Here is a 144,179-nt window from a genome sequence, read left to right as displayed (position 1 = left end):
CTCAGATGAATAGTTCTCACTTGAGATTGCTCATGCAGTTGCAATAAGATGTCAGCTGGGGCTGAAAAAAACCACATCAGATGACTTGACTGGGCTAGATGTCCAAGATGGCTCACTCACAGGGCTAGGAGTTGATGCTGGCTGTCAGCTGCGAGCCCAGCTGGGCTGTCCATCAGAGTGTTTGTCTACATGTGGGCTCTCCAGCATGGCAGTCTCAGGACACCTGTCTTCTTACATGGTGCTAGTTTCCTCTAGAGCTCACATCCCAAAAGAACCGAGCAAAAGCTGCGTGGCCTTTTCTGACCCAGTTTCGAAAGTTGTACAGCATCTCCTCTACTGCATTCTATTGGCTACAAGGAGGTCGGGAAGTCATTGCAGATGCTAAGGGAGCAACACAGATACCACCTCTCTCTGAGAGGAGTGACAAAGAATGTGTGGGCTTATTTTCAGCTGGCACACAACATATTAATTCCTCTAAGATGAAGTACAAGAAGCAGAATATAGAATTGCGGGCATAATGTCATTGAAGCGATACCCAAAATATGGGTGTGTGCAAAACACTGGGAAGAAATGCAAAGATTATTGTAATTATTTGTCTCCATTTATTTTATAATAGAAAGTAAAAAGATGTTTTTGCTTTCTAACCTTTCCTTTTTCTTATAGTTTCCACTTAGAGTAGCCATGAAAATCTGGGTTTGAGGGTGAGCTGGGGCATTGATAACATGGCTGATTGGGTGTGGAGGCAGCCCTGGCTGTGGTGGGGATCAACCAAGCAGTGGTCACCAGGCTTTTATATGACACTCCTGGGGCAGTTTAATTCAGGGCCAGGAAGGAGCCCAAAGGAGTTTTCTTCTTAGTTGCAGGCTCAGGAACTCCCAAAGTAGGTTCATACATTTTCATTACAATCAGATCCTATCTCCTTCATGAAACGATTAACAGGAAAAAAATAGATCAAATGGTGAAACTGGAAAATGGTACGTACCTGTCCAAATGGAATGTGCTTACGTTCAGTCACACAAGGCAGAGTCAAAGCCACCCATGTGTTACACACCAAACCACATCACAGCTTGTCCTCATACTCTGATAGCCAGAAAGCTTTCTTGACCTGCTTTTGCTCACATAGCAGGGCCTGGATCACAAATTAAAGGAAAAGAACTGTTATAGACTGCACTGAGTACTCCCAAAATTCATATGTGGAAGCCCTAATCCCTAATGTGACCATAGGAGGACATAGAGTAAATGAGTTCATCCAGGTGGGGCCCTAATCCAATAGGGCTGATGTCCTTATAAGAAGAAGACACAGACCCCAGAGAGTTTTCTCTCAGTGCCCACCCAGAGGAAAGGCCATTGGACAACACAGAGAGATGGTGGCCATCGGCAAGCCAGGAAAAGAGGCCTTGGAAGTAACCCAACCTGCTGACACTTTGATTTCGAACTTCCAGCTTCTAGAATTGTGGGAAAATACATTTTTGTTGTTTAAGCCACCGACCTGGGCTACTTTGTTACAGCAGCCCAAGCAGACATTAATACAAGGCCCTTCAAGTTGGTTCCAGGTGTCCTTTTGACATGTCCTTTTCATTTGTTGATCACTTCTTTACTTCCTGGCACAATAAGCTGTTACTCCATCTCATGGGTTCCCTGTCCGTGATAAACAGAACAAAGCCAACTGCTGCCCCCATCCCACGAGGTTCACATCTTAATTCTCCAAACCTGTGAGTATGTAACCTCGAAGGCCAGTTTGCAGGTCACTGTATAAAATTGCCTCCCATGACAACAAAGAAAAGCATTTTGAAAAACACACATTTAAAATGTTTCCTAATGAAATAAATATTGAAAGTGAACTTAATTGAACTTTAAGAAAATGAGGAGCATTTTCAGGGAGGAGAATGGGTAACTTCTTACCATCTCTGCACAGCGGAGATGAGAGGAGATGGCAGAGTCACTACAGGGTGGGCTGGAGCGGGGGATGTGGAGAATGGAGGGCTTACACCACTGGAATGGGCCACATACACCCTGAAAACCATCCTTTGAGGAAAGACTTAGAAAATACAAACTAATTCCCAATAATTCCAATGTGTTCACTGGAAGGCACAGAGCTAGGAGCTGAGGGGCAGACAAGGATTTTTAAGACATGGTCCCTGTCCTCAAGGAATTTACAAACTAGAGATACACTCTCACCTATGCGGATGACCAAAGAGATTACCAAAAATATATAAAGATGTTTGGTGCTGGTAAGTAAACCACAGGACTTCTTTAGTGACCCAAATGATGAACAGATTCAAAAGTTAGAAGGCAGAAAGACACAGCAGCGAGAAATCTGACTTGAAAAGGTCAACAGAGAAATTCACACTCACCCAAAATGAAGCTTCATGATGGCTGAAAGAAGCCCGATACAAAAGAAGCTACAGCACATGGCAGAGTGAGGCCTTTGGGATCCTCGCACCTGTGTTTTCAGAGCTTAAACAGCCTCATGTGAATGATGTTAGCAGGAGGAAGACAACTGAAGAATTGGAGAGCACCAGTGCTGTGGCTGAAGCTGCTGCTCCTGGTACCACCTGTAAGATGGTGAAGAAGTCAACTAGAAATTTTGAAAAGCGTTCTGCTGATGTGTCCTCTTCTATGCTTCCCCTTGTTGGCTTCTGTTCTGTTTGAAACCCACCAGAGGTCTTCAAGGTTAACTCGATGCTTAACTCATGCACACCATATGCCTGTTCACCTTTGTAATACATTGGTAACTGAAGAGTGTTAAGAATTTCCAAGATCCACCCAAGAAAACTGCTTTGTGTAGTAGCTTTGGAACGATCATCCAGGTACAGGTCTTAGGAGCTTTATAGGCTGTGTGAGCTTAGTTGAGTTACTAAACCTTTCTGGGCATCAGTTTCTCTTCTATAAAATGGAAATGACAATATAACAAATATCCTCATGGAAAATGGGATCTGCACTTGGTTAACTTCAGGTCAGACTCCTTTGCAGGAAGCTTGGATTTGGGGGGAAAGACTGACTGAACCTGGTGCAAGTCTTCCCTTGACCAAGCTGTTGGTGTCTCATAGCAGGCCCTAGTGCTGGGTGAGAAAATTCTTTCTTCATTATCATAGAGCTTGGCCAAATCAGTCTGGCCTAAACTGTAATGTGTGGGGCATTTGGGACCTTTCTCTTGGCAGCTAAGGGAAGCAGATTCTAGCCCCAAAGCAGCCAGAAGGGGGCATGTCAGGGAATTGGAGCTGTTAAGGATGCCTGGCCCATCAAAACTATGAGCTTTTCTAATATATTTTACTTCCCTGTCATTGCCCCTACACCTATTCTAGGTCTCATGAAAAGTGACAATCTGCTCTCTGGTCCCCTGTGGGAACCAAGTAGAAAGGCTTGCCTTCATTTGGGATTCAGTGGACATAAGGAGCAGAGCCCTTGCTTCCTTGAGGCCAGAGTGGCAATAGTGGTAAGGCCCCCAGCAAAAGGTCTTTGGGGTCAGCGACACTTTATGGTGACATAATGAAGAGGACTGAGTGGCAAAACTCAAAGATCTGTGCCTGAGCCCATGGTAGAAGGCGCCCAGAGGACTGAAATAGCTGGAAAATGCTATGGTGAAATAAGAGTATCTTCTGCTAACTAAGTAGTCAGGACTAGGGATACAGTCCCTTGGGTTAGCAGCCCAACACCTTTCTTTGATGGGACCCACATACCACTATACCCATTGGCCATAGTCCCTCTAACCATTACTGTATTGACAGGAACAAATAGCAAAGGATGTAGCTGGCCTTGGTGCTGAAGCTTCCAATCATTTGTGGAAGAAAGTAAATCCTCTTGCTGGTGATGTGGAAAAGCTTTAAAACTCTTTTATAAAGAAGGGCGAGGATAATTGAGTTGTCCATCATTTCCCTCAATAAACCATGGATTTCTTCCTGTTGAGACCAGTAGAACTCTCGCTTTTACCAATCTTTTTAAATTCTGGATTTTGATACTGGAGTTCTCTCAAGAAAACAGAGGGCACCTAACTTTATGGATGCCCCACTGTGCCAGGAATGGACCCTTTAGTGGCTGGATACTGGGCCAGTCTGTGAGGTCCCAGAGGAGGGGCTGAGGTAGCTGGTAATGGGGAGGAAATCAGAGAACTTTGGGGTTGGTGTTTATTTACAAAGGAGCATTAAAATATTCCAGTGCTTTAGCAACCAGAGCAGCTCTGTACTGATGCACACCAGTTCTCCCTAAACGCACAATACCTACGCACAGCAGAGGTGACTTCACCCCAATGTCATTTCCTGAGGATTTGGGTAGCATACTGAGGCTCTGGGTCCCCTGAACTATAGCTGGGAGCTGGCCAGGAGGACAACCCTGCTTCAGTTCAGGGCACCTCCCATGCTCAGGCAGGTCTCCCCTACCTGCTGCACAGGTAGGGAAGCCATGTGACAGAGACACTGTACTATTACTCCTTCCCCATGAGTCTTCAAAGCAAGGCTGTTCCACATGCCCCAGTTACTGTTTTAAGGCTGCGCTCTGCTTTGCCTAAAAATAAAAGGTTGACTTATTTTTAACTTTAGCTCTTCTCCTTCTGGGCCCGCATGAATGCTAGTTGATTCATAGCTGGCAAAATGAAACTATTTCCATGACCACAAAAAACCACCCAACGTCCTTACCAACTCAACCCACACCCTCCTACTCCAAATCAATGAGACTGACTCAGTTTCCTGCTGACTCACAGCAGTCCCAGCTTCATCAGTCAGCTGGTTCCAGAGGTTAAAAGAGGCTCGGGCCAAACCCAGGATCCCAGGGAACCAGAGCGCTGCACATTGTGTGGGGGAGGCTCTGTGTGAGCCCTCAGACCCCCTGTGTGGTCCTTGTGGCTTGGATATTCTCGGTGGGCCAAAGATCATCAGTTTGTGCTCTGAAATGGGAGCTCGAACAACAGCGGGAGGTTCAAGGACAGCTGCAGGCATCAGGCTGAGACTGCTCCAAGCCATGGCCTCTAGTGCCTCATCTGTTGACTTGAAATTACACATTTTGGGATATTCAGGCAACCTGATGGTCAGTGTGGTAGGGAAAAACTGGATTTTCAACTAAACTCCAATTAGTTACGAAAGAAAGTAAACCCTAGTGCTGGTGACCTGGAAAGGCTCTAAAGCCCTTTTTTCAAGGAGAGAAAGGATAATTAGGTTGTCCATGATTTCCCCAATAAACCACGTTTCCTTCCTGCTGAGACCTATAGAACTCTCAACACTAATCTTTTTTAATTCTGAGTTGTGATACTGCAGCTCTTTCAAGAGAGCAGAAGGAATCAGCTTTTCTTAAAGGAATATATTCATGGCTTAAGATCAACCTTTTAATATCCACTCTAGTGAATCTCCTTGCACAATTAACAACACTCACTCTGTTAACAAAAAAGTTGATAATCTTCTAATAAAAAACAGCCAATTCCAAGTTGATGGAACAAACTACTTTATCTTCTCATAATTCTTAATTTTAATAAAATCTGTGGGCCCTGGGAGTAGAGCTTACAAAGTGACAAGTAAATGGTTCCTCTTGGGGGAGACAGCAAGGAACTTCAGAGAGAATGTGTTTGTGACCAAACAAGAGACATGACTTCAAATAACCACTGCACTCCTGTCTTTTCTCTTTAATGATAAAGTTTTTGATATCCCCACACAACTGTTAAGTTGTGATGGTAAGTATTACCGGTGTGTTTTGACTTGGCTGAGCCACTGTGCCCAGACTTGTCAATGTTATTCTAGATGTTTCTGTGATAGTGTTTTTGGATGAGATTAACATTTAAACCAGTAGATGCTTGGCCTGTAGCATCAGCTCTTCTCCAGGTCCCAGCCTATAGCCCACCCTGCACATGTTGAACTAACCACTTCCATAACTGCATCAGCCAGTCTCTTAAAAGTAAATTTCTTACGTATATATACATCCCATTGGTTCTGTGTCTCTGGAGAACCTTGACTAATACAAAAATGTTTCTCTATTTCCCTAACTTGATTCCCTCCTTATGTTCTCTTCTCAACCTTGGCCCAACAGTGGAATGACCAAGGGAGCTTTAATAAGCACAGATGCTAGGCTTCCAACTTCAGGGTCTAATTTGATTAGTCTTGGCTGTGGCCTGAACATTGCGATTGCAAAAGCTCCCCAGATGTTTCTAAAGTGTAATCATAGTTGAGAAACATTACGTACTGGGTCAAAAAATTCTAAGTAAGAACTGCGAGAAAACTCTTTAACTATTCCAGTGCTTAATCAGCTGATTAGCTCCCTCTCCTGCAAAGCTTATTTTTATGAGACTCTAGAGAAGGACTACAATGTCCCAAGATGTATTTTTTCTCACCAACCTGCTGTGAGAGCTCTTTGTCACCAAGAATGAGCAATGCCACTTTGTATTTACACACAAATTCCTATTTTGAAGAAGAAAATTGTGCTTGTCAATTTTATTTCAAAGTTTTACATTAATTCTTTGATGCTGGCAAGTGCTAGTTAATTTGCATCCATTTGACTTTCCACAAGGAAAGTGGGACAAAAAGAGACCATTTCTTTGCATAGAATTCATCCTGGCAGCCATAACTGTCCAGTGAAGGAATAAATTGCCTTTTAAGAATTTCCTCCCATAGCAATTCTTATGCAGCCATGGAACCATGTGTACTGCTATATTTGCACATGAGCAAAATGACACACGCACAAGGTTATCCATTATAAGCCTGGTTTGTGGAAGTAAAAGACTGGAAATGACCTAAGTGTCTACCATGAGGGACTAGTTAAAAATTATAATACATCCTAAAATGACATGCTCCGAGCTCATAAAAAAGAATGAGGCAGCTCTTCATGCTCTGATGTGGAATGATATAGTCGTCTGCTGGAGCCAGCTTGTACCAGTTCATGAGGGCAGGTTGTTCACATATCTTCCGAACTCCACAGTCAGTGACCTCAAATAGCTGGCAAGGGCCATGGTGGGAGTCACACCGCAGAAATCTGTAAATGCTACCAGTCAGGGCACTTCCTAACCCACAGGAGCTGGTAATCTACTAGCACACCACTGAAAATATCTCAGGAACCTATTGTCAAGTGAATGAAGCAAGGTGCAGAACACATTCATATCGTATGGCAGCAACTGAGCAAAAATAAGGCGAATTAAGGACACTCAAAAAAACCCTGGTTCCTCAATATTTAAACATAGAATTACTGCAGACTCAGCAATCCCACTTCTGGGTATATACCCAAAAGGAGTGGAAACATATGTCTACACAGACACTTGTACACAGATGTGTACAGCAGCAATATTCATAACAGCCAATACGGTGAAAACAACCCAATGTCATTCAGCCATAGAAAGGATTAAAGTACTGATACGTGCTATAACTTGGGTGGACCTCAAAAACACTATGATAAGCAAAAGAAGTCAGACCAAAAGGTCACATACTATATGATTCCTTTAACATGATAAGTTCAGCACAGGCCACTCCATAGAGATGGAAAGCAGACTAGTAGTTACCAAGGAGCAGGGGAGGGGGATGATTATTACTTAATGGGTGATTTGGTTTTTCGGCTTTTTTCCCCCTGGGTTGATTAAAAAAATTTGCACTGGAGAGAGGTGGTAGTTATACAACATTGTGAATACACTAAATGTCATGGAATCATATACTTTTTAATGGCTTATGTGACTTTCACTTTAAATTTTGCAAAAACAAGATCAAAAGTCCCTGGCAGGCTATACAAAGAAACAGATAAACTAATTGGCTCTGGGAAGGGAAACTGGGTCCATGGGGGACAGGGTGCAAGGGTGACTCTTTGCTATATGCCTTATTATAATTGAAAATTTTAAACCATGTGGACGAGAGAAGGCATGAAAAGTCTAGCAGACATGTGCATCCCCTCCATAAGGCCCAAGATAAATAGGTAAAGAATGAGTTAGTGGCAGATCACAATTAATTTAGAATCTACAAACTAAGGCTCTAGCTCAGTTCTCCGAACACTAGCTTTGCAGAAACTCCCATTGGTTGGGCTCCATTCCCCAAATGCCATCAGCAGGAGTATCTTTTCCAGAGGGCAATTGGGCATCTGGGTGTACTTGGCCCTGTGGGTGGAGGATGCAGAATGCTCAGCTGTAGAGTGGGTGAGGCCAATCTGGGGAAGGGCCAAAGATTCTTGGGTTAGGCATGTGGCCTCTTGAACCTCAGTTTCCTCCTCCGTAACGTGGGGATGATCAGACCTACCTGGCAGGATTGGTAGGACAATGGTGTGGAGAATGAAGATAGCATAAGGGTATGCCCAGGACACTGCAGGCACTCAGCAATGCTAATATCCTCTCTTAGGAAGGGAACAGTGCTATAGGCTTCTGTCTGCCCAGGAGACTCTACCTGGAGACTGAAGATTTGCTCAGTCTTCTTTGTTCAACAAGCCCAGCTGTTAGCACAACCTTTCTTCAGTGTCTCCAGGAGCCCTGCCTTTTTTCTGTTTTTACCAGTCAAGACTGACATTGAAGTGGAGAGTGAATAACAAAACAAAGACAACTAGACTCCTAAGGGTAGCTAAAGGTGGGATTTAAGGGGTGCTGACCTTGGGCTTAGTGTCTTCAATGACTTACTTCTAACTCTTACAACAGCCCTGGAGACAATATATGTTAATCCTCATTTCACAGGGTGCAGAGATTTTGAGTAACCTGCTCATAGTCACACAGAGCTAGGAAGAGTTAAAGCTAGGAGTGGAACCTAAGGCTTCATGATGGTCTGACCCTCACACTCCATCATGGAACCCAACTTTCAAATCCCCAAAGTCAAGAATATTGCTCTGTGTGGACATAGAATAATCACAGACTGCGGGTGAATGTCGGAAGAGGCCCCAAGGAGTATGGCATCTAAGCCCGGCCTGAGAAGGAACCCTCATGTCAACATTGCTGATTCTTTGAGCTGGGGGTTGGGGGCTCGCCACGTCGTGTGACAGCCCATTCCATTTTTAGACAGCTCTAATTACTAGGCAGACTCATAATATGCTATTTGCAGTCAGATTCACCTGCTATTTTCATTCCAACTTCATACACCCTGATGAGGCCATCATTAAGATGTGCTCAGCTGAAATCCTGAACTCCATTGCCTCCTGGACTTGCAATAAGGCCCCTAATGCCACATCACCAAATAAAGTTTCTCCAGAACATCAGCAATGCAGACAAAGTCGTGAAAGGGATGTTGATTGCTGCTTCAAATGAGTCTGGGATAGGTGATTATCTCTTCCTGAGAACAGGTTACTCTGGATGGGAGGTATTGTTACTTGGGACAGAGGTATAGCATATATTGCAGTTTCAAATAATCAGAGTCGTGTGTATGCAGCACAATTCCTTGGATAATTAAAAAGCTGAGAACAGCAACGAAAGCTGATTTTTGTGCATCTCCTTCTTCCTGGTTTTCAGCTTCTCTGGCAGTTTTCTGTTTCGTTGAAGGACAGTCAGTTCTAAAATGATCCAAAATGAGCTAATGGTGCTAGCTTCCTGCACAATGAGCCTACTGTAAAGCCAACAACTAATGATGGAGATTAAAAATGGCTAAAAATTTAAGAGGGGGTAGTCACAGTCTTCTAAGTGTGTGAGCTGAGCTCACCTGCTTCATGGCAGGAGAAACAAAGTATGTTCACACGATTGTGTGAACTGCCGGGAACTAGAGATGCCGGGAAGACACATGTGAGGCCGCTGGGAGTTCAGGCTGGCAAATAGGATGGAGAATCTTAGCTTTAATGAAGACAGCAAAAATCACATAATTAACACACACTGTTAACACCTCATTAGTCTCCTGGGGCTTAAGTTATGCTAAAAATAATCAACACATTTTACTTAAATAAGCAAATAAGTTGCTCTTACAGGTGGTTGAGAAGGCTGTCTTAGTCACAGCAAAATGAGGCCATTTCTCTGCCTTTCCTTCATATGTTTTAAAGCAGGGATCATCTTCATTCCAAGAGAAGGATTATTAAAAACATGTGTAACAGCAGACTGGAAATGAGTGTATTACTGAGAGTGTCTTTGACTCCAAAATCTTACACAACCCTATTTCACAACCCAGGTCCCCTGAGTCAGGATGGCCTCCTCAGTTAATCTGCTAGGGGACATTGGTGATGGCCACAAGGCAAGCTGTGAAATGAGCATTTTTTTTGTCCCTACCTTTCCCTTCCCCCCTCCCCTTCCCTTTCTTTCCTTTCTCCCCTCTTCTCTCCTTCTTCATGGCATTCTAAGCATTAAAACGTTTCTGTCAAGCAAAGCTATCATTTAGAATGGGAGGGCAGATAAGGTGCTTCCCCGATAAGGTCAGGTTAAAGGAGTTCTTCATCTCCAAGCCCTGATTATATTAAATGTTAAAGGGACTTATCTAAGAAGACTGAAACTATGAACAGTAAATGACAACAAGCTCACAATTATCAACAACTGAACCTAAAAAAACAAAAATGAACTAAGCAAACAGCTAGAACAGAAACAGACTCACAGAATTAAAGATCCTATGGAGAGTTATCAGTGGGAAGGGGGAGGGGGAGGGGAGACAATGGGGGAAAAGGTACAGAGAATAAGAAGCATAATTGGTAGGTACAAAATAGACAGAGGGAGGTTAAGAATAGTATAGAAAATGGAGAAGCCAAAGAGCTTACGTGTATGACCCATGGACATGAACTAAGGTGGGGGGGCAGTAATGCTAGAAGGAGGGGTGTGCAAGGTGGAGGGAAATGAAGGGAGGGGAATGGGACAACTGTAATAGCATAATCAATAAAATATACTTAAAAAACTTCTCTGTTTATACATTCCTTTCCACTTAATCTGGGTTTGGCCTATGACCACTTTGACCGATGGCATTTGAAGGAAGTAACATTTGGGAACCACCTGCTGTGCCTTGAGCCACCAGGTCAGATGTCTGAGTGCCCCTGCTGTGGAGCCACTGGGAGAAGTCTGGAGGGCATCGGCACATGGAGAGCTGCCATGGGAGAAGTACTGGGGGCTCACAGGTCAGCCCAGTGGCAGCTATCCCCCTGGGGTTAAACAGAAAGAGCCAGCCCTTAGGGCCTGGGTGCAGGGTGGTTGGGAAGAGGGATTAGAGTTCTTGCTTAATTAGGCTGCACTGGGCAGCTCCCTAAATTCTGCAGAGTCAGGAAGAGCTCTCCAAGGGGACTGTTTTTCCCCTCAAGATATACTCTTGTCAAAAGTCAGGGCAGACAACAAAACCGTTTTCACCCCTGCAGTGATGATTAGAGCTGGCTTAGAACAGAAAGAGCACACCGAAGGCCAGTTTCTTACAGGGCATGGCACAGTGTATTAGTCTGGGCTACAAATAAAAGAATCCCCTGGCTCTGGCTGGTGTGGCTCAGTGGATTGAGTGTGGGCCTGTGAACCAAGGGGCCACTGGTTCAATTCCCAGTCAGGGCACATGCCTGGGTTGCAGGCAAGGTCCCCAATCGGGGGGTGGGGGTCACGCAAGAGGCAACCACACACTGATGTTTCTCTCCCTCCCTTTCTCTCTCACTTCCCCGCTCTCTAAAAATAAGTAGATAAAATCTTTAGAAAATAAAATAAAATAAAAGACTCCCCTGGCTTGCACTAATTTGTGTAGCAGATCACACAGTGGTAAAGACCTTGTCCAGAGGTAAAGATGTTGTCCCAGAACCACATCTCTTGGAGAACCCTATGTGCTCCTTGAATAGATTCATCGGGAACTTTTTGGGGGACCTCTGCATCCTGTTGGGTAGACTTAGATACCTGAACAAACTGCATACCTGTTAGAGAGAAAAGCAGGGGTCAGGAATCACAGGATGCCAAAAATGTCCCTGACACACATGTTGTACCAGGTTCGGAAGCCCCAAAGTAGAAAATGACGATGATGATTCTAACAGCCAAGCACCGATTGGTGTGAACACTTTCTGGCTGCCGGTTGAAAAAGGAGACTTGTTTTCTTGTCTGTTCAGCTAACATTTATGGCTTCCAACTGAATGGTGTAATTCATTCATCCTATTTGATTGGTCTCATAACAGGAAGCAATTAAAATGTCCGAGGGACCAAGTAGCCCACTCGTAAAAATGGAATATCTGAAAAAACAAACAATCCCTCCTTTCTCTTCTTCCCAAGTGAGTCCCCCTCGCTGCACAACAGGGTGATGTGAAGTCAAGTGCAGCTCTGTTTACATGGAAAGAGGCTCCAAAGTCTGGGCCATAACAAGACAAAGTGATGGACACTTCTTAGACATAGTTTCCAGTGGGGAGCTAATGTTCCCAGGACTCTGAAGAAGCGGTGACTCTCTGGGAACAGATGGGAAAACTGAGCGAGGGGATCACGTGATCTGCGGGCAGCTTCACAGGAGTTCATTTCCCCCAGAACACTAATCGGCTTGTGCATAATCCACTGTGGAATTTGGTCCGGTTTGTAGTGCTAGGAAGCGCCTGACAGGCGGGCAGCACTCAGACAAAACAGAGCGGCACCTGTGTTTTCCTTTGGGGAAGCCATGTCTTTCCTTCTCTCTTCTGTGATTCGGGTGGTGCTGTCCCCACTCTGGTGACAGGGACAGGCCTGTGCCAGAACTGTATTCCATCCTTATCGTGTGGTAGTTGGTTCAGATGTGGGCATGTGACCCAAACAGGCCTTCTGAGACTTCTGTTGGAGTTGTTAGGGGTTGGAGAGCTACTGGAATATAAGATCTTGGATTTTTCAGTTGTGTGAACTGATGAAATTCCTTTTTGCTGAAATGTGCATGAGTTGCATTTGTGTCCCTTGTGATGTAAAGAGAGCTAGTTAATACAGAAATAAAACATGCCAGCATCTTGAGTCCTGAAGAGGAGAAATAGTCAACTGTGATAATGTAAATTCAATTTATATTCAAAATAATCTTCCCATCTCACCCTGAGCTCTCAATGTGTTTCCTAGCTCAGTTTAGAAAATGAAAAATTGCCCTCACAAATGAGCAACAAAAGCAGAGAATGTAGTTGTTGCTATATGCCAAGCACTTTGCTGGTTACTTTTACACACATTTCTTATTTCATCCTGACATAATTAGTGTCTGGTTTTTATATGTGAGGGCAGGGGACCCCAAGACTCGGGCACATAACACGTGTGAGGGGTGTGTGAGTGAGTTACTCAGACCACACTGACCACTCTTGAGGTCTCCATCAGTTGTCAACTGCCCGACAGTTGTCTGAAGGATTGTTTAGAACCTCAACAAGACAACCTCAACAAGCAATGAATAAGAAAGCCTCCATGGATCTTTCCTGCCCGACCCTGCTCTGCTGCTGGCTCTGCCCCTCATACCGGTTTGGCCGAAGGGTTCGTTGTTGTCAGACTTCCATGAAGTTCAATTTTCTGTGGTTTTGGCTGCGTTTTTGTTGCTAAAACTTTGTTGTTTTTAAACTTGGTTGTGGGAGGAGGTACAGTGCTTCCACCGCACGCCAGCAGCCATAGGAACCAGAAAGAGGAAAAAAAAAGACCAAACAGAAAAGAATGTAGAAACAAGAATTCAAAAAAATGAGGAGAGGCTTAGGAACCTCCAGGACATCTTTAAACACTCCAACATCCGAATTATAGGGGTGCCAGAAAGGGGAAGAGGAACAGCCACAAGTGGAAAACTTATTTGAACAAATAATAAAGGAGAATTTCCCCAATCTGGCAAAGGAAATAGACTTCCAGGAAATCCAGGAAGCTCAGAGAATCCCAAAGAAGTTGGACCCAAGAAGGAACACACCAAGGCACATCATCATTACATTAGCCAAGATTAAAATGAAGGAGAGAATCCTAGAAGTAGCAAGAGATAAGGGGACAGTCACCTACAAAGGAGTGTCCACCAGATTGTCAGTGGATTTCTCAAAAGAGACCTTACAGGCAAGAAAGGGCTGGAAAGAAGTATTCCAAGTCATGAAATCCAAAGACCTACAGCCAAGATTGCTCTATCCAGCAAAAGCTTTCCTTTAGAATAGAAGGGTAGATAAAGTGCTTCTCAGATAAGGTCAAGTTCAAGGAGTTCATCATCACCAAGCCCTTATTATATGAAATGTTAAAGGGACTTATCTGAGAAAAAGAAGATAAAAAAGATGAACAGTGAAAGGACAGCAAACTCACAGTTATTAACAACCACACCTAAACCAAAAGCAAACTAAGAGGACAGCGAGATCAGGAGCAGAACCATAGAAATGAAGATCACATGGAGGGTTAGCAACAGGGGAGTGGGAGAAGGAGAAGGGGGAAGAAGGTACAGAAAATAAGTAGCATAGATGGTAGATAGAAAATAGATAGGGGGAGGGCAAGAATAGTAGGGGAGATATAGAATCTAAAGAACTTGAGACACGTGGTCATAAACTAAAGGGGGGAATGGTGGGGGGGTGTTCAGGGTGGAGGGGAATGAAGGGGGGGAATAGAACAACTGTAATGGCATAATCAATAAAGTATATTAAAAAAAAACAAAAGAAAGCCTCCATTTATTCTAGAATGCTTGCTCCTTAGAGGTCTGACCTCAATCTCTGCAAACCTGAATTCTAAGGACCAACAACATGTAATATAAAATTCCAGGTAAATGACCTTGCCTGGAAAGAATTGGAAGTGAAGGTTATCCTCACACAAGTGTGGTCAGCCCAACAGCTGCCATCCTTGTTATTCTGCTAGTGTTTGCAAATGTGTCTGCTTTTCAAATTCACTGAAGTACAATTTATAAGCAATAAAATGCACGATATTTGACAAAAGTAAATCCTCCAGGCAGCATCCCATATTCAATGCACGGAAGGTTTCCATCACCCCAGCAACATACCTCATGTCCCTCTGGAGCTAATTCTAGCACACACCCACCACCACTGCCCCTTCGCCCCTTCCTAGGAAGCCATTGCTCTGATCTCTATGATGGTAGGTTAGCCCACCTCTTCTAGAATTTCATGTGCAGAGGGTCATGTAATGCAGGCTTTCCTAGGGCCCCTTTTCTCCATGTGTGTGAGAGCCACTGGTCTGTTAGCATGTTGGTCAGAGCTCTACTAGCCTCGAAATTAATTGAGAAAAATTTTTGTCTCTGTCTTCTAAAATAGTTAATAGAAAGTTGGTATTACTTCTTTTTAAAATATTTGATAACTGTTTGGTAAAAATCACCAAATGAATGCATCTGGGCCTACACTTTTTTTTGTATCTATTAGAGATTATTTAAATTGCAAAGTTGATTTTGAAAATATATATAGAGCCATTTAAACTATTTCTCCTGCATCAATGTAATAAATTATGCTTTTTATTTATCTGTTATTGAATTTATAAACATAAATTTGTTCAAAATATTTCCTTATCCTCTTGAAAGCTATAGGATAAAAAGTGAAATGCACTCTTCCATATCTTATATTGGTAATTTGGATTTTTTAAATAGTCTTGCTAGAGCTTTGTCAATTTTATTCATCTTTGCAAAGAATCCACTATTAGCTTTCTAAATTTTCTGTGAAGTTTATCTATTCTCAATGTCAGTGATTTATGTTTTTTTATTATTTATTTTTTCTACTTAGCTTGGATTTAATTTGCTGCCATTTTTCCAGCTTCTTACCATTTAAACCTTTCTATTTTTTAAATATAGGCATTTAGTTATACATTTCCCCCCCAGAACAGCTTTGGCTGCATACCACAAATTTTAATATGTTGTTTTCATTATGATTTACTTAGAAATATTTTCTAATTCCCTGTGGTCTTTTTTGACTCATAGATTATTAAGTATGTATTATTTAATTTTTACATATTTGGGGATTTTCTAGATATCTCATTGATTTCTATTTTTTAACTTTCTTTTTTATTGTATTTGTTTCCACTATCATTTTTCCCCTATATCTTCTTCCTCTACCTACTCCTTCTTCCCCAGCAACTGATGTCTATTTTTATTTTAATGAAATCAGATAACTTACTCTGTAAGGCTTTAGCCTTTTTAAATTTAATGAAATCAAGATAGACTAGAATATGCTCCATCTTGATGAACATTTCATGAAAACTTGAAAAGAATATTTATCTTTGCAATTATTGGGAAAATATTTCCGTCATCTTGGTTGATAGTATTATTCGGCTAATCTATATACTAACTGATATTTTATCTATTTCTTCTATCGATTAACAGGAGAGTGTGTTAAAAATATGGAACTATGATTATGGATTTATTTCTCTCTTTAGCTTTGTGAGTTTTTATGTAATGTATCCTAAAGCTTTGTTATTGGGTGTGCAAATGTTTAGGATAACGGTCTTTTTAATAAATGTGCCCTTCGTCCCCCCATGGAATGTCCGGTCGCTGAGACTGCCCACAGCGACAGTCTTGGTCTCATGCCTATTTTGTCTGATACTCAGACAATCGTGCTCGCCTTATGCTAAACTGTTTGCACGGGAACTCCTTTCGCATCCTTTTACTGCCAATCTATCTGTCTTCACATTTAATGCATATCTCCCATAAGGCAGGACATAACGCTATTGAGCCATCATTTTAAAACTTACAGCTATCGCACAGAAACTGCGCCTCGGGCCTCTCCTGAGAAACAGAGGATCTGGCCGGAGCAGGCGGTGTTCCCACGTGGAGCAGACACGGCTGAGCGGCTGCGGGCCCCACGGATTCGGCTGTTCTCTGCAGTTCCCGGGCATCGCTCTGGTCTCCCAGGCACTGGGGCTGGATTGCCACTTTTCAGCGGGCTGTAGTTCTTCTTCTCAGAGAAGACAACTGTTTCTTCCAGTAACTGTCTCCGCTAAAACGGGAAGACGAAATGGAGATAGGGTTCCGCCACCTCTGCTACGGCCTGTGGTTCCTGGAGTGACAGTGTCGCCATCCACACCTCTGCTCTGTGTCCGGTGGCCTCCTGCAGGCGCTGCGCAGCGACTCCTCCCTGGAGCTGAGTCAGTACCGGGACCAGTAATTGCTGGGTGACAGTGAAGAACAGGAAAAATTACTGATGAAAAGCTGTACACTGTATGTTGAAAATCTTTCCTTTTACACAGCTGAAGAACAAATCTATGACCTCTTTGGCAAAAGTGGTGACATAAAGAGAATCATCACGGGCCTGGCTGAAAGGAAGAAAACAGCATGTGGTTTCTGCTTTGTGGCATGCTATTCAAGAGCAGGTGCGCAAAATGTCATGTGGTACAGAAACAGAACTCGTCTGGGTGACTGGATCGTTCGCGCGGACTGGGACGCAGGCGTTAAGGAGGGCAGGCGGTGCGGCCGTGCACGGCCTGGGGGCCAGGTACAAGGTGAGCAGCGGCAGGTCTGTGACGCTGGGAGAGGAGGCTATGGAAAACGAGCCCCAAGCCAGTGAGCAGTGAGAACCCCATCAAGAAAAATTCACCCCTTTGACCTGCTGCATTTCACATACATTACCCAAGGTCTGCAAACTTGCTATTTTTTATTGAGCTTTGAGAGCCAGAAGCCCACTTCATGGTTTTCCTCTGAAAATTATTAAAGGGCAAAATTCAAAAGAATGCCTTTAATTCTAGTCTTAGAACATTGGCCATGTGTCAGGTTACCATGATTTCCTTATCAGGTCAAAAATTGTGTTTCTTGGCGACAGATTGTATCTATAACGATCTAACCAAACACACACACACACACAGCAAAACCCTTCTTTTAGGAAAAATTTTAAAAATTAAAATTTTGTTCATCACGTTTATGTCTAAGTAGGTCCAGGGTCTACCTGGAATTACTACTTAAAAATTTTTAAGTTTCCTTGAGATAAAGTTTAATAAATGAAGTTCTGTGGGGAAAAAATTGTTAAAAGGCTGTTTGTTTATAGACAAAAAGGGAATGACCTATGACTGACCCACTTTATTCACTATGTGACCTGTTTGGCCTCCACAGGTGTTTGAGCTTCAATGTCTGTCGCAGTAAATATTCAAGTTCTGTGTGAGACTATTGAACTTGGAGGGCTGGGACTTAAAGAGAGAGAAACAATGGTTTCAGCCTGTGCATAGGCATTTTTTTTACACGTGTCTATTCTCGTCTTGTAAATGCATTTTAAAAATAATTTCAAGTCTATATTAGTTTTATATAATGAATGTGTGCTCACAAATGAAATTTTAACTTTATTCTTGTCAATATTATGCAATCAGAGCAATGCTCTGATTATTAAAATGTCTCTGTAGGTAAAATCAAACATTTGAGCCAACGGTTAGATTCCATCTCTTCTGCTCTGGCTTCTGAGGGAAATAGGCCCATAAGAGAGAAACTCCTGTTTCTCACGTACGAGTTGTGTGGAGAAAGACCAGTGTGAAAATTTCTTGTGCCGAGATGGAGAGAAGGTGGGAGAGAGACTTCAAAAGCTCCGTGCGTCCATCCCCAGCGGGGTGGGCCAGGGTGTCAGCAGCTCCTATCGCACCCCACTATGAGGCGGATGTCCTGAGACCCCGGCCCTACTCCCGGGTTCCCTACGGAAGGCCGAGAGGGCGTCCTGCACAGCTGGGCCCAGAGCACGTGAGGAGCCCGATTGCTTTATACGATCACTACATACGATCACTACAATGTTCTGTGAAATGAAATTCACGGCACGCTACTAGGGCCATGCCACAGAACCTCCCACTCTTCCAGATGCCACTGTCCTGTGCCTTTGCTCTTTGGGTGGCCTTGGCGGGTTACTGGTGTTTTGGAGGCTGTGTCGGGAGTTGTGACCCATTCCACTGTGGACGTCACTTCAGAGTGGCCAGAACTATATGGATTCATCTTCTGAGAGATACACATGGCTGCTTTCCTGACCATGGCCTTCCCCGGGCCTTGAGTCGGAAACCTTTGAGTCCTGGCAGCCTTTAGACTTCCTAACTCATTTTCTAAGAGGGTGGCCGACCCAGAAAGACCTCTCTTTCCTCTGCAGTTCCTCCCAGCAACAGTTTCCCCTAAACCCAGGAGTAGAGAAGGTTCCATCACCTCCATCTCTTGATTCTGTTCTCTCCATGCTGTGATGTTCGTGCATTTCTCGCACACTCCCTGGGGTTGTGGTGGCCATGTGTGTTGTTAGTTTGGTCACTCTGGGCCTGGGCAGGAAAGGGACTGGGCCGGGCGGGCCGAGTGGGGAGAGTACACCTGCATTAAGGCGAGGTTACAGGGTGTGTGTTTGATAGGTCAGCGGGGAACGGGAAGGTGTTACAGAACAGACCCGGAGCAGGGGAGGAGTAGCAGCAGCGGATGATATACTATTACCGAATGGACCCACCCTGGTGCTCCAGGGGTCCCCCACCCCTACACTAGGTTCTCCTTGCCCACTGCCAGGGAAAAACGTCTCTCAGTGCCAAAGATTGGTAAAAGGGAAAGGGATTATTTATTTAAAGAGTTATACAAACTTAAGAGTAATAACTTAATGTCTTCATTGCGATCCCAAAGTCCTTTAGAATACCCACAAATGCACAGTCCTTCCTCCCCACTCTGCCCAGTCTGGGTACCGTATCTCAGAAAAAGAAATAGGAGTCCATGGTTCTTCTCGGCCTAAGCTGCATGGTCCCCAAAAGATGCCAGATGGCTGCCACGCCTGGGTTTAAATCCCAGTGTCAGTCTTCCTCTGCTGCACCATTTCCAATTCCTCCCACAACTGGCCACAGTTGTCAGCATTCCCGTATTTTTCCAAGCTTACTGGGCTGCCATAGTAAGTCTGGGCAGGTGTGGCCATGCAGTGTGGAACCAATCATCTCCAGTCTCTTATGCAGGCTCTGTAACCAAGGGCAGCTGCTTCCCAGTTATATCCTGGATTGAAGCCACTCCCATCCTCCTGGCTCAATGTATGGCCACAGCTGTTTAACATAGCTATGAAACCAGTTCAAGGTTATGAGTTGTGCTGCTGCTGGTTAAGGTGATCAACAAGGCACTCTTTTCCCCTTTAGTTTTCAGTTTGTTTGGTATTTTTTCATTGATGTCTTTGAGGACCTGGGATCTTTGCATCTTTCCCCTCCTCCATCACATGCATGCGGGCCTTTTGTTCTCAGTGTTGTCAACTGATGCTCTCAAGGTTTCACTTTTGAAGTGAAACCTTTCACTTCAACTGATTGAAAGGTTTCACTTTGCTAACCTTTCAATCCATGTTCAAGGCAAAAGAAAGGGGCAAGGGGGTGGCACCAACCACTTTGTTTCCTTTTATAATGAAAGTAAAAGAAAGTTACTTCAGGTTATGTCTCATTGGCCATGACTAGGTCACATGACCACCATCCGCTGAATGGGATGCTGGGAAAGTAGGCATCTGGCTTTCCAGCCTCTATACTGGGAGGCAGCAAGAACATGGGGAGGCATGGCTGTGGGCTCAACAAATATTTTTTAATAAATATGACTAGAAAGTAAGCTTAAAAAGGCTTCTCTTTCCAAGTGGAATGCACTTGCATTTATTTTAAGGAAATCAGTACTACCTTGGATATTCTTTGAAGTTACTTGTACAGTAACTTGTTTTTATTATTATTTTTTATTCTCACCTGAGGACATGCTTACTTATTTTAGAGGGAGGGGAAAGAAGGGAGAGAGAGAGAGAGAGAGAGAAACATCAACATGAGAGAAAAACATCAATCGGTTGCCTCTTGTACTCAGCCTGACTGGGGACTGAACCTGCAACCTAGGCAGGTGCCCTGACCAGGAATTGAGCCTGCAACTTTTCGGTTCACTGGATGACACTCCAACCTCTGAGCCACACTGGCCAGAGCAGTCTCTGGTTTTCATGTGTTGGAGCAGGGATGACGGGAGCCCTCTCACAGGTACGGGACCTGCAGGCAGGCTCAGAGTCCATGCAAACACAGAGTAGAGGGATTTCACTTGTGTTTTCCTGAGAGAATACTTCACACACACTACCTTCTGGGCAGGAAAGCTATTGCTTTCATGTCTGATTGTCGGTCATTGTCCCTACATGGGCAGCCAAGTGTACCCAGTTGAGGAGGTCCTGGTTCTGACTGCTTTTCTTAACCTACTGAGTCAAATACCTTGTCCCAGCACTGGACTGGAAGGGGTGACATGTTTGCAGTGACAAGGACACTTGGCAGAACATGACATGGACACAGAATGCAACCTATCTTTTCATTGAGGAGCAGAGCCATTAAATTGAATAAAAAGGTGCACATATATTGCTTGCAGTGCTTGGCACCCAGAGTCACTTAACAGATGTTAGATGTTATTTACTTTATTCTTATTAATACAAACGATGCTTCTTTTCTTCCTACCCACCTTGCCAATAGGGGTTTCTTTGTCCCCATATTACCCAAGTGTGTTTTGCACAAAATGACAGGATCCAAGATTGAATGATGCACTTACCTGGTTCTGCTTCCCCTCCCCCATCAGTTTCTGGAAGAAACTTGGGCGGGCAAGGCACACTTTCTCAGGCACGTCCGAAACCGCTGGATGGGTAAACTGTCATCACGCACAACCCAGCTTTTAAGAGAGGCAGACGGAAATCCTGATCGTTGCTTTTAAAGTTTTCTCCTCCGGGTAACCACTTATTTCCCAGTGGAATTGAAGTCTATTGGTTTTCAGAACACCGTGAAAAGGAAGCTATTTACAACTGGTACTTCTGTGTAAAAGTAGTACAAAGTCTTCTTGCAGAGATCTCTCCTGCGTACAGGGTGAGGCAAAGGGAGGTTTTACAGTTGTTTGTATAAAAATAATACAATTAGTAAATAATAATACAAGAATAAACTCTGTGTTTTGCATACTCGTGACTGTAAATTTATTTTTGTTCCCCCGTATAAGTTCATGACCTGTATCAAGTGGTGCTTTCTTCATTTAATCTAACTTCTTTTAAGGTCCATGAAAGATCTCCATGTGGAATCTAGAACTGGTCTCCTAGGAAAGTTCACCCCCGCCCTGCAACATTCAATTCCCTTTCCTTTGGCTATAGCGCCCCAATTTCCCTTCTGGAGACTACGGTACGTTCAGTCAATGCAGGGGACATTGGCTCCGCCCCTTGCTCCAGAGGCCGGCTCATGGCTAACCACAGCACTGCCTTGGCTCCAGGATAATCTGTTTAGGGCCAGTGAGATGCACTGACATTTTGGCTGGAACTGTTGGAAGAGAGGAATCCTCGCTCTCCCCCTGGACTTGAAACTGGATGAGAAAGACCGGAGTTATTGCAGTCACCTTGCCCCATCAAGGAAGAAACTCTCAGAGGATAGGGACAATGTGGAGGAAAGGAGAATAAAAGTAAGGTGAAATCTGGACCCAATAGCAGTATTGGAGCCCCTGGATCTCACCATGCCTGAAGCTCTAACTCTTCATTATGAGGGTCAATACAATCTAATTTTAATTGTTTGGGTTGGGTTTCTGGACTTGCAACAGAACACTTTACAAGACACTTTTCCTTAGAGTATGTTATTTAATGCTTGCTAACGATTAGCAAAGGTAAGCAGAGGCACTTCCCTGGTTCTGCTTCCCCTCCCCTGGCGGTTTCCGGAAGAAACCACTGGAAATAAGGTTCAGAGAGTGTAAGTCATGGGTCTGAAATTGCAGAGGTAGAAAATAGCAAAGTCAAGGTTTAAACTCAAGACCCTCTGATTGCTAGTCATTACTCTTCCCTACCTCCCAGCCTAAAGGGGAGACAAAAGAAAAGCTAGAGACAGCAGTGCAGTTGTCTCTCTAATATCAGTGACTGCCTTGCACTGGACACACTGAAATACTGACCTGTAGACCTACTTTTGCCCCACCCTGTATAATTACTGTTTCAAGAACTGAACAAACATACAGATTTACCCCCCACCCCAAACTGATGAAAGACAATTCACCATGAAAAACCAGAATGCCGTGGGGGTGGGGGAGTAGGAGGAGGAACCTGGAACTCTGAAAAGCTGGCAGTCAAGACAACGACGCCCAGCAGCAGAATGCAGGGCAGCGAGCACTGAGCAGGTGAGGCCTGAGTGTCCAGCGAGCCTGAGGGTGGATGGAGGGCGGAGGGGCCGGAGTCGCTGAGTTCCCAGAAGTTTGCATTTCAACTTCTGGAATGGCTACTCCCGGCCAAAGACCTTTTGTTTGAGTTCTTCTTGTCACGCAATGGTTCCCAAACTTGGCTGCTCACTAGAATGACTAGCTTTTTATAAAGATGATTGCAGAATGCTCTTCCTGGCCATTGACATACTCAGCCTGGAGTGGGGCCCAGAAGTCTGGAATTCTGTGGTTAGGACCAATGTTTGGGCCTCCAAGGGCCTGTCCTTCCGCAGCTGCATCCTCTCTCTGTAGTGGATGGGCCTGTTGACCCTGCCACTCCCTCCCCGGAGGTGAGCCCCCGGAGGTGAGCCCCCGGAGGGGAGGGACTCCTGCAGCCTGGGGCACCGGGGCACAGCGCAGTAGCTGGCATGGAGTGAGCGCCCACTACATGTTTGTGAAGGAAAGGCTGGGGACACAGAGGCAGCCAGAAAAACTGCCTTTCCCCACATGGGAACAAAGCTTCTGTTTCTGGAAGGAGCTCTGTGATTGAGAAAGGATCCCAGAAGCAAAGGAAAAGAGGCCCTGGGAATGGCATGGGCCCAGGACTTTCCCAGACTGCACACTTTGTGTAGGAGGGTACAGTGCTCCTTCACAACTTCCCTAACAGAGTGACAGCAACTCTGATGACGACAGTACCAGGTGGCGTTATATCCCCATTTTACAGATGGGAAAAGCGAGGCACAGGGCCTAGCTAATTCAGGGGCACATCAGGAAGAGGAGACACAGCTGGCACGCTGCAACCTGGCCCACCACAGCAGCCTCTCCCGTCTCCCAGGTGACGAGGCGCACTTCTGAGAAAACATCATGCACATCTGTCAGGTGCCCATTTCCAACGCAGACTCGTCCAGCAAAAATAAGTCAATGGCCGAGGAAGTCGGGTGACAGCGAAGGGCCTCTCAAGAAAGAAGCTATTGTACACCTCTCCAAAGAGGCTATTTTCTGCCTCATTTTTATTCCCCTGCTGCTGCGTGCTGAAGGTCACTGGCTACGTCTGCACAAACCGGTGAAGTCACGATGAGGAATACTTGGCTGGGGAGCCTGGGGCTGGGGAGAGGCTGAGGGAGGAGGGAATGGGGGAGAAGGAGGTGAGGCAATTCATCAAGGGCCAGCCTGGCCTGCTTTCCCTCCCTGACTGGCCCAATGACCTTCTTCCTTCGGGGTGACCACTCCCCTGGGCTGGCTTTCCGGCACACCCACAAACAGCCCAGCCGCAGGAGTCGGTCTGCATTCCTGCCACCGACTACTGCTGGGTGCTGCCCCCAGCCCCACACTTGGAAGAGCTGGAAAGGTGGGTACCAAGTTGAGGTTCATTTTGTTCTTCTCAGAGTTTGCTTAGTAAGAGTTTGAAACTGGGGTGGGATGTTGGGCCTGGTCTTGGAAGAGTATATTTGATCATCTTCTTGAGAAAGAAACAGAGAAGCTGGCTGCTCTGAGGGATGGGTGAGGACTCAGGGAGAGGGGTGAGGAAGGCAACTGGGGGAGGAAGCTGTTCTGCTTTGGATTTGCCCAGGCCAGACCGAGAGGACTTCAGTGTTAGAAAAAGAAAAATCTGGAGGGAGCAAGGCTGCCCTTTCTGCATGTTGCATGGCTCTGGGGATCAGGAGCTACTGAGAAAAAGCCACCTGCTGATGGGGGAAGAGAGGGGTGGGCTTGGTGGCTCAGGCTTCTAGCTCGCTCCTTCTACAAGTGAGCTGAGGGATTAGAATGGACCAGGCTGCCATCTTCCCAGACCAGACCCAGCAGGGAGGCCCAGGCTTGGTGGCCTTTTGGTCCCGTTTCTCTGATAATCTTGTCTTCCCCTACAGACCAGGCACAGAGCAGGGCCTGAAAAAACCACTTGGTGGCCCACAGTTCAAACTAAGGGGGAAACTGCGCCAAAAGGCCGAGCCTGATGCAAACCAGCCTCACTGGGCAAGACTCGATGGCTCAGGAAACAAGGAGTCAGGGCTTCCTGAGGTTCAGGGAGACTTTCCTTTTTGTTAGGAGAAAAATATCTCCATGACATGTTAATTATTACCCAAATGTTCCTGAAAGAGAGCAGTCTGGTTCTGCTCTACATTTTTAAGGAAGAACTTTCCAATGAGCACAGCCCTCCCCCGGGGCAGGACAGCTGCAGAAGGCAGAGCTGGTCCCCTACGCTGGAAAGCTTGGGGCTAAGCTCTGGAGGGGATGGTCCCTGCTTCCTGGGCTTCCATGTAGTAAGCCACACAGGCCAGGCCAGAGGTGGTTCCCTTGTCATTCTGACCTTTTGCCCCTACCTGCCACTCCTTTTCCCATGGCTTCAATATCATCTTCCAGGGGATGGGCTTGAAATCTCTATCAGCACTTTGTCTTTGATGTCTAAGAAAAGAGCTGCCATTTACCGAGAAGGTGCCAGGCTCTGAGGAAAGACTCTTTGATGACAGCTGCTGAGTGTGGCCGCTATGCCAGGGGCTTGGAGAAAACCACACACTTTCCAGTCTTGTCCTCAACTGTCACTCACTGTGGAACCTTGAGCAAAACACGCACCTCTGTGCCTCAGTTTCCCCACACTTCAGAGTGGGGGTAACAACAACACCGCACAGAGTTCTCGTGAGGTTCACACAAAGGAACAGGTGCCAACTGCTTTTAACTGCCTGGCACGTGTGTTCGATAAATGTCAGCGATTGTAATCGTTTCTTCTAAGCTCCACGGCAAACCTCTAAGGGAGGAGTCATTACCCCCGTTTGCAGATTAAGAAAACCGAGGCTCGGAGAGGAGGTGCAGCCTGGCGTGGCTTTGCAGCCCAGCATCTTTCTCTGCTCCTCTGCAATAAAAATAACAGTAACAGCAACCCTCAGAGGGTCGGTGGCAGAGAGGTCTCAGACCAAGGCAGTGAGTTTCAGAATCCACTCTTTCAATCACCTACTAGCTCACCTTTCTGTAATGGTGGTGATGGAAAGTATAAATACTTCAACGTGGGTACTGGCTTTCAGAATGGCACTTGCTTTGGGTTTGGAGAAGGTCTTTGAAAGTGCAGCTGACCCTCACATCAGTTTTTTGGAGGCAGCATTGATCCCTGTGGGCAGATTTAAAGATGTGACAATCACTCAGCATATGCCCTCTCGTTTAATCTGCACCATGACTCTCGTTGGTATGACTGCCCTTATTTCACAAGCAGCTAAGAGAGGGTCAGTCAAACCTTCCCTGGTGATGTCACCGTTACTTTATGTTGGGATTAGGATTTGAATCTGTGTCTGACTCTAAAATCCTGGCTGGGTCCCAGAATCTTTGATGGAGTTTAAAAATGAATAAATAAATAAAAGACACAATTCTGGCCCATGGAATCTCTTAAGGTAGAGCCTGGACCTCTGATTTTTACGAGTCAGAAACTTAAAAATGCACAGCCAATATTGAGAAACCTTCCCAGCTACACCTTCACTTCCAAGTGCCACAAGTCAGTGCCAGCTGTTTGTGGAACGTCCCAACTGGGCCCTCACCAGCATCTGCCCTGTCTCCTTCCTCTCGGGGCCTTGGACCACCATCCAGACACCCGTTCTCCCCTGGGAACTCAGCCATCCTCCACTGCTTCCTCTCTCTCCCCCACCCCCTGCCACCCAAGGCTGCCCACAGTGTCTCCCCAGCCCCTGCCCCGCTCTGCCTCTGCCGCTTCCACCCTGGAAAAAGCCTTCCTCGTTGCTGGCTTGGGTTCCAGCCACAGTCTCCCAAGTCATTGCCCCCTGACTGTCTGTCTCTGCTTCTCCCCCTCTGTGTCCCCATCTCTGCCCGGGCTGTCCCCAGCCCTCCCCCCAATCCTCTGGATCCCTGAAGTCTAGCCCATGTCCTTCTTCCTGCCACACTTCATGAACTAAAAAAGCTATCTCATCATCCCCTTTTCTGCTTAAAACTTCCACTGGCACAAGCCTCCCAGCTAATATCCACATTCAGCACAGCAAACCCAGCCCCTCAATCCCAGGCTCAAAGTTCGCTCTTGAGCTTCGACTCCTCCCTGGGGGCACAGGCCAGGTTCCAGCCACACTGAATTTCTACCCATCCCCCAAAACAAACAGTGTCCTTCCACAGCCTGTGACTATGTCCTGTTGTGCCCTCTGCCGGAAATGGGCTTCCAACTGAGCTTGGTTCAAAAGCTCCTACTTGTAGGATCTAGCCCAAGAGTCACCCCCTCTGGGAAGCCTTCCTGGAGTTCCCCAGGGAGATGGACACTACTTCCTCCATCCATCCCTAGCACAAGGCTCCATCTTTAATCACAGAGTGAAGTTGGAATGATACGACGTCTGTCCCTCAGTGAACTCCTCACTCAACAATCACATATTAAATGTTTCCCACGGCCAGGTGTGGGCCCAGGTGCTGGGGATACTGATGAATAAACAGAGTTTCTGCATTCACATCTACTGAGCACGGTAGAGAAGGGGCATAGGGCACTTCAGAGAGAGGGCACAGCACTGCGACAATCAGGAAGGCAGGGCAGCAAGTCTTACCCATGCCTGTAAGGAGGGGTGCTTAGGGAGTGGCAGGGGAGGGGGGGTGGGGGGGTCCAGAAGGGCCACTCATTCCCCCTCATGTGCCCCGAGACACCCCGCCTTTGACCTGAGACTCCCCACTCCTGAAGAGAGGACTTGAGAGGACCATGATCAGATTTGTGGCTCATAAAAAGCCCTGTGAGTTTCTTGAGATTTTTCTGTCAATTGTCTTGAAGAGCACAGCAGTTGACACGGTTCCTGGGGCTCAGGAAGCCCTGGAGAAATACGAGCTGAAAGAAGGTGTGGGCAAGGTCCCCTTTGGTGAGGATGGATTAGATCCAAGGACTTGGGGTCCCTGAGATTTCTGTCTCTGCTGACTAAGCCTCGCCCCGCCCCCACCCCAGCGGGGCCCGCAGGTGCCGGACTCCAGCCATGCTGGCGCTGCTGTGTGCCTCCTGGTTCCTGGTGGCCTGTGCCTCGGACGCCAGTTTGAGCACGGAGGAGCAGATCCGCGACATGCACGCCAAAGTGACGGAGATCTGGCAGGAGGTGACAGGGGGGCGGGCGCCGGACGGTGGCCAGGACCCCGCACTCCACGCCATCTGCCGGGTGCGGCCATCGGCCTCACTGGGCGCGGAGCAGCCGCAGGTCACAGGCTTGGTGCTCTTCCGGCAGCCTGCGCCCCGCGCCCAGCTCGAGGCCTTCTTCAGTCTGGAGGGCTTCCCGCCCGAGCCCAATGGCACCAAACGCGCCATCCACGTGCACCAGTTCGGGGACCTGAGCCAGGGCTGTGGGTCCACCGGGCCGCACTACAACCCGCTGGGTGTGCAGCACCCTCAGCATCCGGGCGACTTTGGCAACTTCGCCGTGCGGGACGGCAGCCTCTGGAAGTACCGCTCCGGCCTCGTCGCCTCGCTCAGCGGCCCGCACTCGATCGTGGGCCGAGCGGTGGTGGTGCACGAGGGCGAGGACGATCTGGGCCGCGGCGGCAACCCGGCCAGCCTGGAGAACGGCAACGCGGGCCGCCGGCTGGCCTGCTGCGTGGTGGGTCTGTGCGGGCCTGGGCCCTGGTCGCTCCTGGCGCAGGAGCGCAGGAAGCGGCGGCGGGACAGTGAGTGCAAGACAGCCTGATCGCGGTGGAGAGCTCCCGCGCGCCCCAGAGCCCCTCTACGCCCTGACACCCCTTCTGGAGCCCCGAGATCCCCTCCGTGTGCCCCAAGACCCTGCCCCCACCTTGATTTTCTCCCTCTGCTCCCAGAGACACCCTCTACCCTGCGGTCCCACTACCACCATGGCTGAGGTGTCCCCAGAAGTCCCCCTGAGTTCTCCAACCAGGTATGCTGAACCACCTGCCTGCATCCAGAGGGCAGCCCAACCCCCTCCCCCAGCTCTGAGAACCCCCAGAGGTACACCCCTCCATCGAACACATACCCCACCTTCCTTGAAGATCTCCTAGACTCTTGAGGCTCCTTTCTACCTTGACACCCCGACCCTCACCCCATGAGCCCTGAGACACCTCTCTGCCCTAAGGACTCACCCAACCCCCACCCCTTACATTCCTCCTATGCTCTCTGAGACCCTGCCTGAGGTTGCCCAGGATCCGGGCCTCCCCACCCACCACCACCATGTGGCCCTGCCAGCACATGCCGTCTTCAGCTGCTCTTGGCACCCTGCCACCCTGCGGAGAGCAGATAGATACCCTTTGGGGCTGTTTGCCAATCTTCACGTTGCACATTAAAAACAGCAGCTCTGTATTGCACCAGGGCCTTGGTTACTTTTTTTGTTTGTTTGAGGCCTCTCTCCCAGGCTCAGTTACTATTTGGAAATAGCAAAAATATTTCCAAAAGTCCCTGTAGGACTTATTGTCATCCTCTTTCCAATTCTGCTGGCAACAATATTTAGTCACCCATTCTTCTGGGAACAGAGGGAAAAACAGTTCAGCTTCCTGGGCTACGTCCTGAGCTGTGGACCCAACCAGACAGAAGGCAATCTATCTGCAATAAGCTTCTGGCCATTCTGACACTAGAGCCACTGGCCCGGGCCCTGAGCATCTCACATCGACCCCCAAGTGCAGTATGAAGTCCATTTCCCAGACGGTCAAGACGGGGCCCATGAAGCAATGTCGCTGGGCAAGTTTCAGGGAGGCGGGTGTTGGCAAAGGAAGCTGTCAGCCCTTCCACAGCCAGGACAATGTTGTTCTGGACACCCAGGCTCCTGGAAACGGTGGGGTCCAAAGGCAGGCTCATTCTAATTCAGGGCCTGCTGGAGTTGCGGCCTCTTTTTGAAAATTATAATCTACATATAGACTAGATCAGTCTTGCGTATCCACCTTCATTTACTGAATCAAAGTCCTCATAATAACTCTTCGACCTCCTGGGGTACACCCACTCTCTAGCTGGGTCTTTTCCACCCTGGTTACTTGGAGGCAGCTTCCATGTCTCCCAGACTCTTAAGAGAGTGAGTCATACTGAACCATAGCCAGAAACCCATCCCCAGTGGTTATTTTTACCTCTTACTAAGACTAACTTGTTATTGAAAATTCTTTCCTTGAAACCAAGTGACAAGGGGAGAGAAAGGCTATTATTGTCCGGTGACTTTGCTCCACCAACTGGTTCTCACCGGTTTGAAATATTAACTTGAACTGTCCAGGTCAGCACAGAAAAGGAATGAGCAAACTGAGTCTTTAAATATCCTGATCTCAGAGGCGTGTTTAGCTATCCCCACAAAGAAAACTTCTGAAAATGAGGCAGCGATTGCATAGGGACACATGACGGAGAGGAGTAAAGTGCGGAACATGCCGTCTTCGACTCTGAGCCCCAGAGTACAGGTTAATTCATTATCATCCTGGGGGGTTTGTATTCATTTTTCAGGAGGAAGCTGGTGCTTTCCATCACTTACTTGCCCTCTGTATTTGTCTGTTTGGGCTGCTATCACAAAATACCTCTCAGACTGGGTAGCTTAAAAACAACAGAAAGTCCTCACAATTCTGGAGGCTGGAAGTCCAAGATCATGGCCCCAGCATGGTCAGGTTAGAGGCATCTCTGGGGTTCATAGCCAGTGCTTTCTCGCTGCATCCTCACTGGGTGACAGAGGCAAGGGATCTCTCTGGAGCTTCTTAGGCACTAATGAGATTAGCGTTCCTCCCCACCCCCGGCCCCCCACCCCAACTCATGATTTTGGGATCTCCCAAAGGCCTTACCTCCTACCTACTACTATCATCTTTGTGGGGGGGGGGGGAGTGTTTCAACACATTTATTTTGGGGAGCACATCCAGACCATAGCACCTTCTGTTCTTTGTTTCTCTCTTCACTACCCTTAGCTCCCCACACTAAAGAGAGACCCTAGCAGACCTACTCCTTTCTATTCTGTCCATTCACAGGAAGGGAATAGGTTGACTATTCCGCGGGGCTCCAGAGCCAAGAAGTAGAGAGGAAATCACAGGAGGCCAGGTCAGAGCGCACCGTCAGGGCAAAGGAATGCTCGCAGTGTGGCGCTGGGCAGCTCGGGCTCAGCGAGAAGGGCCACTGGGAGCCCCGGCTCTTCTGCACTTACAAGCTGAGCAGTCACCTCCCTGCCCTGGGCCTGGGGTTTCTCCTCGGTCAGATGAGACCATTCCACTGGATTGCTGTGAGGATTAAATCAAGGGGTATTCACGAAAGATGTGTGGAATAACACGAAGACCTAAAGATCTAATGCGTGCCTCATTAAGAACACTGGCTAAGGTCAGAAAAATAGCTATTACTAATGGATTGGATCACCTTGTAAGGCGCTGAGTACTTTGAACTAGAAAAATTCAAGCACAGGAAAGGTTGCCACCTCTGAGGTGTGTAAGGATCTCTGCCTCCATTAAGAGGCTGGCGGAAAGAAACTCCGTGATCGCAGCTAATGGAGGGGGGGCTGGAACCTAAGACAAGGGAAAGATCGTGGACCCCACTTGGCCTTGGGGGCTACTCTTACCCTCCTCCCCTTACAGATCTACCCTGTCCATCACTTCACTGTTCCTGGTGTGACTTCCCAGCCAGCTTGCTAGTCAGTTGGCCTGTTTGACTCATGGGGTTTGCATTTGTCACCAAGACTCAAACACACACTTGTTTTGATTTCTTTTTGTAAAATTAGAAGCGTTTGATGCAATGACTCTACCTAGACACAGCTGGTAAAGGAGAATAATGCTCAAGTGCGCACGGTTTAAACACAATGCAGACAGTAATTAGAAAGGCTATCTTTAGATGTTTAGGACAAGCTTTTTCTCAGAATTGCACTGCAGTTTTCTCTGAGTTGGGCTTTTCAGTGCATATGTATACACAGAAATACTAAAAACGTAAGAAAATAGAGCAAATCAGTGAGTGCTTTGGTCAACTTGAAAGATGGCAGGAAATCAACTGATTTTGGGTCTGACATTTTTGACTGAATGCATAAAATCTTTACATTCTCCATAATTTTCGTGATGAGCATATGAGCTAATAATCGTAGGTGACAGATTGTGACTGATAAGATGATACAATATCCTCGAAGAAATGCTCAGCCTGTGCTCGGCCTGCAGGGAGGGTAGAGAGAATGACCCAGATAATAAAGTTAATTAATCACGTATATCAGGAAAATTACACTTTTACTTTATTTATTTATAAAAGATTTTATTTATTTCTTCTTAGAGAGGGGGGGAAGGGAGGGAGAGAAACATTGATAAGTTGCCTCTTGCACACGGCCTGACTGCAGACGACCCAGCAAGCCAGGCATGTGCCCTGACTGGGAATCGAACCAGTGACTTTTTGCCTTGTGAGAGGATGCCCGGCCAACTGAGCTATACCAGTCAGGGCACACATTTTTATTTCAGGTAACAAAAATGATATAGTCATGATACATGATCATAGAATCCAATCAAACAAGGTCTGCCAATGAACAGAAGTTACTTCTTTCTTTAAATTAGCAAAATAGCAGCTGTTTAGCCTTTTGCAAAAAGGCCAGTTGTTTCACACTTAATAGGCTATCTCTGGTCTTGGCTAAGAGCCCAAAATATGTGTATTCCTGGGCTCGCGTAGGTTCCAGAAAGTCAAACTTGTCAGTATTATGCAAACATTCACTGTGCATTCAAAAAACTCTCATTTAGTCAAGAGCGATGTGAAATGGAAGGCGGCACGTCAATACCTATCACCTCGGATCGCTTCCGCACTGCAGCAGCGTGCTTTGTTTCTGTGAAGCAATCATAATATCGGGACGGGCCCTTCCGATCTTTCCTGCTTCTCATTTCTACTTAGATCCACTCCCGAGCTCTCTATTGCATCCCTCTGATCTTCACATTTTTCTCTGTTCAGAAAGACATCTGGAAAAAAAGGAATATATTAAAGGAGTGAGTGAAGGGGACTCATTTGCCTTTTTGACATCCTAAGGTGCCCCCAATATTATTAAGGAGGAAGATTATTTCAAATGGAGGCTTCCCGAATGAAAGCAGGCTAGGCAGGGGGGGAGAAGGTGCTCAAATAGTGAACTCTTTCAAAGACAAGTAGGGTTCCAAGCCATCCACAGGGCTGCAAGAAAGTGATGGAGCCTGGAGAAAGTGCCATTTTTTCACAGGAGCAGAAAACCAAGAGGAGCCATGCATGCTGTGCTTTTAAAGAGACAGTCAAGATAACCACAGGGGGCAAGTAGCTGGCCTTTGGAATTCCTTAAAGAGGAGCTTGATCCCTTTATGACCCATGGTGAACAGGGGTGCCACGACTCCAGCCGGAAAAGCGTGTCCGAAGATGCTCTCCAACACATGAATGACTGACTGACTGGTCCCAGAGCCCTTTTATAGAACTTCACACTGTGATGGTGGTGTATGTTTGGGAGGAATGATGATGGGAAAACGAATTTAGCTTATTTAAGATTGCCAACTGGGAGGAAGCTCCAGCAGGGATGGAGCTGAATGCCATTAGGAGCTTCCCAGCCAGAGAGGCTTCAGGAATAGATATGCAAGGCGAGGAAGAAAGGGGGGCGGGGGGCAGAGGAGGCCTGGCAAGGGAAGGAGTTAGGGGTGAGAAATGCCTGGTTTACGAAAGCCAATCCATTTCCACAGGCCTTAATTAAAAGAACGACAAACACTCGTATGTAGAAAACCTCACCTGAAGGCTTTCAGGTACAGGGAGATCACAAGAAACGCAGTGTGTGCAAACAAGCTTTCATTAAGAGAACTGTCAGCTCTGTTTCATTTATCCAGACTATTCTGCATTCTGCTGGCAACCGAGCTGGAAAAATAATGGAAGGACAGATACACTTGAAGAGGTAAACAAAGGTGGGAACCTTCCAGCTGCAAAATAGGACAGATGACAAAGCGGCCAGGGAAGAGAGGAGATGAGACGGCATTTTTCTTGACAAACCACCACCCATCCCCCCCACTCCACCCTCATCAGTAACATCATATGCTGGCTTTTTAAGGAGAAACAAATAAAACAAACACAGACGTGTTGGGGTTCGGGGACAATGCTGTTGGTGGTTTAACTCAAATTTATTCCCAACTCTTCCATTATTTCTCAAGGCCTGATTTTTGTTTTGGTGTTTATACCCTCTTAGAGTCTGCATGCTCAGGCACAGGCCCTGCCCCCAGTTCAGACTGATCTCAATGAACCTAAACCCAAGACATAATTTCATCTCCCTTGCCAGGAATTAGTTTAGACATAGATAGGTATGCAACAATTGTTACCTATGACACATGACGAGAACTGAGTTTTTTGCTCTTAAACATACACACACAGGAGGAGAAACTTTCTTCTGCCTTTGAACATAGAGGTGAGAACAGGTGATGACTGGAGCTGTTGCAGCTATCTTGTGAGCTTGAGGAAGCAGCTGACACTGGCAGGCCGAGCAGAAAGACGAGAACCCAGATCCTTGATGACTTTCTTCAATGAACCAGACCTGGAATGCCCTACTTCTAAAGTTCTTTTTATGCAATATAATTCATTTTCCTATTAAGTTTCTTAAAGTGAATTACAGCTGAGAGTACTGCAGGGCCATCTGGTAAACTAGGAGAGAGAATGCTGCACACTTTCACCATGACTCTTAAAAAGACAAAAGGCAACCACAAGTAATTTCTGAAATTCTCTTTAATGTCTAATGGAACACAGAACCATGTTGGGTTGGGATAGCAGAGGTGGGACAGTGTCACTTGTGTGTATAGTGCAAGGTCAAGGTTACACATACAACAGGATCAATTCATTGGCTCCAATGCCATGTCATAACATGAAACCTTCCTAGGCTGATGGCACACCCAGAGTTTAGGTTATCACTCTATGACCTCCCTGGCCTGAACCCCAAGCTCTCTGGTGCTCGTGGGAGTTTTCCTGCCCATGGTGGAATGTGTTTTAGTTTATTATAGGCCTTGCTTTTCAGAAGGTAATGTTGGGCCCTAAAGATGTGCACCTGACTGTGTGTCAAAACCAGAGCTTCTGCGGGAAGAAACTTCTTTTATTATTATTGTATCAAACCTGGCTGCGTTTCCCTCTGGTGACTCTGGTGTCCTATGCAGTAGTGCTGAACATTTGCAGACGGCCAAGGCCTAGTGCAGCAGCAAAATGACTTCTGTGGCTGCTCGGCTGTGCATGCTCCACAGCTGCAGAAGCAACCACCCTGGAGGGGAAGTGGAGGGGGCAGGCCTCGGGAGGGGGAGCACGGGGGGGGGCGGTGAGTGGGGCACTGGGGCCTAGCAGGCAGGGGCAGGTGGGGTGTCCAGCTTCTCAGGGGCAGCAGTACCCTGGCTCGGTCATGGCCCCATGCTACCAGCAGGGATGACCTCTGGTGAGTGGAAAAAAAGCAGCTGGCAGTCCTCCCTGCTGTGCATGTGGCAATGGACTGGACCTTCTTGTCTGTTCTTTTCCCCCTCAGGGAGAGGCAGCACAGATTCCTACCAGGCTCCTACTCTGCTAGCAGAGTGGCTCCTGCCCAGAGATGGAAATGGGGCGGGCAGGCGTCAGGGAGGGATGGCCACCCATGTGATCACAAATCCTGGGGTAAACATCCAACTTTTGGGAAGAATTTCCAACCCTTCCCACCTCAGGAGCCTCTTTTTTTCCCCTGCAGGGGAGTCTCTCAAAGGAGCGATTCTGGTTCTCAGAGGTCTTTTGAGCTTTGGGATCTGGTATCCAGTCTTTCTGAGAAAACAAACTGAGTTCAGCTCAAAGAAAATTCTACCATTTGATGAGCCTTCAATTTTCTGCAATGCCAGATGCGGCCAAGAAAAGCCAATTTTATCCCCAAGAAAAGAACCAGGTAGCGGTGACCACTCCCTCCTTCCCCACACTTGTAGCTGGTACTGGGTTCCACAGCCTCCACTCCAGGCTGTAATAAAGTTATTTTGTTTTCCTCTCTCCCCACTCTAGGGCCACAAGCTCTGTGTCTTATCTTTAAAATCCCTGTACCTGGGGTTACAGGTGGGGCACAAAGGAGGCAAACTTCACATTCTGTTGGAGGGGCGAGGGGTTTGAGGTTTCAGGTGGGGGCAGGACACTGGCCCCAAGCAGCTCTGTCTTGGCCCATCCCCTGTGGCCACAAAATCCTATATGCAGCCAGGTTGAATGAGAGACACACAGCATCCCCAGGCCCTCATCTCATCTCAGAAACAAAAAATCAACAGCAAACCCCCCCCCCCCCCCCCCCCCCACCAGTCCCCTTCCTCCCTTCTTATCCCTGCATCAATCCAGGTCGATTAATCCTCCAGAATTACAGGCTGCAAACCTCAGCTCTAGCAGTCAGCAAACGGGTCTCCACAGGGGCTGTGGATTTCAAACTGCAAGCCCAACCTTCTGAGCCAGCTTAAGCCCCGTTCCTGCCAGTTAGAGCCACGGCAGACAGGGCTGCAGGCGGGGTGCCGAGAACACCCACGACGGCAGGTCCTGCCGGGCCCTGGCGTGACAAAGGGCGGCGGCGAGCCCTCTGGACCCATTACGCTCAATCACACCTTTCTCTCCAGCTGCCTAACCATTACAAAGACTGAGATCTGATTAAAAATCCCATTGGTTTCCAGCTCTTCCCATAATTTGGATCAACAACATTAAATGCTAACTAAAAAAAAACCCCTTATATCTAATAAAACAAGCACTGACAGAAAGACGGACGCAGAAAACCAGCCATCTGGCGGAGGTGGTCCCGCGCCTGGCCATGTTCGCAGCAGCGCGAGTTCTCTGCAGACGGAGATGACACCTGAGGACCCGAGTTTAATAAATCGGGCCGTGCTGGCATCCTCAGAATCCATCACAGTTTGCGGCAGGACCTGTGTCTTTTCTCACTTGCAGGCTTGGAGGTGTTTTAGGAGAAAGCAGCTTCAGAGAGCTGTCTGACACTGAATTCTCTACAGTCCCAGTGCCTTCGGCATGTCATCGTGCCAGGTCCTTGTCCCCTTCATGTGTTCACAGTGCTCCTTGGGCCGCCACCCTCTGCAGTCTCCTTGCCATCTTCCAGGGTGGAGGCCTGGGCCTCAGGCTGGCTGGACTCAGAGGAGTCCTGGCAAGGTTTGGGGAGCAGCGCCTTGGAGGTCAGGCCCGGGGGCGACGGTCCCACCCGGTCCGTGAGACCTTCCCCGGGACTCTCTCGCCCCACCCCTTCCAGTTCTGCAGCTGCCTGCTCCTCTGTCAATTGCATTATTTCCCTTCCAAGCCTGTTTATTCCTCCTTCCTCAGAAGGTAACTGGGGTAATGAGGGATGAAAGTGCTTGTGTTGGCTCCCGCGGCTCTGATTTGCTGGGGAGCTGACAGCAGGCCTCCCAGCATCCTCCAGCGCTGTCAACACCTCCGTGGCGGCACAGCTTTCATCTCGCTCTTGCGTCTGAACCTCCCCTGGAACAGACAGAGGACAGCATCAAACCCTTGGCTGGAAGTCAGCCCTCTCTTCCTCCTTCCCTCTCCTCTGCACCTCTGCCCATGGCCCTGGGGCCTCCGAGATAGAAAATGCTTCTGCCCCGCCCCCACCCCTGCCCGAGGGGAACACTGGACTCAAGTTCAAAAAGGAAGCAGCAGGTGCTCTGGTGGTTAATGTGTCACTGAGGGAGGGACAGGAAGCATTTGGGTCGTTTCATAAGCCATCCCGTCCAGGTCCCTCGTATCTCCCGCTTTCCTCTCTGATGGTAGCTCCTTGTGCCCATTAAATATTCAAATTGAGGACAAAGGTTTTGTGTGTTCTGTAGTTCAGTGAAGGCCTGGGGCTCTTTGGAAACGAAAAGGGATTCTGCAGGCTTCAGGCGGGAGGGACTCCGTGTCCCCCAGCCTCCCCATTCTCCATCAGCACCTCGATCTTTGATGCACACACTGCTGAAGTTCCCTCAGTTTCAAACAAAACTGTATGCAAAAGCAGCTTCAAGCTCCCTCTGTCCCCAGCTAAACTGTTCCCTAAGCCCCTGCTCTAACAATAGAAATTGTAAAGCTGTAACTGATTGGAGACAGGAGAGAACTCAAGGCTTCCCCCCCCACCAGAGTGGGTGTCTAACCCTCATTTCCTACACTCACTTTGAGATGGGGCGGACTTGTCTGGCCTCCTTTTCCCAGGGAGAGGATAAGGGGCAGGACTCTCTGAGGTCCCTTCCAGACCCAACAAGCAACAGTGGCCCTGCATGATTGGGAAGCACCTGGGGAGTGAGCTGTGAGCACCTGGACATGTGAATTCAACACGAGACTCCGAGGTTCCCAGGAGTCAGGATTTTCTTGGCCCTGGGGACACACAGTGATGAAGTGTATGAAAGAGGCTCACTGGGCTGATTCCGGCCTGGGTGGATGCCTCCCAGGCTGAGCAGCCTGGGGAACACTCCCTGGTCCCTGAAGTGGAACCAGAGTAAAACCCCACTGCATCAGGCTTACACGAGATACACATACAGACGTGCTTTTGGGCTGAAAGCTGGAACTTTGGAGAACTGAGGGCAAGCTGTAGGAGGGCTAGAAAGGAAGGTGAACGGTTCTGACCACGAACTTTTCTGCTTACAACCTTCCACTGGAGGCTTGTGGTTTTTAGGAGATACCTCAATTCCTTTCCCTCAGATGCCCCCCTGGCCTGCTCCCGCTTCACCCTGTAGCCCCATTTCCCACAGTTCTCTTGCCCATAAGCGTCCTTGTGTTTATTCTATGCTGCCTTTCAGTCTGCCTGCCCCATTCGGTTTCTCTCCTTCCTAAACTGAATCGTACCAGCTCACTAGGTGCTGTTCTGTGCTGGGCTTGGTGCTGGCATTTCACACATTGGCCTCATTCTAGAATGTATGGAGGGATATCGCCTGACTTGTTCGCAGTGCCTGGGACGTTTAAGCATTCAAGAATATTAAAAATAATAATTCCTCACTTCTCTCTCTTTTTTCTGATGGAAGTATAGCATGCATAGATTGCTACGCACACATAGAAGTATACAAATCCTGAATCTACCCCTCCGTTAATCTTCACAGAGTGAACGTGCCATGTAACCAGCAGTTGCGACAAGAAACAAAGTGTCACTGACGCCCTACAAACAGGCCCCAGTCTAGGCCCCATCCACACGCCCTTCCTAGTCACTTCCTTACTGTGAAGGGGGCCCACTACCTACTTCAGTTGCCAAGGATGAGTTTTGTCTGGTCTTTGCACTTCAAACACTGAAATCAGACTGTATGTTCTGGTTTGTGTTTGTATTGGCAGGCGATAGGTAAATGTCGACTGCCGATAAGAATTAAATGAGTTTTTGAGGATTAGTCATAAAATTTAGAAAGATTATTTATTTAAAAGTACATAAATCTAAGTAGGTATGACCTAAAAATGACATAATGTAAAACGTTTCATTTAAAATGCAACTGAGAATTTCTGCAACATATACTAATACTACTATATGTGTGATCCACTTTAATTTTAATATAACACATAAAAGTGTTTCTTATGAATAGAACCTGTTGAAATAGAGTCTGAAACAACAATATAAAAAATCAGTGACAACAAGAGCTGGTTCTTTGAAAAAATAAACAAGATTGATAAAGCTTTAACCAGACTCATCAAGAAAAAAAGAGAGAGGACCCAAAAAACTAAAATTAGAAATGAAAGAAAATGACAACTGACACCACAGAAGCACAAAAGATTATAAAAAAATACTATACTGACAATTAAATGCCAACAAATTAGACAATCTGGAAGAAATGGATAAATTGCTAAAAGTATACAATCTTCTAAGACTGAATCAAGAGGAAACAGAAAATAGAAAAAGACCAATCACAACAAATGAAATTGAAGCAGAAATCCAAAAAAAAAAAAAGAGCAAAAAAAAGTCCTGGGCAGATGACTTCACAGATGAATTTTACTGAACATCAAAAAAAAAAAAATTAACATTTATCCTCAAACTATTCAGAAAAATTCAAGAGGGGGGAAGACTCCGAGCTCATTTACAAGCCCAGCATTATCCTTATTCCAAAACCAGATGAAGGCTCTATGAAGAAAAAATATTATATGCCAATATCTCTGCTGAACATAGGTGCAAAAATCCTCAATAAATTATTAGCAAACAGAATTCAGCAGTATATTAGAAGGACAATACACCACAATCATGTGGGATTTATTCCTGAAATGCAAGGTTGGTTCATTACCTGTAAATCAATTAATGTGATAATACCATATAGACAAAATGAAAGACAAAAATCATATAATCATGTCAACAGATACAGAAATAAAGAGCATTTGACAAAACCCAGCATCCATTTATGACAAAAACTCTCAGCAAAGTGGGAATAGAGGGAACATACCTCTCAACATAATAAAAGCCATATATGACAAATCCGCAGCTAACATCATACGGAACAAGGAAAAACTAAAAACATTTTTCTTCAGATCAGGAAAGTAGACAGGGATGTCCACTTTCATCACCCTTATCCAATAAAGTATTGAAAGTCCTAGCCATAGCAAACAGGTAAGAAGAATCAGAGGCAGCCAAATCGTAAAGCAGGGGTGTCCAACCTGTGGCCCACAGGCCACCTGCAGACCAATGGCTGTGAATGAGGCCCCACACAAAATCGCAAATTTACCTAAAACAGTATGAGATTTTTTTGTGATCACATGTCACAATGTATTCAGTGTATGGCCCAAGAAAACTCTTCATCGTTCAGCGTGGCCCAGAGGTGCCAAAAGGTTGGATACCTGTATGTAAAGGAAGAAGTAAAACTGTCTCTATTTGCAAATGACATGAAACTGTACATAGAGAACCCAAAGGTTCCACCAAAAAACTACTAGAGCCCTACTAAATGAGTTTGTAAAGTAGCAGGTTACAAAATAAATATTCAGAAATTGTTTGCATTTTTATACTCCAATGATAAACTGTCAGAAAGGAAAACTAAGAAACAATTCCACTTACAGCTGCATAAAAATAAACTACCTAGGAATAAATTTAACCAAAAAAAGTCAAAGACCTGTACTTAGGAAATTATAAGACTTTGAAGAAAGAAAATGAAGAAGCACAGTATATGCTTCCATTTACTGTGCTCAAGAATAGAAAGAATTAACATCTTTAAAACATCCATACTACCCAAAGCAATCTATAGATTCAATGCAATGCCTATCAAAATACCAATGGCATTTTTATAGAACTTTCAGTAATCCCAAAATACATATAGAACCACAAAAGATTCTGAACAAACACAGTGCTCTTGAGAAAGAAGAACAAAGCCGAAGACGTCACACTACCTGAGATCAAAACACACTGCAAGGCTGCATAATCACAGCACAGGGTAGTGTGGCAAAACGAACACAGGGGTAAATGGAGCAGATTTGAGAGCCCAGAAATCAACACATGCCTCTGTGGTCAGTGAATATATGACAAAGGAGACAAAACATACAATGGGGTGAAGACAGTTTATTCAATAAATGTTAGAAAAACTGGACAGATAGATGCAAAAAAAAAAAAGAAACCAGACCACCTTCTTACACCACACACAAGAATAAACTCAAAATGAATGAAAGACTTGAAACCATAAAACTCCTAAAAGAAAACATAGGCAGTTAACTCAATGACATTTCTCTTACCAATATTTTTATATCTCCTCAGGCAAGGAAAATAAAAGAGAAACAAATGGGACTACATCAAACTAAAAACGTTTGGCATTGCAAAGGAAACAATAAACAAAATAAAAAGACAGCCTACTGAATGGAAGAAGATATTTGCCCATAATACTTCTGATAAGGAGGTAATATCCAAAATTTATAAAGACCTCATACAACTCAACACCAAAAAAACAAACACTACAATTTAAAAATGGGCAAAAGTTCTAAAAAAACACTTTTCCAAAGAGGACATACAGATGGCCAAGTAGACATGTGAAAAGACGCTCAACATCCCTAGTCATCAGAGAAATGCAAACTAAAACCACCATGAGATCACCTCACACCTGTATCATCAATACATCAACAAGTATTGGTGAAATGTTGCAGAAAAGGAACCCTCATGCACTGCTGGTGGGAACGCAGACTGGTGCAGCCGCTATGGAAAGCAGTGTGAAAGTTCCTCAGAAAATTTAAAATGGGACTGTCTTATGACCCAGCAATTCCACTTCTGGGTATATGTCCAATTCCGCTTCTGGTTATAAAGAAACCCAAAACACTAATTCAAAATGATATATGCACCTCTGTGTTCACTGCAGCATTATTTATAACAGCCACGACATGGAAACAACCCAAATACCCACTGATGGACAACTGGATAAAAAAAATGGTACATATACAATGGAATATTACTTAGCCACTAAAAGGGATGAAATCTTACCATTTATAACAGCATGAAGGGTGGGCCTAGGGGGTATTATGCTAAGTGAAATAAGTCAGACTGAGAAAGACAATGTTTTTTTATATGCAGAATCTAAAGAACAAAATAAACAAAACAGAGACATTCATAGGTAGAGAACTGACTGATGGTTGCCAGAGGGGAGGGGCATTTGGGGGGCTGGGTCAGAAAGGTGAAGGGATTAGAAGTACAGGTTGGTAGTTATAAAATAATCATGGTAATTAGTAAAGTATTATTAAAGTACAGCATGGGGGAATATAGTCAATAATATTGTAATCACCAGGTATGGGGCCGGAGGGATAACTTCATGAATTATACAAATGCATAACCACTATGCAGTATACCTGAAACTAACATAAAGTAATATTAGGTGTCCACTGTAATTGGAAAATAAAATTTAAAAAAAGAATAGGACATGTTTTGAGCATCTATTTAGTTTAAAAGCTGGATGCGTTGTTGAGCATTTAGTTACTTAAAATAGTATTTAGTGTTTCAAGAAACTTACAGTGGCTGAACACTGCTAAAGAAAAGTCCATGAAACTTCAGAAGTGAAACATTAGAGAGAAAGGACTGACCATAAGACTGGACTGAAGCCACTGGAATGAAGAAGGGGGAGGCTACAGCGAACGGAGGGAAGATGGACGTGGACGGAGCTGCGGGCCGCACAGTCCGCAGGCTGGGGTCACTGGGGAAGCCGCTGAGGGTCTCTGCCCAGCCAGGCAGGCCGTGACCACAGTCCCCACACCTCTCCAGTCCTTCCCATACACATTTGCTTTCACCTTCAGAAGAAGCCATTTTCTTTCTCTTTAGCCTTTTTGATATCCATAGAAAAAGTCCCAGGGACAGAAGTTCAAACAAATGTGCACCGCACTTTCTAAAGTGTGTGCTTAGTCACAGGTAACTATGTATTGCTCTCCAGAGAACTCATTGACCTCAGCAAGTATTGTACCTGAAACGAGACCATTACTCGTGCCTACAATGAAAGTCATAGTGTATAAATGAGTGAATAAAGCAAGCCTTGATTGAAAAACGTAACTATTCAGGTCTACTCAGCCAGGATAATTATGTTAGCTCCTAATCAGTTCCTTTGCTTCTAGTCTCCTGCTCTAATCCAATCTGTTTGGAGAAGGACCTTCCCTAAAGCTTTTATAAGCTTTACTCAAAGTGGGGTCCATGGACCAGCTGAGGCTGCATCACCTGGGAGCTTGTTCAACATGCAGGCTCTTGGGCCCTACCCCAGACCGACTGGTTTAGAACCTGCATTTTTAACAAGGTCAGAGGCAATCTGCATGCACATTACAGTTTGAGAAGCACTGTGAGCTTAAAACACAAATTGGACCATGGCCTTTGCCGCTGTAAGACCTCCAGACTCTGCCACTGCCACAGGAATGGAGCCCAAGCCCTTAGCATGACATTCAAGAACTTCATGACCCAGCAACACCCATGACCTTTCTACTTGAAACCCCAGCTTTTCTCCTTATACCCCTAGACTCCAGCCACACTGACCGGCATCCCAGCTCTGCCCTCTGTGACCATCATTCCTTTATGCATTTAGATGGCCAACTTGAAGAGTCAGCTCCACCTCCTCCATGAAGCCTCCCTGATTAAATCTGACCAGAAGAAACCTCTCCAGTGTCCCAATCTCCACAAGGCTGTGTCGGGACCTCCAAGGGAACACAGCATTTCTTTTTAGCCTTAAATGATTACATATATATAGTTTAGCTTATAAAAACCAGCTGAAGTATAAAATCTTAGCAGATTAATTTTTTAACTCTGCCAGTGTTCTATGGGAGGGGCTCAATCAATAGCTTATTAAATGTCTGAATCTATGGCTATATGCATTAATTCATGAATAAGTGAATATATTAGTACATTTAAATACTGCATATTAATAAATAAAACAATCTTTGAATTTATGGTACTTTTTCCAGGTTGTATTCAGGTTTCTACCCTAAAAGTTCTCACTACGACACTTTCAAAAAAAAAGGTGAGGGAGATATTTCTAACTCAAACATGTAGCTACATCTGAGGCACTAAGGGAAGCAGTCACGTGATTTTCACAGTAACAAGTGGAATTTTATAGTAGTTGCACAGGGGGCATGAGCATCACGGAGTCAAAATGATCAAGCTTCCAGAATGGAGCAAGAAGCTGTACTCGGGAGGAGTCAGTGATGGTCTTTTCTGCAATGAAATGTTTTACCAGAGTGAGATGAATAAACTCCTTCTGGAAATTACTCTTATGACGTTATTTCTTCCAGGACACCTAACAGAATAGTCGGGTGGCACTGAACAATTAATTAACCCTACCAGGAACAACCTCGTCCCTAAAGCATTTGTGGTGTTTTTCCTGTGGGTCAGGTCGATCTTCTCTGCCTTCATTCACATCTGAGTGAGGGTGGTCTAATTAGACTGGGGACTTCTGGCCACTGGCCCTTTGCCTCATGCCACTTCTTTTTTATTTATTTATTTATTTTTAAGATTTTATTTTTAGAGAGGGGGAGGGAGGGAGAAAGAGAGGGAGAGAAACATCAATGTGTGGTTGTCTCTTGTGTGCCACCTACCGGGGACCTGGCCCACAACCCAGACATGTGCCCTGACTGGGAATCGAACTGGCGACCCTTTGGTCCATAGTCCAGTGCTCAATCCACTGAGCCACACCAGCCAGGGCAGGCCTTGTGCCATTTCTGTAGGTGGCAGTCTGCACATAATCAAATGTATGAATCTTTCTGGAAATGGCAAGCCCCTGAGAGTAGCAGGGAGAACTTTGGAACTTTGATTTGGGGGTGTGGGATGGGGAGCAAAACCGCAGTCATCATCAGAGACCCAACCATAGCTGCAAAGGGAATGAGCGAAGCTGAAGTTCCGCTGTTTGCTTCTCTCGGGGATTGCTCTCTGATAAAGGCCCGCTTTTCAGAGCCTCAGGGCCTTCAAGACATAGAGGCCGGGCTCCAGGACCAGCTCATGGACCCACAGCAGATTTACCAAAACGCTCCTCCCTTTTGTTTATCCAACAGGTGCCTGAGAAATATCCTGAAGTCATTACCAGGAGACCAAAAAAAGCTACTGAAAATGCCAGGACTGTTGAAGCCAGGGCCCTCTGGTTCCCTGCGGTGGGAGCGAGATCTCCCTTTAATTCTGCGATTCTGGAACATTAACTCTTAAGCTGCAGCAACTTCATCTTCCCTCTGAGAACAGACACACAGCATTGCCATCTTCACAAAAGAGAGATTTCTGAACTTGCCCAGAGTAGGAAAATATTGTTATAAATAACAGTAATTATCCCATGCTGTTTTAGCCAACAGAATTAGTATCATTAATAGTTATTAATAATAGTACACATTAATAACGATGAGGCAATCAACTGATACAAATGCATTATGACATAATAGTGTGCAGAGCAAAAAAATTTCCTCCCAAACAATGAAGAAACAGTTGTTCTTTGAAGGATAGATTGCTAGTTACCTAAAAATGTACCCCCTCCCCTCCCACTGGCCCAAAGGGGACATCGGTCTTCTTTTGTTAACTGATCCCTGATGGGCTCTGTGCCCCTGAGTGTGAGCTGCTTCCAGTGGGAATGAGTCAGAGAGTGGTGACGAGGCAGACCATCCCCAACACCGAACGCTGCTACACAAATGCTTCCTTGTTCCTGCCCGTGCTGCTGAGGGCCGGGGTCGGAACAATGAGAGCTAATGATGGAGTCCTGGAAGCTAGCATTTGAATCAGGCCATTACTTATGCCTCGCTTGTGAAACTCAGGCCCCTGCTCTATTTCAGTGTAGCAGGCCCTGACCCCCCTGGGGGCTCAACAAGCCCGGAGCAGACGGGGGGCTTTGCCCTGCCTGTGGACACTGGATGCTGGCGTGGGATGACCACCAGTCAAGACATGTTCCAGACTGCGCAGCGGGCCATGCTGTGTTGCAGACCTGCCCTGCAAACAGCCACACGCTGCTGGCTGGGAAGACCCAGCCTTGCCTTCTGGCCGGTGTGTGACCCATCCAAGTCCCGGGGTCACTCCAGGAAGTTTCCCTGCATGTGCTGGGGGGAACCTCTTTGTTGAAATTCCAGACCTGCCCGAGCGTCTATTCTTACCATTCCAGCTCTATGATGAGTGATCAGCATAGGCTTCAAAACACAGCTGTGCAGATGTGTGAGTGAGCTTGTCAAGTCCAGCTCAGATTCGCAGACCCACCCATCTGACCAAAAGGCCTGTGATAAATCATACATCATTGTGGTTCTAAGTTCTGACTTTTGGGGTGGTTTGTTATACAAAAATAGCTAACTAATTGAGCTGGTTAGCCCAGTTCTCATGTCAGAGAACTAGAAGGTTAGAAAGGCAGGCTAGGCTAGGCCGCAGAGCCGCGAGTTCAAGTAGCCACTGCAGAGTTTGGAGCTGGGTACAAAGAGATGGAAACCGGTACTCAAGGGGCTTCATGTTAAAGCTGCAGGATGAAGACGGGAATGCAACCAGGAGAGGACGGAAGCCCTTCGAGGAGCTAGGGCCTGTGCCGGGTCAGAGGTGGTAGGAGTGGAGGTACGAGGAGCTCTGACGAAAGGGCTGGGCTGGAGGCCAGAAGTGGGTGGGGAAGGAAAGTTGACAGGGCCCTGTGGTGACCCTAAGGCGTCAAGCCTGGGTGGCTGGGAGCATGGCGACTAGGGGATGAGGCAGGAAGAGTTGCTGGCGTCAGTCTTGAGACGTCCGGAGGGTACATGGGTGGGAAAGTCTGAGCCTGGGGAAATGTGGGACTGTAACTCTGCAGATAGACCCAGTGGGGGGAAAATATTTTGAGAATATTTTCATGGAGGTGATGGTCGAAGGCATGACTCTGCAGCAAGAGAAGATGGAGAGAAAATGTATTTGTTCAAGGAAAGTACCTTGACCCTCACATGTAGGGTGCATTAGTCATGTACTGCTCTGTAACTTAGCAGTATTAAGACTCAGGAGCCTGGGTGCAGTTTATCTGGGTGGTTCTGGTTAATGGTCTCTCCTGAGCTGACGGCTTGCCTGGGGCTGGAGAATCTGCCTCCCAGATGGCTCCCTCACTCGGCCAATGGCTGGAGGCCTCAGCTCCTCAGCACACAAATGCATGTAGGGCTGCTTGAGCATCCTCATGAAATGGCAGCTAGTTTCCTCCAGAGTGAATGATCCGAAACAGAAAGAGCAAAGTGCATGTCACATGTCTTCTCTGACCAAGCCTCGGGAGTCACATACTGTCACTTCTGCTGTGTTGTGTAGTTATGCAGATCACCCTTGACACAATGCAGGAGAAGATGACACAAGGGCATGAATGCCAGGAGGAGGGGGTTGTGCGGAGCCTTTTGGAAGCTGGCAACCACACCGGGGATAGAGGAAGAAGATGAGCCAAACTTAGAAGATGTGAAGGACAGTCTAGTTGGAGAGTCAAGACTGCCCCCTGGGAAGAGATCTGGCTCTCACACCTGCTGGCCCAGCTGCTCCCTAAACGGTCCCCTTCGGAACACCCGGCATCCAGAAAGTGTGCCTGGTAGAGCAGAAAATTTTTTACCCATGCAGCTGACTCCCAGGCCACTTACCATCTGCCAGACAACGTGCCAGGGTTTTTCTGAGGTTGGCACCACCACTTATAGGCAAGGAAATGGGGCTGATGTTACCAGCCCAAGTCCTCACAGCCAGTGCGACGTGGGGCTGGAATTCGAACCCAAGTTGTCCAACAAAAGGCCTCACTCTTAACCTCTGCGCCACCGTGCAGAGAGTGCAGGGGCCTGCGTTCTTCTGCTGGAAGCTCCAAATGAGATGAGCCCACGTAAACACCAAGAAAGAAGTAACTGAGGAACACGAGGAATGACCAAACAGTGCCCCTGAAGCTGTGGGAAGGGCAAGGACTGCTGTGCACTGAGCCCTCCTCTGTGCCAGGCACAAGACAAGCAAAGGTGAAGAAACTGAGATGTGCTTACCGTCCTTGGGGTTTGCTTTGTGCTCAGTGGGCTGCTCAACCAACTTCAGCAATGGAGATCTGGACCTCTGCACGGTGGGGAGAGTCGGGTCACTGAACAGTATGGTGTCCTTGCCCCCTGCCATGGAAATGGGGAAAATGGACACGTTAGGGCCTCAGTGGGGTCGCTGCTATAGTACCCTCACCCCCGCACCATGGACTGGCTGGTGAACATGCACCTTCTTCAGCCACGGGTAACACTGTGCAAGGGCAATGGCCAGCAGGCCCTTTCTGTAACGTGAGGACAGGTAATGGCTGTCTAAGAGGCAGCTTAGGATATGGCTGCCCACAGATGCCACCAGTAAGGGGCAGCCTGTATGTCGGCCAAACACTGGGTGGCACTGATCGGGTGACACAATAACACTACAAACACCAGCTGGGTGCTTGGGGGTGCAGGCTTTGGAGCCACACTACAGTGTTGTGTTCTGGACTCCATCCCTTCCCAGCTGGGTGACTCTAGGCAAGTCACTTAACCTCTCTGAGCCACAGGGCCCTTGCCTGTTAAATGAGGACAAATAACAGCACCCACCTCACTGGGTGGGTTTGATGTCAGGCACTTAGCACTCAATAAATGGCACCTACTAAAATCACTACTTTACAAGGCACCTTCCACAGCACTGTCATATACACTATATCTGATTTAATTTGACTTGGTCATTAAGACTGAATAATAACTCTGTGGTAAGTCAGGTAGTATCAGGTCCCTCAAATGATCATAGCTAAACTTTCACTTAGAACAGAGAGTCCCAGAGCAGCCAAAACCTTTGATCTATTTGCATGAACTCCCTAAGTGGATAGAGAGCGCATGAGGCAAAGAGAAGGAGAAAAGGAGAAGCATTATGACTCTACTTTGAAGGCCATGGCGAGTGATGGAGGTGAGGAGCGGGGAAGCATGGCTTTGAAACAGGAACAGTGCGAACACAGACTCAAAACACACAGACACAAAGGGCGGCTGCCGCAGCAGCTGAAAGAACCCAGCAGGCAGGACTGGATCCCAGACTTCGCTCCACGAGGCCCCGGCACTGTCTTGGTAGGAACCGCTGTGCCGAACCCCGGACCCCAGGGGCCACGTCCCAGCCTGCCCTTCAACCTTAGCTGCCCAGCTTTGTGCAAGACCCTTTCCGAAGCCACGCCATTAAATGGGGCTCAAGTCAGAGGCTCTAAAGTTCTGTGATCTTGTTTCAGGCTCAACAGAGCACAGCAGAATTCGTGTGAAGACTTTCACTCCTTTGGTCTGAGTCCTCGATTTGTTTATAGCACCATCTTCCCATTTGGCCGTATCTTATTAACTCGGTTCCCGAGACTGCAGTAGAGAGTTTGCACGTGGTAGGCGCCCGATAAGCATCTGATAAACGTGTGAATAAATGGCAGACACATCCTCGGGAATCCTGATGTCTTGCGGACCGCCACTCAGGCAGATGGTGTGAGTTATTAGCAGCCGTGGCACTCTGGTTTCTCTGCTCTCTGAAGGTCTTCCCAGAAGAACGGAAATCTGATAGGAGCTGACTCTGAAATTCCCCACCAACACAGCTACTCCTCACATATGGCAAAAATCCAGAAACCTTCCTGTTCCCAAGAAGGCTTCCCTAAGAGAACCATTGGGATGTCGTTGAGAGACTCTCAGAATGAAGTCACCACGATCGGGCCTCCCTCTGAGCTGCAAAGGGACCTTCTGGAAGCACCTGGAGGGCTCAGCGGCTGCTCTGAACCCACAGCAGACACCTCAGGATGGACTTCTTTCTGTTTCTCGCCACTGGCAACAGTTACTGTGCGCCAGGTGGGGAAAAAGAAGCATCACTTGACCCCTCTTTCTTTCTAGCAGGTAGGCTGGCAGCTCCCTGGCCTGAAGGGGACTCAGTAAGAGACACACCCTGCCCCTCTGTGAACAACCAGCCTTCCAAGACCGCCGGGCTGTGGTGGCCAAAGAGTCAGAATTCAGGGCAGAACTGGAAGCTGCCTGAGATCCCGAGCCCTTCCTGCCATGAGGAATTCTCCAGGGTGGACTGTCGGTGGCCCTCTCAAAGCACAGGGCATCGTCCAGCCCGTAAAGGCCCCCCAAACAGTACTGGGGCCAGTGACGTCAGGCTCCTCCAAGACCCTGAAAAACAGGCACACGGGGGAGGGGACAGAAGCCGCCACGGCTTCATGTCCAATCAAGGCAAGGCCTGGGGAAAAGACACGTACCTTCCCCAGTACCTGCCTGGGGAGATCGTGTCCTCATCTTAAGGCAAAAGGCCAAGAACTGGTCATCCCTGCAAAATATTTGAAGGGTTCAAAGGTCTTTCTTGGAAGGATCCCAGCTGTATTGTTTCTAACTCAGCCTGGATTCTACTTACACTGACTGAGCAGAGCTCTAGTCTGATGAGCTGCTGGTCCATAGTTTCGCTTTGGATGTCGGGCTGCAGGATGAGGAGTGGGGCGCTAGGGTGACCCACAAACTAGGGTCAAACCTCAGCTAACGTCGAAGGTCCCCCCGATCCTCTATCCACTCAACTGGTGTCGGCTTCTGGAAGCCCCGCTGACTCCGTCTAACACAACACCCCTCATCTCCTTCTCCGAAACAAACCAAGAACTTTCAGAACGCCCATTTTCCTCCTCAGGCTGATGCTTTAAGTGGAGAAGAGAGAATAAAAACGAAAACCTCAAAGAGCCGGGCTCCGCTGTCTCCTGACTTGTTCTGGCGTTTAGGGTTTCTGTTCAGAGCGTGAGCACGTCCAGGACACCTCCTCCCGGAGCTCCCCAGGCACCACCCTCCAGGCAGAGGCCAGCCAAGGGCGGGGAGAAGGAGGCTGACCGGTGGGGGCGGAGCAGCGGAGGGTGGCTCCTTCCCGAGGGGTGTGGCCCCTCACAATAGCCCTATACCTTCTCTACCTCTCAGGGGCTGGTTAAACTGTGGAATGTGCTTTGCTGTCCAGATGATTTCTCCAAGGCTGGGACATTTGTCAAGCTCGTCTACTCCCCAGCAAGATCACAAGTTTGCCCCAACTCTGTCAAACAGCATCGAGAGCTAGATGCTGCTGTTGGCTGAGAGAGTGAGCCAGGAGGGAGAAGAAAGTCAAAGAAAAGTCACAGCAGTGCTTCTGCCGCGTGGCGATGAGGGGTTGGCTCCTTCGCCACTGTGTCTCCGAAGAGACTGTTCTGGCTTCTGACTTCCTCTTCTCCAGTCCGACTTGCTTTGTGAACCATTCCCCAGCAGATCTGATCTACTTATCGACTCTTCTCCAAGCTGCAGCTCACGGGGACAGGTGACGACTGGAAGGAAGATCCAAACACCTGGGTGCTCATACCAGCCACTGTGGCTTCACCTGACTTCCTGGGCCTCCTGAGACAACGTCCTTCCTGAAATGAGGGAGTCAGACTAGATCAGAAGGGAGGACAATGGGAACAGGAGGTGGCTTCCTGGAAAGCCACCACTGGAAGACCGCTCTGGGGGCCACATGTGAGGCCATCAAAGGACAGCCGTGTGACTAACATGCAGTGTCGGCCACTGCCGTGGGCGTGCGCGTTATACACCACATACTCGTCATCCTTGAACGTTTTGCTCTCAAGTGTTCTTCCAGGTCCAGCCCTTGCGGACACCTGCCACACGGATGTCGTGGTCACTCAGCCCTTAAGCGCGTAGCCTCTCCTGCTTTCCTCTCACTGCTTGGTGTATATTCATCTTGGTCCCTAATGGGAAAGTGGGTTCTTGGAGCAGGTGAGGAGCATGTCTCAGAATCCCTGGTACAGAGCTAAATCCACCACGCCGATGCTCGAAAAAGTACTGAACACAGCGATGGACTGGTTGATTGGAGGAGACACTGATGCTTTCAAGATGCTAGTGAATAAGAGAGAGCCAGCAATTCTCTGAAGCCATGGAGACCTAGTTGCCTCCAGTTGGCTGAAAATGCTGTAACTTGGCTCCTATCTGAGGAAAGAAAGAGGAAGAGAAGGAAGGGGAAGGAGGAGAAAGTGGGAAAAGGAGAAGAGGAGGAGGAAAAGATCATACTGCCTCTTGCTGCATCATTCAGTCCCTTCAATGGAGCCGTAAAACAATGAGCAGACAGAAGGGACCGGTGTGCGTTACACCGGAAGGGGTCTACCCCCTCACTCCCACCAGGCTTGGACAATGGTCATGAGGCCATGCTTCATTGTAACATCTTTCGCCCCAGTACCAGGGCAGTGCTATCCCACCGGGCAATTGCCCCTCTTTTTCCTGTGCTCCCACTTTGTGTCTGTGTGAAGGCTGGAGATTAGAACAGACAGCCCCATGGCATAAAACCCATTCGGCCGGGTCCCTCAAAGCTAATTTCACCATTTAATATTTACCTTGTACTAACTGAATTCTCAATTTCAATGGACTATTCTAACCAAGGAAGTGCAAGGATACACAGAGAATGCATTTCTGTTTATTTACATGCAGGGACGATATTAATGCTGATATTAGCCACACACACAGATATTTCAAATGGAACATACTCCCAAATCCTACGGAAACATTGTAGCTCAGGCCTTCAGGCAGCAAAAGGAAGGAAGGAAACAATTATTATTGCATAATAGCCACTCCAAACTGGATGCCACGTCACCAAAGGCAGAAAATTCTCAGCACTCATTGTTATTCAACTCCCAGCTTTTTACATAAGTTGTAGAAATAAAACATTGTGAAATTCCACTAAGTCATTTGGAGAGGAGAAAAAGATCAAAACTTCAGTACATGCACAGAAATAGCAATCTGACTGCACAAATAAACGACAAATTGGCCTGTGTTGAAATTCAATGCAATAAAAGAAAGGCCTTCAAAGCAGATAAGGTTTTAACTGCATCAAAAGGTTCTTGTGCAAAATGGATCATTCAAATCCCCAGGATGGCACTCGCCACTAATTAGTTCTGTTAGGTCCTTTGACCTCAACTTCAGAATCACGGCTAAAAATTCCAGTTTATGAAACGCACTTCTGGGCAACCTAAGGCAGCTATTTGGATTTACATCAAGAGACGTGCTGTTGTTCATATCCCTGCTCCAATTTTCATTCCCTGTACGTTGTAGGGAAGTAACAGATACGAATCAAGGGTAGAGGAGACCACATCGTGCAGAAGGGGTAAGTAACCAAAACATTATGTACGGTGTTGCTTCTGGGGGAGAGGAGACGGTGGAAAGTGATCAGCACACTTTTCTGGAGCTGTAAAGAAAAAAGGGGGCATGACTGACCTGCATCTCATGAAGGGGCATTTTTTTGAAGACAAGCAGAATGAATATAGCTAATGAAAGTGAAACATCAGAGCTTTCTCTTGTGCACAACTGTGAGAAAAAAATCCGCACGGAAGATTTTGCTTTTCGAGCCACATCGCAACCAGGATGGGGGAAGAGAGTGGGAGGAGGTCGTGCAGTGCCTTCGGTCGGAGCACTTGTCTTTCTAATTTTGAGTTTTCGGACCGATGATCAAATTGGACAAATCTTTGCATATTCTTACTACATTCATTTGTAGGGGTGATGATTAAATTGAAAAAAAAAACTTTATAAGACACCTACAGATAACAAAAAAATGAAACAATTTTCTATATTCCCAAAGTTTTTAAAAAAACACATCTTAGAAAAAACATGCACACACACAATGACAATTTCAGAATTTAAATTAGTAAAACTGCATAGTTACACAGATGAGAACCTGTATATTTATTTTAATTTTCTGATTTCCCTCCAGAATGAGAGTTTCTAAGTTTAAAACACTTCTCAGCAGTGATCTTCAAATAAAAGGATGTGGGAAAGGGAGAATCTTCTTTGCAAATTATGACAGTGCTTCCTTTTTTTAAAAAAAAAAAAAAAGGAAAACAAATTTTATGAAGTTCTGCTTACCTGGAAGACTCCACAAACCAGAAACTTCCAGAGTTCTTAATTTTTTCTCCAGTTCAGCCACCCGATTCCCTAGGATTCTGGAAAAGGGGAGCGAATTGCAGCGGACAGATTAATGAGCATCCCATCAGCTCCCACGGCCATGAGCAGGGGGCTACTTGGGAAACCTGCTAGTTCATCCAGGGGAAATGTTTTAAGATTTAAGATAGTTGCTAAAAATGGAACACACGCACACACACATGCACACATTGTATTGAAATACAAATAAGGTGAATAATTTTTTAATTAAATACTAAAATGTTGCCACTGAAGTGACTTCTCTACCAAAGGGCGGCGGTTCTTCGGAGAAGCTAAACAATTATTCCACCATTGCCCAGATATCTGACAGCATTTCTATTTAAGAATTGCTCGTTGCTGGAAATGACTGATTTTGAGTACTGTTAGTGGCAGCACACCTTGATTCTTTGAACATAGATCTGAGTTTTGGAAACAATCAAAGTGTAACAACATGGGTAAAGATACTCGGTAATGCTGCTTTGAGTCAATAAAATAATAGTAGCTGCCTAGAAGCTGCTGTTTTAGACCTCACCTATTTCAGATTGATATCCGACTCTTCCTTCATATCTAGCATAATGACTGGTAGATGTTTAAAAATGCACTCAATTAAATATGTGTTTTTCTCTTCTCATGACTTGTAATTATTAATGGAGAGAATTTAGAAAAAACAGACATTTCTAAAGAACTCTTGGTAATTGCAGAATCACTAGAATAATGGTATTGCTTTCCAAAGTGACCATTATGACTGACTCATTGATATGTAAGTTCTGGAATGTATATTTGAAAAGACTATAGTGTTTACCAGCACATCAAACTTTGTATAAATGGAAATACATACATGTGGGCACATATTTCCCCTCCTTGACACAAAAATTCAATATATCAGGAAATGATTTCACAGTCATTTAAAACTTTAGTCACTTTCCATTGACCTGGATATTTAAAAAAAAACAACTAGTCTTTATATTATTTGGGGGATTTTCTTGGTACCGCTGTGCTAAAATGATGCAGAAATATCCTTAATAGCAAAGTTTCAATTCTTTTCAACAGGAGGAATCAGAACACCAGGATTGCTCTTCTGGTTCCCTTTATATGTCAGAGATGGCTGCACACACCCACATACACACACAGACACGAATATGTACATATCTGCACATACGTATATGGCTTCAAATTCATCCTTATTTTATCTGAATTGACTTACAGCATTTAACTAATATTCCCTGTGAGTTCACAGAAAACTCTTCGACACTCCTATATGTGGTTTTCCTCATCTAGGTACTTAGAGCATTTCTTTGCCTCTTTTCTTTAAGTCTTAAATTCTGCATAGTCTTTATCAATTACTTTCAATTTTCACTCCAATTGTTGGGTCTATTCTGCTTTCATGGCTCTGACCCTTCAATAAACACCATTCTTCGTAATCTCACTTTCAATATTTCGCTCAGACCTCCTGATCCAAGCTCCCTTTTCACCAGTTGATGGGTTTGAGATGCAATCACAGTGGTGTTCAAGTTGACGCCTGTTTCTTAACGAGATCAGATCCTCTGTAGGTGGCTGCCTCTCGGAAACAAAAGATAAGGCTTAACTCTTCTGTGGATGTTGAAGGATGCGTCAGGGGGGCACTCGAAGGCGTGGCGAAGAGACATTTGGTTGCATTTTTTCTGATGTTCCCAGATCATGGCCACATCTCCCAGGAATGGAGGGAGGAGAATTTGCTGGTGTCCCTAACAGGCTACTTTCAGAGGCCCCGCCTGAGTTTGCCTGTGGTGACTGTTTTCTTCTTTGGCCTGACACAGGCATCTGATGCAGGGCCACAGGCAGTCACATGGACCCAACAGAAGTTGGGGTGGTAGTAATAGTATCAACAACAATGAAAACTACCCTACTGTTAACACTAACAGCACAACTGACCTTTCCTGAGTCTCGTATATGAATCAGGGTCCGTGCTTGACACCTACCGGGCTTGTGTTATTTCATCAGACCTGAAAAAAATCTTGCAGTATACATTGTCTTTTTATCCTTCTTTTACCCATGTCAACCCCCAGGAACAGAGAGGTTAAGCAACTTGCCCGAGGACCCAGAGTTCATCTCAAAGCTCTGTCTTTTCCCAATGCCCCGTGCTCTCACCAGCATCCTGTACTTCTCCTCCCATTACCAGACAGGGGCGTGGAAGTTAGTTAACTGGACCAAAACCCCATGCAGGACTCGGCTGGTGATGAGCCTGGATTTGAATTTATCAATCCATGGTCACTGGTGCCTGTTCAAACACCAACAGGAACCCCCAATTTGGGGTGCGGTGAAGAAGCGAATTTTACTTAGTCCAAATAGTTCAATGGTAATACAGCATAGCGGTGAACACAGCACTGCTCTGGAACAGTTCAATGGTGCTACAGGGTGGCTGTGAGGCTGTCTGCTCAGTGATGCTCCACTCTGTTCTGCACCACACTGCACTGGTCTGGAGGCAGGAAACCCAGTGCTCAGATTTCTGTGGAAAGTATGCTCCCCAATCCAAAGGGGAGCTGAGTCCCCACCCCTCATCTCTGATTGGTCCATCCTTATGTAAATAAGGATACCAAGCCCTCCGGTTGATTGGTCCAAAGGCACTGTCCTGATTGGTCAGAATAGAGCAGCTCTGATTGGATGGGGCAAGCCTTAGTTAGTCCCATTGGTTGAAATAGGATTCCAGGAACTCCTTTATAAGGGCTGGCTCAGAAGCCAGAAACTTGATAGAAACACAGGCAGGCAGTTTAGCGCAGAGAGGCAGGCATGTTAGAGCAGAGGCTTCTCCACGAAGTACAGTTTGTGTGCGAGGCCCTGTGCAGAAATGGCTGCGAGGGTCTTTTTCTTTTTTCTTTTTTTAAAACTTGAGTCTCGTTAGCCACCAGGAGCCCTTCTTAGTCCTCAGGGTTCACAAACCTAAGCCTCAGCTTGCCTCCGAAGTACATACTCTTAACCAATATTCAGTAAGGGCAATGTAAAATGAGCTTTATCACATCTGGAGCAAATTCTCGTTAAAGACCATTTATATTGAAATATGGATGTAACCACAGCTGACTTGCCAAATATAACCCAAGATGCTTCAAATGACAAAGCGGGACCTCCTGATTGGCTTGACACTGAAAGAATGTGGCAGGTGGTCCACTGAACGTGGTGTGATGCATCCCAGTGAGAGAAGAGGGCTATTTGAGTCTTAATAGCTGGCTGTATTTATAGACGGAGATGGTGGAAGTAGGAACAGGGTCCGTTCAATTCAGTTTGACCAATTTAACAAACAGTTATTGCGGCTGCAGAGGATAAGAAAGAGAAGCAGACCCTGTCCCTGTATCTGAGGGACTAAAAGCCTGGTGGGACACAGACACACACAGGCACACACAGGTACGGTACCAGCGGAAGGGGTTTAATAACAGATATTTGTCAATCACTTGTTCTGTACCAGATATTACTATAAGTACTGCACAGTTATTATTTCCCTCATTCCCTTCCCACAACCAGTGAGGCAGCTCTTATCATCCTAATTTTGTAGATGTGGGGACCGAGACCCTGGGAGGTCAATGAACATGCTCAGGGTGACACAGCTGCTAAGTGAAGGGGCCAGGGTCAACACCTGGGCCTGGAAATACACACGTCCCTCAGCAGAACTGTGGAGCAGAAGTGGAGAGTAAACGAGAGATGAATCCAGAGAGGCCTGCAAGGACCCAGATGTCACGATCTTATTGCCATACTGACAGTGTTAAGATTTAGACATGGGCAATGGGGAGATGCTGCAGGGTGCTAAGCAGAGAAGCAGCACAACGAAGTTTAGGAAAAGTATTCTGGATGCAGAGTTGAGAAGGGACTGGAAGAAATATGAGTAGAAACAGAAAGACCAGTTAGATGAACCTTGTCCAAGTCGGCGACGATGGTGGCCCAGAACAAGCCAGTGGGAATGTAGGGAAGCCGAAGGAGTGGGGTCATGACTGGGAGGTAGGTGAGGAGTGTGAGGTGTCCACAGGATACCCATCTGGACACAAGGGAGAGAGGAAGGACTGGGAGTGCAAAGATGAGCGTGTAGCTGGGGGAAGTGGGTCTGCTCACCAACAGCATGGGAGAAGTCAGAAGAGCAGGGGACTAGAGGACCTCCTGCATAAGGCAAGAGAGGACCAGAGAAGCCCACTTGGAAAGGAAGGAGAGCCAGGGCAATGTGGGGCTTTGGCAGTCAGGGAAGAGTTCCAGGTGGGACAGCAGGGCCAGCATTGTCTTATTCTAGAGATGGTCATACTTCTAAATGAAAGTCTAGAGAAAGCCACTCAGAAGACGTGCCTGACCCTTGAAAGAGATATTGCAGCAGAGGTGATGAAATCCAGAATCCAGGTGACAGGTGGAGACAAAAGCAGACTACGAGAAAGTTGAGGCAGTGAATATAGATGACTGCCCAAGTAGGTTAGCAGGGAACAGACAGAGAGAGCTGGGGCAGTAGCTCAAGGCTAAACAGGCTTGAGGGAGGATTTTTTTTTTTGTAGGATAGGAAGATTTTAAGGAGAATTTTTATTTAGCTACAGTTTGTTTTAAGATAGGGGAGATTTCCACATATGTCCACCCAGTAGAGTAGGAAATTCCTCAAGACGTCAGGCCTCTAGACGGATTTTCAGTTTGTGATAACATCATAGGGGATCTGCAAAGGCAGAACTAACTCAGGAACTGGCCGTCATTGTGCCTCTGCCCTTGCTTTCTGGACAACACAGGGAGCAGGGACCTCCAGGTGAGGGTCCCTGGGAAGAGCCAGGGCCTGAAGCAGAAGCAGCTGGAGATAACCCTGCCCCCACCTCCACCCAGGTGGCCTTCTTTTGAATCACTGCTCTGATGCCTGGCAGCTGCTGTTGCCACCAAGATTTTGAACTTCTAAGCTATTTACCATTGGCCAGGGAGGGGGGAGAGCAGCGAACAGTTTCAGACACAGCAGGAAGAGTAGGGAAGGGCCAGGGTGTCTATGAATTCACTACCACCACCACCACCCCACCTCTGGAAAAGTGATGGGTTGTTGGGAAGGACTGAAGAGTGAGACAGTATTTCAACATCTGCCTCTTTTATCTGCTTTGCCATCTGTTTATAAGACAAGTGAACCTCATCTCTTCTTTAGCAATAATCAGACAAATGCCAACTCTTTGGAAACAAGTACCTCGAGCAAAATGCCTTGTAACTGAACATGCTCTCACAACGTCAAGCCCTAGGTTTAGTCATTAGTTCTTTACCACGGCTCTCTGTGCACCTTCCCGAGGGTGGGCGGGAACTGTCGGGCAGCAGAAGGCACACTTCCGGAACAGAGTCTCTTTGGTCTGACTTCTCATGCCCCACCGAGACAAGACTATCTTAGTATTTGAGTTACAAAACTCAAAATCATGAAAGATAACAGCAAGCAGACAAAATTCACATTTAATTCTTAGCCCCAACTCCATTTATTATTTAATTAGTTTCTTTACTCCTTTACTTCTTTTTTATGCTCCCAAATAAAACACTTATCAAAAATATGAAACTTAAGACCCTGTAAGTATTAAAAATGGTACATTAGGTACTTTATGTGCTGATATAAAGCAATCTTTGAGATCTATTGTTATGGAGAAAGTGCAGAAGAGTGAAAACTTTTAAAAAAAATGTATACTATCTACTATGGGTAAAAAAGGAGAATATCTATATAAACATACCTGAGTATTTTTGTGTGTTTATGTAAATGCATTAATGCATTTAGTTACACATGCATGCTTGGGCAAGACCCATGAGAAGTGAGGAACAGTGATTTCTCCCAGGGAGGGGAATTTGGTGGCTAAGAGAGTGTAGTAGTTTGGAGATACAGTGAATCCTAGTTTAACGCCCTCAATTTTGACTTTAAGTGAAATGAAGTATAACGAAACTCACTTTACCACAGGCAAGCTGATATAAACAGGAGTTAAGTTCCTATGCAGCACACCAACATTGTAACAAACTGACTCTTCAAAGACCTGCTGTATATTGTTGTTTAACCTTTTAAATGTGAACCACAAAATAGTTCAAAATTATTAAATAGTTAAGAATGAAAAATTGCATTAAAGCAAAGATAAACCTGGCAAAATGAAAGTGTCCGTCTTTCTCAAAAGAGGTGAGAGCCCTGGAACCCTGGGAACGCACATGGCTGCAGGGGGACAGGTTAGGGACATGGCAGGAAACTGACCTGTGGTTGGGGGGGGGCAAGAGGGCGTCAGATCAACAGCAGTGTGGAGCACCGCGGGGGGCCTGCCTGAAAAAAAACAGTCCTCTATGCCTGTTCTGGGAAGATTCCCCATCCTTCTCCCTTTCCTTATTAGTATCTGCATTTCAGCCTCTGGCTGTTTCACTCCTTGGTTAAGATTTCTTTTAGAAGAATTTTTGAAACTCCTTTCAATAAATTACCCTTGTCATCTCTTTGAGATTGCCCAGACTCCCTCCACTGCTCGCTGCCTTCTTTTATATATATCTTAATCTCCTGCGCGATCTTCCCTTCACTTCCATCTCCTCTTTTTTCTATTTTGTTTTTACAATACTCTCAATCATTTTCCAGGGCCCCGACTCCCAGATCCCTCCCCTTCTTGCTGGAAGCCCAGCCTTTCACTGCTCACTCCCTCCACACTTTCATTTTGGTTCTGGCACCGGCTACGTACGTAGTTGGCAGAGCCCAGCGCAAAATGACAACGGGCAGCCCCTCACTAAAAAATAGTCTGGAATTCCAACATGGAGGCAGGAGCATCAGACCAAGTGCAGGGAGCTTCTGAGCACGGGCCACTGAGCAGCCGCAGGTGCTAGCCCATGAGCCGGCCCCGTGCACAGGGTTTTCTGCCTTAACGGATTGTTTATTCACCATTCTCTGAATGCTTCCCATTTGCTTCTGCAATATCCGATGGCTACCCTAACTTGCTTGATTTTGTCTAGTACGGTCAAAATGTTTAGAAAAACCAACTAGGACATTATTGTTCCTTTTCCCCATCTTTTTTTGCTGATCCTGAAGAGAGACATGACAGTCTCTTGTAGGCTGCCTACAGCTGCTTTGAGTGGATGCTTCACTGTTCCTGCCATTCAGAGCCCCTCAAAGTCATGCTATGAGTGCACATGCCCTCCATAGGTGCCTCCCCTAAAGAAGACCCAGAGAGCTGATTGGCTGAGTAACCCGGGCAAATGCAATGAAAACTGCCATTTAATAGGCATTACTCAGTGAGGGGTTCAGGGTAAATGTTCAATAAGCAGTAACCAGTATTATTTGTTGGCTTGACCTAACGGACAGCCAAGGTGCTATCACAATGCAGAAGCATAGTTCCAGTTTTAGGAGTTTTCTTGCAGATTTGAGGCTTTTCACCTGCCTCCCTTAAGGCCTGCAGCCCCATCAGCTGCCATCACCCCACCCCTCTCCTGCCCACCCCCCATCGAAGGTCCAGCCACCTACTTGTTGGTCTGCCTCTGGTGCTGGATGACCATGTTTTTCTCATGGATCGTCTCCAACAGGGCTGTGGCCAGAGACTTCAGATCCGAAATGGACTGTGGAGTGGCCGGGAGACTGCACCCGTGGTCCTCCGACAACAGGTCCTGAACTGGGTGGGAAATGACATTCACAACTCAGTCTGGAGCTCGCGTGGGACACCGGAGTGCAGACCCAGGTCAGTTCGGCCTGGGCAGCGATGGACGCCCAGCTTCTAAATGCTGCTACGGTGCTTTGAAGAGTCCACTTCAGAAGGTAAACGCGCAACAAAATAAAATTCAGTGTGCGGGTTAAACAGAAAGTAGGAAATCCTCACAGACTTTTGTTAGCAATTTTTAAGAGGATAATAATCTGTTGCATTTGTCCAGTATTTTATGCACTCATCAAAAGTTTTATACTGACTCATTTGAGACTTAAAATGAACCAAAAAAAAATCCACCTAGAAAGTGGCATTTATCCCCATTTCATAGACAGGGAAGCAAGGCGAAGATGGGTTAAAAACATCGACTGGTGGTCACACGGCCACGCTAATGGCAACAACTCTAGTCCTGGCTCCTTCCTTTAAAATAGAACGTCCCAGGGTGAGGTGCTTTTAGTGGGCAAGAGAATTTCGAAGATTATTTAAACTACAAAATACATTTTGTATAGCACATCTTTTAGGAAGGGTAGATAAACTAAGAGGTCACACAACAAGACCATGGCCACCTGCATGCCCACCGAACAGCAGAAAAGGAAATAGTAGAAATCACTATGGATTTCTGAACACCACTTCCTGTGTCTGCATAGGGATATAAAATCCATACACTTCTCTTCAAAAATGGGAAAGGTCTGCTTTTTGCACTTCACCTAATGTCACATGATGAGTATGTCCTAAAACAAAATGTTAACAGCTGCTTAGTACTTCATGTATAGATATAAAATAATAACTATGTTGCTTCCAATGGGGTTTTTTAACTAATGTAGGAAGAATTTTCTTGAAGCAAAATATTTGCATATGTCTATAGTTCTTTCTTGCTGGCTCAAAGGGCACCCACGTAAGGCACTGCATCAGAGGATGCCAAATGGTTACCCAGGAAGGGTGTCCGGATTTACTGCTCTGCCGTGGTGTCCGGGTGCGGCTGGCTGTCCCCATGGCGGTGATAAGAGTACATCTCAGCATTCAAAGATGCTGTGCTGTCGGGGGTCTCCAAAACTAAACTTACACGGGCTACCGCCTGTTTATATTGAGTAGTGTAGTTTCCTTTTTAAAAGACAATTCTAGAGGGTCCTTTCCTAGTGGGGAAAAAGAAATTGCTTGGAAAAGTACCTTGGTTGTTAGGTAAGCTGCAGAGTCGGCATGTTTTCAAGCCCCCCTACTTCGGATTAAGACTGCCATCCGAGTGTTGCTGTTGGCACTGCCAACACCCGAGAGTGGGCCAGTCGAGCACATCCAACCAGAGGCATAAACGTTTAACACTGAATCTCCAAATAGTAAGTGTCAGAAACAAGCTCTCTGCTATTTATTCCCCTGGACTGCTCCTGGAAGATCATTATTTTTCATCGGAATCGACAAGGAGGGGGAACAAAATTGCAATCAATAAAAGCTTCTTTGAAAAAGGCACATGTTCCACGATGAAATGATTTCAGCAGCTATGAGACTTCTGTTCTGCCCAAGGAGGCCAGGAAAAAGGGAAATTCGATGAGGCCGAAACATGTACTCAGAGATGCTAAACTGGTGATCAGAAGGGACACCTTTCTCCTTTCAATATCCTTGAAAGGAGAGCACAGCGCAGGGGCAGGGACACAAACAAGGGCCAGTTACTAGGAAATCCTCTAAGGCTGACGTTCTTAAAGCCAGGCCCCCAAACCAGCATCGGCATCGTCTGGGAACTTCTTAGAAATGCCTGTTCTGGCGGCTCACCCCAGACCTACTAAATTGGAGACTTGGGGTTAGGGGCAGGAATCTGCATTCTGACAAGCTGTCCAGGGAATCCTGCTGCAGGCGGAAGTGTCTAAGGGCCAGCTCGGTGCCCAGCCCACAAAACGGGGTGTGGACTGGCAGGTCCAGTCTTCTGCGATGCCCAGGGGCCCCTCCCAGAGAACACCCCCTACCTTGCTTTGCGGAGAGAACTCCAGTCAGAGCGCTGCTGCCGGATTTACCCTGGCCTTTTGAGTTTTTCCGTCTCTCAAGAGCATTCTAAAGTAGAATGGGAAGAAAAATAAAAACCTCTGTCGGAAAAGACAATAAATGGGAAAATACCCAGTTACAGTTGGACGCATCCTCCCAATTCAGCACACAAGAACCCTTGGCAAAATCCAAATGCTGTCCCACCTGTTCAAATTCTGAGTCCCCTCCAAAGGGTTAGGATTTGTATGGACCCAGTAGAGCATTTAAAAAGAACCTGGTTTCTGGAGGAATGATAGCAACTGCCTTCTCTCAAACATAAAAGGTACCCAGTGCATACTTGCGAAGTCACCAAATCTGAAGCAAGGACTCAGTCTAACGTGCAAAGTCACTGGTTATGAAAACCCCTTCCAAATAGACATGAGAGGAGAACAGGTTGACTTTCACGGACTGATGCCCAGCAGTCACTAGTGGCGTTTGGAAGAATTCTATGGCTCAACTGGGAAAAGGGCCACCATCGACCGGCGACACCTCCCGTGGATATAAGGAAGGGAAGTGCACGTGTGCCACCTAAGTGTCACTCCCAGACGAGACGCTTTTATTGCAATTGATATGCATGGTACAGCCAGTGCTTGGCACACAGAAGAACTGAATAAATGCTCGGAAACAAATGCGCATGCACCTATTTTAAAATTATGTAATAATTATACACCTTTAAAAGCTGCCTTCTTCTTTGGCTGCATGTGTATATATAGAAACTAAAGTGTGGCCCCACAGACAGAAGGAGGAACAGCATGGAGATTTCTGAGAAAAAAAAAAGCCCACGTCAAAAGCCAGGAAAATGAGAAGGCCCTCCCAAGCACCCAGACTGCTGGAGAACTTCACCCTCAGGAAGAGAAATCAATCTATTTTCAAAGCAGAGACACCCAGGAGATCTTTCTAATTATAACACAAGTAACATCTGCAGAAATAGATATTATCAAACTAATGGTGCTGGAATGAGAGGAAATAACAGTGGGGAGAATTTAGACGTTCTGTCCTTTCAGGGAAATGTGAACATGATGGGCTGGATTGCGATTTCCTAGTCTTTGTTTCTTCTTCACTAGGAAACCATTTTCTTACGGACCATTATGGACAAGTGGTATTTGATGACAGAATGTTTTAAAGAAAAGCCGGAGAAGAAGCCTAAGGTCGTGTGGACGGAGGCTGTGAGGCAACCACGTGGAGACTCTGGGGGCTGTCCCGATGACCGCCCTCGAAAAAGCTGGGGTTTTTATCTGTGTGTTTGTTGTTTTGGGTTTAATTCTCCCCAGTTACCTCAGTTACAGCTCTTAGGGGCCGCTCTCTGGGAGGGCGGGCAGGCACTTAAATATCTTTGGCACATAAAAGAGAATTGAAATGGGATGACATTTAGAGGCACCGTAGTGAATCATCAGCGTCATTGTCACGGTTCTGCTACCTTGTATTTGGCGATGTTCGATTTCAGGAGGTTGACCTCTTCATGAAGTTGCTTTAATCTCTCTTGAAGGTACCTGGGGAAAAAAGATGCACCCGGAAAGTGTTTGGGGGCCAAGTGAAAAACACACTCAGACAGGAGAGGAAAGAAGAAGAAAGCCCCAGTCTGAAGAGCCCTCTTTTATATATAATGCCTGCTTCCCACCGAAGGGGAGGGGGAGAAATGTGCATCTTTGTGACCTCTGCTTAAATGAATGCGGTCAAGGTCAAATATGCCCAAATCACAAAAACCCCACTTCAGACGAGCCCTCTGCAGAGATTCCCAGAGGAACACCAACACGGGTTTCACATAATTCTCATTAAGATGATTCCACTGGGAAGGGAGGCAGAGAGAGAAGACACCAGACATAACATTAAGTTAGACACATACACACACTGAAATTGGCCTCGGGGAAAAGAAACAGCTAAGGGAATTTCTCAATTTATTTCCTTATTCTTTTCCCTCTCCTTGATAGCAATAACAAGCAGCTTTCCCTGGTCTCTTACCCTCTCGCCCAAGTGGGGAGAAGGAGAAAGGGGTACACATGTCAGCATGTGGCACTACTTTTCTGCTAATCGGTGACATTAATATCATTGTTTTGAGGGTTACGCTGTCCTTTCACTGAAGGCAATTTTCTCAAATGTGAACAGGGCTGCAAATAACTCCCAGGCTGCAGGCCCGTGGAAGAGCCAGCATTCGACCGGATGGACCGCAGGCCTGGGCTGGGCCACCTGCCTGTTCTCCATACACAGGGCGTCCACGTCGATGATGCGGTTCTCGTGGCCGCCCAGGATGTGGTTGAGCTCCTGGTTGAGCCTCTCCACCTTGTCCTGGTAAGAAGACCGCTCTTCTTTCACATCCTGAAGCTCATCCACGCAGGCCTGCAGGTCATGCTCCAGAGACTCAATCTGAAACCAGAGGAAGCACCCTTACTCAAGACGTGCCTCAGACACCAGCTTTATGGCCAGAGATGGAGCCCTCTGCGTGGCTGGCAGGCTCTTAGAGAGCTTATTAATGCCCCCCGCATGCTATAAAGCCGTAAGAGCCACTCACTGGAATACGATCAAAGCTAAAAGGAAGGGGATGACATCCTGACAGACACTCACTGAATATAGCTCAGGTGGGAGGGGACACCAGCTTGGAGAAACAGAACCAGTCCCTCGCCCACAGCAGCCCCCAAACCAGAGGCTTGGAGAGGGCAGGTCCCAGTGCTGGGAGCGACAGCCAGGGTCTTATAAATACATGCTTTTTCCGTCCACTCTAGACCCAGAAATCTGGTTCTGCTCTTCAAACTCAATTAGCAAGAGAAGGGAAGCAAAGTCTGGGCTCTCTCAGCTGTTCCCTAACTAGGACTCTGTACCCGTTGAGATTTTGCCTAAAACGCACTGCTCAGCATTTGAGCGGAAACTGGCAAATTAAGGCCAGTTTGTCACATTTTGTTCTCTCCTCGTCTACCCTGGGCAAGGGGGCACTTTCTTGTTATGTTCAGAACGGCACCAAAAGTAACAGCAGACCTGCTGGAAGCCAGAAACACGGAGACGGCTTGGGAACCGAGGTGAGGACCAAGCGAGGAAAAGCCTCCGGCTTGTATCCTCCGTCCCCCCCCAACCTCGGATCCTGACAGCCCACACCCTCTGGGCAGCAGGGACACAGTCCTCTCAGCCCTGGGCTGTGACCAGCTGTGTAAACCCAGTCCCTGCTCACAGATGTTAGCAATAACCTGTTCCTTCGCCCTCTCCAGCTGCTGGACCAAGTCTTCACGCTCATGGGCCGCAAAGTGCCGCACACCAATCTCTTCATCTCCAAGCCTCTGTTTCGCAATTGTCATCCTCAAGAGCTGCATTTTCCATTAGTAGGAGAGGGAGGGAGAGAGAGAGAATAGATTAAAAAAAAAAACCCAAGCGTACTAGGCAGAGAGTTTTAAAAGATTTTCAAGAAATGCTGGGAAAAAGCACAAGATAAAGATATTTCTGGTGGATATCGTGAGTTTAAAAAAATACATTGTGTTTCGTACGTGTGCACACACACACGCCTGCACACATACCTGGCACGAGGCCTGGGTGTGTGAGGGTGGACATCCTGTGCAGAAGAGCCACAGTGAGGAAGACCACACTGCATTTCTTTAAAGGTGGTGAAAACTTTAAAATATGATAACACGTGCAGAGATGGGTGCGCTTCCACACTCCTAACAATAAGGTTGTATCACCCGGAGCCTTACAAAGGTCCCGACCACTCTGATGATCCAGTCACATTACTTCTGACGATCTGGGCTAACAGTGACCCCAGACAGGGACTGGCTTCAGGAAAAAAGAAAAAGTAGATGACACTGTTACTTGCAGAAACAGTAAAAAAGCTAGAAACAGCCTCTAACAATAGTGGAATTGTTAGCGAACTATGATGCAATCAATCAATGGGCTAGTCTGCAGCTGTTTTAAATAAGGGCGATGTGAACTACGGAATCCCACACCTGTGTTTAGAATGGCATGTTAAGTGGGGGGAAAAAGCATACTACTAACTTTTATATAAAGGAACTAAGCCAGTCAGAGAAAGATAAGTACCATACAATTTCACTTCTATGTGGAATCTAACGAACAAATTGAATTAACAAGTAAAATAGAGACAGACTCATAGATGGAGAGCAGGTTGACAGCTGGGGGCAGGGAATGGGTAGAGAGATCAAGCAAGCAAGAAAAAAAAAACCAAGAAAGAACTCATGGACATGGAAAATAAAGAAGGTTAAAAGATGAGGCAGAATATTAACTGGATTGAAATAACAAACTTTGAAAAGAAATAATGACTAGAGAAAAGTAAAGAGCATGTCAAATCACATTGAGTTCGGGTCCTTATTTAAAAACTATTCATTTGACTTGGATGTATATTTATTGTGCACCTACTGTGTGCCAACAGATTGCTGGGTTGAGAAGACAATGTTCCAGGCAGCAGAACGGCTTTTGTTGTACAAAGACCTGGCAGAGGGTGCAAACAGACAGCTGTGCTTTATGAAATCTGATTACAGTTGGGCTACGTTACTCAAGGATCCTGTGCTTTCAAATGTGCACAAATTTATTTGTAATCTCAAAATCAACACCCGTGGCACTTTCAAATCATGGATAGAAGTGGGTAAACGAGTGCAGAGTTGCAAAAAAATGAATTGTCTGTCAGCCTGGCGCCCAGCTGAGGTTGCACCAGGCAACACGCTGCCTCTTGTTTAGCTCTCTACACAAGTGTCTATTTAGTGCCCCATTTTGCCCCATATTTCTGTGCTTTTGGGGTGATGTTTTGCTGTTTAAAATGGCCCCCATGAATAATGCTGAAGTGCTGTCTAGTGCTTCTAAGTGCAAGAAGGCTGTGAGGTGTCTTACAGAGGAAATATGTGTGTTACACAAGCTTCATTCAAGAGTGAATTACGGTGCTATTGTCTGTGAGTGCAATCTCAGTGAATCAACAATACACATTAAATAAGGTGACTTTAAACAGAACAAGACACACATAAAACAAAGTTAGGTATTGACACTGACACAATGTTGTGACCAGAGTCTCCCAGGAACCTGTCAACCAATGTTGGGACCAATTTGATACCAACAGGGACCCCAGACTGGGGGTGTGGTGAGGAAGGAAGCTTCATTCCGTGCCACAGCTCAACTGTGATTCGGCAGGGCTGTGAGAAACCATTGTCTCGCTCCCTGAGCCAGAGGGCAGAGGACAGGCAGAGGGAGGTCCCTGACCCTGGTCCCCCAAAAGCATGTTCTGATGGGTCAGGGAAGACACTGATGGGGACACACTCATGCAGCTCCCATCTGACAGGGAAAGCCTCAGTTCTGTTAGCAGAAACAGGATTCCAGGAGCTCCTTTGCAGGGCCCGGCTCGAGGCAGGCAGGCTGCTGGGTACAAGCAGCAGGCAGTTTAGCACAGCCTCCTCCCTCAAGTGTGGCTTGTGTGAGAGGCCCCTGTTTGCAAAGAGCTGCTAGCCTCCGCTTTTAAATTTGAGCCCACTTAGCCACAGGAGCCCTTCTTGGTGGACATATTCTCTCTCAGGGTCCACAAACCTAATCCCGTGATTCCCCTAGGAGCGGTAGTTCAGTACTCGATAATTCAGGGTTTGCAGCAACGTTAGAGGATAGAGCCACAGTAAACATCCAGAATCAACGGTGCTGGGCCCGCCGGGGGTGGAGGCGGAATTTACGGCAGCGCTAGTTCATTCAGCTGAAAGCAGACTGACATGTGAAAATTCCTTTGGCTCAGGACTTGCAGAACCCCAAGTGGATGTACAGACAGACAAACAGCTAAGCAAATAAAAGAATTTTCTCTCCATTCAAAGGGTCCGGGAGCAGGTAGGCTTCTTCCTTTTGTGCTGGGAGGCAACAGGAGGTCTGCAACTTGGCTTTGAAAATGGGTTCTTTTCCCGATACATAAAAAGCCAGACTGACAGCCTGAACTTTAAGTAATAAAACACCACTGTGGTTTTCTATTCGCAGTTCGCTTCACTGAACACTTAATTTAGAATTACACAATTATGCTTGCTTAATGCCAATTAATTATTAAACATGTTTATTGAGGTCTGACAGCCATAGAAGACAGTCATCCTTTATATACTGGATGCCTGTTAAGCTTCGATAAATATGTTAACAATCATTTGGTGTTTAATGTGCGTACAATATCGGCTATTAAATCTCAGGGCCAGATTGGTCGAAACACTTATTTTTAAAAGTGAGGCCCAAGTTGGTAATAGCTGGGTCATTAGTTGGGTCTGGCTCTGAAGCACATTCAGCTGAAGGGGCCGGAAGAGGCAGCCACCGCAGCAGGAAGGGCAGCGCGCAGTAAGGGGTCTCCTGCCTTCCCAGCTGACAGCTCCCAGCCTCTGGAGTCCCCCTGCAGGGGAGTTCACATGCCGGCTCCACAGCCTGTACGCTGTGCAAACGCAAGCATGTGCCTTAATGTCTCTGAGCCTTCGTATCCTTCTCTGTAAAAATATGACAGTCACAGTACAGCTTTTCACTGGCAGGTGAGAGAGAGTAGAGTTGCATTAAATGCACATTTAACTTAGGGCATTGAACTTCATGTGTTTGGGGAAAAGGTGTGGGGGCGGGGGAAGAGGAGTAAGAGAGAGATGGAGAAGAGAGACTGAGAGAGAAATAAAAATTTAAAAATTTGGCTGACTTTGCCCGCCCCTTCTGGGAGGTGGGCAAAATCACACTGTTCATATTTATACGTAATACCACTGCTCAGGTGTACACACGACCACGTACCCTGAACTTGATGGGCAATTTTAAGGGCCCAAATAGGGGCATTTTTACTAGACACAAGTTTCTGCCTCTTTCATGCTGACTTCAGAACAAAATCCTACGTGAGAGAAGATCCAGTTTCTCTGCGATACTTAGCATAGCCCCTGGAATGTCAAAAGTGCTCACTAAATGCTAGCTGCTGTTATGAGTATTGTTGCGAGGAGGGTCATCGTCCCCTCCATGTGAGCTTCCCCACACAGGTCCCCAGCTGGAGAAAGCAGAGCTCCCGGGTCAGCTCTCTCTGTGGACTGCAGGCAATGACGCTGATCTCCCCTCTTGGAAACAGGGAGGAAGCAATTGCTTGTGGCACTTAATTCCCTCAAACATGGCCCCGGTGCTGCCCAGCCAGCCTCCCCATGCCAGCCCTTGAAGTGGATCAGTGCTCTACAAAGTGCCTGCCCTGCCATCAGCAAATGCATTCATTTGGTGACTTAGATGGAAATAAACGTTTATGAATGAATTATGGGTGTGAGTAGTCAGTGTATGGATGAGGCGCAGCTGCAGCTGGGATGTGCCTGAGGGACTTGCCTGGGAAATGATGGGGCCGAATGGCTCCTCCCCCACCCTGCTCACTGAGTCTGATGCCCCTGCAGGTGCCCTGCTCAAAGTCTGGTCCTCCTCCAGGCTCCCCAGCTCCTTCCCCGATCTCAGGTTCCATTCCTCACAGGCTTCAACAGTCTCTCACCCTGTTTTCATTTGCCTGAATCTGTGCCTCCCCCACCCCCTGCCCCAAACACTGAGAGGTGGCCAGGGGCAGGAGCAGCTGTGACTGTCCAGGTGTTCAGACCCTGCTCCTGCTTATCCTGGTCACTTGTCCTTGGCAGCCGTCCAACTTCACTGGGCCGAGTGACATGATTTTTTGTTTGTTTGTTTGTTTTTTAATGGTATTGTCTTAACCCATTCAGCCTGCTATAACAGAACACCACAGACTGGGTAGCTTACAAACAACAGACGCTTATTGCACATAGGCCTGGAAGCTGGGAAGTCCAAGATCAAGGTGCCGGCGATTCGGTGTCTGGTGAGAGCCTGCTTCCTGGTTTTCTCAGTGGTGGAGAGGCAAGAGCTCACTGGGGTCTCTTTGATGAGAGCACTAATCCCATTTGTGAGAGCCCTAACCTCTCGACCTAATCCACTCCCGAAGGCCCCACTCCTCCCCTGGGGAGTAGGTTTCAACATTGGAATCTTATGGGGACGCGTTCAGTCTTTAATGAGGATAAAAGCTACCTTGCAGACAGCACAACTGTGCGTGGCTGCCCAGCCTGTGCGCTGCACAAATCCGACTCCGGCGCCTCCACCCTCACAACATGAAGATGCACAGCAGTGGTCTTCAACGGGTGTGTCTCGTGAATGTTTAAAACGTGCAATACCTGACTATTCAGTCAGGGGCGCTGACCTCTATTCCCTTAGATTGTCAAGCAAAAAAATGACAACAGCCAATACAACAAGAGCCATCCAGTGTGAATGAATCAAAATTATCCCTATTTTTTTTTTTTTTTTTTGGTCAGATCAGCAAAATACACGATTTGGTGTGCCACGGAATTTCAGTAAACAGCCTGTGTGTGCCGCGCAATGAAAAAGGCCGAAAACCGCTGATGTCCTGCCGGGGCCACGGTGGATGGACCTCTCAGTGCCGACGGAACCGTGCTGTTGATGTAGAGCTTTAAAGGTGAAATCCCCGGTCACAGTGGGCACGCTCCCGGTTCGCATAAAGTGCCTCTCTCTGCCAGGGTGACGGGGAGGGTCAAAGGAGCACTGTTAACAGGGGGCAATGCCAGGCCTTCCTCGCCCCGCTCCTGGTGCAGCGATGCAAAGAGCGTGCCTAGGACAAGGTCAGCCCCACAGGCATTTATTAAACATTTATCTGGCACGGTGCGGGCCCAGGCAAGTTTGTAAACAAGGCCCTGACCACCTTTTCTTGGCTTTTCCTGTTGGCTTTCTCCACATCCTCCCCAGTCGCTCCCCGGCCCTTGGAATACCCTTGGTAACACTGAACACGAGAGCTTAAAAAGGCCTCACATGGGTAACTCTATGGTATAACCAGAATCTGAATTTTTAGTCCAGTTCTAGCTTTCAACCGAAGCATTTGTCACTTAAAAACAACAAATAAAAACAAAACCAGTGGTTTTCATTTTCTTTCTCCCAAGGCTCCGAAGAACACCCTGCACCCAGTTGTCAGTGGGTACCAAGGTTTCCTGGTTCGTGAGCACCCAATCTGGTCCACACGACGTGCTAGAAGTCTCTCTCCTTCACCTGATTCTTCCTGTGGCTCTTCACTGCACTGGCATAAATGCCACAGCCCTTGGGAGGCTAAGAGGCTGCTGTTCCGCGTCGCCCCACCCACACGGTCTCTAACCCCCCCCCCCCCCTGTTCTCCAGCCACACGGGCTCAAACACACATGCTCCTGCTGCCCCCGGGCCTCTGCACCCCCTCTGCCCTTGGAATAGCCTGCCCCCGTGTTGGTCCAGAACCCACTTCTTTGCCACCTTCAGGTCTCAGGTTAGATGTCACCTCCTCTGAGAAGTCTTTCTTGGACGCTGACGTTGTCCACCCCTCAGGTTACTCTCCCTCCCACCACCCTGCCCCACTGTCCCAGTCATATGTACATGCATGACCTTGCACCCCTGTTCGTGCCCTTCGCACTGCCGGCTCCACCACAATGGGTGCCTCGCTTGTCGTCTGCATTGAACTAGTCCGGCAAGCACAGCAGTGCCCAGCTCACTACGGGGAGTCCTCGGGAGCTTCCTAAATTAGGAAGCCTCTCATTTGATGCTTCCCACAACTGCAGGAGGCAGACGCTGTCCTCAGCTCTTCCCAGGTGTGACTCTCTGGGGGGCTGACACAGGGCTCTGAAGCAGGTCTCCGTGCAGAACTTGGGAGTACACTTTGCCCAAGGCTTCAGTCTTGACACTTCGAGCTAACTCGCCTGCAGAGCTGCCTACACGCCAGACCCACGTACGCCCAGCCAGCCCCCTACAAGGCACTGTTGCTATCCTCATCGTCAGGTAGGAACTGAGACACAGAGACATAACGCAACTTGCCCACATTAGCCTTACATGTGAATGGCAGGGCCAGGCATGGAACCCTGGCAGTCAGGGTGCTGGAGTTTACGCCACTCTACCTCTCTCCAGAACAACGACACAGTGCACCACCATGAAGGGTACTCTGTGCTTTGTATGACTTCTCCTACTGAATCCTCACAAAAGGCTCACGGGCCCCAGGCTGGGCCTGCAGCATCTCCTCCCCCATCCCTGGGGTACCTGACCACCTTCCCCCACCCTCCCTTCAGATCTCTGTGCAAAGGGCATGTGAATAGATACTCCTTCCCTGACCCCCCAACACAGTACCCCTGTTCAGCCCAGGACGCATTCCACATATTCTGTGGTTTTGATTTAGCACTTAGCACCTTCTGACGTGTGACGGCGTACAGTGGCGCCCCCTCATCTGAGGGGGATGTGTTTGTTCAAGCACTGGTGGACTCCTGAATCGTCGGCTGTGCCACAGTCCATAGACTATGCTTCTTCCTGCGCATGCAGACCTTTTCATTTGGAGGGAGAACTGCACAGCTTCTCTTTGGTACTCGTCACTTGAGGCCATTATTAAGTAAGATAAGAGTGACTTGAGCGCAAGCAGTATCATATCATGACCTGAAAACCAAGGTAGCTACTATGTGACTGATGGGCGGGGGGCACGGTGCGGAGATGCTGGACGAGGGGACGAGTCACGGCCCAGGCAGGAAGGAGCAGGGCGAGATGGCTCAAGATTTCATCACGACCCTCAGAACTGCCCTCAGTTTAAAATCTATTCATTGTTTATTTCTGGCATTTCCCATTTAATACTTTTGGACCGCAGCTGACCATGGGTAACTGAAACTGTGGAAAGCAAAGCTGCAGCTAAGGAGGAACTCCTGTATCTCATCAGGCATAAATCTCCATCCACGTTAGGAGCCCCCGTTATGCACCTCTACAAAGAATCAAAAACGCCAACCATAACTCCGACACCGTTGCCTATGTCAGAGGTGTTCAAATGTGGAGACCTGTACATCTAGAATCTGTGAAATAGCACAGGCTCATTTGTTTAATCAGTCAATATGTCTGTGTCTCTGGTTTATCTGTCCCACTGAAATGGAAGCCCCGTGAAAGCAGGGACTCATTGGTTACTGCCCTATCCCTAGAACATGTAGTCAGGTTTTCAATAAAGATGCGTTGATGTGAATTGAACCACTCTCCTATAGGGCAAGTACTACTATTACCTCCATTGTACAGATGGGAACAACTGAGGCACAGAGAAGTCAAGCAACTGACACAAGATCACACTGCTAGGAAGCCCCTGAATGACCTTCAGGCTCTTCAGCACACACTGCTCCCAGAGCCACAGTAGTGTCCCCTCAGTTTTAAAGCTGCTTTGATTTCATTTTACTTTAGTATAATTTGGATACAGGGCACTATAAAATAAACATTGGGCAGAGGTATTTTTCAGAACCAGTTCTCGACTAAGAAGTGTAATTACAACACATGGTCTCTGGGATTAAAGTCCCAAACCATGCTGTTTGGGTCACATGGGCCACCCAGGCTACAAGCTCCTATAAGCCAGGACAGACTCGAATATGTCTCTGAGACCAAGTGCATCTAATTCATTTGCCAATGAAACATTAGGGAATGCTGGGCTCGGCTGGCTGCTTGCTGAACTAGCTGAGCATTACCTGTAGTTCACAGTCAAGATCCCAGTTAGAATTAAGATCCGAGGGGGCTGAGGCGAGTGAAGGACCCTTATCACACTCATATCGATTTTTTGTAATGAATTTCTCTAACGCCCTAGGCGAGAGCTTTTCATTAAGTGTGCCCTCCTCATTTGGCTTCCTACAGGTCAGGATATCTCTGTGCCTCTTTAAAGCACAAAGAAGAACCCTTTGCGGAGAGCTCTTTGATGCTGCAGCCTGGACCATTACAAGCATCCGCAGCTGAGCTCTTTTTAAAAAAATTTTAAACAAAGTATACTTTAATTAATCACCTGCATGCTCACTGGTCTGTCTGTATTGGCTCGTGGCTTTGACTTAATTGGTTTGCTCGCTGAATCTATCCAAAAGCCCCACGTCAAATAAAGGTACGGTCACAGAAGGGCTCTATTGTTTTATGGTGCCAAGACCAGATAAAACAGAGGTACTGAGAGACGTCAGCTGGTGTAACAGAAAGCTCATTATTAAGGGCAAAACCTGGTGTGTATGCAAAGTCACAACCAGCTACATTTAAACCGGCCATCAGGGGCCTAGGCAACATGAATATACGGCACTGTTAGGGGCAGCTGCCCACCTGAACCTTCCTGCTTTCGCATGCCTGGCACTGCATTACTGTTTTTCTGCACTACAGTGCCATACTCTCTGCACAATGAAGAAAAACAAGGGCAAATGGACAAGAAAATCAGCTGCTGGCTGTCTCCACGGGAACATGAGTTGCAGCCCTTGGCGTAACTATCAGGTCCTTATTTCACAAGGGGCACACGAAATGCAAGGAAGCTTCCAGGAACTCTGCACCAAAGCAGCTGGGCTGGGGGGGTGGGCGGAGTCTGGAGTGGGGATAAGGAGGGCTGAGTTTGGGGTGTCGTCTGCCCAGCTTCTCACACCAGTCTCTGTCCCTGGGGGAGGCACCCGCCCAGGCCCCCGGGGAAAGTCCATACAAGAGGAGTCTGGGATGTTCGGCCCAGCGATGATTTCCCTTGATGGAGAGCTTCCCAGGCGCCGGGCAACTGGCTTTACAAACACTTAGTATTGCGGGTGCACACACACAAAATCATTAAATCTCATTCTCCTGCTTCCTTTTTTTCCCCAACACTAACCACTGTCTAATGATCTTATTTATCTACTTTATTTTCTCACTGTCTGTCTCCCCAACCAGAACATAAGCTCTGAGCAAACGAGTACCTTGTCCTTTTTATTCCTTGATGTCTGTCTCCTTCAATCTCAGAACATTAATCAACACACAACAAGTCCCCAGGTAGGTGCCGATGAATAAATGATGAAACCCGACAACAAGTCTATCGGAGATGTCACTGGTCCCTTTTTCCAGATGAGGGACTGAGGCCTGAAGACCATATCGCCTTGCCCAAGGCCACAGAGACAGTGACTGGAAGAGCTAGAATGTAAGCCTGGGTCCAAAAATTTCCAAAAATGGGCCTATTAGCTTATACGGTAAGTCCTCACTGACCATCATCAACAGGTTCTTAGAGACCGACTTTAAGCAAAACGATGTACAGTGAAACAAATATTATTGTAGGCTAATCGATATAAACATGAGTTAAGTTCCTACAGCCTATTTCTGGTTACAAAAAAAACATCACCAAATTCCTAAATAAAGACCCCAAACACTTATAATATCAAATATTAAAGTAAATGTAAACGATACATACACTTAAGAAAGATTGACAGAAACAAGTGAAGAAAATTATTTCTCAGCCGGCCGATTCTAATTCAGGGTCATGGTCGGCTGGAGCCTGTCCCGGCAGCTCAGGTGCAAGATGGGACCACGGGGACAGGACGCCCTTCCGTCTCAGGGGGCATCGCACACCCACAGCCACACCCACTCAGATGGTGACAATATAGACTCTCATGTGCACGTCTTTGGGATGTGCGAGGAACTGGAGTCCAGAGAAGACCCACACAGACATGGGGAAAACATGCAAACTTGACACAGACAGTGGCCCCAGCCAGGAATCTGTGTTCTTCTCATCAATTTCATAATAAAATGATGTTGGACAAAACAATATTATTCAAAGACGTGCTGTATGACGCTATGGGACGCAGCAGTGGCCGACTGGCTCTTCCTGGAGTGCCCGCCTTTCTGACTGCAAGTTCCGTGACGTCACTTTGATAGCCTGCCATCTGTCATGGCGTGGGTGATTTACATCATGGAAGGTAGCGAAGCGATACCTGCCAGGCTTCCTCTTCCGGAGACCCAGCTGGTCCACTGTCTCCCCTTTGGGTATTTGTGACTCACATGTACTCTGCTAGTTTTGTTGATTGACTCCTACCAACCCTTAAATTCTCAAAAACTTCCTCCTTCCTCCTGGTCCCCTCCCCCTGAATCCACTCTGATGCCCATAGGAGGAAGCAGGCGGACCTCTGGGGCAGGAGGGGTGGGGCAGCCATTCTCTCAGTGGGCTGCTTTCCAGGCTTGAGGCTCAGCATGGGCCGGGTCTCTCCACATAATTAATTGGTGCTTATTCCCTAGAGACTGACGCACGGAGAGCCCTTTTCCCAGGGTGATTTGTGGAGCTATGTATCCTTCTAACCCCAAAGGCCTCTTCTTTTCTCTCCCACCTTTCAGAGCTGTAACTATGAAGGCAGGGGAGAGTGTCTAGTAAACTTCCTTTTTCACCCCTTTCTCCTGCTTTGGATTGGGAGGGTGTCAATCTGGCAGCCCCGGGAAATTCTTGGGCACTGCTCAGAGAGATGGCAGGTGGTGTTTGATCACAGGACCCCTACACCGTCACAGAAGCCACTTCGCCTCCCCGCCAACCCCACGTGAGTGCTCAACTGTTTGCAAGCCAGGGTGGCGACAAATCCTTCAAGAGGCTGTTTGAAAATGCTTTATGGCACATGGGGTTACAAGGCTCTAGCTGAACAAATGGAAAAATTAGTCTACCTTAAAATATCCAAGGCAAGTAATTTCCTATCACCTTGTTTCTTAAATGTACTTAACATCAAGAAGCTGGGCTTCCCAAATACGGATAAGGGTCATCAGTTAAAATGGCAACTCAAAGATAAAAATCTTCCACTCTAGCGGTCGCTCATAAAATGATGCCATCAGCCCCTCTGTTTGGAAAGTGAGGAGTTAGGAGTCCAACAGCAGCAATTAAGTTGTCTTGAATTTAACAGGCTTCAGCGATTGAGCTAGTTGAGGAAGAAGACCCTACCCAGTGTCCAAGGCTTGGCACCAGACCCTCTGTTCCCTCCACCAGGACCTCCCAAGGTCTCACACACTTTGGGTTTGGCTTAGTTTGATTTGCTTTTTTCTCTGATGAAATGGTTGCTTTTATAGCCACTTTCTCCAAATTTCTAAACAACTCCTCACCCTATGAGGAGAATTACTGATGACCAGAGGGGTAGGGAGTCCACTAATTTTCTTGTTCTCTTTTTTTTCTTTTTCTGTTTTTGAACCCTTTCGCTCTTTTCATTCATTTGTTTTATTCATTCACTCATCCATTTATTTCAGTCCTTCACAAGGATTTATCAAATAATGTTTACTCATCAGGCACTAAGAACATTCATTCCTAGGTATACAGTAGCATATCAGCCAGGAATCTAGCCTGCAAAGAGCTTACCCTTGGTGGTGGAGGCAGGCCATACAAGTGCAAGCAGAGGGGAGAGAATGGAACACTGTGGACAAGCCCAGGACCTGCCCCTAAGAAGTAGAGAAGGCTGCATTTGACCTATGACCTGAAAGATGAGCAGTAGTTTGCAGAAGAAGTAAAGGGGAAGAGTGTACCAGACAGAGCAAACAATAGGTGCAAAGGCCCTGAGGCACAAGGCAGTTCAGTTTAGCAAAGGGGCTGAATTAGTACTGCAGGGATGATGTAGGCTGATGTAGGATGTAGTGCTGCAGGGCCGATGTAGGCCCTGAGGCACAAGGCAGTTCAGTTTAGCAAAGGGGCTGATGTAGTGCTGCAGGGCTGATGTAGGAGGAGTCTAGTGGGTAGAGGTGTGGCTGGAAAAATCAGTAGGTGCCAAACAATGGAGGCCTAGCACACCATGGCAAGAAGGTAGGATTGGATTCAGAGGCCACTAGAAAGGTTGGAGCAGCAAGTGACATGATGAATAAAAATAATAATGATGAAGGGTTAACCTATTTTCTAATATACAGTCACAGCCAATGTTGACCAGAGGCCTCTACGTTTCTCAAGATTCCCGGTGTTCTTATCCAGTAAGTAATCTGGTCTTAATGTTGATGACTGAGGTGAGGTTGGCAGGAAGAAGACCACGACTCACGGGAAGCCAGCCCTATGACTCTAGATGAAAAAGAGACCAGCTGAAACCGCTGGGGCTCACAGCGGTTGGTCTTCCTTTAGGGGGAGAAGCTGGATGCTGAGATCCGGGATCTGCGGGATCTGCAGAGCATCATAACATCCTCCCGACAGGTTTGGGCAGGTGAATTACTCCACCGGCCGTGAATTTGTGTCACCAAATTCTAACCCTTGGGTGAGAAAACAAAGTTTGATAAATGTGTACAGCTACAGGAACAAAGACCCAGAGCACAAGCAAACCGTGAAGTGCAGACCACGTCAATGTGAGAAAGGCCCCAGACTGGTGCTCAGAGTCACACACACTCACACGGCCTCCCTCTCTCTCCTCAAAATGTCAGTTGTTACTGTCAATTCCTAAAATAGCTCAAGCCTAAAAGTTGATTCAATTAAAAGTGACCAAAAGGTGAGGTCCACTCAGGAGAGTTGGAGGTGGCGGGTAGCTCAAAGAAGAAAACAGTCGGTCAGCCAGGAAGAGCCATAAAAATCACATAAAATGCTTCAGTGTTTTGTGGGTTTATAATGTGTCTAAAATTCCTGTCGTATTTTCATGGGTTTAAAGGAAACCACGTCACACACTTTGTTTTATCCTCTAGAAAACCTTGTCCTGCTGTCATCTCTTGAGGAGGTGACTAAAGTCTGGCCTTTCATGATTGACCAAACCCACAGGTTACAGAGCTTACAGCCTTTTAATAATGCGCGAAGCCATACCAGCGGCCTGATGGGCTTGTCCTGGGTTGATTAGAACCTTTCTCAGGCATTCTTTCCTACCCCCTATTTCATGACAGGAAGCAGTAGAGCTTAATTTTTCAAATGTATGTTAAATCTAAGAGGTATAAAAAATTTTAGAGGCAGGTTAGGTGGAGAAGTCTGCCTCTAAGAAAGACTTCCCATAGATGGAGACTCTCAGGATGGCAAGCAGTACACTCAGAATCCTCTCTGCTCTCCTGTTACGGAAGAGTCCTTGGGTAAAACCAGACACTGCTGTGCATTTTTTTTAAGGCTGAACATCTTTCAAAATGGTGCCTTCCAATAACCAACAACTCCCATACACTATGACCATCACCACATTTTATTGAGGAACTTGGTCATGTTTAAGAAACGGTCCCCATGAAAGGACCTCCTTCCTGCCGAGTAGTTTCCCTGAGTTAAACTCCAACGCTCGCCTCTGTTGAGAGAGCTGCCTCTGGTAAGGAACTGAAAGTACATCTCTCTTGGCAAAATGGGAAATTATTTGTGAGGACAGAATGAAACTTCAGTAGTTCGTCCTTTTCTCCACTGTACTTTTGTTCGCAGCTTCAGCTGGGAGAGTGCACACATTTAGTTTGGTTTATGAGTTCATATTTTATAATTAACGTTGCCAACAGGGGAGTTTGATTAATACCAAACAGTGGATTTTGAGCAATGTTCCATACAAATTGCCAAATTTAGCAATAAAATAAATTGGTTATGTGAACATAATTAGTAGGATAACTACTTAAAATTCAAAACCGAATGTGAATAATTCCAAATCATCTGAGCCACAAATCATTATTTGTATGGAAGGGGGGAAGGATAGCATTCGGGTTTTATTTTGCCCTCGACTGCAGTGTTATCCACCACCAAGCTGAACATAACAAAACTTCCACAATGAGTTGTGATAATATTTTAGAGCAACCCAGAAACACACACATGTGTGTGTGGTGCACGCACACACACAAAGGGAATGTCAGGAAGGTAAGAAATGCCCAACTGTGACTTTTTGTTGCAGAGGTAAGAATCTATAACAAAATGTTCAGCAAACGCTGCATTACATTTTTCTGACAAACTCTGTATAAACCCTCGGCGCACAACCACCCAGCAGGGCCTTATTCCTTTAAACATTCGCCGTACCTTATTGTCACCCTGGACTTCTCCAAGCCTTTGCTGAAGTTCTTTTATTTCTTCTCCCAGATGTCTATTTCGGTCCTGAGAATCTCTCAATAGTTGTGCAAGATTAGCCTGGAAATATCAACACATTATGAGATACAATCAGAAACGGAGGAGTGGTTAAATGGGAGGCTTTATTAGGCTTCTAGGGGCTGGTGTCCAAGCCCGGCTGAACCACACAAAGCCCATTAGAGTAAACAAATGCATATACAAATGCGGCAAGGGTGCAGATCACACCACGACAACTGCATGGAGGAAATGAAGTTGGCCGTGAACTTCCATTTGGGGATGTTCTTTGTTTCCAGAATGGCTCAAGGACAAGTAATAAAAAAGTTGTTTGTATTTGATTAAAAAAAAAAATTTAAGTACTTTTCACTAAAAATCTTGCAAGTGGCACAGAGTTGAATTGTAAAAGGTAGACCAACAATATAGGAAAACTTTCATTTCCTTGTTTAGATAGTTTTTTGCCCTTCCAATAGATCTAGTTGCATAAACTTTTCTTTGCTACCTCAATGCCCAGGATTTTAATCACAAAAGGAAGAAACAAAAGAAGACACAAGTGGTGAGCCACGATTTCAGAAATCAGGATCCAGAGATAATTCAACAGTCTCCTGGGCTGGTTTTCCTTCCACCTCATCCCAAACAGCCAGGATGATCACGCGCCCGTCCATCTTCATGATGTCATCCCTTCCTTAAAATTTGCGTCCAGCTCCGACCCACATCCTTCTAGCCCATGTGGGAGGTTGTCCGATGGCCAGTCTGCTCTCACAATCCCTCTTCATCTCTCACCATCCCTGCCCTTCTCCCATAACACACAGCACTTTCACCACATCCCCACCCCTCTTCAGCTTCTCCGAACTGGCAATGCTTGCTCTCCCCACCTGCAGACATGCTTTCGTCCATCAAGCCTGTAACCGACCATCCCACTGAGCCTCACACGGCTTCCTGTTCTGCAGTCTTATTTGTATTTCTCTAGCTGTCATTGATTCCAATTCTCACCTTGCTTATGATGGTCTTATCTAAGATTAGCAAGAAGACTGCAAGCTACAGGGAGGCAGAGACTCTGTTCTCTAGTGCCTCGGCCCCAGGAAGCTGGTGTTCCAGCAAGTGTTTTAAAGACTTACGATGAATAAATGAGGGAGGACGGAGGGAAGGAAGCAAGCAATCAGAATATGACTCCTGGAAAGGAATCATTCTGAAATCATGACTCGCAGGGATTTTAAACATTATCTTATAGCGTTCCTTCATGTTATAGCTGAAGAAATTCAGATCCAGAGCCATTAGGACACTGGTGTAACCATAGTGGCTAAATCTCCAAAGGCTTCATTTTCAGGGTTACAAATCTGGGGGGTACTCTGTTCCATTAGGTACGAACGAAGAATAAAGGTGCAAGAATATAAAACAAACCTGGGCTCATCCTTGACTCCTTACTTTATCTCATCTCCTATGTCCCATCTACCGGGACACCTGGAGTCTCTACCCTCACGGTATCCGCTGCCCAGTTCGGCCTCCCTCCAAGCCCCTTGCTGTTCTCCATACGTACGAGGCAGACTCCCAGCTCAGTGCCGTGTCCTGTTCCCTCTCACCGAGTGCTCTCCCCCCAGAATAACTCTCAGCTCACACCCTCACCTTTTCCAGGTCTTTGTTCAAAGTTCATGGGCTCCGGGGACCCACCTAAACCACTTCACCTGAGGCTTCGACCTGCCCACCTCCAGCTGAGCTCCTTCCCCTCCACTCTGTTTTCTTTTTCCCGTTGTCATCTTTTCATATACCATGTCATTTACTTTATGGTTTATTGTTTACTACTGATTTCCTGTCTCCTTCTCCCTACTAAAATAGAAGTTTCATGAAGGGCAAGGAACTTTGTTTTCTCTGCTGACCCAGTAGATACTCCATAATTTTTTTTTTTTAATGACAGACAACGTGCTGGGCCTGGAGGTGTGATCTCAGCCCCAGCAGGGACCTGGGGTGATAATAACAAGGGCCAACCCTGAACCCAATCCCCAGCTTGGAGTCTTTCATGAGAAAGCCCACTCATCCCCACTAAAAGGATTTAACCAAACCTCAATTTCTGCTCACTTATTTGTGAACATTAATCTGATCTAATTTTTCTACCCTATATTTGCAAATCTCATTATCTGGTCACAGTTGCATTCCATTATTCAGACAAAAATTTGCTAAAGGATGAGGAAAATTAACTCCCCGTTTATAGAGAGGAAAGAAAAGAAACAGCAACAGACTATTTTTGGAAATTTCTCTCTGTGGAATCAGAAAGACTAAGTTAGGTCCCAGTCCCGCCACTGCCTGTGCTGGGTGACCTCGGGTAAGGTTCTTAACTTCTTGAGTTTCCCCATCTGTAAAATGAACTCCCCATTCATACTTCATGGGGAGATTTGATACTGGAATTGAGTGATAAATACAGGACACCTACCACAGTGCTTGGCACACACAGGCTCTGGTAAAAGTCTGGTTGCCTCCCCCCCCCCCACCATGACTATACCCTTCCACTTGCCCCGACTCAACCATGAAGGGAACCATTGTGTAGACAAGGCCAAATACCTCCTCCAACCCAGATGGATCCATCCTGATCTGTTGGGAACTGCCCTGACTGGTTTCAGAAGCTGTAACCCCCCATGGCTAAGGCTGAGTTGAGTGACCTTCAGACCATAAGCCACTAAGGAGATAAAGCTTATCTCCCTGGCAGGAGCACCACTTCTGCTCCTTTTTCCATAACTGGCCCTCAATGCTTGATCAGTTAGCCAATGATGGGTAAGATTCCCCAAGGAGGGAACGACCTAAGACAGGCATGATCACATGGAGGCCCCGGGAAAGACCTGGAGGGCTACAGCAAAGGGGTGATGGACCCTCACCCCTCGGCTATTACACAGCCCGAGTCCTCATTCTGTTTGTGGGAAGTCTCCTAATCTCTTGGCTGCCTTACTACCCCTGCTTGACTTAAGCCTGAAATAATGCCATAAGCCTGAAACAATGCTTGTGGTGGGTACCGCCCTATGCTAGAAAGGGTGGGTTCCCTAGGGCAATCAGGCCTAAGAAAGAATATATAAAAATATTTTGAAATCTGCTTTGTTTAGAATGCTCTCAATTAAATGATAAGGGTCCAAGCAAGATGTGAGTTTGTTCCTCAAAGTTTTATAGCTCTTTAGCTATCTGACCCTGACTTATAATAGGTCCTCAGAGTTCTTTGTTATCTATTGTTTGATCCTTATTGCCTGACAATGATTAATGACCTTTACCTGTATTCCTGTGCAAAATGAACCTAATAAAAGCCCATTGAGGAAAAGGCTCTTGGGCCTTCTCCTTTGAGAGAATGGCCATCTTTCCTTCCCAAGCAGATCATGTCTTGGTAGACTTATTCTCATCTCTGGTAGCCGGAGCCCTCCTCCCCCACCCCCCGGCCTCCCCACCCCAGGGATCCTACCTCCTCACTCTTCCTTACTCATCTATTCATTTATACAACAAATCTTTACTGCAACACACTGTTTTAGATTCTGAAGCTAGAGCAGTGAGCGATACAGACAACACCCTTGCCCTTGTAAACTTACACTTTAACAGGTGATAATACATTAATTACATTACATTACAACAAAATAAATAATGGCCCGGTAGTTGGATGATTAGGGCCGTGGAAAAAAACAAAGTGGGCAAAGGAAGCAGAGTGTGCCAGGGAAATAGCCACAGAGGCCTCACTGGGAAGGTCCCATTTCAACCAAGACTTGAGAAAGGACCGAGAGAGAGAGAGAGAGAGAGAGAGAGAGAGAGAGAGAGAGAGAGGGCCTGAGGGAATCCCAGTGGGTGTGTTCCAGCTCCAGCTACTGGCTTCCCTCTGTCCCTCTCCCACGGGAAAACGTCCACTTGGGAGAGCAGTTCACCCCAGAGACCGTAGTGACCGGCCAGATGTACGATTTGGTTCTCCATTCCCTTTTGCCGGCCCCTCCCCTCTGTGCCGCAGCTTCTTCCTGAGCACAAACCATCTGCAGCAGGCGGCCTCCACCTTTCCTGCACACAGCACCAGAGCTTTTCCCAGACGTGAGCTCTGCAAGCAGAGTCCCTCCTCCAACAGGTGGAGGGACGGCCGAGGCCGAGGGACTGGCCCGGGGGGAGGGGGGGGGAGAGGGACCTGGTGCAGCGGGCAGCCTCCCAGGAGAACCTCCACAGCCCACATGTGACGGGGTGTGTCAGCCCCGCATCTGCAGGACACGGCAAAATTTGCGTTCACAGAAGCCTGTGGAAGATGCACTCAGAAAGAACTGCTTGCAAGAGTAACAGTGAAAACTTAATAAAAGACACACAACAACAACAAAAAAATTGCGATATCTCTAACTTTCCCTTTTTGAATCAATAATGGCTTGAGCCCCTCAGGTGGGTGGATGCTCCCTCACCAACCTGATCGCAGCATCTGAATCAGTACGACTCCGTCTGTCGGTAGTGAGAGACCAGTTCTCTGCCTCCACTTCATCGCAGACCAGAACTTTCACAAAACGCAATAAAAAGTAAATTTAAAAAGACATCAAGACCCCCAAGTGTCTGTCAGAATCAAAAACCATGCTGTCAGATTGCTATCAAAGTTTCTGAACGCCTTTAATGCCTGCACTTAGCTCGTCCAGAAACAGCAGCTTGCAACCTGGCCCTGGTCCTTGGGCTTCACTTTGAACAGCCCCCAGCGTGTCAATGCCCCCTGACATTCAGACATTAAATGGAGCAGGGCAGGCACCCGGTATAACCCTCAAGGGTTCCAGTGATACATAAAGCAGAGGACAGGGCTGCTTAGGAAACAGCGGTCAGAGGCCCGGTGATGTGACTGTCAAACATTATTTACTCTGCAGCCTGGCTAAAAAGAAATCTACCAAAATAAAGCCAGGCCTGTCCACCGTAGCTGCAGAACAATAGTCAATCAGAACCATGCTGACTCCGAGTGAGTTCACAGTAAATGTACACCAGCTTTAAAATTGACCCCTGGGGCAGGCGGGGGTGGGGGCGGTATCCCGCTTTAAAGCAGTGACTTGTAATTTTCTTTTACACTTCACCGGCTGGATTACTTGTCAACACACAATTCTTTCCTATTCATCAGGCCTTCCACCTCTTCAACTCCAAAACAATAACTTTGAAAACTAGAAAATGACTATTCTGATACAGTGTCTAACACCATAACACCTGAAAGAACAAAGAAAAAGAAAAGTAGTACATTTGGAAGCGCTCAGAATAGAGGAGAAAAGTTCACACAATTCTTTTGACCAAAAATAACCCCCGTGACTCACACGCATTCACCACAACAATCCATCAAGCGAACCGGCGACGCCTGCTTATAATTTATCAGCTATGCAGCCCACTTTGTCTCCGTGTTATTGAGAAGGATTCTGTGACCATCGGTTTAGAATGGCAGCACCACGGACAGGAAATGTCAGGGAAAAGGTGGCAGACGCTGGGAAGGATTTCACAGAGAAAGAAAACAAAACCGAGAGATTATTTCCTCCAAATCTCTGGGGCGCGGGGGAGCATAAATAACAAAAACATGAAAAGGCTTAAAAAGAAGCCTCTTTTCCATATTCAGATCTAGCCAGGGCCGACATTAAAGGCTGACATTTTAGCTCTGATTATAGTAGAACGCTGAATCTGATGGAAAATGTTGTAGAATCCATACACACTTAAGTCACTGTTTTCGGCCAGACTGGGATAGGGAAAGGAGGGACGAGAGAGTTAATGAAAACACAGCCCAGAGGCCTGAGGCTGACAGTGTGTGACAGCCCTCCACCCCGACAGGCCTTCCCATGTGGAGGGAGGGTGCACCCCCAGCTGCGGCGATGTCTGCAGCTTCATGTTGCCAAGGCCAGAGCCTGCTGTGGACATTCTCCCTGCACAGAGCTGAAGACTATGGCCCCTGACAGAGATCTGGGAGTTGAGAGGCTCCGGTGCATCTCACCCCAGGCCTCCCCCCTGCCTTTCTGCAGAAATTCTCACCAAGGCAGATCCGCCCTGTGGGCCAGGGGAGCCTTTTCTTCAAGTCCAGCTGCATCCTAAACACCTGCCTCCACTGCTCTTTCAATTCCCTTAGAAATGCCATGAAATGTATCAGGACAGTTTACACTCTGGATGCAATACACTTTTAAACATGCAAAAATGATGGGAGATTTTTTTTAAATGATACATCACACTTGGCAATGACAACCACAGCTCAAGGGTTCCTGCTCAAATAATCATCACTGGCTCATGAGGAGGGGATTACAGGATGCTCATTGGGAGAAACAGTCCTAAATCTTTGAGATGGGGAGAAAGATCCACAATATACCATTTTCCTCCCTGATGTGATTACGATGGTTACGAGGGCATCAGAGGATGTCACTCCAAAATATGCCACTTGGTTGTAAGGGTTATTTTGAGCTAAAGGCAATTGAGAATCAACAGATACAGAGAGTTTCCCTTCTTCCCTTTTCCTGCCGAAAAGCAGGGCACACATGTGCTTCTGTGGACGTGTCCCATCCTCTCCAGTCCCAGGAAGAGGAGGGTGGCTCCAGCCACAGAGATGGTGAGTTGGCACTGTCAGCACCTCTAACTAACATAACCCCCACTTTCCATCAGCTTCTGCACATACACTTCCTCGTCACTTTCCCACAACTGACCACCCTTTGAAGCCCAAACCCCTTTCTTTTGTCTGGTTGGTTTGGCAACCCCCAAATCTAACCATTCCTCCGAGTTCCACTTCTGTGAACTCCCTTTCACATAAAATACTCACAAAATTGTATTCTTTTTTTGCTCCTGTTAGTTAAATTCACAGCCCCTCAAGCACTGGACTTAAGAGGGTAAAGGATTTTTTAAAAATGAAAAGAAAGTGATGAAAAGCTTAAAATTAACCTTCCCACCTGGCACTAGCCCAGACACTGGGAAGAGCCATGAATCCTCCTCACCTGAGCCCTTAAATAATTGAGACCAGTGGCCGAAAGGACCAGAAGGACCAGAAGGGAAAAGGGCAACGTGCTGAGACCAATCCCTCCCTCCTCTTGAATCTCTGTAATGCACCAGATGACCACCATTCCTGTTAACTAGCCATGGAGCAGTCACCCTCGGGCAAAAATGTAAAAAGGACGCCCCACCAGAAAGCCCTCTACCTCACTTCTCAGTTTGCTCACAGAGCAAAACTGGAATTCAAAACGGGGTGGGAAACATCAGACAGAGACAGAGAGACAGGTAAAACCGCAACCGAGGCGCTTCCTCAAGGAGAGCAAGTTAAACAAAGAGCATGAGAGAAAAAAGAGGCAGAGACCAGATTTAGAAAGTGCTGCTCCACCCCACAGTGTTAATAAGTGGACCCCTTGAACCCACACCTTCAGTAGGCGAAAGCACAACATTAAACAAGAATATGTAAAAAAAAAAAAAAGACAAAAAGCATTGGATGAAACATCAAGCATACTTGAGAGGTGTGATTGATAGCAAATTTAATTGCAATTTCTACTTGGCTGCTTTGGTCTGTGGCAACTCCTGTGTTAATAGTAATAAAGTGAAGCTTGTTTTGCTGAGCAAGGGCCCCTATTCATAGCAGCTGCCAAAGTGATGGCCTTGGCTGCGGCGACAGCTTTCTGTTTTACAAAAAACAACCCCCCCCCCAGCAGAGATTATTCCGTGTGCATTTTTTGGCTGTGCAGGGAGCCCTCAGTGGTCTACTCCCACCTCATAATCTCAAAACACACACGTGTGAGGGCATTTCCAGTTTACAGGCAAACAGGTTCAGGAGGTTGCTATTTAAATAAATGTTTGCTTCATCTTGGCTATTATGATTCCGCATCTGCCACTCAGTGGCTCCCTTAACAGCTCCCAAGTTCTTTAGACTCACGGAGCCTAAATTTCCTCATCTGTGAAACTGAGGGGGCGCTCTCACCTTCGTTACAAAATTGTTGAAAGGACTCAAAGGGCTTATAGCAATAGGCACGAGGGGAAGTTACTGTTATGTTTTGGCAGGTTTCCCGCAGGCTGGACCCTGGATGTCTTCCGTGGATGCTGCACTGTTCAAAGTGGTATGAAGGAAACATCTCAAAGCACTCGAGATCTTTGGAGATGGTTCTGGGTTCAGATACAAAGTTGCTCTGATAGGCAGTCACTGGGGACTAAGAGAAGACTGGCCAAGAAGATTTGGCTACTGAAGTAAAAGGCTCCTCTCCAGCCCACCTCACAAAGGGCCACACTATGCTCTGGTTTCTCCTGGGTGGTCATCCTGGTGCATGCCACTGTTTAAACAAGCCGCCACTTTCAAAGATTTTATTTACTTAGTTTAGAGAAAGGGGAAGAGGGGGAGAAAGACAGGGAGAGAAACATTGTTGATGTGTGAGAGGAACATCAATCAGCTGCCTCTTGTATGTACACATTCCAACTGGGGATCAGCCAGTAACCCAGGCACGTGCCCCGATGGGGAATAGAATCTGTGACCCTTCGGTTTGTGGGAGGACGCCCCACCCACTGATCCACACCGGTCAGTGCAAGCTGTCACTTTCTGTGGGAAGAAAGTGAAGACTCCCTCTGGGACTGGGAAGGATGCCCCCTGTGCTTTCCCAGCTTGAAATGACAGCTGGGAGAGTCAAAGACGCAGCTGATTGCTCATGGAGAAATTTGAGTGAGACAAACGTACTTGCTGTGATTCCCCCAAATCCCACTTCATAAGAGGATTAACCCAAGATCATCATTTCAACCCCCCTCTTTGTCTCCTTTGGAGATAACTGCTTGTTTAGCAAAAGAAAAATATTTAAAGGGTTGTCAGAGACCTTTTGGTGGTCTCTCACTTCGGTGCAAAGAGGTACTTGGTGCACAGCTCTGCCTGGAGTGTCAAGAAGAAACTTTCATTTCAATATTCCACCAGAAGCTATTAGCACGTCACCGTTGTCACAATCTCTTCACAGCTTCTTTAACGGATGATTTGCCATTGGAAATTGAGTTGTCTTAAAAAGGATTCTAAGTTCTAAAAGAAAGACTCAACAACTATATTTCTAGAACCACAGCCATGAAAGTTCTGGTCTGTCCTCTGAGGACGAAATTAAAAAAAAATAAAATAAGGCAAGAAGAAATTATGGCCAGATGTTGTTTACCACAGGAGAGAACGCGGGCTTAGGTAAAAATTCTGAGGCCCAGGTCTGGTTCTCCAACACTCCGAAGCAGGGAGCCTCAACTAAAACACTGAATATTTGGACTTGCAGAATGAGTCGGGTTAAATATTAGTTTTGCTTCCTCTGCACTCAAACATTCGAAGAATCAAACATTTGAAGATGTGGAACCAAAACACCTGAACTCAAACCCTGAACCACAAGTGAGGAGATTTCTCATCCTGCTCTACCAACATGCAATGTGACTTTGGGCAAGTCACAGGAAAAATAAAGAATAGCAAACCCATTTTCTTTTTACTCTCCATGGAGCACTTAACCAAGTACAAGGAAGTCAGCCCCAGAAACATTGTCATACCAATTCCTCATAAGAACTTTACAAATATGTCTCATTATGATGTTCATTTTGAAGAGAAGGACACTGGATCTCAGATAGGTTACACAAGATCACCCAGCCAGCAAGTGGTTGGGTTAAATTGGAATCCATGATGCCTATAATGTACCCTTGAGACTTTACACAAGACAGAACTTGCCAGTGTGACCTCAGAAGATAGTTTGGGAGATTACCTCCATCCATCCTTCCATCCAGCCAGCCAGCCAGCCAGTCGCTGGGGAAAAAGCATGAAGCACTACCAAGACAGAGTGTGTGGTATGTTTCCACTGAATCTGAGAAGCGCTCTCAATACTTTTAGAGCAGCAGCTCTTGAATGCAGTCCCAGGAGCCCCAAGGGTCCATGAATGAGCTGCAGATAGTGTGTGAATCCAGGAAGTTGAGTGTAAAACTATTTGTGGGCATGTATGTGTCCCATTTCTGGAGCAAAGGCCCATGGTTTTCACTGTATCCTCAAACATACCTCTGATTCTCAAGAGTCTGAGAACCACTGGTCCAGAAGAATAGAACTGAAAACACCGTACTTGCAATATCTCATTTGCTCCTCATAGCCACACTGTGAGGTGGGTACCACTTTCTGCCAATTAATGGATGAGAAAGCTGAGACTCAGACATCCAAAGCAACCTTCCCAAGGCCACACAATTAGTTTGATGGGTGCCATTGCTGGCTCCCTCATAGCTCTTGCATCCCAGGTGCTTAATCTAAGGCAATTCATGTAGTGCTCTCCTGGTGAATGCTAGTAGACCGGGAAGAGGAATATGTCCAACACTCCTTCCAAGTCACTTGAGTAGACTTGGGGGAAGGACTTCTATTTCAGGGCTGGTTTTTCTGCCTCTCCTGCTTAGAGGAACCAGCCTTAGAAGAAAACTTATGTGAAGTTCAAGAGGAAGCTGACATTAAAATTGGCACAGTGACGGAGTGGTCAGATAAAATACAGGACACCCAGTTCAACTTGAATTTCAGATCTACAGTGATGAATAATATTTAGCATAGGTATGTCCCTAATAAAGCATGGAACATATCTGTATACTGAAAAAGTATTAACCGTCTACCTGAAATTCAGATTGACCTGGGTGTCCTGTATTTTTCTATGTATTTTTATTTGCTGAGTGGGGCACAGGGGAGAGAATGAGTGCGTGATGACTGTACAGCATCCAAAGCCTCCACCACCTCTGAGCTTTCGGTTATGTGAGGTCATTGACTCCTGCACCGTTTAAACTGTTTAGAATGTCTGTCACCTGCACCCCAGTGCATGCTGTCTCATGCAGCAAGTCAGTGGTTCCAACCCCAGCAGGCAGGGTGCGGAGGGCAAGCTCACGGCACTAAACTAAGCCTAGAGGGACAGAAACTCGATGCCACATTAAAGCCACATTAAAATCTACAAAGCCAGTGTTTAGGACACCAACTTGGTTTTTTTTTTTTTAGAGCTGTAACAATGCAGCTTGACAGACTTACTGGAATTCATCAGATTCTCCTCAGTCAATGTAAATTTTTTAGCAGAGTCACGGAACGTGAATTCATTTACACTGTAAAACTCCTTCATAAATACTAACAATGTCTAAAATCATGGCAAAGATGGCTGCTCATAGCCACCAAAACCACAAAAACAAAAGCACCTAGCAATGCCAGATTAAGGATCCCAATTTTCAGACATTAATAATAAATTCCCATGTAATTGTGTTTAGAAAATAAAGCAATTGGCTCCATAGAAAAATTCGACTTTAGATCAGACCTGCAGCATTGTGAGTAACCAAATAAAATAGCAAGGAGGTCATGGCCGAGAGTGGACCGAGTGACTGAATGGTAAGCACAGGACTGAATTGCTATTTAAGGGTAAACGTGTGTGTGTGTGTGTTGGGCATACAGTTAACACAGCATCAAAAATCACAAGGTAATGAACCCGAGGGGTTTATATGCAGTGCCAGGTATATGATCAATGAGCAGAAACAGGAGGTTGGATTGGCCATTACAGTTACGAGGAAACCAAACACATCTGTCCTTATTTGCATCCAGCAGTTCTGAAGCTCTCCTTTGGTGCAGGCCTCCCGTAACACAGAACACACGGCATTCACATCGCCGTCATCCGGGCTCCCTTCACACCCATAAGAGACTATACTTCAAGGTACGTCAGTACAGAACAATCGTGAAGCTAAGGAAAGTTCTAACAAAGGTATCTTGGGAAAAAGCAATATGTATGTATGTATGCAACTATATTAAAAGAAATTTGATGTGCAGTATTCCTGGATGTGATAATATGAAAATGTTAACTATGCCCAAATTAATCTATAAGGTTAGCAAACCCTGAATCAGAATACCAACAGGTAGGGGTTTTGGTGGGGGGGTTGGGAGGATTTTATCAGGAGGAACTGATAAAATGTTGGCAAGTGTATCTTCCTGAAAAAGATGAGCAAAGGGAAGGATCTGAGCCCAGATAGATGTTAAAAGCACTTTGAAGTAGAGCCAGAAGGACGTGGTACAACTGCAGGACCACAGAGAACGCTCGGAGGAGCAGAACAGGAAGCCCAGAAACAGATCTGTGTGCATATACAAGGATTTGTTCATTGAGAAAGTGGGCATCTGGAATCTGCAGGGGAAAATCGAACTTGTCAATAAACACTATTGGCTACCTTAGGAGAAAAGAACATAAATGGCTTGCGAGTTTTGCTGGTAAGATGGCTTTTAAAAGTCTGAAGTGCTAGATGAGTGGATAAAGAAGATGTGGTACATACACACAGTGGGTTACTACTCAGGAATGTGAAAAAATTGAAACCGTACCATTTGCAACAACATGGATGGACATAGAGTCTATTACGCTAAGTGAAATAAGTCAGAATGAGAAAGCCAAGTATCGTGTGATTCCACTTATACATGGAAATAAAAAGAAAACAACAAATGAACTAAAACAAAAGCAGACTCATGGATACAGAGACCAAACTGATGGCTGCCAGAGGGGAGGGGGTTGGGGACAAGTACAAACTTCTAGTTACAAAGTAAACAAGTCATGGGAATGTGGTGCACAGCTCAGGGATCACGGTCAACAATATCACAGTAACTCTGTGTGGGGACAGCGAGTCCTAGACGCACTGTGGCGGTCACACCACATGGTATGCAAATGTGGAATCACTGCCCCTGAAGCTGATATAGTCTTGTATGGTAACTATACTCGAGTATAAAGTATAAATAAAATACGAAATATTAAAACTGTCTGAAGTGGCAGAAGATCAACAGTGAAAAAGTACCATCCACGGAAGAGAAAGCTGAAGTGCTATAACCATGAACCCTCGACTCACGGTTTCCCAGCAGCATTGCCAACAAAGAAGGACAACATGGTCACCTGGGGTGTCCTTGTCCACCCTGTTGGACCTTACCAGGCGTCCTTTACCCTTCCCCCTGACCCATCCCCTCTTGGTGGTCAGAATTTCCCAATCACCCACTTCCTCCAGCAGTATAAAAGGATTCTGGAAAATGAAAGATTTCTCTATACATTGTGGAACTCCCCGGTCCCCCTAACTGTTGGAAGGCACCAGTGCAAACATTGTAAGAATTTTCCAAGAGCAGGAATAAGTCTCACCTGTTTCCTCTTTTCAGGAGGAAGTGACGGATCTCCATCCTACAAAGAGACAAGCACTACATTTTAGTTTAAAAAAATGTGCTTAGATTCAGACCCTCCCAACTCCCACCCCTTGCAACCAGACATGTGCTGGACCAAGCTCAAATCTTGTAAAAGATTAACTGTAAACTGACCGGACTTGTTTTGGAAAAGTCTCTAAGGCACAGGTGGCAAACACAAGGCCCATGGGCCTTATCCAGCCCTCCACCTTGTTTTATCCCACCCGGCACATTGTTTCCACCCAGCGGCAGTGCTGAGCTCCTTGTCCCTAGTTAAGAAGTAGTTACATTTATACAGTCCTAAAGTTACATTTGGCCTTTTGAAGGCAACTGCGAGGCTGATGTGGCCCCTGGTGAAAATGAGTTTGACACCTTTGTTCTAAGGAATCAGTTCCAATTAGGACCAAACCTATATATTTTTTCGAACGATGTGAACCAGCCCTGGCTGGTGCGGTTCAGTTGGTTGAAACTTTGTTCCTCAAAATGGGAGTTCACCTGTTTGATTCCCGGTCAGAACTGATGCCTAAGGTTGTAGCTTTGATCTCTGGTATCGATGTTTCTCTCTTTCTCCCTCTCCGCCCCCCACATGGAAATAACAACAACAGAAAAACCCTTAAAAATGAAATAAAAATAAACCTATGTGAACAGAAAAACAAAAGCAAAGCAACTAGATTTATCAAAATTTTTTTTGAGCAGAGCCAAACTTATACTTCATTTGGTCTGAGTTCCTTTTTTAAGCAGATCACTTGAGTTTTCTCCATGAATAGAATAATTTGAGGGGTGTGGAAAGGATATGATCAAAATAAAAGAAAATAAGCCGAGAACTTCCAGTCCTGTCAGACTTTTTGTGTTAAAAGGATTCAGTTCTCTCCCTTGGGGATTACCCAGGAACACAAATACCTCTGGACAATGAGCAAATGCTACATGAGTGAGAACACCACAGTCCGGTACTGTCTGAATGTCCATCAACACTACTTTAACTTGAGGAATCTTTGACTCTGTTTCTGGTCCAGGATGGCCCAGTAATCCCGGCACAGGCGGCTCATGTTAGCTACAGTGCCCACGCTTAATAAGGGGGTTGTATCCAGGAGGGAAAAAAGGAGCAAGAATCCCAAATAGCATTGTGCACTTGGTTTCCTCCATTTCGGTACAATGTATATCCTTAAAAATCTTGCTTTATGAAACCCTAGAGATGACCTAAATGCTCATGATAAGAGAAAGGTTAAAAAATTGTGGAAATGTTACTATGCAACTGTTTTTAAAAAGAGAACGAAGTTTGTATGTGTAACCTGGAGAGAGGTATCCAAAACAAGTGTTGAATGAAAAGAGCAAGTTTTAGAACAACGTGCACGCAATGCTAATCCAACAGCAAGCACTGTGGAGCAGTGGGGACATCCTACACCCGACTGCGTGACACAGGAGCCCCCCCAAAATGGTCCACAGCAACGCAGTTTAACACAGGCACCGCCAGCCAGCCGCTGGTGCTAACCGAGTCCATGACACAGCATGAGAATGAAGAACCGAGTTTTCAATTCTAATTAATTTAAAGTGGGATTCAAATAACCACGTGTGGTTTCTGTATCAGATGGGGCAGATATATAACACAAGTCATCTTGAAACATACTCCACATGAACAAATTAGTAAGTAAACAGGCACACAGACACATACATACGTGTGCATGACTCACAACTGCCCACGTGAGCAGAGCGGGGGGATGTACACACGAGTAGCCTGTGGAATTGGGTTGTGGAGGAAATAGGGAGGACCACTGCCACTTGTTAGTTTTTCCACTTTGACACTATCTGAATTCAATCCTTTTCTGAAGAAACACGCATGTGAAATGCCCTCTTTCTATCTTAACGAGGGACCAGGAACGTCACTGCGATGTAATACGTACAATCAGCTCCCGGTGTTTCTTCTTCAGGGACTGGTGGCGCTCTCGAAGCTGATTGGCCATGAGTTTGTACTGGTCCCGTTCCTGCTGGCACGTGTCCAGCTCCTTGGAGAGGATCAGCAGGGCTTCCTTCTTGCTCTCCAGCTTCCTCTTGCACACCAGGTACTGCAAAACAAATCCAAGGGACTGGTCAAAACGTCAGCAGGCCTCCACCTAGCACACCCTGCGGGGTTGGCTTTTTATTTTGTTCTGTTGCTTTTTTTGTTTTTAGAGATCATATACCCAGACACATCTGTCAGTAACTGACACGCACCCAAAGGCTGCAGCAGTACCTGACCTACCTCCCTCATGACAGAACTGAAATCTTGGACGTTCACGAACTCTGGCAAACTGGGGCTGATAAAATCATTTCATTGACAAATAAGTAAAATAGTAGAACACTTTTCAAGAGTTATATAGCCGAATAAATAGATAGCTGGGCCCCAGTTTTTGTTTAAAAAGGACGTATATATCCAAGGAAGATTATGTACAATTTTCTTAAAATTTTTCAAAATGATAGATACAGAAACACATTAACAACACGTTTGTACATTACTAACAATTATCACTTGGTTGAAAAATTATTGGCATAGCTTTTAAATTTTTACCCTTTTGCTTTCCTGCATTTTCTAAATTTTCTAGAACAAACTCATATGGCTTTTATAATTTAAAAAACACAAAAATGCTATTAAAAATAATTTAGTTGAACCATAGATCTCTGCGATATTTGCACCTGTCCAGGCAGCAGCAGACACTCTCTCCCTGGAGAATCGTCCTTCACCAGCTTGGCCAAGATTTGCACAACTTCTGTGTCTCCGGTGCAGCCCCCTCCCACAGCGACCAATTTCACGAGCTCAGTATTTGAGCCACATTTTGAATTGTCCCCCAACATTCAGGTGCACCTTCTGGGAACTCTCTGTCCCTCCTTCTCCCCACCTCCCCGCCTACCTCGCACCATCCTCCCCTGAGGATCCTCCGCCACCCGGGCCAGGGTGAGCCTCCGCCGGCTTCTTTATTTCTATTGGCTACGCTGCGCAGTCTGGGGCCATTCGCATGTGTGAAATGTGGCACGAAGTACCTTTGGAATTTGCCCCGTAAAAGACCAAATTCAGAGCATTCATGAAAACAATTTATAGTTTCATTATCCACTCTGACACGAGCACTTTGTCATTACGGACGCTCGCACAAAGCAGAGGGACTCAGCACTCCTGTGCCGTGGAACCAGGGCTCTTCCAGGGACAAAAAGCATTACTCATATACAGTGCTTGCTCGGAACTGACTTTGTTAAGTTCCATTTCAAATAAATGAAAGGGGAAAAAGAGAGTTTTGTGCATTAGCACAATTTTGTCGGGAGCCTTTTCCCCCTTAAAAAAAAAAAATTGCTTAGCGTCCAAAACAAAGGGGAAAGAAAAGCCATTTGGAGACGGATTTGTGTTCTAAGAGAGGACACTTCCACCTTGGATGAATCTTATCCCGGCAGTAATGAGGTTGGAACCCTGCCTTAAAACGTCCTGGGTTTGAAGACTTTGACATCGTCTTCACGGAGGCAAAAGGGTTCTGTTGCCACAGTGATTTCTTGAGACTAAAATCCCCAGTGAGTAAATACCAAAGGTAAGTGGCTCAGAAACCTCAGCTGCGATGTCCTAAGGGAGGTATTGAGACTCCACAGGAAAAAAAAATATCGTTTACACACAATTGAACAGACCTGCCCTTGTGCCTGCAGTTCCTTGCCCTTAATCAGCAGCCTCCATTGTCAGTGCTATTAGTATCGGTGTCACCTTTGGCCCTTTAGTTAGTCAGATCCAAACAGGAAGCCCCAAAGATACTCAGTGTCTTCCGACTTCAGGGAAGAAAACCCCAGTACCATGGAGACATTGTCAGGGGCAGTGGGCAAGCTGAGTCGTAACATCCGGTCTACTGATGGGGAACAGGTCAGAGCCAGTACTACCTGCAAAGTGCAAATTCAAGTTCTCTGACTTTGAACTGTGGTCCATTAGGATCCAAGAGAGAAGCCATTCCTCTTGCAGGGCCTGGTCCACATGAGGCCTCGGAAGTGGTACACCTTCCCCGTCACTATGAGGAGGTATCTGGCAGAAACTAGGCACAGAACTTCAGCCCAGACCTGGGGACCAGGATCTGAGGAGCAGGATTGCTGCAGTCCAGTTCCCCTCAGGGCATGGAAAACAGGACAATTATGAGTCTTAAAGGGTAAGAAAGCAAATGCATTCTGTGTAGAAGATGAAGCCACTCCACAAAAGGGCGGTTTTTAGACAGCCTCGGCTGGGTTGCTCTTTTGTCTGCTCTGCATGGTCTAGAACAGTGAATTTCAAAAATCGTACTCCACATCAATTGTTTCTATCAGTAGAACACATCTTAGGCTGAAACCTCATTTCTAAAGCAGCTCAAGGTGGCACTGCCCTGGCTGGAGGCGGGACGCCTCCCCTGTAGCCCCTGTGCCAGGTGTGGCCACATGGACAAGGAGCCCTGGAAAAGACTGCTCTGTACCACCTTGGGATGCTGGTGAAAATTCAGATTCCACCCTGGGTGGTGTGGCTCAGTGGATCGAGTGTCAGACTCTGAACCAAGGGGTCAGTGGTTCCATTCCCAGTCAGGGCGCATGCCTGGGTAACAGGCCAGATCTGCAGTTGGGAGTGTGCAAGAAGCAACCAATCAATGTATCTCTCACACATCACTGTTTCTCTCCCTCTCATCCTCCCTTCCTTCTTTGTCACTAAAAATAAATAAATAAAATATTTTTTTAAGAACGTAGATTCCTGGGCCCCAGCCCAGACCCACTAAATCAGAGTCTCCAGTGACTGGCTCAGGAATTTTCAGTTAGCACATGGCACCGGTGATTCTCATGCCCATCTACACTTTGTGGTGTCTCAGAAGTTAGAACCAGCTAGAGTAGTTCGGAAGGACTGAGAGGCCAGCGGCAATCCACCAGTTCAGGACCACGGAATGGTCTGAGAATCATTCTGGGGGTGTCTATGCCACCCCCTGGTGCCTGGAGTGGTTCTAAACCAGCGTAAGCATTTCCCTAAGAGCGATCAATGCCGATGTACCCTCTACATTCATCGCATTATTGGCAATAGCCAAGACACGGAACAATCCAAAGTGTGCACAAGGGAAGACAGGACAAAGAAGGCGTGGTGCACAGCTCCGAGGGACACTAACTACTCAGCCACGTGGAAGGTGGACCATTGCCCTTTGCGACAACATGGACGGATCTCGAGGGCATTCTGCCAAGTGAAACAAGTGAGATGGGAAAGGGCAAAAAAAATCATGTGACTTTACTCATATGTGAGACTATGGGACAAAAAAGTAACAAAAAACGAACAAAACAAACAAAAAAGTCACACGTGCAAAAAACAGAATCGTGGTTACCAAAGGGAATGGGGTGTGGGGGAGGGTGAATGGGTAAAGGGGTCAAATATATGGTAACAGAAGGAAGCTAGATTTTGAGTGGCGAGCCCACGAGTATACAGACATCGAATTGTATACCTGAAATTTTGATAATGTTATTAACTGATGTTACCTCACTGAAACCCAAGTATAAGCATGAACTACCGAATTTTTCAGACAGTAAGACATACCAGACCATAAGACGCACCTAGGTTTTGGAGGAGGAAAATAGAAATAAAAATTTGAAGCGGAAAATGTGGTAAAATATTTAATAACATAGGCCACCGCTGCCTCCCCCCACAGCGAGCCAGGTAAGCTACATTCAGACTCTAAGACACACCCCCACTTTTCCCCAAATTTGGGGGGGTGTCTTATAGTCTGAAAAATGCGGTATATATTACTGTATCTGTCCAAACATCCTACACATGCAGAGTCTCAATAAAACGACAATAGGGGCCCCTGGGAGGTGTGTGCTGGGGGGGTACTGGGGGGGGGATGGCACTGCTCACTCTCGTTCTACAGGGACGGTGGGACAGTCCCTGTGATGGCGGCTCTTAGCCTGTCCCATTCCTTATCTCTGGAACTGGAAATAAACAACAAAAACCTGGAAGGAAAGAAAAAAAGATGCTGAAGATCCTCCTGCTGGAGCTCTAACCAACCAGCAAATTCAGGGGTTTGCCCCTCAGCCGATAATAGCACAGAAAGGCAGGCCAGCCCAGTGCTTGGGGCGTCTGTGCTCCTGAAGGAGGATGAGTGGGTGTGGACGGCAGAAAGTCACCAGGCGGGGCGGGGCCCTTGTCCAGAGGTAGGTCTGATGCTGAGCTAATCCTAAACTATTGGGACCCCGGGAAAACCACAGAACACAAGGAACAAAGCAAGTACACGCTGTCTGGGCCTCAGTTTCCACATTTGGAGTATGAGGGGTATTCCCAGGGTGCCCCCAAACTGGAGGACCCCGTAATTTTAACACCAGCACCCTATACCATTGGGGGTGAAGGGTGTGAGGGAAAACACTGGGGTGAAGGGCTCCAGCCCAGGAGGTATGACTCCCCTGAAGTGCCCGGAAATTGCTTCCTCTGCCGTGTCTGGGACAGAGCTGGCTCCATGAGTCTGAAAGATCATCTACGGCAGCGGCAATGCCAGAGTCTCTACACAGCAGGGGCTTCAGCCGACTGGTTGGAGGGGGCGCTCAGCTGCGTTTACAAGAGTGAGAAAAGGGTAAATGTCTATGTGATCAGTACAAGTGCCTCTTCTCCAGTATTTCCAGGTCCCCTTCACTTCCCCACAGGGGGAGGGACATCCTTCCCCACTCCTTTAAGGCAAAGCCATGTAACCTGCTTTACCCAATAAAACGAGGCTGGAAGGGATGAGTGAAACATACAGGGTGGAAGCACTTAAGAGTCCAGGTAAGAATCACCAAGCTTTCTCCTCCCCTGTTGCTAGGTGAACATGTGTTGCTATGGAGGTGCCATAGGGAACAAATCGGCCCAGAGAATGGAGCCAACACAGAGACAAACTGCCTGGAGAGTCATTTGGGTCCATGGAGAAATCTGTGTGATCCAAAAATAAACGTTCACAGTGTGAAGTTTCAGAGGTTTGTGGCGGGGGTGGTGGTGGGGGGGGGATGTTTGTTAACTGAGCATAACCGAGACCATCCTGACTGAACAGACCCTGTTGAAGAATGGGGAACGGTGGAGGTTGTATTTGCTGCTGCTCTGTGCTTCTGGCCGGGGTTAACATTTCCACCATCACTATCAATGGCAACGAAAAACCCCAAAGTTTGCTGACAAATGCTTTCCACGTATGATCACCTTTAGTCTTCACAAGAACACGTGAGTTTACGGTGTTATTATCTTCATCTTCTAAATAAGTATGTGATGCTTAAATGGAAGTTTATGTAAGGTGCCAAGGAGTTAGCAGAAGCAGAACTCGAACCCATATCTTTGTAGAGCCAACCCCGTGAAACCCCAATTCCCAACACACTAAGCATTCTGTTCCTCACCCTCACACACACCCAGAAGAAACCCGGAATATCCCCAATGTTGGTCACTACCTTGAGCTGGTCTTCCCGGCATAAGAAAGCTAAGAAAGGGCGATTTTGCGTTTGGCTATTTTTTAGACCTAGGACAAATGGGTCAAATATTTACTTGTCTTTTCACCCAACCCCGTCTCTCTAAAACTAGTGGGCCTGCCTCTCTTTTCCTCAGATGCAAGGCCTGAAGGAAGAAGGGGAAAAAACAAACAAAAAAAATCCACAAGTGACTCTCCCCTCTGCTTCTCACAAGGCAGCCAAGGAGAAGCAGTGAGGTCTCCATTCACTCGTGGGAAGTGGGATAAGGTGAGACAGAGGGCCTCAAGGAGAACTAGAGGGCTCTCTTTTCAGAAGCGGCTTGGTCTTAACAGGGGGTTTCTGTAAGCTGTAGTTGGCCTCCCTGATTCATTCAACAATTATTTTCTGGATGCCTCCTACGTGTCAGGCACTGAGCCAAGCATTGGTATCCTAAAGGGTTAAATGTTCCTGTTGATTTTGAAAAGGAAAAACATGAAGCTGGGAAAACAAAATTTTACTTCCACAATCCCTTACGGATTTTTGGGAAACCCCCAAATTTCTAAAAACTTGCAAATGCATTCATACCCTGTTAATGACCTCAGCTGGTATGAGGCTGTTTCTGGTCATTTGGCCACTGAGTATGAATATTCATACATTTGCTGAAGACAAATCAATGTGTTTGAGTGCAGGCTGCTGCCTGCACCTCCTGGGGGTGATATAAGATGTACATTGTGCTTGCTGAATTCCCTTTAAAATGCCAAAAATTCCCGCAGCTGAAATATTTGGGGTCCAGGGGTTCTGGACAGGGAACCTAACTTTTGTTTGAAGGTCGCCCTTGCAATGTCTACATAGTCTCGAGGACATACGTAGGGCTAAAATCAGATCTTTCTCTCACAGCAACTGCCCCAAACCTAAGCATTTATTAGATTTCGACTTCCTCATGTAGTCCAGGAAAAACGAAAAGCATCCTGTATGCAGTAAATGTTCAAGCTGCCATAATGCTGAATTGCTGTTCCCACTGCCTCCTAATTTCTTTCATCTTTAGAATCAGCATGAATGCTGGAGCCGGGAAAGCCTCGCAGATGACCCAACTGACTGGCAAAGAACAAGGTCCCTGGCTGCCAGCATGTTCCGTAACTGTGTTCCAAACTGTGGGGCACGATACCCCAGTCTGGGCAGCGAAATCAATTCAGTTGCAGAACCTCATTTTCTTAAAAAAAAAGTTATGGAAAAGAAAACACCAGCATGAGCCCTGTGCAAAATTTTACTTTGTGGTAAGTATTGCTTTGTGGAATGTTTTTTGGATGTGTGTGAGAAGAAATACATCTATGTGCATATTTTTATGCATTTATTGTGGACTGTCATTTTAAAAGTTTGAAAACTACTATTCTATAATAAGCCACTCTGCACATTTTTCATTCGGGCAGTAAATATTTAGCAAAAGGCACCAGGAGAGGCAAGAGCGAGGCTGGTGGGCGGGCCGTAGGCAGGGAGGAAAAGCTACACAGAAGAGATGATGCTTCGAATGAGTTCTGAGTGATGAGCAGGTAGAAGAGGCACCAAATGACGGCCATCATGTGATAGAGATAATTAGCCATTTCTTTGGAATTGAGGCACAACTCTGATTAATCAATACCTGCTCTGCCCACTTCACCGAATCTATTGTGAGCTTGAAATATAGGTGAAATGCTAAACTTTGGCTGCATAAACTTTTTTCAAAATTAAAGATGTTATTTTAATAGCATTTACAGCATACAAAACACTGTCACAGACCCTCTCATTTGCTAGTCAACATTATATGACAAGTGGGACAGAAACTTCTCCCTGCTTTACTGACAAAACAGAAGCATCGCCTTCCTCAGAGTCACAGAAGTAACAACTGTCACCTCAGACTGGGACTCCTACCCATTAATCCCAGGCTCTTCTCCCTGCTCCGTAACGGTACCAAGTAAGTTGTTAGCAGATCCGCACATCACCTCTCTCGAGGCCAATCACAATTTTTTAACAAGATGCTCTTGGAGATGATTGTGGAACTGAAAGCAATGCATTCGAATGCATGGTATTTCCAGACCCTGTCTGGAACACTGGCATCCCCACTGGGACCTTTTCAGACCTGCTCCAGCGGCAGTAGCTGAGGGGCAAGAAGCCCCCAGTGGATTTGCTCAGTGATCAGCCACCTCCACACCCCTGAGACTTCAGGCTAGCTGAGTGGATGACAGGCTCACCACATTGGGGTCTTCACCAGCTGAATCAGAGACACAAGACACTTTATTTTTCAAAGAGAACTAGCACGTGTAGCTGTGGCAGTTGTGACAAGGGCCCTAGCCCTTGTCTCTTGGCTAACTCCAATCCCACCATGACCCCCGCCCCATTCGAGGGGGTTCATTCAGTCCAAAGGTCTCCATGGCCATCTCTGTGCCAGTTTCCCCCACACTGACTCCCACACTGACCCCCACAGCGCATGACCATCTGGGCATCAAGAGGCATCTCACACTGAACCCTTAGTCTCCCCTCGAACCTGCCCCTCCCCAAATCTTCCCTTTTGGTGAATGGTGCAAACCACATTCGGTGTTCCATGAACACCTTGCAGTCATCCTCGCCTCTTCTCCTTCTCTCCCAACCCTCATTTAATCCATCAGCGAATCCTATGGGCATTCCCTTCACGAGCCACAACAAATTAGAACGCTTCGCACCCACTTCCACCACAACCACCCTCATTCAAGCTACCATCGCCTCTTGGTTGGACTGTGGTCCTAGCCTCCTGCTTCCACCTCCCACCTCTGCTCACCTACAAGAAAGAGGAAAACAGATGGCAGCACGTGGTCACTCAAAGTCCCCCCGTGGCCTCCCGTTACATTTAAAACGAAGTCCAGTCCTCCCACTTGCCTTTGTCACTGCTCTGCATCCTCCCTGGCCCTCTCTGTGGTCTCTGACCACATCGAGCCCACTCCAACCTCAGGGCCTTTGCACTCCCGCTCCCTCTGCTTGGATTGTGTGACCTGCTCCCTGGCTTCGTTCAAATCTCCACTGTAATACCTTCTTCTCGGAAAGCTCGCCCCTATCTGCCACCACTCAGACTCTCAAACCCTCACACTTTCCTTCACAGCTCTTAGTACTTAACCTTGAGTCATACAATAAATCACTGGTTTATTTTCGGTATCTCCCCCTCTGTGACAGCAAGGACTTGGCTTTTTCATTCCGCATCCCCAGCACTAAGAACAAGGCATGATACACAGCTGGTGATCTGTCTGAAGAGAATGAGAAATCTTCCTACATTATCTTATTACAGCTGCAACATCCCTGTGACATGATGTTGTCCCCATTTTACAGATTCTCAAACTCACAGCTAGTGAAGACCGCAGGAATCATCTCAGACAGGCCCCTCATTCTACAGATGGGAAAACTGGAACTCAGAATAGTGCACTGACTTATTCAAGGCTGGCTGGTAGGACCCACAGCTAAAACCTAAACTGAGGCTTCTTCTCCTCCCAAGTTCAGCACTCTCTCCATACTCCCGAATTGAGATGTATATTCCTCTTAGAGAGACATAAATGCCTATGGACTTACAGTGGTACCGGGTACATTTTTTATAGTAATCATAACTATTAATGTAATAAAATAGGTAAGGAGCCTGACCATCATTTACTAACAGTTACTCACAATAGTCACTATTGTTAAATAGTGACAGTATGCTAAATGCTGGACGGAGATTCAAACAAGGCTCCCAGAACAGAGAAAGGACGTTGAGAACAGGCCGGAGGAGCTGGGACACCTGAGTTCACCCTTGGCCCTGCGACTCACTAACTGTGATCAATTACTTAGTTTCCCCGTGACTCAGTTTCCCGAAAGCTATAATTACAGTACCTTCACAGGGCTGATGCGAGAATGAAAAGCATTCACTCATACATGTAAAACACTGAAGGTAGTAAGGGTTGCAGGCACCTTAACTGTCACCACCACTCTGTGTCACTAGGAGAGTGAGCCCAGCTTGGCAGAGAAGGTGCTCAGAGTCGGAGGAACATGTGAACATTGGAAAGGAGTTCTGAAAAAAGCAAGTCGAGGAATTCCTTCTGTTCAGGGATAAGGGAAGTTGTGACAGGTAGTGGGGACAAGAAAACAGTACTCCTGGGAAGGAAAACGGCCGCAGCAGAGCGAGAGGTGAGACGTGGGAAGTCGGAACAGGGAGCCCTGCACTGGGCTGGGGAGGGGGAGGTGAGAATAAAAGCTGTGTGTGCGTGCGTGCACGAGGGCGATGGAACTGGGGAGAGAGGGAGGTGGTGGTCAGGTCAGGAAGGGCCCCGACAGAGTTCACATTGTATTCTTCCAGCAGACAGGAGCCCCAAGGGGCTTGGACCAGGGGAGTAACATTAAGAATCGCTTTAGGAAGACAATTTCACCCTGACATCACTGTGGAGGGGAGGCTGCTCCATGACATGGTCGCTGTCTGTCCCTCATGTTGGCCCTGGGCCCAAACGGAGGTTGCTTTCTGCAAACCCCCTTAGAGACGGACCGTGACTGATGCTCATTCTGACATAAGTCAGCACCACGCCCCCACCCATCTCCGGCTCTGTGCTCGGTCTCGGAACTGGTTGTCCTCCTGACCTGTTCAGCATGTAAAGTAACTTCCCGAGCCTGGTAGAACTCACTCACTAGCCCCCGACCCCAGGCCCCTCCTTCACCTATGTCATTCTCTGGCCTCTGCCAAGCGGGCGTGGAGATGCGTTTCATCTTGTAGCTGCCCAAAGACACGCTTGGTACCGAAGTTTCCCTTAACGACCTGCATTAATTGTCAGGCCGGAGTGGCCAGCCTCGTTCTTCGGTCCCTCCTGCCCTCTGTTTACAGAATAGATTTTCAGGCTCCAGGCCTCTCCCTGGATCTGTGTGTGTCGACAATCCTGTGATGTAAACTCTCGCAGACTATGTACAGCTTGGGTAGACTTTGTTGCCAAGCACACAGGTGGAGGGGAAGGTGGCTGGGGTTCAGGCCCCCCCGCAGTTTGCCTCTGGATCCTGCAGTTTGATTTGTCAGGCCTACGAAGCACACACAGGTTTTGGTCTTTTTAACGTGGGGTCTGTCTTCACCTTGTCTAACACAATATTGTTTGCCAGGCTGCTACCAGACACACACATGGATCTAGACACAGCCAAGGCATCTGGCATCAGTATCATATTAGTGGGCGACTGGGTCACACGGCCACCGTCCCCCACGCCCCAAAGGCCTGAGCTGAGCAGGGCAAACCACAGAAAAATGTCCCACTTTCCGGTCACTCAAGTGGGTTCAAGGGACACACACTCAGTTCTCCTTATGCCTTTGTTTTCACTCCTTAGTCAAGGTGTAAAACTGCTTGTCAAATTCATGTGCGGTGTAGGGGCCAGGGATATTTATGCTCCTCTCTAACCCCACAAAAGGAGGGTTTGGCTTGTTTTCAAAAGAAAGGGTGAAGAAAACAAATCAGTATTTTTTGGAATGTCTACTCTGTGCCAGAACAATAATAATGAGAAGACCTTATTTGATTACAACAGTGAATGCAGCAGCCACTGAGTAGTGAACATCACTACTTTCCCAATGGTGCTAACTGCCTCACTTGAAACACATTTCATCCACCGGCTGCCCTGTGAAACAGGTTGTATGCCTAGCCCCATTTTTGAGATGAGGTTGCTGATGCTCAAGAGGTCAGTTTATCCTTCACCACAAAGGTAATCCGTGGCAGAGCCGGACGGTTCTCTGCGTGTGCCCATCAGGACCGTTGTGTGATAAGCAACAGTAACTGCTCTCTAACGAGGGAATGATCTGCTGGAAGGATGCTGGCACTCACAGAATTGGCAGGAGGGCAGAGAAGTAAACTTAGAAACACGCAGGCAGCAAGGGGACTCTGCAGGCTGAGGCAGGACCAGGGACGACCAGGTCTCAGTGAGGAAAGCGGGGTCAGAGGCCACCCAACGGGGCAGAACTGAACTCATGGTGTGTCGCTCTTTCTGTCTCTCTGCTCAAGAGCGTCTCCAGCTGGCCCACAGCAGATCAGTGCCATCCTGTGCCTTGGGGGAGGACAAGCCAACCAGATCATGTCCCTTCGAGCGGCCCCTCCGGACTGCATCCGGGGGTGACAGCCGCCCAGTGGAAGTGCGGTTGAGAAGGAGAAACGAGCACCAGGAAGGAAGAGAACCTCGAATGTTCGCCACGGTCACCACGGCAGATCTGTCCACTGAGCTCCTGCCTCACCCTCGTTCCTCTTCTAGGGAACGCGTGAAGGGCAAACAAGAAACGGCGGGTATTTAATAATCATCCTTTTTATGCTAATTAATTTCGGAGTCTCTATTAATCATACACAGAAACACAGAGACGCTGACGTTTCCGTGGCCGCCGTGGGGCACGCGCCTACCCACTGCGGAGGGAAAAGGCCGCACACCAACCAGACTGGGTAACATGTGCAATGCAAATGGAATAAACTCAATAACGTGCGCCCAGCTTTTGGCATATATACTGGATATCATGAAATATTTTTATTGTCCTTTCAAACAGAGCTCTCTTTTGAAGTGCATTCCAATTACGTTTTTAAAGCAGAACTCATAGCTTATCTGTCCATGTTAATTCGTGCCCGCCCACAAACACCAGGAAGGTAGCCTTGTGCTTATCGTCTTGGGGAACGGAACACACAGTTTTCACTACTGAGTGGCTTTTATCTGCCCGTTTACTGTTATCTGCAATAAAGCAAGTCATAATTGCTACAAGGAAGATCATAATAATTAAATGACTATCTGACATACTACATTACTATCTGGATGGCTTTACGACCAGATAACTGCTGAGAGAGGTGAGGGTAGCGGGATGGCAGGGAGGGGCCTCTCCAGCAAGGGACCCCTCTGTCAAACAGTGACTGGTGGTCCTTGGAGACCAGCACTGATGGGATCGGGCCGGCTCTCACTTGCGGCTGCAAGAACATGGCCTGCTAATCCACAAGGTTTCTCAGTGTCATGATGAACACATGACACTCAAGCCCAGGAATAATTTAGAGATGTCTCAGCTGCAGACTCTCTCTTAGAGTTATTTCCTCCTCTGGCCCCTCTCAACTGCCCACTCTCTTACTGCCCCCTCTCTCCTTCCCTTCCCTCCTCCAGCCAGGAAAACCTCCTTCCCCATCCAATAAGCAACTCCAGGTAAGCAGGTTTCAACAATCAACATAACTTCTCCAACCTCAAAGAAGTCCCTCCCCCCATTCCCGGAACCCCTACTTTGCCCTGCTCAGTGATCGCCGGCTGGGACCAAGTCCGCACCCTCCTATTGTCCCCCTACCTACCTAGTCTAGGCACCAGTCTCTCTGAAAGCCATCAGTTAGGTCCTGCCACTCTTTAAAAATGCCTCCATTAAGGAGATTGGCAAACAAGAGCCCTTCATGGGGGAAAAATGGGGACAACTGTAATCGAACAACAATGTTTTTAAAAAACCCTTGCATACATTCCTGCAGTCCACCTCTCGGACTTCTCCTGCCCCCTGTGTCACCGTCGGTCCCACCTACAGGTACTCAATCCCCCCCCCCCTTGTCTTGTCCTGGACCCAGCTCCCAAGTCCTTGTCTGGAAAGACCCCTGCCATCCTTGGGGCCGAGGAAGAACTGGCTCCCGGTGACCATGAGGCGTTCTGGCCACGCCCTGATCGGCGGCCACACGGCAGCACCGCCCCCGGCCCTCCTGTCCGCCTCCCCCTGCCAAGGCCCCTTTGCCACCGGGGTCATTCGCCTCTGCATCGCCAGAGCAAGCGCGGCTCCTGCCCCCGAGAGAGTGCTCAATAAATATTTGAGAAATCAGTAAATTTCAGTTTTCACTAAGGTGAAAAGTATATATATATACCTATTATATTAAAATTTACTCTTATATTTGTAATACACAGGGTCCGGCAGAAGTAATGCCTGCTTGAGTGTGGCTGGTACCGTAATAATACCAGTGTAATAACTTGGAGTTTTAATTTGAACATTTCCCCTAAAATGTCATATGGAGTGCTTAGTGTGATATTGTTATATTGCAGAATTACATGCTTACGGTTTTGTAATAAAGGATTTTGTAATAGAAGAGAGGCATTATTTGTGCCGGACCTATCAATTTATTAAGCCCCAATCTCTAAATCCCACTGTAGCATCATGTTTACATGAAAAACGTCCAATGACGTGAACCCCATGTGTATGGAGAAGTGCTCATTTTTATCGCTTACAATGAGTACTTCCCTATGTCAAATGACCATATACTCAATTCACCACCTTCATCTCCTAAAGTCTCGCAGATTCGCCACTCTAGGTAGGCAGACAAAAGACTTGGAGATACACGTACGGGTATATCTAACCCGGCCAGACGGAGCTGAGGCATCTGCAGCATTGAAAGCCACGTGGCAGCAACCACACGCTGGCGTGCTGGGCGCTGAAGTCCCCCGGCCCCCACGGCAACCCCGGCCGCGCAGCACCACTGGCCTGTGCCTCTCTCCTGTGCATTGTGCCCGAACCTCGGTCTCCAGCTGTTCGGCTTCCTGAGCATTTCCCCAACCCCTGCCTAAGTCTGTGCTCCCCTCTAAGGTTCAGATAACACTTCAGCAATTTTGAGTTGGTAACCTAATGACTCTAATGCCATTCTCTAAGATAATTTTTTTAAATAATCTATCTTTCTCAGAGTCATCTTGGTGGTTTCCCCTCTCCAGTATTACTTTTGACAGGCAAACTTTGATTATTTGAATGCCCCAGGGGATGTGCTGAATTTTAAGTGAGATTTCAGGTAATTGGAAGAGTGTATAATGTGAACTAGAGTAGCTGGCGGGTATGCAGATGCACTGACAGCCGTGGTTAACTGGAGTTCTGAATAAGGAAGGTTTGTCTGAATATCTATTTCAATCCTCTCACTCCTGTTATTTCTCTTTCCTCCCTCTCCCCATCTTCCCAGTCCCTATGCTCTACAAAGAGTGGCCCCTGCTCTTTTCAGGCCTGAAAAGGAGGAACAATGATGAGGAAGAAGCACAAGAAGGAAAGATTGGCTTTCCTTCTGGTTGGCCATGGACGGGCCAGGAACTCGCATCCGATGTGCTGAAGAGAGTATATTTTTTGGACACTGTTGCTGCCTAGAGTGAATTTGCAGTCTTCCCACTGCTAGGCTGATCCAACTTGGCTGCAGGCCCAGATCCTGGCAGTGGGGTGTGCGGTTCTGGTTTCTTTCAGGATGGAGCACTGAAGTTACCCAGGCCCCTGCGGCTCTCCCCTCTCCAGGTTGCCAGGGGCCTGGGATACCCTGTATTCAGGGGACAGTTCACATCACCAGTTCTCACAGATGGCATGACATTATGTAAGTCACATGTGGCATGTAATGATAGATTCTCTGATTACCTCGTTACGTGATACTCCAATTCAGTTGCAAAGGGCTTTTCTTGTGGGCTAGGGCACAGTAAAAAGCCAGCAAGGCATGGACAACTTTTGGTCAGACTGTCTTTAAAAGCTGTCAAAATACTGTGGTTCATTTCTCCCTTGTCTCAAGAAGAAGTCAAAAAAATACCCTAACATCCCCACTATCGATGAGCTACAGCGCCCTCTTGCATATCTACCAGCTCTTAGCCTGTCGTGTCTGCCCCAAATACCAGGTAACTAAGGGTACCCGGAGCAGTGCCTTCCCTCCATAAATGAGGTCCTGAGAGGCTTAAGGGGCGGCATCTGCCAAACTAGAACTGATTCCTGGACCGTCCTTTGACAGAAGGTATTCAGGAGATAGAGGCGTTAAGGAGTTATTAACAGAAGCAACATGGCGCCTGGGATTTAGAGTAAAGCGTGGGTTTCACTGCCATCACCCACCACTGGGCACGAGAAGCCATTCGCCTCCTCTGCGCGTCAGTTTGCTCTTCTGCAAACAAGGACATGAATAACCATCATCATCGGGAGGCTACTCAGTGCCCAAGGATGACTTAGCATGTCACACAACTAAATCATAAATCCTCGTCACAACTGCAAAAAGTAAACATTATTCTCTCCTTTTACAGATCAGGAAACTGAGGTTCCCAGAGATTAAAAAAATAAATCATGCAGTTTGTAAGGACGGGGTGGGAACTGAACCCAGGCCTGTCCCATGCTCTTCCTGCCAGTGTCCTGCCTCTCCCAGGGAAGAGTCTGTAAGACAACACATGTAAAAATAAATACATTCTGAAGGCGCCAATCTTATTATCACAGCAATCAGAAGAACTGTGTCGATCCTATTCAAAGAAAGAAAACAATTCCTATTCCTAAGTTTGCTGACAAACCCTGCCTTCCTGGAAAATGTTATCTCCCCGGGGGCATAAGTTGCAGAAAGGGCCATAGTGCTCAAGATGAGGACTCCGCTCCAGATGCGGTCTTGGTGGGAATGCTCGCTGGCGCCCCTCGCTGAGATACTTGAGTCAGGTGCAGATGCTCTAAAACAAGGAGGCGTTCTGTCCCAGTCCGCCCCTAAAGGCACTCATCTGCAGACTAGAGATCTTGAAATCAGCCATGCAAATCCATCACCACTTTAATTATCCAAGTAAATAGAGCTCTTACCGCCATAGGCCGAGATTCCAATCAGTCGTGATCATTACGGCTCCCCCAGTGGCTCTCTCTGGATGAGAACCGCGAGTCATCTCTCAAGAGCCACTTGGGCCCAAACTCCCACCTGCAGGAAGAAGGTCTCCCCAGCTGAAGCTGGGGGCTGGGAGCTGTTTTTCCCCCCTCTCTACACCTTGCTCACATTCTTCCGAGCACCGTTAATTTGCTCCTTCACTTCATCTTCCGCATTCTTGCTTCCTCCCACCAACTCCAGGCGATACTGATTAGTGAGAGATTTTCCTCAACGAGAACTGTCAGTTCAGAAGTCAGCCCCAAAGCAAAAAGGGAGGTGGAGATTCACTCCAGACTGTGGGTGGGTGGGCAATCCTGGTGATTCGAGTCACTGGAGAGTTCAGAGGACAGATTCGATGGTAAACAACTTCTTAAGGCCAGGGACTCTATTCCAGGTCTGTTTCTCTGACTGATGACTGCAAATGAGTTGATTACATGAGCAAAGGCTCTCCTGGGTGGCCTGAGTTAATTATGGCTTTTCAAGAAAATGGCAACATTCTCATTGGCTACACATCACCAGCGGACCACGAGGCAATTTGGGCATAATTTTACTCGCTTTCCTTGACAATTTGTTCACAACAACCAGGACTTCCATCATCACTGTTCATCAGGAGAGCATTTAAAAGACAATAACATGTTGCTTCATTTTACTCTTCTCCAAGGACAGAATTTCCTTGACACAAAAAAATTCCCACGTATTGAGAAGGGCACCCAGATGTCACCGATGCAGGTAATGTCCAGGTTTGGGCATTTCTCTTTCAGTAAAGGAAATGCAGTAATAATCAGGGTCACTACAGACAGAATAGCATCGGGATGGCGTGGGAAACATATGACCAGGCTGACCCTCCAAAAGGAGATGAAATTCCAGAGGCAGAGAGACCTGAAAGGAATGGAGGGCAATGGAGATCCCAAGCAGAACCCTAAGCATAGGGGCCTCACTTTCCTGCATCCCAACCCCTGCCCTGCCATGTCTAGCTCTGTGACCTGGAGCAGATCACTCCATCTCCTGCTGAGCCCAAGACCCCTGATCTGCAAAACAACGACCATGATCCTATCTGCTTCATAGGGTTTGTCAGATTAAAGGAGATAATCAAACCAGGTATCTAGCCCAGCAACTGGCATGTAGCTGGCATCTACTAAGAGATATCAATCATCATCACCCTTGTCCGTAGTCATCATCGGCCTAGATTCATCAGGACTGGTTGCTGCCCACTTCAAGTGGGAGGGCCCAGGAGCACTTGGGAACGTCCTACCAAGCCTGAGCGGCCCAGATCCTAGATGTGACCACAGAAGCACCTCTGGAAGCGCAGATGGCAGACTCCTCTACCATTTACTGAGCCCCAGGCCCTGCCAAGGGCACTGGACACATTTGACCCTGGCAGGGAGGCCGTATGAGGTGGGTCTCACAGCCACCCCTACACGAACATGAGGGGCCGAAGCGGAGGTGTCCCGTGGGACTTCTGGGAGGTTTCCCTAAGGGAAGGGCACGCTCCAGTTCATGGCTTCCTCCCTCCGGCAATATATTGGTCCACAAAACGAAAGCCTCACTGTCAGAATGGCTGGCCATCCAGACAAACCGGAGGTGCCTGGGTCCTCCATAAACTGTGAGCTGCTGCCTTGGCCCCACGCTGCTGGCCTCCCTCCTGAGGTATTGCTCCTGAGAGAGAAATACAGATAATTCCATTCTATTTGAACCACTGTTGTTTTTGGTGCTGCATTAAAATTAATCCTAACTAATATGCCAACATGCCCAAACTGAAACTGAGGAAATCTGGCACCTTATAATGCAAGGTACATAACTGGGTTCATGTTAGAGCCCCATGTCACTGCTGACAGGTGACACTGGGTATCTAAGTACTATGTGAAGGTATATATAGAGTTTAAATGAGAGAATATCTTCATTCTGGCTCCCTAATTCAAAATACATACTTTCTAAAAATGAGCACTTCACTGCATCCAGTTGGTTGGTTTGTCCATCCATCCATCCATCCATCCATCCACCCACCCAGTGAGGCTGTGAGAGTGGGAAAAACACAGGCTTTGGGACCAGAAAAGCAGGCAATTCAACATGGGCTCTGCCATCACTCACACAGTCCATCACGTTCGCCGGCCATCTCTCAGCCTTCCTGACCATGGCTCTAACAAGGTGCTAACTCCAGCTGCCTCACAAGGCAACTGCGAGGAATCGATGAAATTGCATATATAAAGCATCCAGGACTCAGCACATTTAAAAGAGCTCGATAAAATGTTTCCTTTTTCTTTCAAGTATGTGCCTGCTTGGAACACGATATGAAAAAGGCTTCATGATGCACCTGGCACACAACAAGTGCTTAACAACTGGAAACAGAAAAGAAAACTTCACTGCTATCAGTAACAGTAACAACACTAAGAGTAGTGGCAACAGTCAGAATAGTGTTATAGACTTCCGCCAAGATGGAGGCATAGGTGGATGTGCCGTGCCTTCTCACACAACCAAGTTTAGAGACAACTAAATATTAGCAACAGAAAACACAGCCAGAACACGGAAAATTGAACTTTTCGGAAGTCCGTTAACAACAAATTCTTCAGCCTGACTGGTAAGGGGCGAAACCAGTGGCTGGTGAAGCGGGGTTGCACAGGAAAACTCGACTCAGGTGCGTGGAATCCAGATGCGCGGAATCCAGGCGCAGGGTTGGACCTAGTGAGCGACCGGGCGAGCAACCAGGCGAGCGACTGCGGGGGAGACAGCGGGGGAGCGCGGCTGCGTGTTGACTGTGGTCATGCATTTGTGCGCGGGTGGACAGGCGAGGGAGTGGGCGGTTGGACCGGGGCCGGCGGGTCCCCGTGGCAAGCGGCAGGGGAGGGCGCTGCCATTTCCCTGCTCTGACCCCACCTCCACATACAGCGTCATAACCCAGCGACTCTGAGTGGCCCGGCCCAGGTAAACCACCTAAGATGCTAATCCTCACCCAGCCGTGAGAAACAGCAGAGGGGGCCGCCATTTCCCTGCTCTGACCCCGCCCCCACCTCCAGCGTCACAACCCAGCGACCTGGGAGTCCAAGGCGCAGCTTCTCACACTTAAAGGGCACGAACAGACCAAAAATGGCACAAGATCTCAAAGCTCCAGAGCCTATAGATCTAAGCGATGAAGAAATAGCAAAACTCTCAGACGCACAGTTTAAAACACTGGTGATCAGGATCCTCACAGAACTGGTTGATTATAGCCACAAATTAGACAAACATATGAAGGCGAAACTAATTGAAATGAATGGAATTGCACAGGAAACCAATAGCAATGAAAAGGAAACTGAGACTCAAATCAATGGAGTGGACCAGAAGAAAGCAAAGAGAAAAGAGTCAAGAAGCAAGAATTCAAAGAAATGAGGAGAGTCTTAGGAACCTCCAGGACATCTTTAAACGCTCCAACATCCGAATTATAGGGGTACCAGAAGGGGGAAAGGCACAGCCACCAGTGGAAAACTTATTTGAACAAATAATAAAGGAGAATTTCCCCAATCTGGCAAAGGGAAATAGACTTCCAGGAAATCCAGGAAGCTCAGAGAGTCCCAAAGAAGTTGGACCCAAGAAGGAACACACCAAGGCACATCATCATTACATTAGCCAAAATTAAAATGAAGGAGAGAATCCTAGAAGCAACAAGAGCTAAGGGGACAGTCACCTACAAAGGAGTCCCCATCAGACTGTCAGCGGATTTCTCAAAAGAGACCTTACAGGCAAGAAGGGGCTGGAAAGAGGTATTCCAAGTCATGAAATCCAAAGACCTACAACCAAGATTACTCTATCCAGCAAAACTTTCATTTAGAATGGAAGGACAGATAAAGTGCTTCTCAGATAAGATCAAATTCAAGGAGTTCATCATCACCAAGCCCTTATTATATAAAATGTTAAAGGGACTTATCTAAGAAAAAGAAGTTAAAGAAACATGAACAGTGAAAGGACAACAAACTCACAGTTACTAACAACCACACCTAAAATGAAAGCAAACTAAAAGAACAGCTAGATCAGGAGTGGAAACATAGAAATGAAGATCTCAAGGAGGGTTAGCAACAGGGGAGTGGGAGGAGGAGAGGGGGGAGAAGGTACAGAAAATAAGTAGCATAGACAGTAGATAGAAAATAGATGGGGGGGGGCAAGAATAGCATGGGAAATATAGAATCTAAAGGACTTGAGACACATAGTCATAAATTAAAGGGGGGGTTATGGTGGGGATGGGGGGTAGGGTGGAGGGGAATGAAAGGGGGAATAGAACAACTGTAACAGCATAATCAATAAAAAAAATTTTAAAAAAAGAATAGTGTTATAGTAACGACAGTGGTGGTAAACCAACCAAAAGCTGGACAGAGAGAGGGTGCAATCAGGGCAGGTTCCTGAATGGGCGTGGTTAACACCTGCACAACCCCGACTTCCCTGATCAGCAGCAGGGTGGGCGGGGGAGCGAGTTTCTGGGAGACGTGTGGAGTGCTCCTCCTTGTCAGCACCCTCACAAATGATTCCAGTAACCAAAACGTTTACTTTCCTAGCTCTCCAATGTCATATGGAAGGAATGCCACTCTGAACCCTGGTGTTTAAATTGTCCAGTGACTTTCTCTCCTCTCTTAAAAGTGAATTTTCAAATTGATTTTAGAGAGAGAGAGGAAAGGAAAGAGAGAGAGCCATTGATTTGTTTGTTCTTATTTATGTGTCCATTGGTTGATTTTTGTATATGCCCTGTCAGGGGATCAAACCCACAACCTTGGCGTATTGGGATAATGCTCTAACCAACTGAGCTACCTGGCCAGGGCTTAAAAATAATTTTTTTTAAAAAAGAAGTTATGTGGAATTAGAATTTGCTCTCCTGTAAAAACTCTGTTCCACGTGCTAGGGTGCAAGCTGCTTTTTCCAGCACACGGCGTGGTTAGCCGGATGTTCAGCGCGACATACCCGTACTCAAAAAAGCAAGTGAGCCAGGGAAAGCACAAGCAGGCCTTGCAAAGAAACCCCAGGAAAACCCCCAAGTCACTCCCCCTGCAGCCTGTGCCGCAGCTAAATAGAACCCTGATCAGACATCTGGGCTTCCTGGTAGTGGGGAACAATGCAATCAGTACTTCTAAGACATAAGCTCAAAGTCCAACAAATGTGGGAACCTCTGCTCCCATTGTGACCGATGATTATGAGGATAATGACAATAACCTAGTGACATGGAAGCTATTCACCACTATTGCTGAGTAGGAAAAAGAACAAGGTATAAAGCCAGCATGCACTGACGGAAGTCAGAATAATGGCTCCCTGGGGGAGGGGGTCATTGGGACAGGCCTTCTGGGGAAATGGTGATGTCTATGCCTGGATCTGGGTGGTGGCCACACAGTGCGTGTCCATGTAAGAGCACACTGAGCACTCACTGCGTGCCTTCCCTGTGTGTATTTAGTCTCCATACAAATGAAAACATGAAATAGCATACAATAGAACCTCGGTTTTAGAAATAAAGGCATGGGGAAAATGTCTGAAGATTATGCATGAAAATGCCACTAGCAGTCAGCTCTGTGTACTGATATAATTTTTTAATGTATGTGTATTTTCTAAATTTAGGGGGTGTGGTGAATTCGTATTATTCGGATATGTAAAGTTAAATCCACCCTGACCCAAGGCTTCATCATCTCCAGGCAAGGCCTTTGGCCACTCACTTTTCTTCTCCAACCTCTCCTCATTCACAGACACAGTCCATCACAGGCAGCCCCCATTACCCCCGACAGCTGCCTAAGGAAGCTCTTTGCTGGGGGGGGGAGCAGGAGGAGGAGAAGTGGTGAACCTTGGCGTTGTTGGGCTCTCTCACAAAGGGGCTGCCGTCATTGGCTTAGGACAGCCAACATGGTGTTCTGACTGTCCTTCAAGACATGGTCACATCCACAGGTCTCCTGACACCGCTTCTGCTCAATTTCCAGCCCATATTGAAGTCTGGACAGGAATCTGGAACCAGACCCCAAAAGTCACTATCTAGGCTCCTCAAGTTCTCTGGTTTAGAGCTAGGCCAGCTGATGTGAGTGGGCAGAGGGTCTAGAGCCAAGGCTCCCAGTGGGAAACACATCTGACTTGAAGTTAAAAGGCCGGGCTCCATATACTTGCGTCTTGCTGAGTAACCATAAAGAAGGGCTCAGGATTTCCAGTGCTTTGTCTATTACGTGAAGGCCCTACCTGCTGCTCATCCCAGCTGGCCGGGTGCTGATGAGGATCACGTTAGGGGAGAGAGGGGCCAATATCCCGTTGGACTTTCTACTCCAATGCTTAGCAAAGTGCCTGGACATAGTAAATCCTCTTCCACAGCAGGACAAGAAAGGCAAATGGAAGGAGTTATTTTTACTGTTTCTCACAAAGAGAAGATGACCACGGGGACCAAAGAAATTACACAATTTATCTGCATGAGGGTCAGCAGTGAGGGGCAGGTAACCTTGGAGCAAGCTTAGATTGTAGTCCAGTGCAGAGTTCAAGGCTGGCCTGTGTTCAGACCCACCTATAATACAGGTCAGAGCCCGTTCTAGAAAGCAGCTCTTTACAACTACATGATTTCACAGCCGCCACTTCTGCCTCTTTCTTAGCAATATATCTGATTCAATAACATTCCAGTTTGGAAGAAAGGAAGGAGAAGACAGTGGGGGGAGAGAGAGGGAGAAAGGAACTGCCTTCTAGTAAATTCGTAAATCCCTTAGGGCTTATTAAGGAGATCTGACTGACTACCTTTAACAGATCACAACCTTTTGAAACCCAGAAGGTCTGTCAGAAAGACGTAGTAAGAGAACTTTAGAGGAAGAAATGGAGGGAAGTAGTGTTCTGCCTACAAAAGAATGTTCTTTTCTTAATTCAATAGTTTTTCAACTCAAGTGTTAACTGAGGACCCAACAGGTTTGTCATCTCTTTTAAATTCGTTCACCACACACAGGATTTTGCACTGGGCACAGTGGGGGACTCACAGATGAATCAGCCTATTCCTGCTGGGAGCAATTCCTGGCTGGAGGCGAAGCAAGAACATAAATAATTCCGACATAAGGTGGCCAGGGAGATGCCAGTCACGGAAGCGTGCATAGATGCTATGGGGTCGCAGAAGGCAAGGGAGCATTCAGTTGGGGAGGCAAGGTGGTCATGGCCAAGGCTTGAAAGAGGAATGAGAAGTAAGAGAACAAGTGTTCTAGGCAGAGGGCATAGCCTGAGCCAAGGCCAAGTGTATGAAAATCTGAAGAGGTTCTGTTTGCTGGGAGCGCGGGACATGTGAAAAGGCTGAACGTTGGTTTAAATGAAAGGAAGAAAGGCTTTCCATGACAACACAGTCTGAACCAAGCGAGAGCCAACAGGAGCCATGGAGTTTTTTGAGCAAGGAAGGCTCAGGACCGGAGTTTTATGGGTGGGATGGAAAGGAGATGCTGGAGACAAGAAGGCTGCTGGAGGCGCCTCCAAGAGCCCAGGGAACAGAGGAGCTCCTGTTAGTGCTACGTCTTTTCCTGAGGGTCACCCTCTGCTTAATCAGGGGCTTAATCAGGACTCCAACAAAGAAGAAAAGGGGTCAGCAGATGACTGACAGCCAGAAAGGGGTACAGATAGGGAAGGGCTGAACATCTGGGAAGATTGGACTGGGGGACAGGAAGAGGATGCCAGCAGGTGAATAAGGGAAGCGCAGAGGGGCCATGGGAATAAGAGGTGCTTGGGAACTGAGCAGCTACAATCACATTGAAAGGTCTGGCAACACTGGAGACTGTCGGGGAAGAAGAAAAGGTGACAGAGTGACCCTGACAGAACTCACCAGGCTGGAGCAAATTAAGAAGCAAATTGGAACTAGCTAGAAGAAGGGAGTCCATCCCTGCCACCTTCAATATCGTCTTGGTTGTGGGGTCTGCAGACGGCAGAGCAAGCAGATACGTCAATCTGTGCCCCATTGATACGAACTTTCAATGGCATCATCTTGACAGCTGGCAGCTGACACATCACCTTTCTCTGCAGAAGCATCTCTGAAGGTCCATGAAGGGTTTTTTTTTCTTAAAGCCCAGGCAAGGACAGGACCACCACTTTGGCTTTAGAGGACTGACGACTGTAAAACACATCCTCACATCACTGCACTTCATCTTTGCATCTTACATGAGAGACGCAAGGCAGATATGGTTATAAAGCCCAAAGGAACTGAGGATTTGCCCAGTACCATGTGGCTACCTAGTGGTAGAGCTTGATGACGTGAGACCCCTGGAAGCCTGAGCCAGGGAGCTGGCCAGGACACCAGGCATGTGCCAGGGCCATGTGGACACTCACTCCCAGCTCTTTCAGGGCATGATCAGCCTGGGGAGGGGTCGGAAGTGGAACCTACCAGCAGGTGAGTAGGGCTGGCTTCAAAGAAAATGCTGGGAATGCCTTTCTTTCCTGCTCTCTCTTTATTCCCTCTTTCCCTTCTTCTCTCTTTCCACAAGTACCTGCCAAGTATCATTTCCCTGGCATTATGCTAGACTTTGGTGACCACCCACCTCTCAGAGGGTCCCTCAATCTCAGGAACCCCATTACCTTGCTTTTGTATTCTACCAAGAACCCCCACACCATTTTCCCAGCTGAAATACACCATCCATTCTTGACCTCTTAAGGCCCAAGAAAGGTAGGAAACCCAAGTGAAGGACATGATGCTTGAGCTGGACTGCCTTAAAGCAGGAGGTCACCTTTGGACATAAGCAAAGGCTTAGGGATAACTCAAGGGATGATCTGGTAACAGTCAGGAGTTCTACTGGGGCGGGGGTTGGGGGGGACAGTGGGCATTAGGTATATGGGGAAATTACAGGAGATGAGGAGGGAGCAGGTTCTTTGGAGATCAACACAGGGGCTAGCTTTCACTCTGTAGGCTGGGAAAGATCATTGGAGAACTTTAGGCAAAGAAGCAGTAAATCATTTCAACACCTGGAACAAGTCCGGTGACCGCACGGAGGAAAGAACTTATAGGACATTGCAAACATTCTGGGGATAATGGATGAGAACATGGGCCACGGCTGGATAGTGGGAATGATGACATGGAGCCCTTAGTGCAGGACTTGGACAGAAGCAGAAACTATGGACCTTGATGAAATTAAATGTGTGGGTGAGGAAAATTGGGAAGAGGAATCAAAGAAGACACAGTGATATCATTAATGTAGATGGATTGGAAGAGGGAAAGAGAAAGAGGAGAGGCGGAGGGAGGGTGAATTCAGGGAAGGGCACGCTGAATACAAGGTGGCTGGGGACATGTCCGGTGGCCACATGGAGGGATATGGAAGCCCAGTGCGTAGGGACGCAGGGACAGGAGAGTGGAGTGTCAGAGGCTGCACAGCCAGGTGTTAAGTAGGTTGAGGCCAGAAGAAGGACCATTGGGTGCAGCCAGATAAGAGGCTGGCCTTGGGTGGCCTTGGCAAGAGCATTTTTAGGAGGAAAGAAGGGGTGGAAGGCAGACTCAGGCGGGTTGAGAGTAGATGAGAGCAAGGGGACAAAAGTGCAGGTCCAGGTCCAGGCAGGTTCCTGTGTCCTGCTCAGTCCTCATGGCCACCCAGCCCCTCACACACACTCTTGGCAGATCCGTTACCTTCGCAACATATCTAGGCAACTTCTCCACCAAAAGGTGCAATTATGCCACCAGCCTCCTCCACAATGGAGGCCACACTCAGGACCCTGGTGCCCTACACAGCTACAGGGCACTCAAGTCCTGCCTAATAAGCACCACCTGCTGCCCTATACTATGTGTCACTACCAGAGACCAGACAATCGGTCTCTTCCCATAAACAAGGATGCGAAATCAAAGTAGAAGCCCTGCAAATGGGCCAGAACTAGGTCGGCGCTGGAGTGCTAGCTACATCAGCCCCTCACTCGGGCCCTGCTCCTCCTGAACCATCGCATGAAGCTCATCATTCCAGAATCCCTGTTTCCTACCCCAACTCGGGAGGTCACAGGCCAGTCCCTCGGGAACTCACTAGCTAGTGTCAGAGTTAAGACCCGCACAGAGAAGGTGCTTTTCGCTCTCAGGAAGTGTGTGAGTGCTGTGTGGGTGCTCTGGAACCTGCGTTCTAATTGGCAACAGGATGGAGAGATCAGTTCGAGCCTGGGAGATTTGGGGAGGGACGTGGGCTTCTGTTCCACCTCAAAGGAGTGGGAAAGGCTGGGAAGACGTGGCAGGCCCACCTGCATGAGGTCAGGATGTGGTAACAAGGTGAAAGCCAGAATGCATGATGGATCGGTTTGGCTGAAGCAGCCAATGCATGAGGGGAGCAGTGAGACAGGAGGCTAGAAAGGTCAAGGCCAGTTTGAGGAGGGCCTTGAATACCAGAAATGGGGAACCATGGGAAGCTTCTGAATAAGAGAACCTGTGTTCTGAATAAGAGAAGCGTGTTTTGTTTTTTTTAAGGTGACTCTATAGGTTAGTTCACAGAGTGTAGATTGGCTTGAAGGAGACCTGATAACCTGAACATAATTAAGATGTGTGGTGTTTTAACACCTGATTTTCCCAAAATAAGTCCCCATGGGAAGCTTGATCAGTGCTCACAACTCTATGCCAGTTCTTCATCGGGTCAAACACTGTTCCTTCTGGCTCTCATGTAACAGCGGAGCTTCTTCAACTGTTAGTAATCTAGTTAACATTCCATTAAGCATCACTGTTTCAAAAAGCATTCTTTTCCAGTGTCTTTTAATTCAGTATCTGAGCATTATAATTTTTTTCCTCAGATGTTTTATTTTTCCTTAATTTTTGTATTTCTTAAATTATAATGATTACATTTTGCTCTGAACACGTTAAAAAACATTTCAAAATAATTTCTTTAAAAAAAATATGTGTTACAATAATGGCATAAAATAATGAAAACAGAATAGAAGAGGTGAAATAAAAGTGAGGAGACTTCAAAATGGAAAGTTAACCAAAGGTTTGTGTTCCTGGGGCGCCAGGCACCCCATCACATGGTTTTACCTGACGGGCGAGAGATGCAGACCGTCCGCTACGCAATGTCCCCTGCTGTGAAGCACCCAAAGCCCCAGAATGGTTTCATTGGTGGAAAACCAGGCACTGGGTAAGAAATGCCACTCACTCCGGTCATTTTCATCCAGGGACTAGCCAAAGTCCTCTTCTAATCTTCAGCCAATTATTTTATTCAATGCGAGGGTCAGTAAATTAATTTTTAACATAATAAGAGTAGAAATTACCCATTTTAGAAGCACATACACCAATTTCCCTGCACAGGAGAGAACATGAATCCATCCCATCAGTTAAAAATAGCAGATGTGCTCACTTTCCCCCACTTGCTAATTTTAATAAACTTACTCTGAAATTAGTCTGCCTCTGTGAAGAGAGCTGCTCATCCAAAATGTTCCCAGTAAGCACTAAGCTCACCTCATGAGAGTTCAAGTGCTCCCAGGAAACCCAACAATGCAGAGTTCCACCCGGAACTCAGCCCCTGGGCAGCAGACTCCACTCCCCCAGCTCCTCCTGCACCAAGCACCCCCACCCTAGCCACCCGTCAAGGGTCATCTCGCACTCATTCTATTCTGTACTCCCAATCCAGTCAGCTATGCAATCAGGTCTGGGTCGTCCTTTAAAATCTCTGTCATTGTCATGCCTTTTACTCCGTTCCCACTGATGCCGGGTCCTCTTCACACCATTCATTCAAGAATCCAAATATTCATATATTCTACGAGGCACACCGTTAAGCATTAAGATCGCAAATCAGTAACACACGGTCCCTACTTTCCAGGAGTTCTAGATCTTTTAGGCCCAGTGGCAAGAAAAACAAGTCACAGGCTATTCAGAGAACCATATAATAATAACCAATATATACATATTGTATATAGGTACAATAGAAGTATTTGACAATGTGGATGGCGACAGGAAAAAACTAGATTACTGATTTCTCATCTTAACTTGTCTTTTCCTGATTCCTGGCAAAGTTACCAAATTTGTCTTTATCTGGTAAATAAAGGCTTGTGGATGATAAAGGCTCAGTGATTCTTGAGTTCAGTGGAAACAAATCTGTTCCACATATTTTCATCAACTTGGACTCCAGCTAGGAGTATAGCTACCCTTCTGTCTTGCTTTTAAAGCCGTCCACCCTGTGGTGCACCCTGGCTAGCCGACTCTAAAGTCTGTGGTCCCTCAACCACTAGTTTCTGTCTTTATCTGCAGCATTTCCTCAAAGGTCAACCACGAGCCAGCATTCACACCATGCCCTCTTCAACCAAAGGGGAAGGACCCAGGTCAAGTGCCACCTCTAAGAAGTTTTTTCACACCTCAGAAAGCCTCACCAACTGCCCGTACACATGTCTAAGATACATTGTTCACTACTGTGCACTGTTTTTTTTCATTGAACAACATTGTTAATATAAGCGATGCTTTGAAATAGTAACTGGTACCCTATGTATCCATCTTGTCCCCATTTCCTGTTTCTCCCTGCACACTCCTGTCCCTTATTAGAAGCCAGAGCTCCTGCCCTTGTGTTCCCAGGAGGGGAGTGCACAGCAAAACACCGGTAAAATGGGATTGGTTTTTCATTTTGAAAGCCTGCTTCTTAAGATTTCAGGGCCCAGAAAAGTCTTCCCAGCAGCTCTCTTCCCCATGACCTCCCCACCCACCCACACTCAAAAAGCTAGAAAAGATCTTGGGGTTGGAAAAGGGGCAAAATCAGAGTGCAAGGAAAGAGAGTGTGGTTACTAGTGAGTCTCTCAGAATAAATGCCAAACTTTGCCCAATTGGCGTGGGGAGGGGAGAACTGAGTGAGGACCAGGGAACTGCACTGGAGGCGGGAGCATGGCTAGTTGTCCTGGCACCTGATGGGCTGAGGAACCGGAGAGGCAAGGAGTCAGGTTTCTATAGTGACAGCTGTCTTGAATGTCCATTTCCCCCTCTTTTAAAAAAACTAGATTTCTGTATGTAAATTAGGGGCATCATATACATAGAGAAGAAGTCACCCTTTTTGGGTATACTGGTTCTAGGAATTTTCACAAACCTATACAGTCTTGTAGTCATTCCCACCATCAAGGCACAGAGGGTCCATCACTCCAGAAAGTTCCCGCATGTTCCTCTGCAGTCGACCTGCTCACCCCATTCCCAGGCTCTGGCTAACACTGATCCGGTTTTTGTCTTTTTTGTCTTGCCTTTTCAAGAATGTCATAGGCATGGAATCTTACAGTAGGTCCATTTGAGTCTCTGGCTTCTTTCAGTTACCAAACGTTTTTAAGCTCCATCCATCTTTTGGATGGATCAGTAGTCTGATCAGATGGTCAGTAGTCTGTTCCATCTTAACACTGTCAGAGGGGTTCTGTCAGAGGACGTAGCCCAGCGCATCTGCCCACTGGGTAATGGACATTGGGGTTACTTCCAGCTTTCAGCAATTATAAACAAGACTGCCATAGACATGCACATACAAGTTGCTGTATGTGTCTTCATTTCTCCCGGGGAAATACCTGGGAGTAGGATTGCTGGGTCATTTGGTTAAGTGGATGCAGAAGTTTATGAGAAACCATTAAACTGTTTTCAAAAGTGCTTATACCATTTCATAATTCCCCAGCAACATATAAGACTTCCAATTGCTCCTCACCCTTGCCAGCCCTTCATTTATCCATTTTATATATATTTGTTTTTCTATTCTAATAGGTGTGTCGTGGCATCCTATGGTGGTTTTCATTTACTTTTCCCTAGTCACTAAGGATGTTGAGTATCTGTTCATATGCTTGCTGGCTATCCAGACCTCTTCTTGAGTGCAGTTTCTGTTTAACTTTTTTGCCCATTTGGAAAATTAGGTTGTTTTCTTATTACTGAGTTGTGAGAGTTCTTTATATATTCTGGATGTAAGCTATGTGTTCTGCACACATTTTCTTCCAGTCTGTGGCTTGTCTTTTTGCTTTCTTAACAGAGTCTTTTAAAAAACAGAATTTTTCATTTTGATAAGGTCCAATTTATCTTTTTTTCTGTTATCTTTTGAGGGTTTTTTTTCTGTCAAATATATCCTTATTTTTTAATCTCCCAAATTTTGAAAGAGCACCTCAGGTAATTAATGATTAAAACAACTCTCCCCAATTTAAGTTGGGCATGCCCAGCTAAAAATTGTCTTCTCTGCCTCCCTTGCAGCTATTAGTGGCCACATGGCTATGCTCAGACCAACGGTATGTGAGCAGAAGTGCTATGTACAGCTTTCAAATCATCTCTAATTAAAGAAAAGTCCCTTACTCTGAACCTTCTCTCTCTCTCTCTCCACAGCCCCTTTTCCATGGGCTGGGACAAAATCCCAGTAACAAGCCAGCTTCAACCATACAGTTGTGAACCAACCCCTAAGACACAGTGAAGTAACAAGACGGAAAAAACTCCAGTTCTTAAATGACTCGTGAAGCAGGGCTGCTCTCCCAGCCTGGGCCACCACATTGTGACATGACAGGCATCTCCATATCTCCATATCTACCTGATTTAAAACAATGTATTTGGAGTGGGAGTAGGAATCTTTGTTATGGTGGCTTAGGCTTCACCCTAACAAATACACCCTTCTTCCTTAGGAAGTATAAAATAACCCCAAGATCCCAGGACGCAGCCTTGTGTTGTGTGGTGCATCTCTGCAGACAAAGCACAATACTTTCCCAGACCTGCCCTCAGCTCAGGAGTGCTCTGGGACAGCAGAATATGACCTTGTCCCCACCTCAGGCAAAGCAGTGGAACTGCCCACGCCCAGAGCAGTGAAGGAGCACCACACCAACTTGTTCATCACTCCGCCAAAGTCACATGGGTGCGGAGCAGACAGCCAAAGAGACAGAGAGGCCTGAGGGGGAACAAGGAAGGATGCAACAGTGACGTCCAGTGACCAATGACCACATGCCAGACTGAAATGAGGAGAGTGTGGCCAACAAAAATAGCCCTCCATGCCATCGCCCCTACCACTGGCTGAGTTAGTACTAGAACTTAACTAGCCCCCCTAGAACTTAAATACAAGTTCAAGGAAAGGGAAAGACATGACTCCAATCCAGATACATTTTCATGTGCTCACAGTGTACCCATTTGTAATCAAAACTAAGGTGCCGTTGCCAAATAAAGAGGTCTTCATTTCGTGAACATCTGAGTTTGTGCCCTGAGGGTCGTCGCTATTGTACCAGTGGTCACCTGACACTTAACACCAGACAGAGAGTAAGGACTATTTCACTGGCGCCCCACTATTACAGCACCTATGAGTTAGGTGCCCTATTATCTTGTTTAAAGAGGAGAAAAAGAGGCTCAGAGAAGCTGCACAGCATGGGGATTCTCTCGACATCCACTGCCCTGACAAACAGTCTCCAATGTCCCAGCCCACTCTCAGCCCATGTGATCTGGGCCGGGGCCCTTGCACAACTCCAGGCCTAAGACGATCATTTCACTACTCTCCTGAGTGATTTCTCCCAGAGAAGTTCAAAAGCAGTGCCTCATGGGATTTTATGGAATCTACTACATAAGGGTGTCTGGCTTCTCCTCTGGTCTTGAACTTGAGAGGATGGGAGGCTGAGACTGAAGGCAGGGAGCAAGCAGACCCAAACATGGAGAGAACATCTGTTTGCGCACTGAATCCCACTGTGCCCTAGGGACCCCTATCGTGGGATTATTAGTCACGTCAGCTGTATCAGTTTGCTGAGGCTGCCACAACAAGTTGCCATAAACTGGCATCTTCAAACAACAGAAGCTCATTCTCCAACATTGTTGGGAATTGGAAGTCCAAAATCAAGGTGTCAGCAGGGCCATGCTTCCTAAAAAGCCTCCAGAGGAGGACCCTTCCTTGCCTCTTCTGGTTTCTGCTAGTGGCCAGCGACCTTGGCTTTGAGCTGTGTAACACCAATCCGGCCTCTGCTACCACACAGCCTGCTTTCCTCTGAGACTCCCCCTTCTCTTCTTTTTGCACGTCTCTGCGTCCAAATCCCCCTCTTCTTAGTACAAGAATGCTGGTTCTTGGATGAGGAGCCCACGCTAGTGACCTCACCTTCACCTGAATACGTCTTCAAAGATTCTATTTCCAAATAAGGGGACACTCCTAGGTACAGGGGGTTGGGACTTGTGCTCAGGGGTTTCACACCTGCCTGAGCACCTGCCATGTATGGTGCTCAGTGTGTAGACACAGGTCAACCCACATCATCAGCCAATAAATTCCTCCTGATCTGAACTATTTTGGGTTGGGTTTTTGATCATTTGCATCAAGAAAGAGGTAGAGCCAAGAATCACCCCCAGATCTCCGTCAGCAACCATGACCCGGAGCTGTGCCCTTAACCACAGGGCCGGACCGTATGCCCCTTCAACCCCTCTCTTCTGAAAGTCAGTGGCTGCACTGGGGCAGAGTCAACTCTCTTCTAGCTGCCTCGTAGCTACTGCATCCGACACATTCAAGGAATGCGAGAGTGACTGCTATCTAATGAATCAATCAATGACTGAATTAGACATGGTTTATCATAGGGCAGTAGGCTGAGCGATGACCAGGATTTTTATCTTGGAAATAAAAAGTTATTGATTGTCCGCGCCGCTGTATTTCAAGACTGTCCCCTGATTTTGAAGGATCACCCCAGGTGGTGATAAGAAGAACGTTTCCCCCTTCCCAGACGTTTAATTTTCAGAGTAGAACACCAGCCCTGCCTCTTTCGTAGTCCTGGCTGTGTTTACTCCAGGGCCTGACAGAAGACTGTAATTTCAGCTTGTTATACTAAAAGTATGAAAATAAAACTGATCTCTGCAGAATCATTTTAAATGAAAACTGCTTCCTGGAGGCAAGCGGAGGAAGCACACTGATTGAAAGGGAGCACGGCGCTCTGGGCAGGAAGGGCACTGGAGTGCGGGCCGAGTGGGAGGTGGGGACCGGGACTTCTGCAGAAACAGATGCTTGTCAAAAAGGCCATTTGGCCCAGGTCAGATGTCTGGTGGCCTCTTGCCCAGTTCCTTTGGCTGAGGGCCAAAATCATTTTGCAACACCACTGGCCACCGACTGCATTTTTCTTTAAACCCTACCCAGCTGAGAACCAGCCAATCCTGCATGCCCAGCCTCGTCCACCCCTGGCCAGCTGAACCTGAGTGAGCAGGGGACTGGCCTGGGTGGCTCAGCTTATGGAAAAGGTAGATTTGGGGCTATATCCGCAGGCACTTCCACGCCCTGTGTGTATTAGTTGCCTGTGGCTGCCATAACACAGTACCACAAACTGGCTGGTGTGGCTCAGTTGGTTGGAGCATTGACCCATGCCCAAAAGACTGTGGGTTTGATCCCTGGTCCAGGCCTGTATGGGAGGCAACCTATCAATGTTTCTCTCTTTCCCTGCCTCTCTTTTTCTAGAAAGCAGTGAAAAAGATGTCCTCGGGTAAGGAAAAACAAAGCAAAATGTAAGGTGTGGCCTAGCGATCACAGTCCCTGAAGTCAGACAGACCAGGGTTCCAACTCTGCCCCTCAGCTGTGAGGCTCTGAGCAAGGTCCTTAGCCTGTCTGAGCCACGGTCTCCTTACCTATGAAATAAGAAATGATTTCTCCTTTATACCACTATGGGAATGAGGCCGTGTAAAATGCTTAACATTGGAGATGGACACAAGAAATAGCAATTAGCTATTGTGAGGGCAGGAGGCATGTTGCATTCATTTTCACACCCCCTAGCTAACCCCTGGCTGTGTGCCTTCTGTATCTTGGGCCTTTAATGAATGTCTGTGGAAGGCAAGAAGGCATAACTGGAGAAACGCAGCTGGGTCAGGCCAGACAAGCCCTGGATCTCAACTTCATTCTGCAAGCATTTTCTGAGCACCTGCCGTGGATGGTGCTCAGTGTGTAGACCACTGGAAGAAAGTCGAAGAAAACACACAGCCTAGCAGGGAGACTGCTTGATTACAATACAGTGTACCTCCTTCCTTTGATTTTCCATCCTTCACGCTCCACTCTATTGTACTCTCTTAGTATTGGTAGAGTTTGGGAAAGCCCCTCCCAAACTGTACCATATGCTCTGGGAGTCCTTTGATGGAAGAAAGGGTTCTCTCCTCGCCACTGAGTCCCAAGGACTTGGCTATGTACCTGACTCCTAACAGGCATCTGATAAGTATTTGTGGGAGTGCTGAGTATTCTGCTGCTATTTCAGAGTCTGACTCCAGACCAAGATGAAGAACCACCTCCAGCCTCTTGGCCTGCTGGGTATGATTCTTGATAGGCCTAGAGAAAAGATGCCCAGAGAATCTGTCCCTTAGCAGAAAGCTTGAATGCTAGGGGAGATGGAGACAGGGTACAATAAAATGTATCATAATACCACTGTGGGGGTAGGAGCTCTCAACTACTAGACCAAGAGTAGACAAATTAAACTGCAGGAGAAACTATGACATCTCATTCCTCTTCAGGAATGCAATGCTCTGCACTCAGGTTAGGAGGCTGACCTGGAGGCCCAGAAACACGGTGAGAAGAGAAAGTCAGTACAGGGTTTCCCAACCCCCCACAAGGGAAGGAGCAGAGCAAACCGTTAAACTCTGCATATGTGCCCAGGAGTAAAGGGAAAGAAGCCCCATGTGGGCCTTAGGGATGGAAAGTAATTCTTAGAGGGGAGAGAAATGAGAATTTCTGGTGGCTGGTCAGCCTGGCTAGGTGACTTAGGTAACTGCCCTCACAAATAGTAGGAAGCCAGGCAACTTACCTGGGAGAAGGACACACCAGCAAACCCTCTCACCTGGAGAGTCAGGTAGTCCCTCCCAAGCCAAGAATTCTTAGGGTGGACTGAAGAGGAAATAGCACACGGGTCCAAAAAAAAAAAAAAAAAAACGGACCCAGGAGTGTTTATGACGAAATAGGAGGGCACAGTGTTCTCTGCTTCCACAAATCGAACGAATTTGCACCTGTGTTTCATTTACGGGGCCGACAGCGCACACGAGTTGATTTAATTGAACTGTGAATGAGTGAAGGCCAGGGAGGAGCCTGACCTCCGCCACCCAAACCACTGCAGTGCAGCAGCAACGCCACTGGGCCCGGGAGTTACCCCGGCCCGGATTTCCCCCCGCACCACCTTTCCGCTTCAGCGCTGGGCGTCCAATCGCTTGGCTCCTAAACAGTGGTGACTAGGAGGCAGGTGGGGCTTGGCTCCGACGCCTCCCGGATCCCCGGGCTTCTCTCTCTCCAATCCAGGGCCAACCTCTGCCGCAGGGAAGGTCCCTCCCCAAAGGCTGTCACCAGATGGCGTGGAAGAAAGTGGCACCGAGATAGACAGGAAAGTGCTGGAGGAACAGCGCACCTGGCAGGTCGCGCGGGGCTCGGCTGCCGAGGCCACCGGGTGCGCGTCCCCCTCCCGCGCGTCCCTGCCCCGCCACCCAGGTAGCTGGGCCCGGGGCTGGCGGGCGCTCGGCCCGGCCCATCCCTCCTGGCCGGCGCCTCGGCCTCACCTCGCTCACCAGCCCCTGCCAGTCGCTCTCGGTCCTGTCGCCGTTCATGGCCTCCTCCTGCAAGCGCGGGCGGGCGGCCGGGACACCACCCTCCTCCGCCTCCGCCTCCTGCTGCGCCGCCGCCGTCGCTGCGACCCGGCCCCGCCAGGGCCTGGAGCCTCCGAGCCGCTGCTCCGCCGCCTCCCGCAGCCGCCCGCGCTGTCGCCTCCACGTCAGCCTCGGGAGGAAGGGGAGGAGGAGCCGTGGCCCGGGCCCGCAGCCACAGCCCCGCCGGCCTGGCCTCCCCCACCCCCACCCTCCGCGCAGCCCCGGGCCGCGAAGACCACGCCCGGACTGTAAGGAAGGGGCGGCCGGGTCTCAGCTCGGAGATGACCCCTGACCCCAGCACTGCCACTCCGCAGGAGCGGAGGCAGGCAGGGACCACACCTGTCTGTCCCCCGCAGGAAGCATGTATCCCCAAATCCAGCCCTTTCCTGACCACCATCAGGTCTCGGGCCAGCGGACTGGAAGCGCCGCCAGGGCAGGGCGCTTTGCTCTGCTCTCTGATGACAGATAGGTTCGGGGCCTGGCACGGGGTAGGTGCTCTGCAAAGATGTGTTCCACACCTGAATAAATGAACCACGTGTCAGACACTTAACATTGTTTTTCCAGCTACTAAGGTTTATGTATATTTATTTCTTAAATTATCAGCTGTCAAAAACAAAAAGAATGAAAGCAATTAAAAATAAAATAATACTGACTTCTAAAAGGTCCAAAGGCTGAGTGCAGCGCCTCACACGTGGCAGGAGAGGTGTTAAAGACGAGGCATCTGCATGGACCTGCGACTTCTAAGAGGAAGGACTCAGAGAGAATGGCAGGGGGGCAGGCCAGTTGCACAGGAGTGGATGTCATTCAAGGCGCTTTTCCTGTGCCACCTAAAACCCTCCAGTGGACCACCTGCAGCCATGAGCTTTCCAAGCTGCAGAAGCCCTCGCCTGTCCAGACTCGCAGGGCCCGTGAGAGGTTGTGAACCCATGCTCAGGTGTACAGTGTTCCAGCCAATGTTTGCTGGTTACTTCTAGGCCATATCAATACGGCCTAGACCCTGGATCCTGGACCCACCCTGTGAGGTGGAGGTTATCCCCATGTATCCGATGGGGAAACACAGACTCCACTCGGCCGTCTGGCTCCAACAAGCCCTCTTCAGCATCCCAGAGATCTGCAAATGAAGTAGCACCCCTGGGAGTTGGAAAGATTGGATTCCGTTGTTGGCCTAGTTTTGTTGACATGGTAGACTGTTTGCAAAATGGTGTGAATAATTTCCTGCCCGTGTCCCAGCCATCTCCAGTGACTTTGACCCTTGGATCAGCCATGTGACTCTCTCTGGCTGAGGCAATGTTTGCAAACGTGCTCCGAAAAGAAGCCTATAAAGCACCTGTACAGTCAGGCTTATTCCTGCTTATCAGGGGAACCTGTGGTCCCCGCCAGAGAAACAAGCCCAGAAAAGCTTGCTGGATAACCAGGGATTCATGGCCAACCACCACTCAACTGCCCCATGTGTGAGTGAGGCCACTGACCCCCAGGTGCCACAGCAGAGACCAAGCAGAACTACCCTGCTGAGCCCTGCCCCATTTGCTGCCCCACAGATCACATGCCACATAAACCATCGTGGGTTTAGGCCACTAACATTTGGGAGGGTTTGCTATCGGCAGCAGGAGTGAGGAAGAGCCTGCATGGCCTCAACTTTCCCTGGTAGCCCTTAAAAAGCGATAGCCCCTGGCATCATGACCTTTAGGGTCCTCCTCTAAAGACTGATCCTACGAGTCTACAACAGATTCTGCCAGGCCAGGGACTGCGAGACTGCTAATCAGCACATTTGTTCCAAGCCTGTTCTATGCAAATCCTATATTCATCCCGAGCGCAGTAACATTGCAGACCACAGTCCCTGTCCTGGGACGTGAGGGTTTGCAAACCTTACTATTGAGGTTTTTCTCTAGGGAATAATTGGAGAAAAAGAAGGGGCTAGAAGGCAGCCAAGGCTTCCTGCCTACTGGCCATGCTGGGCCACCTCATCTATTCTTTTAATTGGAGGAGGTGGAAGGAAGGTCATCCCTGAGCTGAATGTCTAGGGTTAACTCAGTGCCGAGCTCTTGCTCCTATCAGCCTGATGTCTCATGCTAGGAAGCAGGTACTGTCTGCCAATATATTGCCCCCTGGCAAACCATCTGGTTGCATTCTGACCTGTCGATGAAATAGACTGTAGGAAGAGTGGACATAACTTGGCCCATCTGCCTTCCGCTGCCTCCTGGTCTGTGCCTTGCTCTCGGCTGGCATTCAGGTGGGAGAGCATCCTGCTCCTTCCCGCTACCATGTTCAGCTGAGGCTTCCGGTGCTGCTGCTCCTTGGGAGTGTTCACTGACGCGCATTTCAGGCAGCAGGACAGGCCATCAGCAAGCTGTTGGGAGCTGAGGAATCTTACATTAGAAGCCACGTCCCTTTAAGACAACTCCGTGTGACGCCATTTCTCCTACCTGCTTTCCTTCTCTGAAGTAAGTTAGCCAGAGTTTAAGGTATTTTAGAATAAATTTAAGGAGGAAAATCAAAGCATGGCAGGCCTCTTCCCTCCCCGGCATGTGGAGAAACGTCCCATTCGGTTGAAACATCCCCAGTTGCTGGGTTTTCCTTAGAGGTTTCACGCCCCACCTGCCAGCTCGAACTTGCTTCGCTTGTGAGACGTTGATGAAACCACAAACCACGGCAGTGTTGCTGCGAGCGATCTTTTTTTATCTCTTTTCATTTATGGAGCCTGACATTGAGTAATAATAATAATTAAATACCATTTAAGCTTTTAGGCACCTATAGAAGAAGGCCTCTAGATACCTCATCCGCAGCAGCCCAAGCTAACAAAAACATAGCTCATGATATTGCTGGTTAACGTTTTTCAAAAAAATAAACTACTGTCCTTACCTCTGACGAAAGCAGTGCATTAGAGACTTCATCTGACAGTCCATTTGCACAGAACCAGTTTCAAACCAGGGGCCCTTGACTGAAGTTTCCCACCTTGAATGAAGCACTAACACATGGTTTTAGCCTCTACTTTCTTTCTTTTTAAAAAAATTTAAAGGGAGATTTATTTGCTTGGCCTTAGAACGACAATGGTAAAATCTCCTATGACCTAGGAAAATTGCTATAAATATTTTAGCTTATGTCTCATGTTTTTTTCTATGCATTTATTTGGGGAGATGCTGCTTTTTACTATGGTGTAATATTCTGTCTTTTCTGCCCTTTTGTAAATGTAAAAAAATAAATGCTGTTAATACTAGTTACATGTTTTGAAAGCCCACCTAAGGGGGGTTTATTTATTTTTTATATTTATTTTATTTGTCAATTACAGTTTACATTCAATACTATTTTGTATTACTTTCAGGTGTACAGCATAGTGGTTAGAGAATCGTATATTTACAAAGCGTTCCCCCGATTTCTCTAGTACCCTCCTGTCCGTACGTAGTGGTTGCAATGTTATTAATACACTCCCTAAGGTGTACTTTACAGCCCATGACTGTTCCGTAACCACCCATTTGTACTCCTTCATTCCTTCACCTTTTTCACCCAGTCCTTCAAACCCCCTCTTTTCTGGCAACCACCAATCCACTCTCTGTGTCCAGGAGTCTTTCTGTTTTGCTTGTTCGTTTATTTTTTGGTCTCTGTTTTCACGTCCCCTTAGCACTCTGAAAAACCTCCGGGGACCTAGCTTTTCCATATATATTGTAGCTGCGGGGCCAGTTCCGTTTATTTATTTATATGCACCTACAGTGTTAGAAGAAAGCGCTTAGATGCTTCTGAGTGATGCTTTCACTTTCAAAAGTTGGAGAGTTCTAGATGTGGAAACTCCAAAATAGCTTGATCTAAGAAATTGAACCAGCAGATACTGATGAAAACAAAGGAAACAAAATTAAAAAAAAATCTCTGGAGAAATTTAGAAAGAACAACATGAACTTATTGTTAGAAACCTGAGCCTCCCCTTACACGTTTTCTACAGACTTGCAAGATGACTCTGGCCACGTCCCCACAGCCCCAGACCCCTGCCCCAGGTGGGCGGGGAGGACCCTAAAGTTTTTGATACCTCTCCAGATAGTATTTTCTGTTCCAATTCCGGCTTCCTGAGCCAAATGTCAGAGTTCTCATGGAAGGAAATGAACCAAATCTCCAGGAGAGATTTCTGGCTCGGTTTTTCTTTGAACTGTATGGCTGGGCAATATTCACGGCCACTCCTTGCCCAACTCACTTTTCTCCTGCCTGAATTAAGAGACCCAGTCTGATGAGGCTGGGAAGGAGATGCTTCATAGTGACTGTGTTCTACAGTGGTCAACAGACACAGATATACAGATATTTTATAAAATATAGATATTTCAATTAACTCTATGTGAGCCAAGGCCCCCAATTCTTGCTCTTGTCAAGGGAAGGCCATTTTGACGGGCCCTGCCAGGAGACCCCATGGGCTGGTTGCAAAACAAAAAGCCTTCCTTTGTCCTTGATTTCATCCAGGGGCAGGGGACTGCCTGTCCCAGTGTGCACTGCAGTCAGGCTTCCTGCAGAGCCTTGAGACCTGAGGTTCCCCAGGACCACTGGCCTCAATTCTGCAGAAGATAAACCTCCTCTTTTCCCCCTTACCTGGGGATATTCTGCAAAGGGGCTCATCCATTTTTCTACCAGGGCTGGCAGCCAGACAGGATTCTGGCCGGGTTCCTGACTCAGAGCATCCTCTGTGTGATAGCCCCCTGAGTCCCTGGGTCTTCCGTCTGCCCCCACAAAGCCTTCCCTGCCTAGGAGCAAACAATCAGTTGCTGGCTGCTCCCCCCAGCCCCGCTGGCTGCCAATCAGCGGGGCAGCAGGGGGTGGAAGTAAGTTCCACTCCCCGCTGAACCACCAGGAGGTGCTCAAATTGACGGAGTGGGGCTGATGATGGGCTGGCAGGCTGGGGACCCAAGACTGTCATCCAAGATTGATGGAGTGGGGGAGGGGGCAGGCATGGGCGTGATTGGCTGGGGCGTTGTGGGGCAGGGGGTAGGGACTAGCAGGAGCAGAGGGGCAGCTCCTTCTGCTGATGGAAGTGTTCCAGGAGGGGGCGTGGAGGTGTCAGCAGGAAGGGGCGATCTGCTGGGGGAGGCGGGGGGAGATGTGGGGCACTGGGCCTCTGATGAGAGGCCAGAAAATCAGGAGCCAGGCAGAGAAGTGGAAAACCTGGGGCACAGTGGTTGGTGGGCAGGGAGGAAGATTTGTTGGACTCATGGGGGGTGTGGGGGGAGCAGTGGTCCGAGGAAGGAAGTAAATGAAAAAGAGGCAGGAAAAGTCACTGGCCTCTCAGATGATTCAAATTTGTTGCACTTATTGATAATGTATTTCATTTCTTCTGCGTGGCAGGGTGGGGGGGTATATGATTCAGCACAAATTGGATGTAAATTTATGGAAATGTAGATGCAGAGAGGCTGCAGGCGGGAGTGGCAGGCAGGCAGCCTGAGTGGCCCTGGTGGGGGCGAGGTGACCACTCTCTGGACTTGGGGAGCTCAAAATAGAAGCAGCTGACTTGGGGGCCACTGGCCTCCACTTCCAGCCAAGAGAAGAACTGACCCTGTCGCTCTGGAAGGACTATTTTTAAAAAGAAAAGTCTGATGACTATCAAAACTAGAATCATCTACATTGTCCTTCTGTCTGACTTTTGTCTTAGGGTCGGGGGACAATTTTTATCCAGCAGAGATGATCGGGGGAGAAAAAAGATTAACTAGGACCCACTGTTACACAGAGTTGGCTAGGGAAGTGACAGAAATGTTTTTCCCCTCTGCACTGTGAAAGAATAATGGGCTTGGGAAGGGGAAAAAAAAAAACAAAGAAAACAATTTGCTAGAGAGGGTGAAAAGGTGGCATTTCATATAAATGGCCAGAGCTGGTAAAATATTTATTGTCCATTAGGCTGCCCTTCACAACACTGTGGACGCTGATTTTTCTCTTCCCCCCTTCAAACTAGGCCATGATGTTTATCTAAGGGTGTGCCTCTCCCCATTCGCTGCGGCCTCTCCAGTCCGGCCGTGACCGTGACAGCCGAGGGAACCATCCGCAGTTTGAGGGTGGCCTCTCTGGGCCATTTCGGAATTGGGTATCCAACTGGGAATTGCAGGGAGGCAGGAGGTTCACACAGTAGAGACAAAGCCAGGCCAGAGGGGTTTGCTGTCCCTTCATCCCCATGAAAGACAAATATTCTTTCTTTCCGCCAAAGCAGAGATGCCCTTCCATGTCCAGAGCGTTGTGGCTGTCCCCAGCTGCTGTGGCTCACCTGGTCTGGTGGCAGGCAAAAAGGTATTTAGTGGCAGCCCACGGCCACGGTATGTGGGCATATCTGAGCCAATGTGTCAGAGGATGGCGGTGATCTGTTCATTTTTATTACATTCATGGGGCAGAATCTGTCAGCCCTTGGCGACACCGATTATAATGCTTTGATCTCTTTCAGTCACCGAAGGGCAAATTTCTCTTTGTTCTCAAACAGAAACACAACATGGCAAGTAAACATGAGTTCTAAAAGGAAGCTGTCACACAGGGTGTTTATGAGCTTACCCTGTGCCCGCTGTTGCCCCGAGGAGCTTCCCTTCGGGGAAGGGGACACAAATGTGTGCCTTAGGGGCCCCCATGTGACACAGCAGTTGCCATTTGTTAACCCTGTTTATTCCCATGGGATAGAAAAAGTAATGTTAAAATATTATGAGAGTCTTAGGAGGCTCTCTTTTAACATATAAGGTCATTTATTCACTTGACAAACACTTCTTGAGCATGTATATGCTGAGTTAGGCCCTGGGAAATGACCAGGCTTAGACCTGGTCCTCGGTCCTTGAGGCCCTTAGGCCAGTGGCCTCAAGCTGCTGAGCACTGCAGATCCAGGGAGGGATGGCCCACAGCTGGTCTCTTCAGAGATGACATGTCACACAGGCTGAAAGGACCCATGATGGGCCGTGGAAGCTGGAGCAATTTAGTACACTTAGAAATGGTTGGAATGGCAAATTTTACGTTACCTATATTGTACCACCACCACCACAACAAAAGTGAAAGAAAAAAACACCAAAAATGAACAGCCAGGTCCTTGTGGAAAGCCAGGACAAGGCGAGATCAAAGACTACAAAGGCATAGAAAGTATACGCTGGAGAGTTTACCCATCCAGTCCCAGAGCATTTAAATAAGAGGAAGCAATGACCCCTTCACAAAGGGAAAGGTGGAGAAACTGCACAAAAACTTCAGGAAGGGAGCGTGGGTTGAAGCAGTGAGCATGGAAGCTGGGACACCATCACCTCTCCGTGACTTGCCCTCGTCCACACTGTGAGCAGCCTGGGCCGGGCGACCTTGGGGATCTGTGACTGTATGAAATTAAAGCAGAATTTTACATTTGAATGGAACTCCGTACAAAAGGTTAGTGGAGGTGGTGTTCATATCACTCGAGACAGATTACAGCACCAGAGAGCATGAGAAGTATGAGGAATCTGAACAATCTGAACCCTCGCTTTATACAAGAGAAGAAACCAAGGCCCAGCATGATGGAAGTCCGAGAGCTTGTGAGGGACAGAGCTGTGGTGGGAGCCCAGACTTCCGATTCTCCATGCCCTGGCTCTTTCGCAGTACTTACAGGTTGCCAATATCTGAGGTTCATAAGAGCAGAATTCTGGTTATTTATTGCTGTTCAATAGACCACCCAAAAGCAGTGGCTTGAATACGAATCTATCATAGTCTCCTGCAGCTCTGCAGGTGGAATAGGCTCAGCTGGGGGAAGTCCGATGGCTGTGGTCCTCTGAAGACATGGCTAGGCTGATTGTCCAAGTTGGCTAGTGTTCACTGCTGGCTGTCCGGTGCTGAGCACCTATCCTGTCTCTCCATATTGGGCTTCCCACAACATGGCATCTGGCTTCCCAAAAGGAGTTGCCTAAGAGCAAGTGTTTCAAGAGAGCGGAAGTGTGTCTCAGTCCATTCTGGCTGTTGTAACAAAATTTCAATCTACCATGCACTGGTAGCTTAAAATCAACAGAAATTTATTTCTCACAGATCTGGAGACTGGGAAGCTCAAGATCATGATGCAGGCAGATTCAGTGTCCAGTGAGAACCCATTTCCACGTGTCCGTCTTTTTGCTGTGGTCTTGCCGCAGTGGAAAGTGAGCTCTCAGGGGTCCCTTCCATAAAGACCTAAATCCCTGTCACGGGGACAGAGCATTCATGACCTGATAACCTCCCGAAGGCCCCATCTCCCGCCTCGAAGTTAGAATTTAGACATATGAATTCTTAGGAGACAGAAACAATTCAGGCCACGGCAAAGTGGAAGTTGCCAGTCTTCTTAAAGGCTAGTTCTAGAATTGGCATGGAGTCACATCCACCATATCCTTTTGGTCAAAGTTCCTCACAAGACAGCCCAGGTTCAAGGTTGATAAACAGACTTCACTCCTAGATTGGGTTGCAGTGGTACCTCGTGTGTGCATGGAGATAATTGGATGGTTACCATCTTTGGGAACAGGTGACCATAGCAGTAATTCTGATTTTTACTGCAAAGTATCCTTTGGTGTCTTCTTTGCAAAAAGAATATTAGGGAGGTATTAACCAAGCCTGGCATTTTTTTTATCTATAATAGAAATAAAATCAATTGAATTCAGGCCTCAATACAAGTGTTTGTTTGTTTGTTTGTTTGTTTGTTTAGAACCTACTAGATCAGGGATCATTTAAGCCAAGCCATGACATAGGCAAGTCCCTAAAAAAAGCAGTCAAATGAGGAATGCATGAAGGCAGGAGTATGGATAAAAAGGTGGAGCCAATAATGACAGGCACTGAAAGGCCCCCATTTCCCTTTATTACAAAAGCAGGGAAGTATAAAAGGGGCTCTCAGCTCTGTTAGAAATAAACTCCTTGAGGGCAGGGATTATGATATATTCGTCTCTGTATTCCTACTGCCTGGCACAGACTATGCGCTTATTCAATGCTTAATAAATTTAGCTCCGTTTAAGTACCGCACTTCTCAATAATAATGTGCACTAGCATTTACTGAGCACTTGCCATATGCCGTGCACTCTGCTAAGCAGTTCACATGTGTCATCTAATCTCCACAAAACTGTGTGTCTGTGGTTATCACAGGCCTGACATTCAGCAGGGAAAAGTCAGGAAGGCCGAACTGGTTGTCGAAATATTAAAATACTTCCACATAGGTTGGTAAGTAGCACCTTCTCTGTATCCCTTGAATGAGCCCATTACCTCTCACCTCTTTTCCCACCGAACACCCCAGCCCAGGAGAGACCCAGGTAGGCATTGCCAGGGAGCCCCCATTAGCCTGGCAACTCTGAGTGTTTCTTTCACAGTGGTCCCGTCTTGGCCTGATCTGACCAGACCTCAGTGGAGTAGACAGAACCCTGGCACATGAGTTGCTGTCATCTCAGCAGGTAAACGCTTGGTGCCTCTCTAGCTGCCAAAGACTAGAATGAATCTTTAGAACGGATGAGCTAGAGTCACTCTCCCATGGCCACAGGTGTGTTCAGCAGCCTCTGTAGCATGCCTAATGGGTTGTTAAAGATTTTGAATATCACTCCTGATTATCTACATTTGAGAGAAAAGGAAGCTGTGAATTTTAAAGAGTTTTTACATGACTTGACCAAGGTCCCATGGCTAGCAAGGGGCGGATCCAGGATCCGTGCATGCCTCTGAGATCCAAGTGCTGGGCTATCTCACAGCGCTCCGTTGTGGGTGGGCTGGGGCTGCTGTAACGAAGGATCACAGGTGGGTGCTTTCAACAACAGGTGTTTATTGTCTCACAGGTCAGAGGCTACAACTGTGAGAGCAAAATCGGCTGTGTTGGCTCCTCCCAAAGGTTGTGAAGAAAAGGTCTGTTCCAAACCTCTCTCCTTGGCTTGTAGATGACCACTTTCTCCCTGTGTCACTTCACATTGTCTTCCTCCTACGTGGGCCTGTTTGTGTCCGAATGTCTCCTTTCCATAAGGACACAAGTGACATTGGATGAGGGGCCCACCCTCCTCCAGTGTGACCTCTTCTTAACTAACTACGTCTGCAATGACCGTGTTTCAAAAAAAGTCATATTCTGCGGTGCTCAGGTTGGGGGACACACCTCAATCCATAACAGCTATTTTCTTCCTTTCCGATGAGACTTCCCACATCTTTGAATAACAGACTTCAGTAGGCATCTGCATAAATTGTCTGGTCCACTAGATTCTCAATGAACGCTTAATGGTCCCCAAGGCTTCCCGGCCTTACTTCAACCAGAAGTGGTTTGAACAGGGGCTCCTCAGCAGCATGTACCCTTCCCCCATGCCATCCATATCTTTCTATTGTGCCAATCCATTCTGACATCTGGTGGAAGGTGCTGAGACGAGGTCCTTCTTTGCGCATTTTATTCCTCTTCCATGCTACTTCGATGTCCTCAAGCTGGCTGCCGTTTCTGCCATCACTGCCTGGCACATGAGGTCAGCTCTTGTTCCTTTAGTTTGGTGAACTCTGTAGCTCGGGAGATGCTGGTTCATGTATGGTGGCTCCGTCCGGGGTCCCAAGGAGCCACTGCGAAGGCCTCTCCCAGAAGTGCTACGGGAACACTGCCCTGGGGACTTCTCTCCCAGAGGGAGTGCCCGCCGTTTCTGCCCAGGCAAGATGGCCGTCTGGTTTCTTGCGTACTGCTCTGAAACAGACAGTGACCTTGGTCTCGGAGGCAGTGTCCTCAGACTTGGAAACTCATTGGACCAAAAATGTCTACAACTTATTTTTCCCCTTAGATTCTCTTTTTTTTTATTGATTTTCCATTTTTAGAACAAGATTGATCACCAGCCAAACACCAATTTACATACAAATTCTGCTAAACTCAGCATCCTATATACTTGGGACTTTTTCATCCATAAACCAATTTTTTAAAGAGAGAGATTCTATTATCAGAAGTGTCCCTGATGACATCAAGATGGCCTACAAGGAGCAAACTCAGAAGGCCCTCCTGCTAGTGGGGTGAGGCTCAGCTGATTTGTGAGCACAATAACTATGAATCCAAGGTCTTAGGTTAATAGCACAGGGGAAAGTTAATCTTTTGCTTACATCTATGGCCACAAGCTTGAACTACAAAGCTTGATCAGCTATCTTACATTTTTATCATTCGATAAAATTTAAGAAATAGTCTTTGAGTACCTATTATGTGCCAGGCTCTGTTTAGGTATCGCGAATAGAGCAGGAGACAAGGGGGACGTGGGCCTTGTCCTCACAGTGTCTACAGTAGAATAGTGAAGCAGATATCAAACAGTTATGCAAATGATTATTTCATGAGCAAGGCCATAAGGGCTATGAAAGAAAAACACAAGGGTGCTATGAGAGCATGGAACAGGGAATCTAAGTTAAGTGCCACTGAAAGCAAGACCTGAAATATGTGTGAGAGTTGGCCGAGCATACAAATGAGTTGAGAAGGAGTGCCACCCAAGCAGAGAGGACAGCATGAAAACAGGAGCATTGTCATGGAGACCAGCTTCACCTGAGTGCAGAGAGTGTCACTTCTTCTCCAGAAGAAGTGACAGGAGACCAGGCTGGAGGGAGGATCAGAGCCTTAGCCATGGAAGAGACTTGGAATTTGTCACACAAGCATGGAGAGCCTTTGGAGGGTACAGGGAGGATTAGAGTGAAGCTACAGTAACAGAGATCCAAATACAGTGACTTGAATAAGAAAGAATTTAATTTCTCCTTCGCATGACAGGCTGGCAGGCCAGCCCTGCTGCCGAGGCCATTCAGAGCCCAAGGTTCTTTATATGTTCTTCCTTGACTTAGGACACAGATCTCAAGTACAAGTTTGAGCTGAGTTGCTGGCCTAAGTGTGTTTCAGCTTGTGGGAAGGGGAAAAAGTTCAGGGCCAACAATTTCCTTTGAAGCAACTGGGAGGGAGGTGCCATGTGTCTCTTTCACTCATGTTCCCTTGGTGAGAACTCAGTCATATGGCCACATGCCACTGCAAAGGAACTGGAAATACTCTCTAGCTGGGTGGCCGTGTGCCTATAAGGAGGGAAGAAAACAGATTTGGGGTGAGGGAACATGCCTTGAAGCCATAAAGAGATGTAATCAGATTTTCAGGTCTTTGTAGCTGAAAAGAAGATTTTAGAAGACTCATACAGGCGAAAGTTTTCATCTTACAAATGGGAAAACAAAATGAGGTCTAGGGCTTCCATTACTATTGCTGTATGAAAAACTGTCTCTAATCTCATGGTGTAAAATGTGTCATTATGCTCATGGATTCTACGTTCAGGAATTCAGAAAGGGCACGGTAAACCCAGCTCACTCTTCTTCATGAGGCATGAAGAGCAGAGACAGACATTTGAAGGTACAGTGTAACTCAGTGGCTGGGGCTGGACTCAACTGAAGGTCATTCTTTTGCATGACTGACACCTGGTGTGGGAGGCTCTGACTGTGACAAGAGTGTTGACATGTGGTCTCTCCATGTGGCTTTCTTTCTTACAGCATGGCGCTCAGGGTGGCTATTTCTCCCATTGTGCTGTGGAGCTGCAAAAATGACTGACTATTCCAGCAAACGTGGTAGAAACTGCATTGCTTGTATAATCTATCCTTGGAAGTCATTGAACATCATTTCCACTACATTTTTTTTGTTTATGAGTGAGTCAAAAATTTGTCCAGACTTTAC

The 144,179-nt window shown here is 47.1% G+C and overlaps 2 protein-coding genes and 1 pseudogene across 4 annotated transcripts; 2 read left to right on the top strand and 1 right to left on the bottom strand.

The window, feature by feature from the left end:
- Window positions 1–14,809: 14,809 nt before the first annotated feature.
- On the top strand, window positions 14,810–17,226 carry LOC119056913 (nuclear cap-binding protein subunit 2-like; annotated as a pseudogene).
- A 6,790-nt stretch (window positions 17,227–24,016) lies between these two features.
- On the top strand, window positions 24,017–29,036 carry SOD3 (superoxide dismutase 3). Its single transcript, XM_037155528.2, has 2 exons — window positions 24,017–24,126; window positions 27,682–29,036. The coding sequence occupies exon 2, from the start codon at window positions 27,710–27,712 to the stop codon at window positions 28,406–28,408; it is 699 nt and encodes a 232-aa protein (XP_037011423.2). The 5' UTR covers window positions 24,017–24,126; window positions 27,682–27,709; the 3' UTR covers window positions 28,409–29,036.
- Window positions 29,037–35,897: 6,861 nt separating this feature from the next.
- CCDC149 (coiled-coil domain containing 149) lies at window positions 35,898–131,965 on the bottom strand. 3 transcript variants are annotated; one of them, XM_037155508.2, is made up of 12 exons: window positions 131,519–131,964; window positions 96,109–96,270; window positions 94,173–94,211; window positions 81,076–81,183; window positions 66,632–66,748; window positions 65,647–65,819; window positions 64,876–64,948; window positions 63,404–63,488; window positions 61,280–61,424; window positions 53,803–53,879; window positions 47,935–48,051; window positions 35,898–37,077 (listed from the first exon to the last, which is right to left on the bottom strand). In XM_037155508.2, the coding sequence occupies exons 1-12, from the start codon at window positions 131,564–131,566 to the stop codon at window positions 36,644–36,646; spliced, it is 1,578 nt and encodes a 525-aa protein (XP_037011403.2). In that variant the 5' UTR covers window positions 131,567–131,964; the 3' UTR covers window positions 35,898–36,643. The 3 variants fall into 3 exon arrangements, with proteins under 3 accessions (XP_037011403.2, XP_037011404.2, XP_053528341.1); XM_037155509.2 differs by lacking the exon at window positions 131,519–131,964 and adding an exon at window positions 130,780–130,859; XM_053672366.1 differs by lacking the exon at window positions 94,173–94,211 and having other exon boundaries at window positions 131,519–131,965.
- Between the last annotated feature and the right edge of the window lie 12,214 nt (window positions 131,966–144,179).

The sequence above is a fragment of the Artibeus jamaicensis genome, unplaced genomic scaffold (assembly GCF_021234435.1).
Source record: "Artibeus jamaicensis isolate MK-2021 breed Jamaican fruit bat unplaced genomic scaffold, CSHL_Jam_final contig_76, whole genome shotgun sequence".
NCBI lineage: Eukaryota > Metazoa > Chordata > Mammalia > Chiroptera > Phyllostomidae > Artibeus > Artibeus jamaicensis.
Note: the sequence above shows the minus strand (reverse complement) of the source record. Positions and strands in the feature narration are given on the sequence as shown.

Bases quoted from the DNA above. Each gene is read 5' to 3' on its own strand.
- SOD3 (XM_037155528.2), top strand. From the start codon at position 27,710: ATGCTGGCGCTGCTGTGTGCCTCCTGGTTCCTGGTGGCCTGTGCCTCG.
- CCDC149 (XM_037155508.2), bottom strand. From the start codon at position 131,566: ATGAACGGCGACAGGACCGAGAGCGACTGGCAGGGGCTGGTGAGCGAG. The intron at 94,212-96,108 runs GTACGTATTACA...GTCTCTTTGTAG, and splicing joins AGAAACACCGGGAGCTGATT to GATGGAGATCCGTCACTTCC. The intron at 65,820-66,631 runs GTTATTGCTAAC...CTCTGGTTTCAG, and splicing joins TGGAGAGGGCGAAGGAACAG to ATTGAGTCTCTGGAGCATGA.